The 144,179-nt window shown below is 39.2% G+C and overlaps 8 protein-coding genes, 3 long non-coding RNA genes and 2 pseudogenes across 13 annotated transcripts; 8 read left to right on the top strand and 5 right to left on the bottom strand.

Moving 5' to 3' along the window:
• Positions 1-8,299: 8,299 nt before the first annotated feature.
• LOC147494275 (uncharacterized) lies at positions 8,300-8,872 on the bottom strand. Its single transcript, XM_086568090.1, has one exon. The coding sequence runs from the start codon at positions 8,870-8,872 to the stop codon at positions 8,300-8,302; it is 573 nt and encodes a 190-aa protein (XP_086424216.1).
• A 3,827-nt stretch (positions 8,873-12,699) lies between these two features.
• On the top strand, positions 12,700-14,023 carry LOC147494274 (phenolic glucoside malonyltransferase 1-like; annotated as a pseudogene).
• Positions 14,024-39,048: 25,025 nt separating this feature from the next.
• LOC147494273 (presenilin-like protein At2g29900 pseudogene) lies at positions 39,049-48,840 on the top strand (annotated as a pseudogene).
• A 1,432-nt stretch (positions 48,841-50,272) lies between these two features.
• LOC147494272 (endoribonuclease Dicer homolog 2-like) lies at positions 50,273-53,113 on the bottom strand. Its single transcript, XM_086566184.1, has 3 exons — positions 52,438-53,113; positions 51,117-51,395; positions 50,273-50,815 (listed from the first exon to the last, which is right to left on the bottom strand). Exons 1-3 carry the CDS (start codon positions 52,582-52,584, stop codon positions 50,399-50,401), a joined length of 843 nt encoding a protein of 280 aa, XP_086422310.1. The 5' UTR covers positions 52,585-53,113; the 3' UTR covers positions 50,273-50,398.
• Positions 53,114-55,519: 2,406 nt separating this feature from the next.
• LOC147494271 (uncharacterized) lies at positions 55,520-56,327 on the top strand. The gene is made up of 2 exons (XM_086569246.1): positions 55,520-55,621; positions 55,705-56,327. The coding sequence occupies exons 1-2, from the start codon at positions 55,601-55,603 to the stop codon at positions 56,323-56,325; spliced, it is 642 nt and encodes a 213-aa protein (XP_086425372.1). The 5' UTR covers positions 55,520-55,600; the 3' UTR covers positions 56,326-56,327.
• Positions 56,328-65,877: 9,550 nt separating this feature from the next.
• On the bottom strand, positions 65,878-77,493 carry LOC147494270 (endoribonuclease Dicer homolog 2-like). Of its 2 annotated transcripts, XM_086566938.1 has the most exons (6): positions 77,358-77,493; positions 69,513-69,781; positions 68,993-69,411; positions 68,382-68,485; positions 67,414-67,960; positions 65,878-66,282 (listed from the first exon to the last, which is right to left on the bottom strand). In XM_086566938.1, the coding sequence occupies exons 2-5, from the start codon at positions 69,678-69,680 to the stop codon at positions 67,926-67,928; spliced, it is 726 nt and encodes a 241-aa protein (XP_086423064.1). In that variant the 5' UTR covers positions 69,681-69,781; positions 77,358-77,493; the 3' UTR covers positions 65,878-66,282; positions 67,414-67,925. The 2 variants fall into 2 exon arrangements, with proteins under 2 accessions (XP_086423064.1, XP_086423065.1); XM_086566939.1 differs by having other exon boundaries at positions 67,414-67,623; positions 67,764-67,960; positions 68,382-69,781.
• A 107-nt stretch (positions 77,494-77,600) lies between these two features.
• LOC147494269 (small ribosomal subunit protein mS80 (rPPR6)-like) lies at positions 77,601-79,546 on the bottom strand. Its single transcript, XM_086566937.1, has one exon. The coding sequence runs from the start codon at positions 79,402-79,404 to the stop codon at positions 77,767-77,769; it is 1,638 nt and encodes a 545-aa protein (XP_086423063.1). The 5' UTR covers positions 79,405-79,546; the 3' UTR covers positions 77,601-77,766.
• A 7,653-nt stretch (positions 79,547-87,199) lies between these two features.
• LOC147494268 (uncharacterized) lies at positions 87,200-88,753 on the top strand. The gene has a single exon (XM_086568089.1). The coding sequence runs from the start codon at positions 87,200-87,202 to the stop codon at positions 88,751-88,753; it is 1,554 nt and encodes a 517-aa protein (XP_086424215.1).
• A 353-nt stretch (positions 88,754-89,106) lies between these two features.
• LOC147494267 (uncharacterized) lies at positions 89,107-90,462 on the top strand. The gene is made up of 4 exons (XM_086568153.1): positions 89,107-89,283; positions 89,381-89,674; positions 89,767-89,869; positions 89,961-90,462. The coding sequence occupies exons 1-4, from the start codon at positions 89,141-89,143 to the stop codon at positions 90,426-90,428; spliced, it is 1,008 nt and encodes a 335-aa protein (XP_086424279.1). The 5' UTR covers positions 89,107-89,140; the 3' UTR covers positions 90,429-90,462.
• A 2,482-nt stretch (positions 90,463-92,944) lies between these two features.
• Positions 92,945-94,630, top strand: LOC147494266 (uncharacterized). The gene is made up of 4 exons (XR_015199120.1): positions 92,945-93,039; positions 93,168-93,530; positions 93,654-93,767; positions 94,405-94,630. It is a non-coding gene; the product is annotated as an uncharacterized LOC147494266 (long non-coding RNA).
• Positions 94,631-98,983: 4,353 nt separating this feature from the next.
• Positions 98,984-99,741, top strand: LOC147494265 (uncharacterized). 2 transcript variants are annotated; one of them, XR_015197377.1, is made up of 3 exons: positions 98,984-99,178; positions 99,287-99,457; positions 99,557-99,741. It is a non-coding gene; the product is annotated as an uncharacterized LOC147494265 (long non-coding RNA). The 2 variants fall into 2 exon arrangements; XR_015197378.1 differs by having other exon boundaries at positions 99,287-99,477.
• Positions 99,742-99,808: 67 nt separating this feature from the next.
• LOC147494264 (shaggy-related protein kinase epsilon-like) lies at positions 99,809-101,811 on the top strand. The gene is made up of 6 exons (XM_086568088.1): positions 99,809-99,838; positions 99,927-99,968; positions 100,594-100,668; positions 100,792-100,848; positions 100,929-101,069; positions 101,698-101,811. Exons 1-6 carry the CDS (start codon positions 99,809-99,811, stop codon positions 101,809-101,811), a joined length of 459 nt encoding a protein of 152 aa, XP_086424214.1.
• Positions 101,812-109,117: 7,306 nt separating this feature from the next.
• On the bottom strand, positions 109,118-111,661 carry LOC147494263 (uncharacterized). Its single transcript, XR_015198822.1, has 4 exons — positions 111,515-111,661; positions 111,344-111,416; positions 110,868-110,941; positions 109,118-109,499 (listed from the first exon to the last, which is right to left on the bottom strand). It is a non-coding gene; the product is annotated as an uncharacterized LOC147494263 (long non-coding RNA).
• Positions 111,662-144,179: the final 32,518 nt, after the last annotated feature.

Raw genomic sequence — 144,179 nt, 5'->3', positions numbered from 1 at the left:
AAAGTAAGTAAGAAGAAGCCATCACGAGTGACTCCACCTGTCAATCCACTATCTGTTACCAAGCCAACCGAAGCCGAACGAAGAGAAGCGATATTGAAGAATCCGCCAGCACCATTTCCTTCGAAACTAGTGAATACCAGAAAATTAAAGATGACCAGTACAACGAGATTTGCAATGTATTTCAGAATTTACAGATTAATATCCCATTTCTGACCGTCATCAAGCAAGTTCTCTTGTATGCCAAGTTCCTGAAAGATCTAGTGAAGAAGAAGATCAACATTCCGAAAGAAGTTTTTATCGCTCAAAGATGGTCATCGTACCTACAAAATCTATCGGTTGTGAAACTGAAAGATCCTAAAAGTCCAACTGTTACATACATAATCGGAGATTCTTTGGAGGAGTAAGCTTTATTAGATTTGGGTGCTAGTGTGAATCTTCTACCATATTTTGTCTACAAGAAGTTAGGCTTGAAGGATCTTAAACCGACTGATGTTACTTTACAGTTGGAAGATAGATCAGTGAAGATACCTAGAGGACTCATTGAAGACGTCATTGTCAAGATCAAAGATTTCTATTATCCGGTTGATTTCATAGTACTCGACATAGAACCTACATCTGGTAGGCAAGTACCAATCATTCTAGGTAGACCATTCTTTGGTAATATGACATTTATCCTTTGGTAATATGAGAGTTGAGACCAATATTTTCCATACGTTACAACAACCACAGGAGGTGTGTGCTGTGAACGAGGTATGCATGATTGAAGCATTAACACAAGATTATCTAACTCATTCATATCCTGCTAACGAGTTATTGAAAGCTCTGACAGACTCAAATTGTGAGGAACTTAGTGTTGAGGCAATCGATGCGATTTTGGATTCATCACCTGTCATGGATGACATCAAGTTCAAAGAAAAGTTTAAATCTCCTATGCCTGATGGACCATCTAAAGAGCTTAAGAAGGAGCCGCCTAAGCTAGAATTAAAACCTTTGTTGTTTACACTCAAGTATGTTTTCTTGGGAGATTTGGGAACCTACCCAGTAGTCATTACATCAGATTTGACTAGGGAGCAGGAATCTAGGTTAGTAACACTTTTAAAGGAATACAAGTTAGCTATAGGTTGGACAATTGATGATATCAAGGGGATCAGTCCTATGATAGTTCAACATAGGATTCATTTGGAAGAGGATTCCAAGACTTCTAAACAACCACAGAGGAGGCTTAATCCGAAGATGAAGGAAGTAGTTAGAGAAGAGGTTGTCAAACTCCTTGACGCCGACATTATCTACCCTATTTCTGATAGTCAATGGGTTAGTCCAGTTCAAGTTGTGCTAAAGAAGTCTGGAACCACAGTGATCGAGAACGAGAACAATGAGTTGATTCCAACCAAGATTCAGATTGGATGGAGAGTTTGCATTGATTACAGGAAGCTGAATAGCGCATCAAGGAAAGACCATTTTCCATTGCCATTCATCGATCAGATGTTAGAAAGATTAGCTAGACAAGCTTACTACTACTTTCTTGATGGTTACTTAGGATATTTTCAAATCCATATTCACCCTGAGGACCAAGAGAAGACCACATTCACATGTCCGTTCGGAACATTCGCCTACCGTCGTATGCCTTTTGGTTTATGCAATGCACCGGCCACTTTTCAGCGATGCATGATGAGTATTTTTGATGACATGGTGGAGAAATACATGGAAGTTTTTATGGATGATTTTTCAGTTTTTGGATCATCTTTTGAGGATTTCCTACACCATCTCTCCTTAGTCCTTAAACGTTGTTGCGATACCAACTTAGTTCTGAACTTGGAAAAGTGTCACTTCATCGTAAAGGAAGGGATAGTGTTGGGTCACCAAGTTTCAAATGAAGGAATTCTAGTAGATCGAGCAAAGATTGATATTATAAAGGATCTACCCAAACCGAGAACTGTAAAAGATATTCGTGCCTTCCTAGGTCACGTGGGATTCTACCGTCAATTTATCAAGGATTTCAGCAGAATTGCAAGACCGCTGTCACATCTGTTAGGGAAAATATTATCTTTGATTTTGATACGTCATGTGTCGAAGCTTTTATGAAATTAAAGGAAGCACTCACTTCAGCACCAATCATATGTGCACCCAATTAGAGCCAGCCATTTGAGATCATGTGTGATGCATCTGATTATGTTATAGGAGCTATTATAGGACAAAGAGACAAGAAAGTGTCGTATGCAATCTATTATGCTAGCGAGACTCTAAATGGAGCTCAAATTAATTTTTCTACCACTGAGAAGGAACTCTTAGCCGTCGTCTATACTGATAGGTTAATCTAATATCTGATAGGTTCAAAGGTGATTGTCTACACTGACCATGCTACCTTGCGTCATTTACTCGCTAAGCAGGATGCAAAGCCTAGGTTAATCCAATGGATACTACTTTTACAAGAATTTGATTTGGAGATACGTGATAAGAAAGGAACATAGAATGTCGTTGTTGATCACCTTTTTAGATTGCTAGTGGAGAATACGGTAGACAACTTACAAATCTGTGAGACTTTTCCTGATGAACAATTGTTCAGTATATCAGAAGTACCATGGTATGGCCACATCGCAAATTATCTTGTGACCGACAAGGTACCATCGCATTGGAGCAAGCAAGAAAAAGATTTATTCTACTCAAAGGCCAGATATTATTTTTAGGATGATCCATACTTATTCAAGAAGTGTTCGGATAAGATTATTCGAAGATGCATCCCAGAATCGGAACAGGAATCCATTCTATCATTCTGTCATGATCAGCCTTGCGAATGACACTTTGGCCCGCAACGTACTGCAGACAAGGTATTACAAGCTGGATTCTATTGGCCTACTCTTTTTAAAGATGCAAATGTTTATTGCAAAGCATGTCCGAGATGCCAATTTTTGGGTAAGACCTCGAAAAGGTTCGAGTGGCCTCAACAACCGATCCTTATCTCAGAAATCTTTGATGTATGGGGTATAGATTTCATGGGACCATTTCCGCCTTCTTTTGGTTACACCTACATTCTACTAGCTGTGGACTATGTTTCAAAGTGGATTGAAGCAGTTCCTACAAAGACCGCCGATCATAAAGTCGTCGTGGACTTTCTGAAGAAGAACAATCTACCAAGATTTGGAGCACCGAGAGCCATCATCCGTGATAATGGTTCTCATTTCTGTAACCGTATATTTGGGAATCTTATGGCAAAGTATGGAGTAATTCACAAGCTAGCTTTACCATATCATCCTCAGACTAATGGTCAAGCAGAAGTTTTAAATAGGGGAATCAAGAGTATTTTGGAGAAGACAGGTAATCCATCTAGGAAATACTAGTCTCTTAGACTCCAAGATACACTATGGGCATACAGAACAACATTCAAAACACCCATATGGATGTCACCCTATTGCTTGGTATATGGAAAGGCGTGTCATCTACATGTTGAGTTAGAACATAAAGCCTTCTGGGTAGTGAAAGAGATGAATTTCAGCCTAGATCAAGCAGGAGAAAGGAGGAAGCTTCAGATCAGTGAATTAGAGGAATTGAGAAGTGATGCTTATGATAAGTCAAGGATTTACAAGGATAAGACTAAAGCATTACATGACAGAAGAATTTTGAAGAGAGAATTTGAACCTGGACAGAAGGTTCTGGTCTACAACTCTCGTCTAGAAATTTTCCCTGGAAAGTTGAGATCTAGGTGGATGGGACCATTTATAGTAAGACATGTCACACCTTTTGGAGCTATTGAAGTAGAAGACATAAAGAGAATGACTCGTTTCAAAGTCAACGCTCATCGACTGAAGCCTTTTCTGGAGTTACCTACTAGAGACGTGGAAGCCTTTTTTCTCAAGGATCCAGTTTATCAGACCACTATTGAAGCAGAAAATTAGGGTAAGTTACCTACACACCTTAAATATTACATTCTATATATGTCTTGCTGAACCTGTTACTCTGTCTAGTTTAAGTTTCTTGCATGAGGAAGTCAATCGTCGTAAGCTTGACTCCTTAGGATCTCATTAGTATAAGTGCCACTGATAGCCGGGCTCTAAGATTTTCATAACTTTATCCTTTACTGAGAGGAGTTGCAAGCGCCGGAGTCAAAGTCTCATAACTCTAGTAGACCGAGTATAAAATGTCTACAGGAAGTAAGCATATTGTCAAGAGATAGGACTTAAAAGTCTTGAGAATTTGACGTAAAAAGACCTAAAAATTTGTTTCTTGAACTAATTCTATTGATATTTGGCATCAATGGTAATATCCTACCTTTTTCTCATCCATTTCATTAACTTCTTTATACATTGAGATCAATGCATGCATAAGTAGGGGAGGGTGTACTTGAGAAATGAATTTTGAAAATTAATTTTCAAAAACAAAAATATTTTTGTTTCTATATCAGTAGCATGAGAAAAATGAATTTTAATGATGAGTGTGGGATATAGATTCTATACTGCTTAGTGTTGAGCTTAATAGATAGTTGATATTATTGATTTCATTATCACTTAGACTATTTATTACACTTGGACATAGTTCTTGTTGATAGAATTCTTTATCAAGGCACCACTATAATACTTGGTCAGTTTTGTGTACTTTTGCTAGAAGAGAGATTTAAACCCCTAGTAAACTGGAAGTAGAATTTTTAGACTTATCCCGTGAGACTTAAGCTTTATACCCATTCTTTGGAGAGTTGTTACAAAAAATCCGAGTCTTAGTGACTCAACATCTTTCAGTTATTTATGTCGTTGTAATGTAGTCTCATTATTTGTTGATTTGGTTAATCACGAAGTGAGATCAACTGGGGAGATAGCCATTAGGTCTTGTAGTCTATTCGAAACATAGTATCATACTGATAAGTCAAGTAGTGAACCCATTCAGCCTTTATCCCACCTAGTAGGACCATCATGTTAAACCTTTTTGAGCTTTACAATAAGCCATTTTCTTTCATAAAAGCCTTTACCCTTTACCCAACTCCAGACAAGGAGTATAGCCAAAAACCTTTATCAGCCATACCCATATGTTTCTGAGTATACGAGGGGCACAAGGAGGAAGAAAGAGCACAAAATGAAGATTACAAGGAAATATCAGAAAGATACAATGAAAACCATCATTCTGTTCTAAGTGAAAGAAGCTAGTGGAAAACAAGCATATCCAGTACTAATCAAGGATATACCACTGAGTTAAAAAAAAAAGTTGAACAGAATGGATGGAAAAGCTAAGACAAAGGAAGAATTTTCTCTGCAATACAGAATTTGAAGAAATCTTCCAAAGAATGAAGCAAAACCCTTAGTGTTTCAGAAATAACCTTTGAATTCTTTTTACTTTTCCTTCATAAACCAATACCCAAGACAAGTTACAACCTATGACTTATCACTACAGTATGGTACGAAGTCTAGAATAGGTGAGAGGATGCTAAAGTGAAGGACCAGACACTTCATATGTGATTGACATTCTTTCCATGAGACTACTGTTATCTAGAAGTCTATTTTTCAAGGTAGTATGTGGGATGTTCGTATTCATTATTCTTTTCCCCACATACATGAGGTAAAATAGTATACTATCTTCTGAGAGATTCTTTTATGAGAGTATGACCGGTGAGGATTGAAAGTCGAGATTATCTATCTAAAGGTAAACTAGGGATTCCGTTTCTTGGATAGGAGAGTATAGGAGATTGACTAAGTACACACATAAGCCTTGATTAAGAATTTTGTCAATTTTTACTATCTCCCATCATAATCTATGAGTCTTTGCAGCAATGTAGTTAGCAATGGAGACTGTCTATTAGAGTAAGCACTAAGTGGGTAAGGAATTTCTCTCTCTGAAAAATACTATCATTCTTGAACATGTTATTGATTGATTTTATGGGTATATCACCTGAAAACCCTCACGAGACTATAACTTGTCCTTTTTGGGGAACTTAAAGGTTTAAAGCCTTGTTGCATATGGAAAATGCAATCGCGATGCCTGCGAAAGTGAGTTAGGATTTTATTTTTGTTATTAGGATGTGATTTTGATCACTTATCTATTTTTTTTATCTTATTTGCTAAGAGACTAGCAAAAGGCTAGTTGGGAGTTGTGATAAGTGCTAAAAAAGTGAAATTTAACCCTCAATTATGCCTCTTGTTTAACCACCTTAGTGGACTAATAGTGTTTGTAAGTTATGTTTTATGATTCTATAGGTGAAAAAGAGAGTTTTGTGGAATATTAGAGAAAAATGGGTAAAACGGAGCAATTCAGAGCATTAAGGATCACATGGGAAGCCCGTAGATAATCATGGAGAAGGCCAAGGAATTGAAGCTATTAAAGATGCAACTTGGACTTATTTTAAAGCCTATTTGGAGGCCCAAGGCCAAAGGATTCGTTGCTTGGACCAAAGCCCGCAAAATAGGAAAAAAGGATGGAGCAAAAGACGAAAAATAGAGTCTCACGTCTGAGACGCGACTATCGTGCGTCCAGACGTATGAAACGACACTGTAGCCAATTCCTTCTCAGTTTTGGAGACAAAGTTGGACTCTGAAAGAAGTTGATTTGTATTAGGAAACAAATGGCGGTTTGGAATGCTTCTAGAACTCATTGTAACCCTCTATAAATAGAGGACCTAAGTGCCTCATGTAATTTGCCAATTCACTTATATTCTTGTCCCCAGAACTTGAAGCAGAGAGAGATTAATAGTAAAAGATTTGGTTTTAACTAGCCGAGTCTTAATAAGTTAGTCTTTCTAGTCTTATGTTCTTCGACTCTTCTTCTTCTTCTCGTTTTTTGTGTTCTTCCTTCTATATGGAAAGCTAATCTTCTCCTTCAAGGTAGGAGATGAAGTCGGTGCTTAAGGTTTAATGATTATTCTGGTTCATGGTGTTCTTCAATCAGGTTAGTTCTTATGTTTTTAGTTACTAGTTCCATTGCCCACACCAGGGGATGGAAGTATAGAGTAGGATTTATGTTTTGCAATATTAATATCATGCTAGTGTTCTTTACTTTTCTTCTAGTAGTATAATTCTTTAGAGTTAGAGAAGTATTCTTTGTGTTGCCTTAGAAGGGGTAGCTCTGGGAGTGGCTGCCTAGAGGAAGTATTCTTTGTGTTTGCCTTAAGTGGTGATTCATTGAATGGCCGCCTTATTAGGAAGTACTCCTTGATGTTGCTTTCGGTAATACATTGAATGGCTACCAGAGTTTACATAAAAGAAAAGAAGATATTAATAGCATAAACATATAAACAACCTTAAGTAGAGTTAATTGTTAACGATGTTTCGTCCAAGAGGGCATCGGCACTCGCTCGATTGCCTAATTGTAGTCTACTTGTAAGAACAACCATGAAGCAGAAGGTTATAGATCAAAAGTATTGGTGGATTCTAATCTCTTGAATTTTCTCTCTTATAAATTCTCAATAGTTTAGTTAGTTTAGTTTAGCATTAGAATCTAAAATCTCTACAATCATAGTTTTTAATCCCTCAAACCCCCTTTCTAGTCCTGTCCTTCACATAACATACACTTAAAAGTGGAATGATACCCTACTCATCCTTTACTTATTGAGGGATAATTAGGTTTTGATACGCTTCTATTTTGTTCAACGACCATCATCCATCTACATCATCTATCTACATCATCCACATACCATCTCATCTACACACACAAAAAGAAGCAAGGTCAAGTTCCGACATTGACCATGCAAAAACATCCTAATTCTCTTTCAAGAATATCATCAACTCATTTCTTATATTTGCAGACATTTCTATACCAATGAACTTATGATGCTCACTTTCTCCTTTGCCAATATCAATTTTTTCCACCACCTTGATTGTTTTTCTTTCCCAGGGTTCTTCATTTTACTTTAGCTCTTGTGAGAACTTTACCTACTCATGTATCTATATATTGGTATCGGCAGGTAAAACTTGTTGTAATTGCTAACTAGAGCTTTCCAAGACGCCCCCAGTGTCTTGGCTTTTTCCCTTCATCATCCCTTTTACATTGACAAAATTACACTTTTATGACTCCGACTGATCCCCCCTAATTTCGTACAAGTCATACACTATGGGAAATCTGATTACCTGGTAGAATGTACTTGGGACCGCATACATATCGTGTATCCACTTTTTTTTTTTTTTGATTGGCAAGCCTATTTTAAATGAGATCAGTAACTCTTTGATGCTGGTGAGGTTCGAGCCCTAGACCTCTGGTATCATCACCCAAAGGTTTTACCAACTTTGCTAGTCAACACTTGCTGTATCCACTTTCTATCGAGTATTGCATTGTGATCGGAGTGATGTTTTACGACCACGAATTTTGTCATCACTGTCTGAGGTCCCACTCAAACTGGCAATTTTATCTCTCCAACGGGCTTGGTGGAGTTTCCATTAAACATACTGAATTGTGGTGCCTTTAGATGAGTCTCATCGAGACCGATGCCTGTGAACGCTTTCCAGAATAAAATGTTCACAGAACTACCACAATCTACCAGTATCTTTTGCACATCATACCTAGAGATACGCAAAGTGACTAATAATGCATTATCATACGGCAATATCATCTTAGATAAGTCATCTGGTACGAACATAATTGCTCCTGGAATGTTAGCCGATACCAGACTCTGATTTACTGGAATAGGCTCGACATTGACCTCGAGCATTTCTTTTACTGTTGAAATCTTTCTTATTTTATCTCTAATGATTTTCTTCTTTGGTATCTCCCCTTTGCAGATCATATTTATTACTCCCAGGGGTTTCTCGATAATGGTTGTAGTTTCTGCGGGTTTGACATCAACCCTGAACTCTCGCAACTTACCCTCTTTCATCAGCCTATCAATTTCTTTAAATAACTGCAAACATCTGTTTATCTCATGGTTCTTAACCTTGTGGAATTGACAATAAGGCATGCCCTTCATCTCCCTGAGAGTGTATTTTGGCCATATCATGAAATTTTCTTCCGCGATCCTCCTTTGTTTGTTTGTTTTTTTTTTTTTTTTTAATGAAATGGTTATGGAGTTGAGGTAGACCCTTACCTATTGATTAAACCTCAAAGAGTTACATACCTCCCCAAGAGTATGATCATTAGAGGGAGAATCCTGACTACAATAATAATAGGCTCGAAGCATTACAATCATGAGAAACTCATAAAAATAACCCACTCGGGTACATACACAAAGGCTTAACAGCATAAAAACATCTAATGTCTGCCACCAAACAAAATTTTATCCCTTAAGACCGGGTGATCATTCCTTAGGTGTTTATGTGCGTGCTCGAAGTCATAGAAAAAGGTCCCACATTCACTGCAAGCGTATGTTAGACCAAGAGTATCATCCAAAATTTCCTTCATATATCCATCAAGGTTTTTACCTTTATATCTTACCTTGGAAGCTTGCTTAATCATAGCTAAGGTAGGACTAATTTCACCAACAAAGTGCCCCCTGACCACACAAGGAAAGGGTTTCTTGCTAGTTCTCTTTGACTTTACCGTAGTCCATTTCTCATCAGCTCGAGCTTCCCTCTGTACTCTCGACCTTGTACCATGTGGAGAGATAGGTTGTGTTTTATATCTCATCTGCTGTTCTATGGGAGTACAAGACTGCTCACTAATAAAGAGGTTATGGGAATCATTTGTACCTACAACAGCATCCACCTGTACTGTACCAGAATCCACTTGAACCACAACATCCAAGTCTACACTATCAATTTTAGAATTCATGTGTACAAGAACAACTTCTTGATGAGGTGGCTCATTCTCATGTTGCTTAACTTGTACCTCCACATGTTGTTGGCTATCTACTATGACAATTGGAGTCACCTCACAATCCCCATCTCCACGATTAATTTCCTGAGTACAAATTGATGGATGATCTGTAAGAGTAGTACCAAGATTCCCTACTTGCTGATCATGTGAAGCTTCTACAGAATCTTCATGATTAATGGGAGCTGATGGATGGTCTGTAGGAGCAGTACCAATATTTTTAGCTTGTTGATCATGTGAAGCTTCTACAGAGCTAACACTGGTTTGCCCCTGTTGAGGAGTTTGCTTAAGAGCCCAATGTTGCTTTTGTTTGTTCTTATTTTGTCTCTGGGGTCTCACTGGTTGCGCTGCACGCTGAGGTTGTTGAGCATCCTTGTTCATTTAGCAACAATCATCCGAGTGCCCGAAAGTTTTGCAGATGCTACATTTTGCAGGATTCCAATCATATTCTAAGCCAATATCCGCGTTGTTCTCTTTACCCATGTCAACCGAGATGAAAGATGGGATTGATGGCAATCATATTCTAAGCCAATCATATTCTAATCGTTAATATATCTTCAGGTGTGGTATTGATGGCAATAAATTTTTTTGGATCCAGCTCTTCTTTTAGTGTATTTTCATACCTCCTCCTTTGCTGCGGCTGATTATCTTAATTTGTATAATTTTCTTTAGGCCTTTTGTAATCTGACCTCGAGGAATCTCGACTCTCATGTCGATCGCCATTATCCCCCTCTTTCTTTTCCGATACTTGCAGCACATTTTGCATCGTGGCTGCTTGTATACCCTATTCTACTCGAATATCTCTCTCAGCTTTGTCGTACAACTCTTGTAGACTTTTAACTTCCTTTTGTAAGAGATATTTGTGTATATATAATCTAGGTATCACCCCTATTTGGAAAACCATGATGGCTGTCATTTCAGACTCGTCCAACCTCTCGATTGATTGAGTTTCGGCCTTGAATTTGGTCAAGAAATCCTTCAATGACTCCTTTCCTTGTTTCAATTGGAATAGGACCAACACCTGTTTCAGCTTCACCCTCTGATGACCATAATTGGTGAGAAATCTCTCTTCGATTTCACAAAAACACGGAATGGTTCTCTCAGGTATTGTACAGAACCACTTCAGTGCTTTGCCTTTTAGGCTTGAAGAAAATGACCGACATAGCACGGAATCCCAATACTCCGTTCCGTGATATATCGAGAATTAGTGTCGATAGCTGAAGAGATGATCCATGGGTCAGTGGTCCCATCATATTGGGTGAACTTTAGATTTTTGAATTTTGGAGGTAATGGCACCCTTTCTACTTCTTTTTTCAATAGGTTTCTACTTACATCGTCTACCAATTTACGAATTGAAGCTGATACCTTTTCTAGTAGCTGGTCTCCAAATTGCCTCTGCATCATCTCCTGCACCATTTCTTTGGTGATTGGTGTTTTTACCTCTTCCTCTTGTACCACCTTTGGTGTCGATTTCGCCACTGATTCCACCTCTTCGAGATGGCTTTTTCTTACTTCCTTGTGATGGCTTTTCCTCACCACTGGAGTGCCTGAACTCAATTCATCGCCCTCTTTCTCGTACATATCTTATACTACACGCTTCTCATTCTTTTCTCTCACAGCTTTGTTTTCAACCATTAAAACTTTGTTCTGCTTCTCCAATTCTTCGAACTTTCTCAACAAAGCTTTTAAAGAAACCTTTTCTTCATGTATCTCTTCTACTTTTTCCACCAATCTACTTACCGATCGCCTTGTTCTGCGTTCCTCATTCTTGGACGCTGGTTAAGAAGTGTTTCCTTCATTAATCATCATTGTTTTACTTGCTGTAGCACGCTTTGGAGGCATCTTGACAAGAAAATGAACACTTCACTGATCTCACAGAATTTTAAAGAAACCTCTTCTTCATGTATCTCTTCTACTTCTTCCACCAACCTACTTACCGATCGCCTTGTTCTGCATTCCTCATTCTTGGACACTGGTTGAGAAGTGTTTCCTTCATTAATCATCATCGTTTTACTTGCTATAGCACGTTTTGGAGGCATCTTGACAAGAAAATGAACACTTTACTAATCTCACAGAATTTCCTTGAACACAACCAATTATTCTTTATCCTAAACGTCTACAAATGGATTCGATCTTCAAAGAAAAAGAAAAGAAACAACTTTTCTTGTCTTTGAATCACGGACAGCGCTAATGTAGTGATCAATGTATTGATCAAGTTCTTCTTCTAAAACCAGTTATGAATTGAATAGGTTTGGGTTGAATTGAGAATTAAGAAAAAGTAAAGTTTAAGCTTTTGTATTAATCGGTAATGGTGGTTACATAGTCACTCAAACTCTATCTATATTGCTCTGGTTTTACAAGTTTTTCTAGAATGAATCGAATGAAACGAATGAATCCTAATCATCACTTTATATAACCCTTCAGCTATAGTGGCGTCCAATCCTATCCTGATGCGTGTCCATTCCCATTCTTCTCCTTCCTTCTTCCCGCTTGTTCCTGTAACACATGAACTTATACGCAAGATATCGACAATCATGTCGATATTTCAAGTTATTTACAAATATTCGGGCTGGAATATCGGGTTGACGATATTTGCCCACGACAATAACAAAATTGCTGTAGAAGCAATTTCAGATGAAACAAACTCTACATACTGGAACTACCTACCAATTTTGAGAAACATTAGGAATGATTTGAACGCATTTTCGTATTTTGTGTAATTGGATAAGTGGAACATTAAATGGGGAGGCTCGTTCTATAACCCAATGGCCCATGAAGTATAGTGGTGTAGAGTTGTTGACTGTAGAGCCTCCACCAACCTTCGTGAATTACCCACTATTGAGAGTTAATATGAAATGAGATGGAATTATCAGGAACAAAAATGCAAATATTTGTACCTTTCAATTTAGAAAGTAAATCGTCAAACCTTCAACTGTGTTTATAATAGCATACACAATCACAAAGTGTCGGCTGGACACTGTCACCCAAAGGTTTTACCAAACTTTGTTATTTGGCACCTAGCAAAAACTTTGTTATAGGAACCAATTCAATCAGAGGTTTCTGGGAAGTTTCTAGCATAGTACAAGAGGTCGTACAGTGGCATCATTGGTATGTCCACAACTTCATTTTTTTTTCTAAGCCTTACATTCTCTCTATCTAATGGCTCTAGTCCACACAGTGAAGGTCCTTGAGAAGTGTAGAGTAGCACCTCCAACAGGTACAACTACTCAAACCACACTTCCTCTCACATTTTTCGATCTACTTTGGATAACTACTTCATCTGTTGAACACCTTTTGTTCTATGACTTCCCACACTCAAAAAACCATTTCACTCACAATGTACATCCCCTAATGAAACAGTCACTCTCCCTTACTCTTCAACAATTCTACCCTTTAGCTGGGAATCTCATATGGTCACAAGAACCAAACACCAAGCCCACCCTCAGGTACATGGACGACGACTCGATATCCTTAGCAGTCATAGAATGCCACAACGATTATGACCATCTAGTCTCAAATCATGCATGAGATGGACATACTTTTCATCCTCTTGTCCCTCGATTGGGAGCCTCAGATTCAATGACCCAAGTGTTGGCACTGCAAGTAACACTGTTTCCACATTATGGTCTTTGTATAAGATTTACTATACACCATGGCGCTGCCGATGGAAGCACTGCCTTGCAGTTTATGAGATCTTGGTCTTCACTATGGAAATTCACTGATGAGTTGGAGAAAATCACCGTGTTTGCGCCATTCTACGATCGATCAGTAATTAAGGACAAGGATGGCCTGGAGAGTATTTACCTAAAAGATTTGAGACGTTTCAAATGGCACCTCAAAACTTTCAAGACTAGTGAAATTACTACAAATGGAGTTGACATGGTTCGAGTCACATTCATATTGAGTTGAACGCACATCAACAGGCTCAACCAATGGCTCGTACGTCTTGTATGTGCGAAAAAAATACCACAGTTTTATTCGTCGACTTATATGTTAGTATGTGCATACGTAATGGTATATTTAGTTCAAGCGCGGCGTATTGATGAGAGAAAAAAGACCATACAAATTGCATTCCCAACAGGCTGTAGAACTCGCTTGAACTATCCAATCCCCACGGCATATTTTGGTAATTGCATTGGTATATGTTGTACACCAGCATTGAAATGTGACATGATCAAAGGGGAAGATGGATTTTTAGTTGCAGCTGAAGGGATTGGAAGAGCAATTGAGGACTTGGAAACTGGAGTCTTAAAAGGAGCTGAAAAATGGGTCAAGAATAACTTAAGGGTTAACGAATATTACCCCCACTAGATGAGCCAATTAGGATTTTCCCCCACTAGATGGGAAATTAGGGTCTCCCCCCAAATACACACAAAAAAAAACACAGTCAACCCAAGTTGACTTTTTTTTTTTGTACTTAGGGGGGAGACTCTAATTTCCCCACCTAGTAAGGGGGAAATCCTAATTGGCCATCCATTTGAGTAAGAATCTGAGTTTTCATTCTAGATCCAAGCACATACACGTGTGTTATCATTAGATTAGAGAAGTACTCGAAGACAAGCATTTGTGTATCAAGAAGATCCATACCGACAAGAACGGGTCGGATATGATGACCAAAGTCTTACCAAAAGGTAAGTTTGATGTTTGTTGTGCTATTGTCGGAATGGCAGCATACTCCTCCAATTGATTTAGAAATTGCTTGGAGAAACCCCCCCTCACTGTTCGGGAGGGGGAGATTGTTGGCTTTATCCCTCACATGAGGAGAAAAGGATTTCATTCTGCGTGGAAATGTAAGAGCGCGACCCGCACCCAGATTGGCCTTGACCAAGGCGCGACCCGCGCCCATGCCGTAGAAGACTTCGGTACTTTTTAGCGACTTCGCTCGACTTGTCTTTGCCCGTGACCAGCCAAGTCTATTTTCAGAAGAAATTTGGGACCTCGAGTTTGCAATAAGAGTTAGAGTTTTTGGCAAAACCTAACACCCAGCAAACACACGAGAGGCAGTATAAAAGTCAGAGAAACCTAATCTTGAAAGCTATCAAGATTGAGAGATAACCTTTACAGATATACAACCCTGTAAAGAGATAAGAGTGATCTAGTAAGGTGAGAGACTGAAAGGAGAGATTGTAATCTTCCTTCCCACTTTATATAAAGACGAGCTCTTATGGAAGTAGGCACCATTGGCCGAACCACGGTATATCTTTGTGTTGTGTTATGCATTTAATTCTACTTTAATTTACATTATTATCTGTTATTAATAGTTATTTAGCGAGTTGGGCATGTTAGTATAGATTGTAGTTGATATTTAGAATTTGTCTGGAGTTGAATTGTGTTCAAATACAAGTTATCTGTATAGTGGGGGAATCAATTGGTATTAGTATAAACCCCAACAAGTGGTATCGGAGCCAGGGTTAGATTAGCCTAGGGTGTTATCCAAGTCTTGGTCGGAAGGTGTTTGACAAAATTCCTGAGAGAAGATTTGAGTTTAAATAACTTGTAGAGATGGACAAATCCGTGAACACTCGCATGACGAGTCTGAATAGGAAGAACTACACCATTTGGAAAGCCAAGATGGAAGACTTGCTATACTACAAGGACTTGGCACTACCCATTGAGAATGGGGGAGTAAAACCAGAAAAGACTAATAAGGCTGAGTGGAAAAAGCTTGACAGAAAAGCAATTAGATACATTCGAGAGTGGATTGAAGATAGTGTCTTTCACCATGTGTCCCCAGAGACTATAGCCTTCAGTTTGTGGAGAAAGTCGAAGACCTCTACGAGAGGAAGTCGGGCGGAAACAAAGTGCTGGTCGTTAAGAAGTTTGCCGACATGAAGTACCAAGAAGGTTCTTCAATGTCTGAGCATCTTAACGAATTACAGAATACCATCAATTAGATGCATTTGATGAAGATTGATTTGGGAGACGAAGTTGAGGCTTTGTTTCTATTAGGCTCTCTACCCAAAGGTTGGGAAACATTAGCAGTCTCTCTACACGGAGCAGCCAAGGATGGAATTGTTACCATGAAGATGGCTACCACGTCTTTGTTGAATGAGGAGACTAGAAGGAGTTCAAAAGGCAGCTTCTCTCACTCAGAGATCCTTTTTCACAGAGAAACAGGGGAGAGGTAAAAGCAGAAAACCATCTCGTTCTAGAGGTGATGACAGAAGTAAATCTAGGGGTGAAGCTAGAACTCTTAAGGTAGAGAGGCAATGCAACTATTGTGCCACCAAGGGTCACTTCAGATATGAGTGCAGAACACTGAAGAGGGATGAGAAGAATAACTGTGTAGATGAAGACATGGTGCAGAGGAACGGAAACATAGGCAGAGATACTATCGCACTAGTCGACGACCTAGTGGGAATTGTGTCAGATTGTGGTGTGTGCTATCTCAGTACCTCATATCAGGATACAGAGTGGGTGATAGATATAGGAGCATCCTATCACGCCACACTACACATGGGATTCTTCACTACCTACAGCTGTGGTGAATATGGTGAAGTGAGGATGGGTAACAGTGGCATCTCGAAGATTATAGGCATTAGAGATATTCATGTAGAAACCAATGTCGGCTACACCTTGACACTCAAGGATGTAAGACATGTCCTTGACATACGGTTAAGCCTAATTTCGACTGGGAAATTAGATGACGATGGCTTTGTAAACTCGTTTGGTAATAGGGTATGGAAACTAAGCAGAGGTTCCATTGTAGCAGCCAAAGGGAAGAAAACTTGCTCTCTTTACAAAACACAGGCTAGTTTGTGTAAAGCAGAAGTGAATGCGGCAGAAGAAGAAGCTTCCTCCGAAATGTGGCACAAAAGACTGTGTCATATGGGCATAAAAGGGAGGGAAGTTCTTGCTAAGCAAAAGGCCTTGCCAGACATCAAAGGTACACATTTAAATACATGTACTCACTCTTTGGTAGGAAAGCAACACAGGGTGTCTTTCCAAAGATTCCCGTCTCACCAAAAGGACAATGTCCTTGAACTAGTGCACACAGACTAATGTGGTCCTATAAAAGTGAAGTCCCATGGGGGAGTTTCATACTTCGTGACCTTCATTGATGATGCATCAAGAAAGATGGGGGCCTATAGTTTGAAGACCAAGGATGAAGTACTTGGTGTGTTTGAGAAATTCCACAGCATGGTGGAAAGAGAGACTGGGAAGCTGTTGAAATGTATTCGCTTAGATAATGGGGGTAAGTACATTGGGCCGTTTGAAGAGTATTGCCAGAGTCATGGGATTCGTCATGAGCAGACCGTTCCCAAGACACCGTAACAGAATAGAATAGTAAAGAGAATAAACCGTACTATTGTAGAGAGGATGAGATGCATGCTATCTCACTCTAAGCTACCTAGAACCTATTGGGTAGAAGCAATGTGTACAGCCGTGTATGTGATCAACCTATCGCCGTCGAAGCCTCTGAATAGTGACTATCCAGAGAGAGTATGGTTAGGTAGAGATGTTGATTATGGATACTTGAGGGTATTTGGGTGCAGGGCATTTGTGTATATTCCGAAGGATGAGAGATCCAAGCTTGATGACAAAGCTAAGTAGTGCATTTTCCTGGGTTATGGAGATGAAAAGTTTGGTTACAAACTCTATGATCCAATTAACAAGAAGATAATCCGAAGTCGAGATGTTGTGTTCCTGAAAGACCAAACCATAGCAAACTTTGAGGAGGGTGAAAAGCTACAGGCGTTCACCAATGATCTTGTTGATTTAGATCCAGAAGTTCCTATTGTGGAACGTGCAGAAGGCATTGAGAATGCAGAGAACCATGAGCCTGAATCTCATGATGAGAATCTTATTGTTCATGATGGGATAAAACCTATTGGTATAGAAGATGCAGATGAGATGCATGAACCACCACCAGAGAAAGCAAAAGTGCATCTTCCTGAGGCACCAGCAGATGGGGCAAGGAGGTCAGACAAAGAGAGACTAGCTTCAACCAGGTATCCACCACACACGTACGTGCTACTATCAAATGGTGGAGAACCTATGTACTATCAAGAGGCACTTGAGGGTACAGACAAGGAGAAGTGGTTGAAGGCCATGCATGACGAGATGGATTCTTTGAATAAGAATCACACTTATGAGTTAGTTGAGAAACCGCAAGGACGGAAAATTCTCAAGAATAAGTGGATATACAAAGTTAAGCATGAGGAGAACAATCCTCGCCCAAGGCACAAAGCTCGCCTTGTTGTGAAGGGATTCGGTCAAAGGATAGGGATTGACTTTGATGAGATTTTCTCTCCTGTAGTGAAGATGACTTCTATCTGGGTGGTATTGGGTATGACCGCAAGTATGAACCTTGAGGTTGAGCAGCTAGATATTAAGACAGCTTTTCTTTATGGAGACCTTAAAGAAGATGTCTACATGGACCAACCAGAGGGGTTTGAGGTCAAAGGCAAGGAGCACCTAGTATGCAAGCTGATAATGAGCTTGTATGGGTTGAAGCAAGCACTGAGACAGTGGTACATAAAGTTTGATTCCTTTATGGCGAAGCAAGGATACAAGAAGTCTACTTCCGATCATTGTGTGTTTGTTCAAAGATTTCCAGGTGGGGATTTCATAGTGCTATTGCTATATGTGAATGATATGTTGATAGTTGGCCTAAACATCAACAAGATATCCAAGCTAAAGAAAGACTTGAGTAAGTCCTTTGAGATGAAGGATTTGGGTCAAGCAAAGCAGATACTTGGGATGCAAATCACTTGTGACAGAAAGAGTGGGAAGTTGTAGCTTTCTCAAGAAAGCTACATTGAGAAGGTGTTGAAGAGATTCAACATAGATCAAGCGAAGGCAGTCAGTTGCCCGCTTGGTGGCCAGTTCCGCATGACCAAAGAGATGTGTCCAAAGGGTGAGCATGAGTAGAGTTAGATGGAAAAGATTCCTTATGCATCCGCAGTGGGCAGCTTAATGTACATGATGGTGTGTACAAGACCGGATATAGCTTTTGTCGTGGGCGTTGTAAGTCAATTTCTGTCAAATCCGGGGAAAGAACATTGGGAAGGTGTTAAGTGGATATTGAGATATATCAAAGGCACTTCCAAATCGTGTTTGTGCTTTGGTGGAAGTAAGCCCTTACTTGAAGCCTACACTGATGTAGACATGGTAGGTGATGTTGACTCGATGAAGTCCACCTCCGGTTATCTGGTTACTTTTGCAGGGGGAGCAATTTCTTGGCAATCAAAGTTGCAAAAGTGTGTTGCCCTCTCCACTATAGAAGCCGAGTATATTGTAGCCACTGAGTGTTACAAAGAGTTGTTATGGATGAAGAGGTTCTTCGACGAACTAGGGCTAAAGCAAAAATAGTTTGTAGTTCTATTTGACAGTCAGAGCGCCATCCATTTGAGCAAGAATCTGAGTTTTCATTCTAGATCCAAGCACATACACGTGTGTTATCATTAGATTAGAGAAGTACTCGAAGACAAGCATTTGTGTATCAAGAAGATCCATACCGACAAGAACGAGTCGGATATGATGACCAAAGTCTTACCAAAAGGTAAGTTTGATGTTTGTTGTACTATTGCCGGAATGGCAGCATACTCCTCCTATTGATTTAGAAATTGCTTGGAGAACCCCCTCACTGTTCGGGAGGGGGAGATTGTTGGCTTTATCCCTCACATGAGGAGAAAAGGATTTCATTCTGCTTGGAAATGTCAGAGCGCGACCTGTACCCAGATTGGCCTTGACCAAGGCGCGACCCGCGCCCATGCCGTAGAAGACTTCCAAGATTTTGGCGGTAGCGACTACAAGGCCGACTTGCGACTTGTCGAAGCGCAAAGCGCCCAAGTCTATTTTCAGAAGAAATTTGGGACCGCGAGTTTGCAATAAGAGTTAGAATTTTTGGCAAAACCTAACACCCAGCAAACACACGAGAGGAAGCACAAAAGTCAGAGAAAACCTAATCTTGAAAGCTATCAAGATTGAGAGATAACCTTTACAGAGATACAACCCTGTAAAGAGATAAGAGTGATCTAGTAAGGTGAGAGACTGAAAGGAGAGATTGTAATCTTCCTTCCCACTTTATATAAAGACGAGCTCTTGTGGAAGTAGGCACCATTGGCCGAACCATAGTATATCTTTGTGTTGTGGTATGCGTTTAATTCTGCTTTACATTATTATCTGTTGTTAATAGTTGTTTAGCGAGTTGGGCATGTTAGTATAGGTTGTAGTTGATATTTAGAATTTTTCTGGAGTTGAATTGTGTTCAAATACAAGTTATTTATGTAGTGGGGGAATCGATTGATATTGGTATAAACCCCAACAATTACAAACATATTTCTCATCAACAGACTGTATTTTATTATTGGATGACTGTAATTTTCATTTTATTCCTAGGGACTCTAATTTTGTTGCTCGTGCACTAGTTAGCAGGGGTAGGCGAGCTCCTACTTTTTTAAGTTTGAACCCTGCTATGGCAAGGTCTCTGATTCAGTTATGTGTTGATGTAAACTTTGTAGGAATTTCTTCCTAAATTTTTGGAAGTGTTCACCTTTAAAAAAAAAAGGTCAGGAATAATGGAAATCCACTACATTGGATAACTAAAATGTGTGATGCTATAGGTGACAATGTGCTGATTTCAAATTATTTCTAGTTATGACTGAAGATCTATCAGTATTATTTTCTTTATATATTTTTCTTTCACGGCTTAGGCAATTTTAAAAGGATGTAGCCACATGACACATTGACAACATTAAATGACTAAAATGCCTCTATAATAGAGCTACAGAATAACAGAGACTGAAGTGAACTAGAATAAGGGTCTCCGACGCAGTTCTATTATCTAACAAAGTGAAATGCTTATTAGCAGTTAACAACGCAGTATGTAGCAACTAACAAGCATCCTTCGGAGTCGCACATAATTTTTTGCTAAAAGAAAATGAATGTCAATCTCATTTTTTCTAAATTGTCCAAAAAGTTCATACGACTTTCTCACATTCCCAGGTGGAGGATACCTGCAATGCAGTGTAACCCACTTGGCAACCGTACAAAGGGGGCCTAAGAAATCTAAAACTTGAGTTACAATTTCAAACCATAACAAACTAACCTGGGGGGTTTGTGGTATTATTAACTAAGAACAGAAATTCGAACAATTTACTTCAGACCGAACTTTTTTTTACTGAAATTTGATCAATACAGTTCCTATTAGCAGATCAAGCACATGAACTTCCATGCATTGACATCTTCATATATCAAATCTGGCACTCATGACATATCATAACATATGGCCAATTAACCAAAATATTCTCATATTAAAACCGACAGAAAGATCAAAACATAATGAGTAACCATTAACTAATATCGAAAGGACGACTGTTAGGAACACACAACTTAATTGTACTTACTCTTTACCAATTACCAAACTATACAAACCATTTGTCTTGTACGTGTCTTATACTTCTTAATTAAATCTAAGCCTAGTATAGATACACTATGTCCTTAAGACAGATTTTCCCCCTCACGGTGCTTGAAGGTTGATGGGAAACTGTCTCCCAAGATAGAATGAATTTCCTTCTATAGAAAGCTAGCACTTCAATTCTATAGAATCAGCGAACATAACATAGTATTTGACTAAGAACATAGGGAGAAGAGAAAGATCAGAACTCTGTGTGATCTGGTGTGTCTTTCTCTCCAAATTCATCAACTATTTATAGGTGAGTGGTGCCTCTTCTAAACAACACAGTGACTGGGGTGGGTAGAACTTGTTCATAAACTTCGTTCTCAACTTCTCCCAGTTGTGTATTGAATTGATCGGCTATGTAGTTAACCATTCAGAAGCTTTACCTTCGAGTGAGAGCGGAAAAAGAATCAACTTGATACTCTCATCTTTGATATTCTGGTTCTTGAAAGTTCTGAGTACTAATAGAAATTTATTCATGTGAACATATGGCTGAACATTGTCTGAACCATTGAACTTTAGAAGTATAGAGATTACTAATGCTCTAAGTTCAAACTGGTTAGATTATGTCTCTGAAAAAACAATACTGTTGGATGGGTCTCCAATGATTGGCGAATAGAAATCGCTCAGCTTCTTCCTATGCTATGCTTGCATGGGTGGGATAGCTTCAGGATTATTGGTGTCCATAACACATCCATCATTGCGTGCGGCCATTGTATCAATCTTGTCTAGTATTCTTGTGAGTCGGTTGTTAAACCTTGTCCAATGTTGTCTTCTTACTGGACGACGATTGGGACGACGGGGCATACACTAGAAAATGTTATGCGAAGATGATGAAAAACTATCCTACTATGCTTGAATGCAATTAAACTAATATGCAACTATTCTAAATTATACTAATATGCAAAACTACTTTTCTTCAACTGGGTTGGGCTTTGCAGCTAGTATCTCGCATGTTGTCTAAAGTTGTCTCTTCTAGGGTTATGGTGAATCACTTGGATTGCTTAATTAGTACCACGGCCCACAGACGACAGTCCGTTTGTCAAGATTCAGACAAGAAACACTAAAGTTTGATATTTCACTGTGTTGGCTTACAACTTCAATTGTTGAAAAGGTCCTAAATGCAATTATACTAGAAAGCAATAAAACTAAATGATAGGCAATTAGTCGGTCTAATTAAATAGACTAATCTAACCCTAGTTAAACCGCAAGCGCACAGCTATCGTTGAAAATAGTTGCGGCAAACGGGTCGATCCCACAGGGACTGCTACTTAGAACAACTGAGTACTAACTGATTATTTATCCTAATTCGAACAATATTCTTTTTATGGAAAGTTGAATTACTACTCACTAAACTATTTAAACTACGAAAGCTATAAACAAAATAATTGGGTTTTATCAAATGGAGGGAATTCTAGGACTGTTGAATCCACCTTAGACTTCTGTTTATATTTCTAGGAGTAATTTTAATATTCCAGATTTAATATGAGTAGCATGAGGGAAAGGTAACCCTTGCTTTCTTGAAGATATGATCGTGATAGCTCTTAACTAAACATGTATCTTCTAAAAGTTCAGCACTAATGATCAAACTCAAAAGATTACTCGTCTTTTTACGGCACGAGTAATATCTAAACTTGATACAAACAGTTAAAACGGGCTTAATCAATAACGACGAATATCGAACTATATCGCATGCGTGACATACTATATGAAAGATAAATTCTTGCTATCAAATTACAAACTTAGAAGAATATAACGATATTAAACCAACTGGAAATCATCAAAATCAATCCCAATACACAAACAGTAATCTAAAGTTTCATCAAAGTCTTAGACAGAGTTTAGTTACACATAACAATATCACTGAATGGAAAAACGAAATTAAAAGAAGAGATAATCATCGCAAAACCATAGTCCAGCAGTGGTGTCGTCTTCTCCCAATTCGGTTTGCCCAAGCTTCAATTCCGTCGGCGCTAACTCGAGTTTCTCCTCCCCCAAGATCTGATTTTCTGTGTTTTGGAGTGTTGTTGAGCGCCCCTCTCTACTGTTTCTCCCTTCTATATATAATGGATTGGTTAGGGTAGTGTTTGATTTCGAATGGAATTTGAAGTCGGTCGCAAGAGTTTCGGTTGGGCGATTTGATCGGAAAATTGCGAAGTCGGTCTCCTGTTTGTAAAGAAAGATGTATAGAAGGTGGTGATCGGGTGGTCCAGTTGTATGGTGGGTTATAGTGGTATGGGATTTAGGTTGTGTGGGCGCGTGTTCGATTTGGTCGGCCGGAATTTGAGGGGTTTTGGGTCTGTTCGCGAATTGGAAATGGAGAAGATTAATCTTTCGATCCGGTGGGTGGTCCAAGAGGGTAGGTTAATTGGGTGCACATGGGCTGGTTTTAAAACTTGCACATGGTCCGGTCTATAATTCTAAATCCACCCCCTTGCTGGTCACATGACTACTTAATCTCATGGGCCCAAATCCTTTCTCTTTTTGTGTCATATTTTACTTAGTTGGGCCCAATATTCCAAACCCAACCAAAGGCCCATCCAGCGATCCAAATGCAATGAACAGCTATCCAAATGCGATCCAAATCCAATAATAACCCATTTCACCCTCTTTCGGGACACCTCCAATGAACTGAACACCCAATGTTAGGAGCTCACGCACTGATATCTTAAATCTCGCTAGTTTCGGCACTTTTAATCAACTCAAATCCAATTCTGCAAAAATCACCAAAAATACGCTAACTAAATCAAACAAATAAATTAAACGAACTAACTAATATAAAATTGAGCGTAAATATATATAGCATTTACGTGCTTATCAAATCCCCCAAACTTACATTTTGCTAGTCCTCGAGCAAAACTAAACAAATAACAAAAACAAAAATTCTAACTCACTTTCGTAGGAATCACGATTACACTTAGCATGTGTAACAAGCCTTTTAAACCCCTAGGTTACCCCTTGTGGACAAGTTTAGTCTCGTGAGGGTTTTCAGAAACGGTACCCACAAAGATTAACATAGCATAACCAATGGTGATATAATTTTCTCAGAGATAAAATCTTTTTCGCCCACTACTACACAAGTTCAAAAATTATTAATTATCACAGTTTCCATCATTATCACCAAGACGCATTACTACGTCCAAAGATAGAAAAGATTGACTACTTTCCAAAACCAAAGCGTGTGTGTGTGTTTAGCCAAACTAATACAATCTCTTATCCAAGTAACGGAATTCCTAACTTACTATCCAAAGAATATATCAACCTCAATCCTCACCATTCATACACTCACAAGAAAGTCTCTCTCTTAGATAAGTTTTCAATTTTACCTCTCAGATGTGGGAAATGAGTAAAATAATAGAACATCCCACATACTTAGCCAGAAAGACGGACTTATAAAATTTCAAAAACAAATTAGTCTCATGGAAAGAACATCAATCACATGTGAAGTGTTGGGTCCTTCACTTTAGCATCCTCTCACCTATTCTACACTTCATATCATATTTTTGTGATAAGTCTGGGTATTAAGACGGGGCTTAGGATAGGTTAACAAGAAAATGGTAAAAAGGATTCAAAAATTTCTGAGAATAAACTAAAGACTTTTCTTGCACTTGATCTTCTTGGAAAATTTCTTCACTTTGTAGACCACATTACTTTACTTTCTCACTACTTCTTCTCAATGATTTCTCTCTCTCTTTCTTTTCTTTTTCTTTTTTATATATATATATTTTTCTTTCTTTTCTATTGAATCACTTTGAGCAAAAGGAATGATTTTCTTCATTTGATTTTGGTAAATTTTCTCTTCAGAATCTTCTTCTTCTAGCTTTCTCTTTAGTCCTTTAGAAATCCTCAGAAATATGGGTAAGGCTAATAATATGGGTTTATACTCCTTATTTGGAGTTAGGTTAAGGATAGTTGGTTTAAGAAGAAAAGGCTTAATATATAAGGCTCAAAAGGGGTTAACATGAAAATCCTACTAGGTGGTATAGATAAAGGCTAATTGGCTTACTACTTGACTTATCAGTATGATATTCTGCTTCGAATAGACTACAAGACCTAATGGCTATCTCCCCAGTTGATGTCACTTCGTGATCGACCAAAACAAGAAAAAAAATGAGACTATACAACGAATTTAAGAACAGAAGAATGAATGAGTCAACTTGGACTCTGAATTTACGTAAAGACTCTCCAAGAAATTCAAAGGCTCAAGTCTCACAGGTTAAGTCTCTATATTCCTCTTCTAGTTCACTAGGAGATTAAATTACTCTTCAATTTGACGTGTATCAGGTGGCTAATAGTGCAAATTTCACTTTGGCTTAGACTTTCATCAATAAAATCTATTTCTAGAGGCAGAAAATAGTCTAAAAGCAACAATGACTTCAAAAGTGACTCTTAATTTCATAGATTCCTTGAAAATCAGTGGCTTTAGAAATCAAATTTTTTTTTAAATTTCTCATCATAGAAAATCACCATTTAATCGTACCATGTTGGACATATTTATTTTTCGCTAAACAAACATTTTGTTCCCACCCCCAAACTTCTTATAGACATTGTCCTCAATGTTAAAACAGATGCGTAATTTAAAAGATAACAACATGGACAAGTAAAAAGTATATAAGGAAAGAGGTTACCAAGAGCTTCCAAAAACGAAAAATAATATCTTTGAGTCACCTGTAGAAATTAGTACCTCACAAAAGACATAACAATGATAATATAAAAGAGGAACCAAGTTACTACAATGACTAAAATGTGTCACGTGTCTCACCCCATGGAGTTACACGTCTCCAAAAACGCAGAGAAAATGTGCTAGAGTGGAATGCATGATACACGTGCACAAAAGACTCAACAAAAATAAAAACATGGGTTGCCTCCCATAAACGCTACAGTTAACGTCTCTAGTGCATTTAATGCTTCAAGACACCCAATTCTTAGATTAGCATTTTGTCTACTAACTAAACACAAAATGAACTCCCCAAAATTGAAAAAATTTCGACAGAGTCTCCTTTGTATTTTCGACATTTCATAAATATAAAACCTGTCATAACCTGAAAATCACAATAATATGTTTCTCATTGGTTAACCCAAATGTAGACTAGGGGCTGGAATGAAATATTTGGGAACAATAAGAAGCGACTCTTACAAAAGAAAAACAAAACCTAAAAACAACGAAAAACAAAACCTAAACTACTAAAGTACAAACATACTCATCAGATATCACTCAGATTATGACCTAATAATAATCAAATATTCCAATCTCAAGCAAAAGATCATGTGAAGTTCAATTTAACTCTGTCACCCCCAAACTTGTGCAAAACAACACTTAAACATACCATGTATCACCTAATAAGATATGCCAATGAAGTGCACTATAGGCTAACATGAGACAATGCACTTAACAAATAGTGAAAATGCCATGAGATCTTCGTAAATCTAACAACACTCTCAAGTCATCTTTTCTCACCCAAACGGTACGTACATTAGTTGGAAAGTGTCTAGGGTCTGTTTGTTTAAATCTTACTTTTCTTATCTTAATATGAGTCATAGGTAGATTATAGGCAGATTCCAAAGAAGAGTTAGGAAGCGAATTAGATGTGACAAACTTACTAGGATGGTCATGAGGTGAAATACCTGATTGTGGAACTTGGTTCACAGAGTTACCCTGGTTTACACTAGTATTAGATTTATACCAAAACTGAAATGCTCGTTTTCTAACCTGACAGTGATACTTAATATGCCCTTCACCACCACAATAATAACAAACAACAAGAGGCCTAGGACGTTCAATATGAGTAGTGGAAGGGGCAGTAGTTGAGACACGTTCTAAAGAAGATGGAGCTGACTTAGAACAAGTAATAAGACTATCGTGATCACTGGAACACTCCCCAACACTTGGGATTGTATCATTACACAGGTTTGGAATTGTCATATTCGAGTCGAAATTCTTCTTTAAAAGATCAAAATCAGTTTCAATACATTTTTGCCTTTCCTTGATCATGTCAAACTCACGTTCCAAAGATTTATTCATATCACTAAGAGTTTCATTCTCCGCTTTCAATTTATTAGCAACATGCATAAACTCATTAGCTTTGGAACTCAAAACAATGTTTTCACTCTCAAGAGATAGCATCCTGTCAGACAACTTCTTATTTTCCTCAAGTAATTGTTTATTTTTCTCTAACAACTCAAAATAATCCTTAGCAACTTTCTCATGAAAGTCATTCACTACAACAACACAGCTAGGGTCAAAACATGGAGTGGAAGTACTAGAGAGAGGGACGATGGAATTAGGACATGAAGAGTTAACTTCAAGAGTACTATCAAGAGAGAGTTCATCAAATAGAGTATGCACTACCGCTTTTAGTACATCATCATCATCACTATCAGACAACCAAAAATCATCATCCAAAATCGAACTAGCGTTATTATTAGTGCTTAATTGTTTGCTAGCAGTCTCGACCATATTAACCTCATATATATTCTCTAACTCTCCAAGTTGTTTGCTCACATCAAAAACATTAAGCTCGACTGTCATATTACCAAAAGAAACTTTCATGACACCATTCCTACAATTTATAATGGCATTAGCTGTAGCCAGAAATGGTCTACCAAGAATCACAGGAATATTTCCTTTAGAATTTTGGACAGGTTGAGTATCAAGAACCACAAAGTCCACTAGAAAATAAAATTTATCTACTTGAATCAAAACATCTTCAATAACACCACGAGGGATTTTAACAGATCTATCAGCAAGTTGTAATGCTATTGGAGTGGACTTAAGCTCTCCCAATCCTAATTGCATATACACAGAATAAGGGAGTAAATTCACACTCGCTCCCAAATCAACTAAAGCTTGCTCTATCCTATGACTTCCTATAACACATGAAATGGTGGGACAACCTGGATCTTTAAACTTAGGTGGAGTTTTGTATTGAATGATTGAGCTTACTTGCTCTGTGAGGAATGCTCTCTTCTGCACATGCATCTTACGTTTCACAGTACACAAATCTTTTAAGAACTTGGCATAGGCAGGAACTTGCTTAATAGCCTCAAGAAATGGAATATTTATATGAACCTTTTTAAAAACATCCAAAATTTCATTAGATTGTATTCCTTTCGTTACTTGAACCAATCTTTGAGGAAAATGAGCTTTTGGTATATAATGTGGCACAGGACTAGATTCTATAGGAATAGAAGGTTGCCTAGAAGCTTTACTAGCATGAGGACCACTAATATCACTCTCCTCACTCTCATGCTCTCCCAAATTAGACTTAACCTCTACCCTAGACATCTCAACCTTATTATCAACATGTTTACCACTCCTAAGTGTAGTAATCGACTTTACTTTGCTCATGGTGGTGCCCTTGGCTCAAGTTAGAGCCTACCTCATGTTGACCATTTGGATTAGCTACTGGTTGACTAGGAAACTTACCCTTGTCCCGCTCATTCAAAATATTAGCAATTTGACCCATTTGAACTTTCAACTTGGCAATGGATTGTGAGTTCGAGAACAATTGTTGTTTGACATCTTTTTGAAATTGAAAATTGGTCTATGTTAACTGATTAATGGCTTCCTCCATAGGTGAAAGTTTCGGTGGTTGCGGGACATACTGTTGTGCTGGGTTGGAGTTACTAACTGGACTTCCCTAGTGTATACCTTTAGACCAAGACAAGTTAGGGTTATTACGCCACCCTTGGTTATAACTATTATTAGAAAAGGAGTTATTGCTTAGGTTCTGGTATGTGTTAAAGGCATTGACTTGTGCAATCACGCCAGGGCAATTATCAATAACATGATCAAGACTATCGCACAAAAGACAAACAGGGGTCTCAATATTATTAACTTGAGCTAGAGATTTTGTCTCCTTTTCTAGCTCAAAAACATCAACTCTTCTAACTAAGGCAGCTATTTTAGCATTCGCGTCAAAATCCTTATCAATGTGAAACATAGCATTCTTTGTAGTACTACTAGCCACCTTCTTAGGCTCACGACTAGTTTCCCATCTTTGAACCTTTTCAAAGATCGTCTTCTAAAAACGACCATGCATCATCCACGGCCTTATCACAAAAAATCTCCGTACTCATGGTCTCAACCATGGCCTTAGAATTAAAATCAAGGCCCTCATAAAAAATTTGTACCAGTCTACCTTTCTCAAGGCCATGGTTAGGACACTGCAAGAGTATGTCTTTGAATCTCTCCATACACTTCCACAACGACTCACCCTCATTTTGGCAGAAAGATGAAATTACTTTTCTAAAAGCAGTTGCCTTATGATTAGGGAAAAAATTATTTAAGAATACAATGCATAATTTTTCCCAGGTCGCTATAGAATTAGATGGAAGAGTGTGAAACCAACTCTTCGCTTTCTCCTTCAAGGAAAATGGGAATAACTTCAATTTTATAGCATCGTCACTAAATTGTTGAAGCTTAACAGTCCCACAGATATCCTCAAATTCCCTTACGTGAAGATACGGATCTTCCTCATCCATTCCCCTAAACTTAGGAAGTAGCCCAAGTAGATTGGGCTTTAACTCGAAATGATTAGCATTGGTCGGTGGAGGAACGATGCAAGATGGTCAAGTTGTCCAAGTGGGATAGATAAACTCCTTAATGGATCTAGGTACTTGGGTAACAACTTCGTTTGTATTGCCTCCTTCCATTTTTATTTATTTTTTTATTTATTATTATTATTATTATTATTTTAAGACTCTATAGGACGACACCCTAACAAAAAGAAAACTAACTTAATACCTAAGACTCTAATAAATGATGCAGACGATGCTCACACAAACAATATCAAACAAACATTTCAACCCAGATTGAATTTTAAATATTGTTTAATATATTTGCTCCTAAACTCAAATAACACGATTCCCAGTTCTTGCCCAAGCTTCAATTCCACCGGCGCTAACTCGAGTTTCTCCTCCCCCAAGATCTGATTTTCTGTGTTCTGGAGTGTTGTTGAGCGCCCCTCTCTACTGTTTCTCCCTTCTATATATAATGGATTGGTTAGGGTAGTGTTTGATTTCGAATGGAATTTGAAGTCGGTCGCAAGAGTTTCGGTTGGGCGATTTGATCGGAAAATCGCGAAGTCGGTCTCCTGTTTGTAAAGAAAGATGGATAGAAGGTGGTGATCGGGTGGTCCAGTTGTATGGTGGGTTATAGTGGTATGGGATTTAGGTTGTGTGGGCGCGTGTTCGATTTGGTCGACCGGAATTTGAGGGGTTTTGGGTCTGTTCGCGAATTGGAAATGGAGAAGATTAATCTTTCGATCCGGTGGTCCAGTAGGTAGGTTAATTGGGTGCACATGGGCTAGTTTTAAAACTTGCACATGGTCCGGTCTATAATTCTAAATCCACCCCCTTGCTGGTCACATGACTACTTAATATCATGGGCCCAAATCCTTTTACTCTTTTTGTGTCATATTTTACTTAGTTGGGCCCAATATTCCAAACCCAACCAAAGGCCCATCCAGCGATCCAAATGCAATGAACAGCTATCCAAATCCAATAATAACCCATTTCACCCTCTTTCGGGACACCTCCAATGAACTGAACACCCAATGTTAGGAGCTCACGCACTGATATCTTAAATCTCGCTAGTTTCGGCACTTTTAATCAACTCAAATGCAATTCTGCAAAAATCATCAAAAATATGCTAACTAAATCAAACAAATAAATTAAACGAACTAACTAATATAAAATTGAGCGTAAATATATATAGCATTTACGTGCTTATCACTAAACTATGATGCAACTATACTAAGAATGAAATAAAAAGAATGAAGATTCGACTAACCTGGATGGTAGATCTTGTCTTCGAGATGTCCTTCAAGCTTCTTTCTTTCTTAAAAGGATGGATAATGCGGCTAAAATTACCTCAATATCTAAAATTCTAATCTTGAAAGAAAATGTTAAACATAAACAACTTAAAACGGCAGCAGCGCCATTTGACACTTGCCTCCTTTTGTGTGTGAGATGTGATATAGATGATGGTCATTGAACAAAATAGAAGCGTATCAAAACCTAATTATCCCTCAATGAGTAAAGGATGAGTAGGGTATCGTTCCACTTTTAAGTGTATGTTTATATGAAAGACAGGACGGGTTTGAGGGATTAAAAACTATGATTATAGATATTGTAGATTCTAATGCTAAACTAAACTAAACTAACTAAACTATTGAGAATTTATAGGAGAGGGAATTCAAGAGATTAGAATCCACCAATACTTTTGATTTAATGACCTTTTGCTTCATGGTTGTTCTCACAAGTAGACTACAATTAGGCAATCGAGCGAGTGTCAATGCCCTCTTGGGCGAAACATCGTTAACGAATAATTCTACTTAAGGTTGTTCCTATGTTCATGTTACTAGTATCTTCTTTCCTTTTATGTGAGCTTGGGCAGCTATTCAATGAATCAGCATCTAAGACAAACACAAAGAATACTTCCCTTACTCTAAAACACTACACAACTAGAAGAAAAGTAGAGAATAATAGTATAATATTCAATTACAATAAATAAAACCCTATTCTATCATTATATTTAATTGCAATAAATAAAAGCATGTCACTAGCAAATATTCAATTGCAATAAATAAAATCCTAAACTAGCATGATATTCGATTGCAATAAATAAAAACCTTAATCTATACTTCCATCCCCTGGTCTGGGCAATGAAACTAATAACTAAAAACATAAATAACTAACCTGATTGGAGAATACTATGAACCAAAAGAATCAACAAACCCTAAGCACCGGCTTCATCTCCTCCCTTAAAGGAGAAGATTAGCCTTCCTTAAAGAAGGAAAAACACGAAGAACGAGAAGAAGAAGAGTCGAAGAACATAAGACTATAAAGACTAATTTATTAAGACTCAGCTAGTTAAAACCGAATCTTTTATTATTAATCTCTCTCTGCCTCAAGTTTTGGAGACAAGAGTATAAGTGAATTCGCCAATTACATGAGGCACTTACGTCCTCTATTTATAGGGGTTATAATGAGCTCTAGAAGCATTCCAAACCGTCGTTTATTTCCTAATACAAATCAACTTCTTTTAGAGTCCAAATTTATCTCCAAAACTGAGAAGGAAATGGCTACAGTGTCGTTTCATGCGTCTGGACGCGCGATCCATGTGTCCCAGACGCGAAATTCTATTTTGTCTCTTCTGCTCTATCTTTATATCCTCTTTTGCGGGCTTTGGTCCAAGCAACGAATCATTTGGCCTTGGGCTTCCAAATAGGCTTTAAAATAGGTCCAAGTCGCATCTTTAATAGCTTCAATTCCTTGGCCTTCTCCATGATTGTCCACAGGCTTTCCATGTGATCCTTAATGCTCTGAATTGCTCCGTTTTACCCCTTTTTCTCTAATATTCTACAAAACTCTCTCTTTCACCTGTAGAATCATAAAACATAACTTACAAACACTATTAGTCCACTAAAATGGCTAAACAAGAGGCATAATCGAGGGTTAAATTGTACTTTTTGAGCACTTATCAAAGCACTATTTCGAACCAGTGCCTATTTCGAAAGGTCACACCTTTTCGGCATGATACACTGTTTCGAACTAGTGCACATTTCGAAAGGTCACACCTTTTTGGCATAATGCACTGTTTCGAACAAGTGCATCCTTTTGAAAAGGTTTTTCTCACTTTACGTACTATTTCAAGAAAAACCCATTTCATCTCAAGTGGGGTAACTTGGGAGACAAACTACTCATTCATATTTTAATGGATTTGTGCAAATTTATTTTTCTAACAATCCCTCACATGAATGAAAATTTGGCTTCTTCTATCATAAACATCGGATTTCTGTTCTTTTACAAATGAAAAGATACCGCATCAGATCAAGTAGCATGGGAGGCCTTGAATTTGCCTTAGTGAAAGACGATCGGATTTAATTGGATGATTAGTAGACTTCAATTAATGTCCTTGAACTGTCAGCCGTTTGTATAAACCTAGACAATCATCTTCACGCAGTACCTTCTCGAATACTGTTGGTTCTCACGTTTGTGTTCATTTTGGCCTTGAACACTTCTTGGTTTCAGATAGTGCTTTTGAGACATTTCCCTTTAAAATTCTCATAGAAGCGGCCCCACTTCGCACTGACATAGGTGATTTCTATAAAGAGTATCCTGCAATACTCCACTTAGATAACATAACTTTCCAAGATGTAGTAAATCATTAAAAGCTTGGCTTATCCTGGTTCTCGCGACAGATATGCACTGTCTTATATAGGAATGGGTTAGAGTATAATAGTACTCTCCAGTGCTAACTGAGTCACAAACATAATTTAGTTGGCCCATTGAACCTAGATCTTGGGATCTCCAATCAACTAGGTTGGTTTTTCCATTATGATGACTCTTGGTTGATTATCTCAAAGGCTTTAACTCCATTCCCCTTGATAATCTTTCAACTTGCTCTCTTGTTAAACCTTTTGTAAGTGGATCCGCAATGTTATCTTTTGGCCTTACATAGTCGATTGAGATAACTCCATTTGAGAGCAATTGTCTAACGGTGTTATGTCTATGACGTATGTGTCGAGACTTCCCGTTATACATGCTACTCTGTGCTCTACCAATAACAGATTGGCTGTCATAGTGTATACACACTGCTGGCATAGGTTTAGCCCAGTTTGGAATATCCTCTAAGAAATTTTGATGCCACTCTGCTCCTTCTCCAGCCTTGTCCAATGCTATGAATTCTGATTCCATAGTGGACCTTGCTATGCACGTTTGTTTTGAGGATTTCCAAGAAACAACTGCACCTCTAAGTGTAAAGACATATCCACTTGTGGACTTTAAGTCTTTAGTGTCAGATATCCAATTAGCATCGCAGTACCCCTCTGGAACAGCTGGATATCTTGTATAGTGCAGACCAAAATTCTGAGTATACTTTAAGTATCCCAAAACTCTTAGTATTGCAGTCCAATGATCTCTGCCAGGATTACTCGTATATCGACTTAGCTTGCTCACAGAGTATGCTATGTCAGGCCTTGTACAATTCATGACATACATTAAACTGCCAAGTATACGAGAGTATTCTAGTTGAGATATGCTATCTCCAGTATTTTTGGCTAAATGAAGATTTACGTCCACTGGTGACCTTTTTGGTGTGATGTTATATTTCTTAAACTTTTCAAGAATCGTCTCAATATAATGAGATTGTGATAGAACAAGCCCATCCTTCGTCCTAGAGATCTTAATTCCTAGGATAACATCAGCAACACCTAAATATTTCATGTCAAACTTACTAGGCAACATTTGTTTGGTAGATTTTATGACATCCATATTACTACCCAAAATTAGCATATCATTTACATAGAGACAAACAATGACACATCCCTTTTGAGTGCTTTTGATATAGACACACTTGTCACACTCGTTTATTTTGAAACTGTTTGACAACATTGCATTGTCAAATTTCTCATGCCATTGCCTAGGTGCTTGCTTTAATTCATATAAGGATTTAACAAGCTTGCAAACTTTCCTTTCTTGTCTAGGAGCAATAAACCCTTCGGGTTGTTCCATGTATATTTCTTAATCTAACTTACCATTCAAGAATGCCGTCTTTACATCCATTTGATGTATCTCAAATCCATGTATTGATGCTATTTCTATTAGCATCATTATGGAAGTTATTCCTGTAACTAGAGAATAAGTGTCCAAATAATCCAATCCTTCCTTTTGTCTAAAGCCTTTAACCACAAGTCTAGCTTTATACTTGTCGATTGATCCATCAGTCTTAAATTTCTTTGTGAATATCCACTTATATCCCAAAGTCTTGGAACCTGGTGGTAAATCCACCAATTCTCATATATGATTTTGTATTATGGATTCAATCTTGCTATTTATTGCTTCTTTCCAATAAGTAGCTTCTGGAGATGGCATTGCCTCCTTGAACATTGGAGGATTATTTTCCAACAAGTATGTTAGAAAATCAGGTCCAAAAGACGTTGACGTCCTTGACCTTTTGCTACGTCTAGGTTCCTCCTCAATTTCGCTTTGTGTAGGATGGTTACTAGTTGTAGCATCTAAAGTTCTCTTTGTTGAACTTGGCTTTATACACATGTTATACGAAAACATATTTTCAAAGAATGAAGTATTTCTTGACTCAATAATCGTATTAACATGTATATCTTGAATTTCTAATTTATGAACCAGAAAACGATATGCACTACTATTGTTTGCATATCCAATGAATACACAATTAATAGTCTTGGGTCCTATCTTCACCTTCTTAGGTTTAGGGACTTCCACTTTAGCAAGACACCCCCACACTTTTAAGAATTCATAGGAAGTCTGATGACCTTTCCATAATTTGTATGGTGTTTTAAGCATCTTCTTGTTAGGAATCTTGTTAAGAATGTAATTGGTAGAAAGCAAAGCTCTCCCCACAAATGCAGGGTAAACCAGAACTTAACAACATAGCATTCATCATCTCTTTTAGAGTTCGGTTTTTGCGTTCCGCAATACCATTTGATTAAGGTGAATAAGGAGTCATAGTTTGATGAATGATTCCATGTTCAGAACAACAACCTTCAAATGGTGATTCATATTCACCTCCTCTATCATTCATTATAGCCTTAATCATTTTGCTTAGTTGATTTTCAACTTCATTTTTATAGTGTTTGAACACTTCAATTGCCTAATCTTTACTTCTCTACAAGTAAACATAACTATATCTAGTGCTATCGTCAATAAAAGTAATGAAATACATTTTACCACCTCTAGTTTGTACATACTTAAGATCACATATATCTGTATGTATTAAGTCTAGAGGTTCAGTACTTCTTTCAATGGAATGAAAGGATGATCTGGTCGACTTAGATTTTACACAAGTTTCATATTTATGGTGTGGGTCTATTTTTATCTTTGGTATATAGTCCAAATTAATTAATCTACGCAAGGTATCATAATTAACATGTCTTAATCTACCATGCCATACATGTGAAGACTCAATTAAGTAAACAGAAGATTCAACTTTATTGGCGCTCTTTGGTGCAATAGTAAAACAAGATATCTTAAAGAGCCCATCCTGAAGATATCCCTTTCCCACGAATACATCATTCTTAGTTAGTACAAATTTATCAGAAACAAAGACTAACTTAAAGCCATTCTTGCTCAGCAGCGACCCAGAAACCAAGTTCTTGCGAATGTCAGGCACATAGAGCACCTCATTCAGAGTTAGTTCATTCCCAGAAGTGAACCTCATCACCACCTTTCCTTTGCCTTCAACCTTGGACGTAGAAGAGTTTCCCATAAATAGTTGTTATTCTATTTCCACAGCATGATAAGTGGTGAACATCGACTTGTTGGAGCATATGTGGTGAGTAGCACCAATATCCACCCACCATTCCCTTTCATTTCCAATCAAGAGACATTCAAAAACCACAGCAGATAGGTTCATGTCATTAACATTATCAGAAAGCGTGTACATTGTCATATTTGCTTCAGTCTTTTGCTTCTTATACTTCTTTAGCTTGCGACATTCACTTGCCTTATGTCCAACCTTCCCACAGTTGTAGCACTTGCCCTTGAACTTAGCAGGCGTACTACTCTCTTCGCCTTGAGCTTTGTCTTGGCGCTTCCTCTTTCCCTTAGCACTTGATCCTTCCACAACATTGGCCTTTGCCACCATGGGATCCTTGCCCTTCTTCTCAGATAGGCGGTTATCTTCCTCTATCCTTAGACGAACAATCAGTTCTTCAAGATTCATATCTTTGCATTTATACTTACGATAGTTCTTAAAATCCTTCCAAGATGGTGGTAATTTCTCAATCATAGCAGCCACTTGGAAAGATTCTCCTAGGGTCATTCCTTCAGCAATGACATCATGGAGGATTACTTGAAGTTCTTGGACTTGGCTTATGATGGTCTTACTATTCGTTATTTTGAAATCAAGAAATTTGCCAACTATGAATTTCTTCATGCCAGCATCTTCACTCTTGTATTTCTTGTCCAACGAATCCCAAAGTTCCTTAGCAGTCTTGAACACACTATACACATTGTATAATGAGTCAGCCAACCCACTAAGGACATAATTTCTACATAAGAAAGTAGCATGAAACCAAGCATCCTTGGCCAAAACCTTCTCCTTGTCGGTTTCATCAGGGCTTACATCAGGAACCTTATCTCATAGAAACGTTGCCAAGTTCAGGGTGGTTAGATAGAAGAGCATCTTCTGTTGCCAGCGCTTGAAATCAGTTCCATTAAACTTTTCAGTCTTCTCCCCATGAGGAACATAATGGGAAACAGCAGTAGAAACAATAACAACAGGAGTAACTGGTGGTGTTACCATATTCTGAAATACAACTACACTTTGTTATTCCCTTAAACCTAAAAAGAGAAGAAAACATAAACAAATTCTATTCGGTAAAGAAGAAGAAGAAAAAGAAATCTGTCTTAAGTTGTTAGGAATATACAACTTAATTATACTTACTCTTTACTAATTACCAAACTATACAAACCTTTTGTCTTGTACATGTCTTGTACTTCTTAATTAAATCCGAGCCTAGTGTAGATACACTATGTCCTTAAGACAGATTTTCCCCCTCACGGTGCTTGAAGGTTGATGGGAAACTGTCTCCCAAGATAGAACGAATTTCCTTCTATAGAAAGCTAGCACTTCAATTCTATAGAATCAGCGAACATAACATAGTATTTGACTAAGAACAGAGGGAGAAGAGAAAGATCAGAACTCTGTGTGATCTGGTGTGTCTTTCTCTCCAAATTCATCAACTATTTATAGGTGAGTGGTGCCTCTTCTAAACAACACAGTGACTCTTGGGAAAAAGTAAGCAACTCTTTGAAAAGTCACATGTTTTGAAAAGACACCATTTCAGCATAAAGCATTGTTTCGAACTAGTGCCTATTCCGAAAGGTCACACCTTTTCGGCATGATGCACTATTTCGAATTAGTGCATATTTCGAAAGAGATAACCTCAAACACATAAGATTTGTAGCAAAGTCCTCAGGCTCTTCATCTAAAGCATTAGGACGATAACCTTCAGAGCCAGCGCTGCCAGCATAGTCACCGCCACTTGCACCACCACTAAAAAAGTTATCATTGCCACCGCCACTTGCACCGCCAGCAGCAACACCGAACCCTCCACCACTTCCACCATAACCAGAAGCACTGCCACTAGCATAACCACCACTGGTAGCACCGCCATCAAAACTGCTTCCACTATTATATCCACCACCGCCACCACCACTTCAAAATCCTCCTGACCGATCAGCTGCAAAATTTATCCTTATCCATATAGTATTAAAAAATTTATCCACTATGAAGTTCCTATCAAGATATTAAAAAATTACAATCAGCAATAGTATTCACTGATTTAGAAAGTCATAAACATTTACAATCAGCAATGGGATTAAGTGAGGAGTTATAAAGTTGTAACATTCTTTCCCTGATGGGCTTCGAATCTGTTAAAGTTCTCATCTCAATTTTCTTACCCATCAGTATATACCACACTCATATTATATTAGATATCAGAAATTTATAAATGGTATAAAAAAGTTTATTGATATTTATGTTTATGTAATAGCCATTTTCATAGATGGAACATAACATGTATTGGGCCCAGAGAATAGGCCCAATACCATACTATGCCCCATGAAGTAAACCTAAGAGAGGGATATAAAAAGAAAGAGAGAGGAGGAGAGAAGAAGGGGGAGAGCTCATAATGGAGGCAACTCATGAGAAAAGTGAGAGTGGGAAAGGGAAAGAGAAAGAGTGGAGGTGAACTACGGCGGCTTGATCCCGAAAAAGGGTACGTAGGCAACCTAATTGGTGCAGCCGATCTAAAATGAGAGCCAGAGTACGGGTAAAGTTATATGTCGTGATAAAGGTCGCAACAAATGGCGTCGTCTGTGGGGACGATGAGTAGAGAGAGGTGGGTGAGAAAAAATGTGGCCGCCAACACTATGTGGGGTTTATGAAAATCAGAGAAAGGTGGCACCTTTCCAGAGAACAAGGAGAAAGATCCATTCTTGGGTATTTAAGTGGGGGTATTGTTTGGGTTGAGGGTGATGGGAGGAGAGTGTTTGATGAAATGAGTGTTAGAGATTTGGGTACTTGGAATGCGATGATTTCTAGGTTTTGTCAGAATGGGAAGACAGTTGAGGCGTTGGATGTTTTTAGAAAGATGTGTATGGAGGGTGTGAAGATTGATTCGATGACAATATCGAGTATACTTCCTGTTTGTGCGTCGTTGAATGATCTTGTGTCGGGGATGTGTGCACATGTTTACGTTATTAAGGATGGTTTGGAATTTGATGTGTATGTTTCTAATGCTTTGATTAATATGTATGCTAAGTTTGGTATGTTGGAGCTTGCAAAGAGTATTTTTTATCAAGTGATGGTACGTGATTTGGTTTCATGGAATTCGTTAATTGCTGCATACGAGCAGAATAGTGACCCAATTACTACTCTGGGTTATTTTGTTGAGATGAAAAGGAATGGGTTTCAGCCAGATATTTTGACTTTTGTTAGTTTGGCATCTATTGTTGCTCAATCTAGGGACGCTGAAAAAAGTAAGTTTGTTCGTTATCTTATTATCAAGCTAGATTTAATTCGTGGTGATATCTTTATTGGCAATGCTGTTGTGGATATGTGTTCAAAACTGGGCATCTGGACATGGCCTAGGACTTCATTAAAAATATACCTGTCCGTCCTGATGCTTCGGTATGGGGTGCTCTTCTCGGTGCTTGTAGGATTCATGGAAATGTGGAATGGGGGGCATTAGCTTTAGAGCATTTGTTTGACCAAAGTAGGAAAATTTATATGGGTGATTTTGCTGTTTGGAAAATTTCTTAAGTTGAGTGGTTATTTGTGGTTTAGACGTTCGAGATGGAGGTGGTGTCAATGATGCAACTTGTGATTTGGGAGTTAATAGAGATGGAGAAGGGGGGTTGAGAACCAGTCTTTGCCGGTACTTGAGGTTGGGATAGAGCCGTTTGAGATGGTGTTGATGGCTGAGAGGCCGCGCGAGCTGTCCTATTTGGTGAGGGAGTCTCAGACTAACAAGCCTAAGGTCGAGAAGGGACTTGTTTGCTGGTGATGGTATTCGAGATGCTGTACGGGTTGGAGATGGAGGCCGAGATTCGGCCCTTGTTGGGGCTGTGGTAGTGACAAATGGCAATGTGGAATGATGGAATGAAGCTCCAAAGGTGCTACTGCCAGAGAATAATATCGTAGGTGTTTGATGAAGTGTGTGAGTTGGTGGAGTAGTGTGTGGACTTATGGAGTGTGGGTTATGGCGTAGTGTGGGAACTGGGGGTATAGTGTGGGCATTAGTGGACTAGTAGGGTGTGGACGGTGGTAGCAGGATATGTGTACCATCTTGGGTTTGTGCGGGGCTGTTGAAAAGGGGTTAACAATCACGTCGAGCATTGCTAGAATGGTGACGGGTCTAACAAGGGGCAGCATAGTCCCCTCCTTTGTATTATTGGTGATTTTAGTTTTTGTAGAGTATTCAACGTAACAACATCGACAGTGAAGAATTGGGAGACAAAGGAACAATGGGATCAATAGATTGGGGCTGAGATCGACGGCTTGGAGCGTCTGAATACGGATGGTAAGATGATTACAACAAATGTAGAGAGGCATACACCGCAGCAGGTAACTCGTTTCTTTTACCGTCATGTACATAATTGATGGACGGGTAATGACTCGGCCATCAGCCATAGTTACATTGGGGGCAAGCAAGCCTTGTGTCACAGCCCGAATTTCTAAACAATAACAAAGTGAATATTTGAAATATAAATATCTCAAACATCACTAGGTTCACTTGTTTAAAAACCCAGACTATGACGGAGAATACTACACATACAAACCCTAATAGCCATGTCATAAAAGAAACAACTTAAATAACAATAATCCCAACAATTATCCGAAATCTCTTTATTAAGATAACATCCTTCCAAATAAAACATCAAACAAACTCTCCAAATAAAATTCATCACTACCATGTCCTCATGCCATGAAAAAAGTAAACTACGTTATTACATTCTTCCAACCAAGAAAATCAAACCTAAAAGAAAACTAACGGACCGCTCCAGGCACGAATCCCAATCACACGCCGCGGTTCCACTGCCTTCCACCTATGTTCCCAAGAACACACCCACGTTGCCAAAATAAAGCAAACATGGGTCAGCAAAATGGAATTTGCTGGTATGAGTAGACTAACTACATATAAACATTTCAAAACCTTACTTATCCCACTAACACTTTAAATCTATCATAACCTAATCATTCTCAGCTTGGAAGACAAGTAGTTCCGTCATCTCAAACGGCATAGTTTCTTCCCAAGCAAAACTTCCATTTTATTAACTTCCATCTTACTACTCATTCTAATAACTCCTTTTTATATCTAAATAATTGAATTACACTTACCGATATCTGCCGCTGTATAAAGGTAGGACCGCGTCCCTGCACAAAATATTATTAAGTCCTACCCTCCTGCAAAAGAAAGTTAGAACTTGTATATATAACATATGTAAATATCCTATATGCATTCAAAAGTAAGCCCAACACACTCACATAATCAAATCAATTTCTCTTGTAAAATTAATCAATTACTTTTCTTATACACCCACCCTTTAGTACCTACTCCACGATTTGCACTCCACACATTTGCCAAATCACACATTCCTGTGTGCCTCTCTCCCACCGAATACCATAATATCATAGCCATCTCTGGGCTTTCATACACATATTTCACAGCCTCTTTGGGCACAAAAACTCAGGTCATTCATGGCACATTCAATGAATACCTTAGGTCATTCCCGCCACATTCAAGGAATACCTATCATATCACTAACGGGCCATTCATGGCACATTCAATGAATGCCCTGGGTCATTCCTGCCACATTCAAGGAATACCGAATCCTACATTCCCGTACACTCAAGGAATACAACTAACCCGCAAGGCGAATACCTTAGTTCCTCTTTAGGGCAGTCCACTACAATCTGATCATTCATGGCACATTCAATGAATACCCGGGTCATTCATGGCACATTCAATGAATACCCTTATATAACGCTAACGGGCCATTTATGGCACATTCAATAAATGCCCACCTAACATATGACATCATCAGTCATAAAACTCAATTCCAAAACTTGAGGCGTGGAGAGTTCTAAAAGGGTGCGGTAAATTTTGTTTACGCATTATTGTACTTTATTGCATAGATTATTTCAGAGAACGTAGGAATACCTTGATTCAATTATTTTTGGTTTACGCGTTATTAATTTCATGGATGTATAAGTGTCATAACGTTGTGTATCTCAAAAGACTGAAAAATCACAAAGCAGTAAATACACGTACACAAGTATATTTATAAAGGTCTTAGCCAAAAATCAAACACGTTAATAGTCCTAGACTTATCCTATTAGACCGAATCATAATTTTAGGAAAAAGACTAAAATTTGGGTCAACTGGTCAAAGTCAACCCTGGTCAAAGTCAAAGTCAACTCTGGTCAACAGTCAAGGTCAACTCTGGTCAATCAGTCAAAGTCAACCATCCCCAAACTCTTCTAACCCAAAGGCCCAAAGTCTAAGGCCCATAGTCTACACTAAAGCCCAAAAATAAGATCCAAAAGTTTAAAACATATGAGCCCACACGATTTGGCCCAAGCCCAAATCGTGTTGCACTGTTCATCTCCTTCCTCAAACATAACTTCCACCACCACCGACCACCACAACAGCCACCACCGGCCATCCATGGCAAAAAGAAACCCCGCGGTTTGGTTCAGGGAGAAAAACCCCAGGTGCCTATACCAAAAATACTTGATTCTGTTATACTGCAAAAAATTCGACCGACGCCATTAAAGGTTGATTCAAGCTTCAATCACCCCCTCTGCGCACCCAAATCAACCCCCAACCATCAACATAAACCCAACAACAACAGAAACAAAAGTCATACACAACAAACATTCCAAACAACACCAAAAATTAGGACGGTTTGGGTTCTTGTTTGAACAGCCATTAATGGCTGTTCAAAGCTTCTCACCGTTCATAACATACCTCCACCACGGCCCGTCATTGCCCGGCAACCCACACAACCTATCTAGTTCATCCCCTTACCACAAAACACTTCCAATCAACCACCCAATTCCTACAGACCAACAATAGCAGTAAAACAAACCCTAGTAATAGAATTCTATTCAAATCAAGTTAAACAATGAAATTGGTATTTACTAAAACATATTCTCATCCTCATCACAGCATAAAAATCATGAAATTTAGATTTTGTTAGAATTTTTATAAAACTGTAGTACTTCCAAAATTTGATCTAACAAGGCACATTTGGGATATTATTAGCGAGTTAACGAGGTATCAACTAATGAAAACACTAATTCAGATATGATCGGCGGTTAATGAAAAAGTAAAATAATTTCTTCTACTCACCGTTATAAACCGAATGCCGAGCGGCTCGAAATCGAAATCCCGAAAGCCCGACGTCTACTGTCACGCGAAAAGATTATCTTCCTTGATCCAAACTTTTTCAGTAAAACTCTCCCCTTTTTGTTTTTCCCTAAAAACTCTACGTGAGAAACCCTTATTTTCTAGTTTCTTAAAACCTCCCCGTAAAACAAGGGTTTTAAACCTATCTACTTGCTTACGGGCTTTTTTTTTTCCGAACTACTGGATATCCTATTTTTGTTTTAACTGTTTACCTTATTATTATTATTATTACTATTAATATTATTATAGGAAAAGCAAATAAAAGACGGGGTGTTATACCTTGTCCCCAGCCTTGGCAAAGATGTATGTGGGGACAGATTGGGATTGTTTCCAGGCCTCGTGGTATTCCGCAAAGCTATTCGCTCTGGGAGGTCGCGGCCCATGAATGAGAAACATAGTTGTACACCTCAGGGTAAGACAGATTATACATTGTCTAGAGTATATGACCGCCGTTATATTTGTATACAAATACTCCTGTTGAATAATGTTCTGCATTATAACTCACGTGTTATTTGTGCAACACTCAAGCATGATAGTTTCAGGTTACAGAGAAAGAGAAAGACATGAGGTACCACAACAAAACTACAACAAATGCGATTGGATATGTTGTTACATTATCCGAAGGAGAGCGGAGGGGTTCGAGAAGACCCTTCACGGATATGTCGTGGGGCCATCCGAATGTGTGCGGGGGGGATAAGACCTCTGCGGACCCTCGTGTCATAATCAAACATGGGGGAAAACTGAGTTGCCCCTCATCAGACTTTACTCCAAAGCACAAAGAACGGAGGGGATGAGCCCTTCGTGGACCGCTGTGTCCAAATCAAGCTTAGGGCAAAATGAGCTGCCTCTAAGACAGAGAACGGGGGGGATGAGCCCTTCGTGGACCGCTGTGTCCAAATCAAGCTGGGGGCAAAATAAGTTGCCTCTAAGCCAGAGAACGGGGGGATGAGCCCTTTGAGGACCGCTGTGTCCGAATCAAGCTTGGGGCAAAATGAGCGACCTCTAAGCTAGAGAGCGGGGGAGATGAAACCCTTCGCGAACATGATGTAGAGTTTTACAGAGTGTGGAGGAGAATGGGATGAGACTCTTGCAGAGATGTTGAGTGTTACTAATAAGAGTGAAGCGAAGGGGTTAAGACTCTTCGCGGATATATTGTTGAGTTCTACAAATAAGAACAAAGGGGATGAGACCCTTCGCGGATATATTAATGAGTTTTGTGAACGAGAACCGATGGGTTGAGACATTTTGCTAGCATGGTGCGGAGTAAAAAGAGTAAGAATGAAGGAGATGAAATCCTTTGTGGAGATGGTAGTGAGTTCTATGAAAGAGAGATGGTGGCTGAGGTTAGACACTCCGCGGACATGGGGGCAAGCTGAGCTGTCCTTGGATATGTTTTACGATTTTCGAATGAAAGTGGAGGGGATGAGTACCCCATAGCAGAGACAGCGGGGGGGATGAGCCCTCCGCGGACATGAGATCCGAATCAAACATGGGGGCAAGTTGAGTTGCCCCTCATCAGACTCCACTCCTGAGCAGAGACATCGGGGGGGATGAGCCATCCGCGGACATGAGATCCGAATCAAACATGGGGGCAAGCTGTGTTGCCCCTCATCAGACTCCACTCATGAGCAGAGACAGCGGGGGGGATGAGCCCTTCGCAGACATGAGATCCGAATCAAACATGGGGGCAAGCTGAGGTTCCCCTCATCAGACTCCATTCCAGAGTAGAGACTACAGGGGGGATGAGCCCTCCGCGAGCCGGAATTCCAAATTGCAATTGGGAGCAAGCAACATATCCAGAAGGAACAATACTATTGAGTTCGAAAAAAGAGAAGTAGAGGGGATGAGGCCCTTTGCGGACGGGATATCGAGTTCCATGAGTAAGTGCAAAGGGGATGAGACCCTTGGTGGATACAACGTTGAGTTCTACGAAAGGGAAATGAAACGGTGAGACACTCTGTGGACATAGTAGTGAGTTATGTGAAGGAGAGCTTATGACGGGGTTGAAACACTCCGCGGACATAGTAATGAGTTTTGTGAAGGAGAGTATATGGCTAGGCTGAGACACTCCACGGACATAGTGGTGAGTTCTCTGAAGGAGAGCTAGTGGCTGGGCTGAGACACTCCGCGGATATAGTGGTGAGTTTTCTAAAAGAGAGATGGTGACTGAGGTGAGACAATCTGCTGACATGGTAGTGAGTTATGTGTGAGAGGTGCTGGCTGGGTTGAGACACATCAGGGGCATTGTATTGAGTTGAAGAGTGAGAGCGAAGGGGAATAGACCCTCCACGGACATGATAGAGAGTTTTATGAAGGAGTGTTGGTGTCTAGATGGAGACACGTCGCAGACATGGTAGTGAATTTTGCAGAGGAGAGTGGATAGCTGGGTTGAGACACTTCGTTGGCATGAAGATTAAGTTTAAAGTGTGAGAGTAAAGGGGATGAGACCCTTCGTGGATACGTCAATGAGTTATATGAACAAAAACCGATGGATTGAGACACTTTACGGACATGATGATTGATGTGGAAGAGCGAGTGCTAAGGGAAAGAAACCCTTCGAGGAAGGGTAGTGAATTTTATAAAGAGAGCTAATGGCAGAAAGAGAATGAGGATTTCGGGTCACGCGACCAAGGACGCTTAGCAAAGAAAACACCACAAAAGTAAGACTTCTTCAGTCCCAGACTATCGAAAGAGGGATCGCGGAGTAGCGTTATTTATGGCTGACGCTCGCGGAACCATTGGAGGTTTACAGACATAACCATAGCAGAGGCTAGAAAGATAGGAAAGCGTAATCAAGAAAAGAAGTTAGAAAAGATGTAATGCACCTACATATAACAGAAGTCTACGGAGATCTGAGATACACATAGTTTATCGGCTGAGGTTGGAGAACTCGGGTAAGTAGTGGGGAAGGAAAAGCAAGATGAGGGGAGGACTATAATACAATACGCGGCCAACAAAGTCACAGAGTAAAAAAAGATGAGAGTGCAAGGTGCAAGAGTATGCGGACAAAGAGAATAGGGACTGAGTACTTTACAGACATATGATCCAGTAGCAGAGTATGCGGGTATGAAATGCCCCGAGGAGAAGAAGACTGCATACAGTCTCAGGATACTACGGATATCTAGAGTTCATAGAGAGAGACAAGGAAGATCAGAGACTTCTCGGCCCCACCGTCGTCATCGCCGCCGAACCCGAGAGGGGCAAATGTAGTAGCCATTTTCATAGATGGAACATAACATGTATTGGGCCCAGAGAATGGGCCCAATACCATACTATGCCCCATGAAGTGAACCTAAGAGAGGGATATAAAAAGAAAGATAGGGGAGGAGAGAAGAAGGGGGAGAGCTCATAATGGAGGCAACTCATGAGAAAAGTGAGAGTGGGACAGAGAAAGAGTGGAGGTAAACTACGGCGACTTGATCCCGAAACGGGTACGTAGGCAACCTAATTGGTGAAGCCGATCTAAAATGAGAGCCGGAGTACGGGTAAAGTTATATGTCGCGATAAGGGTCGCAACAGTTTAGATGTGTTGAAATTCAGTTGGAGAGGCACCAAGAGAAGAAGAAAGGCACGTACAGTGAAGACACTAGAAGGAGAATGTAAATAAAGAGGGAGATTGTAGTGACAAAATACCAGCCAAATCAATTCTATTACCTACTGCAAAAGAACATAGTTACTACAAGATTGCTACTAAAAGAAATATGTTTTCATTCAAACAGCATAGGCATATATAAGCTTGCACAAGCTAACACATATACATCTCCCGTATTCAAAAACTGACATCTGCATTTCTTAGGGAAATCTTTCTCGCAAAGGAAGTTTGGTACGGAAAGTATAAAAATGTGCGTTCCATGCAGCATACATTGTCCTTTTTAAAAATGTTTTCAGACCAAAACTGCTTTGCCATACTCTAATCTAGGTTAGGCTTGGTATTTTATGGGAAACAAAATAGCATCAAGAAAGCAATCATTGAGATCAGTAGAGAATTTTGTTTGTCCAAGATTTCTTAAGACACGATCTCTAATACAAGCTTTATACAGTATACCGAGCAAGCAAGAGGTGTAAAGAGCTCACTTTCTACATTCTAGGGTTCAAATTCCTCCACCCAATTTATGCTCATAAATCAAAGTTTTTACAAATAAATACTCCTACACTTCAGATACATTTTGGGATAAATTAACAGGTGCCCTTTTTAAATTCACTAGTGTTTGTGGCTGTTATTACAGTTATAACATTTATACTAGTCTTTTTATTCTATATACAGGTGTACTAAGTTTCTTAAATATTACATGGGCTTTTCTTCTTTTGTTGTATTGGGTTTTATGGGCAGTGAGATTGCTGTTATTTTGGTTCAAAAGTTTAGTGTACCTATTGATTGTGTTACAATTTGGTTTTGTTGTTTAACTTTGCTGTTGTTGGGGTGATGTCCATATTTATGTCGAAAATGGCTATATTGATTACTCAAAGTTATTTGGTGGTTATTGGGATGTTGGTTGCTTATTGGTTTACGCTTTTACCTGAATGGACTACTTGGGCACTTTTGGATGCTATGGCATTGTATGATCTTGCTGCTGTTTTGTTACCTGGTGGACCTTTGAGGTTATTGGTTGAACTCGTGATATCGAGGGATGAAGAGATACCGGCTTTGGTTTATGAGGCTCGGCCTATAACAAATAACGATGCAGGTCCAATGCAGCGTGTAGTTGAGAGGAGATCGTGGAAGGGTAGGCGGAGTGCTGATTCTGATACTGCTGAGAGTTCAAATGCAAGTTCGAGTCTAGGAGTGTTGTTATCTTCTGAGGATCGGCAAAATGAGACAAGGGTTGTTATTGCTCAAGAGAGTCAAGTTTCTGGAGATTCTGAGTTGTCTGCACCTTTGATTCTTCAAGAAATGGTTCAGAGTGAAAGTTGGCCAACGGACGGTTTTGGATTAGGTTCGTTGGGTGCAATCAAGCTTGGTTAGGGTGATTTTATCTTCTATAGCGTGTTGGTTGGTAGAGCAGCGATGTACTACTTTATGACTGTTTATGCGAGTTATCTAGCTATTATAGCTGGTCTTGGTATCACTCTGATGCTTCTTGCATTCTATCAGAAGGCTTATCACTCTGATGCTTCTTGCATTCTATCAGAAGGCTTTGCCAGCTCTTCCTGTATCTATATTATTAGGGGTGTTCTATTTCTTGACTCGAATTTTGTTAGAAACTTTTGTTGTACAATGTTCACTCAATCTGTTTATGTTCTAATAATACTTGCAGATTGGTGGTTTGACATGGAGCAATTTTCTTTTTGTTTACTTTGAAGGGCAAGAAATGAGGCTCAGCTCATTGGTTCTGACTCGGTTGAGTATAAACTGTTGGAATCTCCAAGAGTATTTCAAAATACTTGTGTGTGTGTGTGTGCAAAGTGGAGGAGATGAACTATGTGTGTTCTCTCCACTTTAATGCATTGTGTTTAGTCCCACATTGGTGAATCACCACTAGTAAGTGAGGTATATGAGGAATTCCTATGCCCTTAGGGTACAAATGCTTTTGTGTTAGGAGGGAAGACTCACCCAAAGCCACACACGCCCCATTCTTCTTGTCAAACGCGGGGGGTGAAATCTTTCCGCATACAACATAAACTCCCTCCCATCCACCCATATCACATAACCTCCATATTATTTAGGTCTTGTTAAATAACCTCTATAGATAAAAATCTAGTCTGTTTTTATTTCCCATTTTATCTTATTTCCTTTTTTACCTTTTGGGATTGAAAATTTCTCGACTATATGTAAATATATTTTTATATAGTCATATATATATGTAAAACTATATTTGCATAATCATTGGATCTATAAAAACTTAAATTTACATAGTAATTTTTGGGATTTAAAATTTTCTGACACCTGACAGAATATATGTAAATGTATTTTTACATAGTCATATATATGTAAAACTATATTTATATAGTCATTAGAGCTATGAAAACTTAAATTTACATAGTAACTTTTGGGATTGAAAATTTTCCGACTACACCAAACAAAATATAAATTTAAATTTTCCTATGAAAAAAAATTTTATATGAAAATTTAAATTTAAATAGGTTACTGTGTAATTTTATATTGTCATATGTAAATACAAATAGGATGACGTCAGCCCGGTTTTCACAGGGATATTTTTGTCTGTTTTGGCTTTGATGTTATGTTTTAAATAATAGGGAGGTTTTATGCATTTGTTTGCTAATAGGGGGTTTTTATGCAACCATTTAAGTACCAGGGAGATTAAACCCATTGTCTGAACTAGTATTATCCCCCACTACATGAGCCAATTAGGATTCCCCCCCCCCCCCCCCTAGATGGGAAATTAGGGTCTCTCCTAAACACACGGTCAACTTGGTTTGACCGTTAACTTTCAAGTCAAACAACTGAAAATGACATAAATGCCCTCATTATTTTCAAAAAGAAAATGTTCAATTTTAATTAGATGGGGACATTTGTGTCATTTTTAGTTGTTTGACTTGAAAATTAACGGTCAAACCAAATTGACTTAAACAGGATCTTGATCTTGACTTTGCCTGCATATAATCTCAAAGCAATAGATTGCAAGTGGTTTCTCCTGTTCTCCTCTGTTTACATATGGATAGATATGTGACCAATTGTGTGCTTTCTTCTTTGCATTAACACAACATAAGCATATACTTGTAAAGGCATGGATCATTGAAATGGAATACATTAGATTGGAAAGCATGTGTTTTGACAACACGGTAAGACACATAACTATACTTGGCCAGACGAAAAGTTGCAAATTAATGTAAATCTAACAACAGCAAACTAGCTCTGCTACTTGGGGGTGTTGCTCGATTGAATAGCAAGTCCAAACTGCAGAGATAGTAGTTTGCTACTTGCTACAATTATTTTGTCGTGCTTGCTTTCAACTTCTCCAACACAGTTTTGGCAGCTAATTTCTTTGCAGTCTTTTTTATTCATTCCAGTGTGTGTGGCAGTGTATGAAACACCATTTGCTTCGACTGTTATTGTAATGGAAGCTTTCCCATCCACATAAGATACACTGGTTTTATTCTCGTATGAATCCCGCTGGCATAATTCACCAAGCTCCTTTACTGGATGGAGCTTCATAGTATCTAGGGTAGCCAATGGTTCTAAAATAGGTCTTATGCAGTTCCAAACAGTCTCAATACTATATCCAGAATCAACCAAAATTGCCCCAGCCAAAGATTCAATGAACTCTCCAAGCACCTGTTGAGCCATGAAAAAACTCCAAGTTAATAAAACTCAGAGTTTGCATGTTATATACATCAGATAAAAATTTGAAAAAGCATCCGCACATCTGACAATTTTTTTGCAGAATAGAATAACATGCAAGATAGAGCATGTAATATACCAATAGCAGCACTTTACATGGTCAGACGCCCGTTCCATTTTAGTCAAGTAGATAGATAGCATGTCTTGAATAATATATTAGAAAGTTCCTAATATATTATCAGGTTCAATGGCGAGTTATTATTAAGAAAAATAACCGTGAGTACAGATGGCATACCTTTGGTACAGTAGTCTCAGATCCCCAGCCACTGGTAGACTGCAATGATAATTTTCCAAAACTCTCAGCGAAATTTTTGATCTGCTCGTGAAGTAAAGGGGATGCATGGAGAATATGTTTGTGCAGCTCTGCCTTGACAGCAGCAAATGCGTAGCAATCATTGTTTACAGCAGAAGACCTAAGGTCAGTTAATTGTCCAGGCGACATTCCAGGATATAAATTGTACATATAGGAGGTTATAAGAAAATCCAAAACCGAGTCCCCGAGAAATTCCAAGCGCTGAGCAAAGGAAGAGAACCTTTTCAGATACAAATAAACCTTCAAGCAACCATTGCTATAATTCTATGCATATCCGCAGATATAAAATCTCTCAATTATTTATAAGATACAATTGTAAAGTTAAAAAAACATTTAAAGACACATGGGCTTTGGAAGAAGTAGATTTTACATTTTTAGAACTTTCATCCCAAAAGAATGTAAAGAACGGGAATAGTAATGGCCGATTACAATAATAAAAATAAATTCATCTTACTGTATTTTATTTATCGTCTCTGCCAAGATCAAACAGGTACATAACACACTATCTGCAGTTTTACCCAATAGTTCTCACTTCTCAGAGAGTAATCCATATAATTTAGCCATTACATCCCAATCTGTTTTGTTCAGTCTCACAAACGTCCAAACCCTCGACTCGAACAAGAAAAAGAAATATAAAAGTTCCTCAACTCTGTTACAATGATCATCAGAACCAATCATTTCCAAGAATTATCCATTAGGAAGGCCTGTCCTGTAGTAGAGATTTAAAGGTTTACCTGCTTCTTTAATAAAATTCTATTCCCAAACTCATGTAACAGCGATTCTTCTCACACTATTTGCATATTTCTAAGATAGTAACGTAGACATGAAAAATACAGACAACATAATCGATCTTAAGCTGGTAAGTGGTAACATACTAAGTGAAGTTGATAAGTTTAGCTGTGACAGACAATTGGGTTCTAACTTGAGTGTATTTTAAAATGGACAAAATAAGAACCTGTTGCAAATAGATTTGACTTGGCTTGGTTTTCTAAAACTAGTGATAATTCACACTCTTTGAATGTGACCAACTATTTTAATTTTTTGTCCAGGCTATAACTTTGGAAACCAAAGGTTTCACAATAATCAAAGAGATTTAAGTTTCATGAGGTAACTCATGCCTCATGCATTGTCTAATGGCGTGAATCAAATAAAATTGAGCAGTACATTTTTCTTAAGAAATAGGTGATAGCAACCAATGTAATATGTTCAAACAAAAACAAAACAAAACAAAACAAACAAAAACCTGATAGCATCTTGAGATCCCTGGGAGTTGGTAGGAACCATGAGTCAAAGCTTCAAGCAATAGAGAATGGTCACGAAATCCGTAATCCAGCAAGGATTCAAGTTCTACGACATTAATGTGCCTCTCTGGTTGCATTGCGAACTGCATTCCATTGGAAATCTCTTCGGAAAAATCAACTTTCAAACCAAGCCAGACTTGAAAATGTTACGCTGCCGGTTCACCTCCTGCGGTGAGATAGGCACCTATCAGTCCTTCAACAACATCAGCAATTACTTTAGTCTTCATGCGCCTTGATCCCATGACATAGAGCTGTCCTGAAGTGCTGAATGAAGCTTCAACCAACCCAGAAAGTCCAAGGTTACCAGGAACAACCCAACACTTCGGATCAAAACACTCATAACGAACAAAACCCTGACATTGACAAATGAGTCACTACGCAGGCAGTGTAAAGGCGTGTTTTGGGTTTCTTGTTGGGACCGAGTTCGCTTCTGCCTACGTATCCTCTTGTTGGTTTTTCTTTTTTCTTTTCCTTTTTGGGGAGAGAGGAATCAGGCCCGACGTAGTTCAATCAAGTGGTATTTATAGGTTTAGGGAAATGTCAATCTAGAAGGCACGTGTGTCTATGGTACACGTGTAAGGTGGAGATCGCGAATGAGTGTTGAGCTGGTTATATTATAAGTCGTGTGCTGATTGGGTGTTGGCGAGGTTACCCCTATTTCCGGTGATGGGAAATACAATCAAGATTTTGGTAATGATTACCCTTGGTGGTGATCATTACCCCGTATGCTCTGCCTTTAGCCATGTGCTCGCATCGAGATATCTTCGCTCGCGTACCACCTACCGTAGAAAGGAGCTATTCAGAGGTGCGTTCTTGGAGGTCGATGCATTGAAGTCGCAGATGCAATGTTTCTTAGAGAGTCGCTTCATAGATCGGTCCCCGAGGTCGTTGTATTGAGATCGCTTTACGTTTTCGTGATGCAATGTTCCTTAATGGGGATATTGCTCCCCTACACAGCCCCCTCTCAATAGATTGGTTGTGTTCGTGCAAGCGATCTGCTGAGAGAAGAATCAACACTTGTGTGAAGCATGAGCGAGCTACGGTGCTCGCTCTCGACGGAGGGAAGTGCCGAAGTTGAATCTTGTAGTATGATGGTTTTGGCGGAAAGAAAAATTAGGGCGTGGGTGACACGCGATTTAATCATAGCAGGTTGGAAAGGAGTCGCGGTCGCCGCGTTATTCGGAACCCATGAAAAGACAGGTCCTTGGACACGTGTGTGGGCTATATGATAGGCCGTAATCATAACTTCTTGGGCAATTGGAACAGGCGGTTGTGCAAAATCAAATTTGGGATAACCAAAAGGCATTTCCAGGTTTCTTCTTCCGCAAAAACGCAAGCTAGGGCTCTGCAGGTGAGTGCTTCTGTTGCTGTTTGCTTTTCATTTGCACTTTGCTTTCTTCTCGTTCTAGTAGGGTTTGTTAAGTTGGTAGGTCAGTGTTAGGTTGTAGGGTTTAAGGTTGGGTAATTTGAGAAAAAAGGAAATACTACAATGTCGGATTCTGACGACACTCGCTCGGAAGAGGTTCGGGAGATTTCACTGAGCTGCGGAGAGTATGAAGAGGAGAATGAAGACTCGTTGAGTGGTGGTGGTGGTGGTGGGACTGAAGTGGATGAAGAAGTTAGGTTAGAGGAGGTGAATAGTCGATCTGGGTCAGAAGATGACGTGGCTAGTACGTCGGGTCGAGGGGAGATGACGCCAGTAGGTGAGTTACCCCTAAGAGCGGTAGAGCATCGTGCTGCTAGTTCGTTTCCTGAGCTGCGAGCAGCTTATGGGATCAATGTGCCCGACTCGGAAAATATATGAACCCCAGCCGAGTGAAGATGTTCGTAGTGAGAGGTACAATCCTCCGAATGGTGGAATAATCATCTGTGAAGGTCAGCTGAGAGGGTACATGCAGATACCGTTCTCGAAATTGGTTTGTGACTTCTTGAGTCACTGTGGGAAGTCTCCATGCCAATTCGTTGGTAACACCTGGCGACTATTTAAGGTGTTCGACCTGTTGAATGCCAGTGGTGAATACCACATAGGGGTGTCTGACATAATAGAGCACTACGTAATGAGGCGGTCTGGTAATCTGAATTTTAGCTTGCAAACCATGACGACGCGTTCTGCTGTGCTCGATGGTGTAAGCAATAAGGCCTGGACGAAGAGGCCGTTGCTGCTAGTTGGCAACTACTGTGCTAGTGGATGTAGGTTGCGAACTAGGATGTATAGCCTAGCCGGTGGGTAGGCTTGTCTTGCTTTTGACACTTTAATGGGTGAGCGACTGTTGTTCTAACTGGTTCATCTCTTTGTTTTGTTTGCAAAATTTTCCGCGGCGGACATTTAACCGATCGCGGGGAGATAGAAAGGTTCGCGGTTGAGTCGAAGAAAAGCGTCGCGAAGCTTCGAATTTGCTCATTTCTTTGAGGAAAAAGGAGGTGCTGCGATCCGGAGAAAAGAAAGGCTCAAAAAGAGCGAAGCTCTAGGTCGAACGGGCGGGTGGGGATGGAGAAGCGCATAAGTGACGATAACACGGGAGGACCGAGATCGGGCGCGGCGCCCCGGCGCCCTCCGGTGGTGGTGGTACCGCAGGGCCGGTAGTTCGAGTTTTCGTCCCCGGCGGTTAACCATTGACGCCCCGTGGAACCGGAGACGGTAGCCTTCACCGCCGTCCTGTGGGCAGGTCGGAGAAGAAAAAAGAGCTGAAGTGGGCCGAGCCGGAGGGGCTCGAATGGCGAAGGTCAGGCGACGCATACCGGGGAGAGCTCTAGTGGGGGTGGTGCTAGCGGTGGGCCGGAGTCGGGCGAGGCCCGAAAGCAGTGTCATGGACTTGGTGACCTTCGTGTGGGATCTAGTCCGCTCGACGAGGACGGGAACCCATCCGCTTAGCTAAAAGCGAAGGCTCCCCCGTGAAGGCAAGTGGGAAGGTCTGTTGTGAGTGCCGATGACACTGGAGGCCCGGCGCGGTATTTAGATGAACACGGAGGGCGTTTAACGATAAAGCCGCATCGACCGCAGTTTTTCAGTCGAGTAAGGTAGCGGCCTGCTTGCTGGAACAGATCGCGTTAGATGGCAATCGCAAGGAACTGGATTAGAAGGGACTGGTGGATAACATACGGCGGATGGAAATCGCGCAATGTCTGGTACGTGGGTTTGTCGTCCTTTGATATAGCGTGTTTTGTTATGTTCGTTGCTTTGATTTGTTTATATACGTGGACTATGGCAGCTTGTCAGTGGTTTCCAAAAGTTGAAAGAGATTGCGCAGTTCGCTGAAACGGATAGAGAGTCTGTGTTGAAGCTGTCAGAGGAGCTAAAGAATGTGCAGGACGCTGCTAAGATGGAGCGTGAGGAGCTTGAGGACCTGCGGAAGGCTCATGAAAATCTGAATCTGGCGAAGATGCTGAAAAATACTGAAGCTGAAGATCTGAGGCAAAAGCTAGAAGGAGCTGAAGGGAACGTTCGTGCCGCAACTGTGGAAATTGGAAGGCTGAACGATTATGCCCTTCACTGCAAGAAGGTTGCTCAGGACGCTACTAAGGCCTATGATGATCTGGATGCGGACTTCGGAGATCTGGAAGTGGATTACAAGGCTTTGAAAGAGGAACACGCACGCTGCGCGACTCGTACCTCAGTGGAACAGGTACGAGGAGACGGTGGTGGGGCGATTGCCTCCTCCTTGATCATGCCAGAGGCCGTGGTGTCTGAAGCTGGAGCTGTTGCACCTGACGCGCTGATGAGTTTGGAATTGGATGGCGTATCGATCGTAGTGGACGGGAGGGAGGCTGAGGTCGATGAAGCTTTTGAGGCTGCAGAACTAACTGAGGTGCCCGGGGAGGACGAGTTGTAAATTTGTTGAATGTCTCTTATCGCCTTATATTTCGCGATACAATAGAACCGGGTTTCCCCGGGTAACCGGCGTTCGCCTTTCTTGCATTGCATTGTATTCTCGTTTTGTTGAATGAGTTGGTATCCCGTACTAGTCGGGGTAACCATATGAAGTTAACTTTTGCGTAGCCGGGTTGGATTTCCGGAGTAGTCTCAGCAGCCCGGCTAAAGAACGAACTGTATGAAAGTGCTGTTTAAAGAAGGTCGTTATTTGCTTTCTTGCGATGTTGCACACTTGTTTCTCTTTGTGCGTTTCCTGTATCGATGATCCCAGATCGCTTTGATGGGAATGCCACGTGTAAGACAGCGAGCGGCTCGAGGGGCGCAATGATGGCGGACAGCTTGCCTGACGTTTGGCGTCTCAAGGTAATTATGACGTGGTTTGGAAAAGACGTTTCCTTGACAAGTGAAACTGTTCGCAGAATACCAAAGGTGTTTGAACGTTTGTTCCAGCTTCTCTTCTTCTTCGCATTGTGCATTTCCACTACCGCTGCTTTGAAAGGTAACGTTGCTCTCTTCGTTTGAACATGTCTTGCTAAACATAATCTTGCCCCGGTCTTTAACTCCGACTGCGTCTTCTTTGTTCGTAGGTGTAATTATGGCAGAATGCAGCAAACGGAGTAAAGGAAAAGGGCGTCTGAGAGAAACTTCTCCACTGGTCATGGAGGAGATAGAGTTCTCCCCTCACGTGCATGGAGACCGTGGAAAGCGGAAGGTCTGCTTTGGTGGGGGCGGAAGCAACAAACGACCTAGGGAGGGTCGGGTCATCCGCTGGTGGCGTTAGGATTAGGTCGCCATTAACGTCTCGGGTGAGAATTCGTTCCCGCGACCTGGGGATGTGGGGAGCGAGTTCTACTATATAGGGAAAACGGGGAAGAAACGCACAGTGAAACGTTCAGATTGTAGTTTCCACTCCGCCCCCATAGCGAAGCTTCTTGGCCGGGCGGGGCCGTCTTTGGATGGTGATAAGGCGAAGGTGAAGGATGAAAGCATGGAAACGCTTCTAGGGACGATGGATATGGCGGCTTGTCTGGTAAACTCGTGATGCAGTAGGTGTTTATGTTAGTTTCGAATGTCTTTTCGGTCTGTTGACTTTGGTTGTGCAGTTTTGCGTGGTATGATAGGATCAAGAATCTTTGTTCAAGGCATTGAAGCTGATGATAACTCTCATGTGGAACCGGGTCAGATACGTATCGCGCGGTGGAGAGTCGAGAAAAGGAAGCTGGAAGTAATGACGACGAGATATCAGAACGCTGTTGCAGAGAATGCCGCTACCGGGTTACTGACCTGGACCGAAAGCAAGATAAGGAGGTGGCTGAAGTGACTGCTTATGCCAAGAAATGCCAAGGGGTCGCTCGCGAGGCAAAGAAAGCATACACCCTGGCTTGTGCCGAATATGCCGCGCTGGACGAGAAATATCATGTCCTGAAGAGAGCGGCTGATGGTGAAGCGCAGGAACAAGGTATGCGGGTGATGCTGAGGTCTGCTCGACACGGTGCTGGCAGGAGTGCGACCCCCCAAGATAAGCATGTTTTAACCGATGTTTGATGATGTACTGTATTTCCTTTTGTCGGAAGTTTTGATGATGTGTTTATTTTGCCTCTCTTATATGGGAGTAAACAATAGAGCTGTACTTTCAGGCTTGCCTGAGCAGTTCGCTACACTGATTTGAGAACTGGTTTCCACAGAAGTGGCAGTTCGTTGTTTTGTTTAATATGTACCGATCTGGATTTTCTGGGTAGCCCCAGCAGATCGGTAAAACGAGCTGTAATGGCTATGGCCAAGCACTAGTATGGATTGGATTTAGAACGCATGACTACAGTTGATTGTTTGCATCTATTCTCCTGCTTATTATGCGCGTGGTTTGTAGTTCAATGCGCAGCGCGCAGAAGTGTTTTTCATGTAACTGTTACTATACTTCGTTTGTCGCCTTGTTTGTAAGAGAGAACTGCTAGGAGCCTGCTTAGGTGATATGAATCGAGGTTGAAGAGTTCTTCGTTAGGTGTATTCTTTCCGAATTTATAAGTAATGCCGCCGGGAATGTCTTGCTTAGGCAGGGCGTGTTAGCGTATGTAAGCGTAATGCCCATTGGGGTTGTACGCATGTGGTCGACCCTAGAGCATAGGTGTTCGACGAGTGATAAGTGAAGAGACTGTGGAACCTGTAAGCTCCAGAGAGCTGTATGGGCGCAGAGAGCGTTCTCGTGTGGTCGAGTCTAGGAATATAGGTACCGACGCGTAACAAAAGAGTTTGAGAGGCTGCAGAGCCTGAAGCTCCGAGAGTTGTATGCTTTCGCGGAGAAGCGTTCTCGTGTGGTCGATCCTAGAAATATAGGTCCTCGACGTAACAAGACTTGGAAAGGTGTAGAGCCCGTGAAGCTCCAAAGAGTCAGTATGCTTTCATGAGAGCATTCTCGCGGTGGTCGATCCTAGAAATATAGGTCCTCGACGTAACAAGACTTGGAAATTTGTAGAGCCCTGTAAGCTCTAGAGAGTCGCATGCTTTCGCGGAGAGAAAGCGCTCGTGTGGTCGATCCTAGAAATATAGGTCCTCGACGTAACAAGACTTGGAAAGGCTGTAGAGCCTGTAAGCTCCAGAGAGCTGTATGCTCGCGGAGAGCGTTCTCGTGTGGTCGATCCTAGAAATATAGGTCCTCGACGTAACAAGACTTGGAAAGGCTGTAGAGCCTGTAAGCTCCAGAGAGCTGTATGCTCGCGGAGAGCGTTCTCGTGTGGTCGATCCTAGAAATATAGGTCATCGACGTAACAAGACTTGGAAAGGCTGTAGAGCCTGTAAGCTCCAGAGAGCTGCATGCTCGCGGAGAGCGTTCTCGTTCATGACAAGCGTGCTGCTGGCTGAGGATGGCGGACCCAGTAAACGTGTTGATTATCTATGCTGTGTAAACTGTTTGACTTGTCAATACCAGTAAATAGATTATATTGTATTAGTTAACACAAGAAACTTAGTTTTCATTAATGTGAACAAAAGGATATACAACATGAATGGCGCTACTGGTAAAAAAAATTTAGTAGATAGGTATTCCAAGGTCGAGGCAACATCTGCCCCTCTTGGGTTCTTAGCCAGTATGCTCCATTGCCAACGACGCGTTCCACGATGTAGGGGCCTTCCCATGTGGGTGCTAACTTGGAATAGTCTTGCGTCTTTTTCAGCACTAGGTCGCCAGGTTGAAAAGACCTAAGATGAACTCGCTTGTTGTAGGAGTTCTTCAGAGTTTGCTGATAAGATGCGACTCTGATGGCAGCTAAGTCCCGCTTTTCTTCCAACAGGTCGACTTCTCGTGCTAACACGGAGTCGTTGTGTCCTGACTCGACAAGTTACGATCGAAGTCGTAGTGGTATCATTTCGGTGGGAATTACGGCTTCTGTGCCACAACATAAGGAGAATGGTGATTCGCCGGTACTGGATCGAGCTGTGGTGCGGTGAGCCCATAGAATATTCTCCAATTGATTTGGCCATTGGCTCTTATTCTTTTCAATCTTTTTCTTCAAGTTTTCCAAGATTGCTTTGTTATCGGGCTTCCTCACGCGACCATTACTTACTCGAGCGCATCTTGTGGAGTAGAAAATGCGTGAACGATCTTCCACTTGGCTAGAAACTCTTTAACCGTTCTGCCTTTGAACTGAGGCCCATTATCCATTACTAATGTATGTGGTAAACCAAATTTGGTGATGATGTGAGTCCAGATGAAGTTTCTGACATATGACTTTTTGACGTGTGCTAAAGGAATAGCCTCGACCCACTTGGTGAAGTAGTCGGTTGCAGCTAAGACAAAGCGGAAGCCCGTACTTTTCTGTGGGATGAATGGTCCTATGATGTCCATGCCCCACATGTGGAATGGCCATGGGCTTGCTATAATCGTCGGGCCAGCGAAAGCAGGTTGATGATATTGTGGCCAAATGTTCGACACTTGACACATTTGAGGACGTATGCTTTAGCATCGACCGCATACACGGGCCAAAAATATCCTTGCGAAATGGCCTTATGGCTAAAAGAGCGACCACGGCGTGATTTCCACATTCTCCTTCGTGGATTTCTGCGAAAACTAACTGACCCTGCTCTGGAGTGAGGCACCGCAAGTGTGGGCCACCAGCGGATTTCCTGAACAATTTGTTATGGAGCAAACAATAACGTCATGCTTGATAGGGGATCTGCTTAGCCTTGGTATGCTCCTCAGGGAGCGCGCCGTGCAGGATATAGTCGATGATAGGCTGCATCCATGTTTGACTCAACTGACTGGCGGAGAGAGGGAATAGGTCGCTTATTGTCAAGGTGTGCTCGACTTGGTACGCAGGTCGATCGACTACTTCTATGAGTAGTTGTCTTGGGGTGCAGCTCGGGGTCTGGGTTGCTAGGTAAGCTAAACCGTCCGCGATGACGGTTTCGCCACGCTAAAGAAATGATGTATGTGTACCGCTTAAAAGAAGGCAATAATTGATGAACGACCGAAGATATTTTGAAAGATTAGCTTCATGGGTAGTGTACTCTTTTGCAACTGGCGCTAACAAACCGTACCGTGAGTCACTAAAGACTTGGAGCTCTTTTTGACAGCCGAAAAAGTAGCCATCTGAAGTCCCCGATCGCCTCGTGACTCGCCTCGTTATTGGAAGTTCGCGGTCGATCGCGAACCGACTTCTCCATCACCGTTCCATCGGGTGAAACTAAAACAACCCCTATGCCATGCGCCGCCGGGATAGCTAGAACCATCTACAAAGAGAGACCAGTGGACTTGATGTGCTCTTTCGAACGGGAGGTCGGTTTCTTGTTCCCAATTGGGGTCATCAACGGGAAATCCACTAGAAAATCGGACGACACCGTCCTTTTCGAGAAATCCATGGTACTTAACTCCGTGTGGTGTTCGCCGAAGTTCTTTCGCCCAAACCGCCATTCGAGTAGTCTTGTTTTCTTTGTGGAGGATTTTCTTCAATGGGAGGTCGGTAAGAACTTTGATTTGATGCGCCTGAAAGTAAGGCCTGAACTTCCGTGCCGAATACAACAAAGCAAGTACGGCTCTTTCCGGAAGGAGTAATTTTTTTCATTTGTCATGCCGCGTCTTGCTTGTGAAGTAGATCGGTTTTTCTGAATTGTTTTCCTCTTTGAAGAGAACTGAGCTGATGGCAAAATCGGATATTGCCAGATAGAGCCCAGAGGCTCTCCATCTACGGGTTTGGCTAAGACGGGGGGCGTGGTGAGGTACTCTTTGAGAGTGGCGAATGCTTGATGGCACTGATCGCTCCATGAGAACTGCTCGCCTTTTTTAAGGAGTTGCAGGAACGGTCTACACTTATCGGATGCCCTTGATATGAACCAGTTGAGTGCAGCGACCATGCCTGACAATTTCTGTATTTGTTTCTTCGTGCATGGATCGGGCATGTCTAAGAACGCTCGGATCTGGTCGGATTAAACCCGATCCCTCGCCGGAGACACTTGATACCTTTAAAACTTGCGGGGGCGCTCCAAAAGGCATTTCTCTGGATTTAGCTTCATGCCCGTGACGGGCGTAATCTAGAGAACGCTTTGTTCAAAGGTGGGCGAGGTGATCACCGTTTTTTGCTTTTGACGACCATATCGTCGATGTAGACCTCCATGGTGTCGCCTAACATGTCTTGGAACATGTCAGTGACCAGGCGTTGATACGTTGCTCCGGCGTTTTTCAGGCCGAATGGGAGAACGTTGTAGCAATAGATCCCTTGCTCTGTAATGAAAGAGGTCTTCTCTTGATCCTCCTCTGCGAGTGGGATTTGGTTGTACCCCCTGGCGTGACGCTGGCCCATGAAGGAGAGAAGCTCATGACCACAGGTCTGGTCGACAAGTCGGTCGATGCGAGGTAGGGGAAAATTGTCTTTTGGAGTGGCCTGATTTACATTCGTAAAATCAACGCATAGGCAAACTGTTCCGTTCTTTTTGGGTATTGCCACGATGTTAGCGATCTACTCCAGATAGTCTACTTTTCTGATAAAACCGACTTGCTTGAGTTTGTCGACCTCGTCGTTGATGGCTTTTTGAAAATGCAGGGATAGGCGGCGGGGTCGTTGTCGGACTGGTCTAGCATTGGGATTAACATTTAATTTATGGCATGCGACTGCGGGATCTATTCCGGGCACATCGATATACGACCAAGCAAAAATATCTTTATTCATAGATAAGAAATTTACAAGGTGGGTCCTGATTGTGGGGTCGAGGTTAGCCCCTACATATACAAACTTGGGGTCGTCTTCGGTGCCTAGGTTCACTTTTTCTCTTTGTGCCGCTGGAGGTTTTGCGACTGATGGCGAAGCGCTGCTTGGCGATTCGCTATCGGGGGAGGTCTGAACACTTTGTGGGACGACATGACTGGTCGCTGAGGGTGGAGCGACCTGTGCGGCAACGCTGACAGGGGTACCCACGACCTGGGAAGTGGGACCTGGCTGCATGCACATTGATGGTGTGGCTCCTCGGCCGCTGTCATCGTGGCGCCTAACACGAAATGAGACGACCTCGATACTTTAACCGACGGTTAATCGGCCGGTGGATCAATCTTGCCGAGATCTTTCTTGGTGGAAATGGGACTTCGGGAGCGAGTCGCGGTATCCAGATTGGAGAGAAAATCTGCTTGCTAGAGCCCCCAGCGTTCTTCTTGGCGGTTCGGGTTGGACTTCGGCAACTAAGTCATGTGCCATTATTGGTAACGGTGGGTTCATGTGTGGCGGGGTCGGTTCACGCAGGCGATCTCACTTGTTGACATGATCTGGTTACAATGGTACGCTTCAAGGTGATTGCTTCTAAGTTCCATCATTCCTCGAGGTCCTGGGAAACGGAGAACTTGATGCAAAGTTGACGATACCGCCTGCATCTGATGGATCCAACGTCGTCCGAGTATGGCATTGTATGGCGACTTGCTGTCTAGAACGCAGAACCGTGTATTGCAGGTGATCTTATCCTCTTTAGATCCCACCGACACTGGAAGTATAATATCACCAATGGGATCGGCCCTGGAACCATTGAACCCATAAAGGGGGGCGATCGGGTCTACGAGGACGGACTTGGGAAGATTCATCTCTTGCATGGTGTGGTAGAACAAGATGTCACAGGAACTGCCGGGGTCGATCAGGACGCGCTTGACTGTCCAGTCGCTAATTTTGACATGGACTACCAATGCATCATTATGAGGAAGGCAGACTTTGCTTAAGTCGGCCTCCGTGAAAGTGATATCGCCTGCGCTGCGACCTGAACCACGCGGGGAGCTGCCTGTGAAGTGAAATGATAGACTTCCTGAAGAGCGCCGACACGACGTCTTTTCTCTCTGGATGAGGTTACGGAATCGTCCGGGAAAGTAATCACGTGAATAGTTCGATCATTGTCACGATCGGATGAGTGCTGCCTTCGCTCGTGGCGCGAACGATCTCGTGGACGTCCTCTGCTGCGAGGACGAGCTTGAAACTCTTGGGAGTGACGGCGAGGTGGAGATCGACTACGCTTCGGGCGAGCCATCGGTTTGTGGATGAAGTCGCCATCAGGAATGCTAGTGTACTGTTTTATATGGCCGGCTTCCACTAGATCCTGGAGATAATGTTTAAGCCCCCAGCATGCATCAGTTTCATGGCATTTTGCATTGTGAAATGCGCAAAATGGCTTGTCGTCGATCGATCTTGGTTGCCTCACGGGTAGGAAGAATGGGGCTCGCTTAATCTTACCCAGAATGTAACTCGGGGAGCGTGTCAGATAGCGAACTCTCTGCTGTTGTCTGATCGGGTACTGGCTTTTGGTGCAAGCGACCTAGAGCACTTCTTGGCCCATGGAGTACGATCTCAAACTGCTGCCACCTCCTGGTTCTCGTCTAAGCCGTGGAGTTTCAAAGTTTTCCGCAACTTGATGTATTTTGTCCACCCGGCGTAGAGCTCGGACGATTGTCTCTGGCGTTCCTTCATCAACGACACGGAGAGGTCGGGTGTTACGCCTTTCGGCAAGCATTGGAAAAGGCCGGTGTGGCGAAAGATTCTTTCAAGCCGCTTTCCATGCAAATGATTCGGCCTTGAACCGCCCTAGGAACTCACGAATAGTTTCGATCTTCCTTGAATGATAATTGAAACAAAGAATCAAGATGCGCCTTCTTCTTCTTTGTTGTGGACGATCGGGGTTTGTAACAAATCGATGAAGTCGCTGTTGAAGGTTTTATAGAATCGATTCGATTGAAAAGAACCAATCAAGAGCGCCATCCTTGAGACCGGCCGGAAATAATCTGCAGTGGAGATGATCAACTTCGGGTGAGTGTAAAGTGCCAAACTCGAATGTAGCGAGCCACATGTCGACCGTGGCACGCGTCGCCATCGCATACATGGGAAAGCGTGGTGGATAAAGTCTTGTGGAGAGGGTTTATTGAGGACCTCTAATTTGAGCGGAGACGCGATATGTCTTAAGCATCTTGTGCACAATCGTGTCGAATCCTTCTTTACGGCGTTGACCAATCCTTTGTGATAACTCGTTAATCTGTTGATTAACGTCGTTGATGCCGTTCTCTGCTCCGTTACCGACTTGTTGCTGCTGGTAACTATCCACCTGAGCGCGTAAAGTAGCATTTTCCTCCCTGAGCAAGGAAATGCTCTCATTTGTTATTCTAATTTGGTGGGCAAGGTCTTTGGACTTGAGCTTCGAGGCTGTCCATGCTTCGTGGGCTTGAGAGTTGGGGATGGATGCACTGATTTAAGGTGGTTCTCAAGTAATCGAAAGCACAGACGGCGCCAATGTAAAGGCGTGTTTTGGGTTTCTTGTTGGGACCGAAGTTCGCTACGGTTTAACCGCCCCACGATATCCTCTTGTTGGTTTTCTTTTTCTTTTCCTTTTGGGAGAGAGGAATCAGGCCCGACGTAGTTCAATCAAGTGGTATTTATAGGTTTAGGGAAATGTCAATCTAGAAGGCACGTGTGTCTATGGTACACGTGTAAGGTGGAGATCGCGAATGAGTGTTGAGCTGGTTATATTATAAGTCGTGTGCTGATTGTATTTCCTGCTTCTTTAATAAAATTCTATTCCCAAACTCATGTAACAGCGATTCTTCTCACACTATTTGCATATTTCTAAGATAGTAACGTAGACATGAAAAATACAGACAACATAATCGATCTTAAGCTGGTAAGTGGTAACATACTAAGTGAAGTTGATAAGTTTAGCTGTGACAGACAATTGGGTTCTAACTTGAGTGTATTTTAAAATGGACAAAATAAGAACCTGTTGCAAATAGATTTGACTTGGCTTGGTTTTCTAAAACTAGTGATAATTCACACTCTTTGAATGTGACCAACTATTTTAATTTTTTGTCCAGGCTATAACTTTGGAAACCAAAGGTTTCACAATAATCAAAGAGATTTAAGTTTCATGAGGTAACTCATGCCTCATGCATTGTCTAATGGCGTGAATCAAATAAAATTGAGCAGTACATTTTTCTTAAGAAATAGGTGATAGCAACCAATGTAATATGTTCAAAAAAAACAAAACAAAACAAAACAAACAAAACCTGATAGCATCTTGAGATCCCTGGGAGTTGGTAGGAACCATGAGTCAAAGCTTCAAGCAATAGAGAATGGTCACGAAATCCGTAATCCAGCAAGGATTCAAGTTCTACGACATTAATGTGCCTCTCTGGTTGCATTGCGAACTGCATTCCATTGGAAATCTCTTCGGAAAAATCAACTTTCAAACCAAGCCAGACTTGAAAATGTTACGCTGCCGGTTCACCTCCTGCGGTGAGATAGGCACCTATCAGTCCTTCAACAACATCAGCAATTACTTTAGTCTTCATGCGCCTTGATCCCATGACATAGAGCTGTCCTGAAGTGCTGAATGAAGCTTCAACCAACCCAGAAAGTCCAAGGTTACCAGGAACAACCCAACACTTCGGATCAAAACACTCATAACGAACAAAACCCTGACATTGACAAATGAGTCACTACGCAGGCAGTGTAAAGGCGTGTTTTGGGTTTCTTGTTGGGACCGAGTTCGCTTCTGAGCGAACTGCCTACGTATCCTCTTGTTGGTTTTTCTTTTTTCTTTTCCTTTTGGGGAGAGAGGAATCAGGCCCGACGTAGTTCAATCAAGTGGTATTTATAGGTTTAGGGAAATGTCAATCTAGAAGGCACGTGTGTCTATGGTACACGTGTAAGGTGGAGATCGCGAATGAGTGTTGAGCTGGTTATATTATAAGTCGTGTGCTGATTGGGTGTTGGCGAGGTTACCCCTATTTCCCGGTGATGGGAAATACAATCAAGATTTTGGTAATGATTACCCTTGGTGGTGATCATTACCCGAGGCGTTCTGCCTTTAGCCATGTGCTCGTACCGAGATATCTTCGTTCGTACCACCTACCAGAAAGGAGCTATTCGTAGGTCGTTCTTGGAGGTCGATGCATTGAAGTCGCGTATGCAATGTTTCTTAGAGAGCTGCTTCATAGATCGGTCCTGGAGGTCGTTGTATTGAGATCGCTTACGTTTCGTATGCAATGTTCCTTAATGGGGATATTGCTCCCCTACAGGCAGTATAATAATCACTATCTCATCGACATACAAGCTACTAATAAAACAATAGACAACTCCATTGGATCTTCTATTAGGTATTATGTAACTACGTTGCACAGTACTGGTATAGTTGACGGAGTCAGATTTTAACTCCAGTACAACGTTGCATTTTTCACTAGCCCAAAAAGGACAATTATCAACTCGACATAAAGTTCAGATTAGATGATATGTAATTCAATTGGAAGCTGGAACATATTATAAGATAATAGTGAACGAACAACTGGAAACTAAGAAAATAGAAGACTAGATGTGTTGCACATGAGTCAGGGTTGGACAAGTCTGATACAAACCCTAACAATAAGTTGCATATTACACACAAAATAGATACACCCTACTTTGAAACGTACAGTTAAACATTATCTCTCACAACAGTTACCAAGTAATTTTGTCTTACACAGAACTCTGTAATGGTACAGTCATTTTATCTATCACGGAAAACAACAGGAGTAAGATAACAGTGTTGAGGAAATGGGGAAACATAGTACCTGTAATTTGTGTTTGCATCCAAGCTTGCAAAGAGCACTGTTAGAAACCATTCTTTCTCTGTGACCCCTAAGTAGACCCTCATGATGATTTTTATTCCTTTTGAATAACTGCTGACCAACAGCATACTTTAGGAAAGAGTCTTTAAGTGTCTCTAGTGATTCCAGAGAAAATTCCTCCGGACATTTCTTTGTTGTAATAGCTTCAAGAATCTATCATCACCATATGAGTGGCACGAACAAAAAGTTAAGTTTTAATTCGTTATAAGTCCAGATGCTGACACATGTTTGCCGTATTACATTCCACTAACAAGCACTACAGAATATTTCCGAGGAAGGAAAAACATGGGTACCTTCATGGTTGGAATCTGAATATTGCTAATAAGATGACCAGTTTGTAGTTTTTTCAGATGTAGAGCAAGAACTATGGACTCGATACGATGCATGATTGATGGAACCAAAGAGTAAGACTTCAGAGTACCAAGGGAAATGCAAGTCATAATTATCTTGCAGAGTTACGAGGGCAATACTACGTAAGCAGCGGTGGATTCTGCAAAATGACACTGGATTAGGCAAGGAGTACAGAGTATAATAAGTGTAAATCTGTAAGAACAGTTGTTTCATGTGTAATATATATAAGCACAGGAAACCTTAAAAAGGTAGTTGTTTCAGTCTGAATTTTCGATACATTTGTTTAAGCTTCCACAATTTGTAGTATTCCATGAGCTTGGATGGAAACTAGCCATCTAATTTCAAGGATTTAATGTAGAAAAACTTAGAACTTATGGTTAATCAAGCTTATCATTTTATTACTTGGCATTTCTTCTATCCTAATGACTTCAATTCGCAAAGTGTTGGATCACCATCCATTTTCCTACTTGAAATTACGTTTTACCAATCACAATTTAATTAAGTCAGTAATGCACAACATCAGTACGTAGTGATATAACAAACAAAATGACTAATATTACCTTTCTCTTTTGGATAACTCAGCCTCCTAAGACAATTTTGCACTGTAAAGACATGCCTCCCTCTAAGTAGAGTTTGTCCTTCATGTCGCAGCTTGATACCATGCCTGCCATTCATACTAGAAGTTGGATCTCGTTTTCCTTCTCTTTTACTTTTAAAATACACAACAAAGAGCAGATTATATATAGGATGTTTATAACACAAACAAAGTGACATTGGAAAACAAAGGATAATGATCATTACTATGCGACGGACAGATTGCTAACATGGTCTATATGACCATTCATACCCTCTACCATCTTAGTCGTCAACCCACCACGTACAAACAATCATGGCTCTGTTTTATAGTGTGTGCGTGTGTGTGTGTGTGTTCATGGAGCCAGATTAATGTGACACCTTGTAGTGACAACCTTCTTGAGATAAAAGCTTACTGTGTAAGAAGATGACCCACTACCATAACGATCATCTCTATGTGGATTGCCTGAAGGCATGTGCTAAAGGGGGCACACATGCATAAGTTTTCCAAACATCAGTATCACACAGGTACATATCAAATAAGTGCAGTAGGCATAGAGTAATTACAAACGATTTCCATACACTATTGAGTACTCACTTAGATTTATAATATTCCTTATATCTATGAGCTTCTCCCTTCGACTTCATAACAGAATTTCCATCAAGCCCATCTAAGAATCCACTGATGCAGTAAACGTATCCATTATGAGGTGTGACGACTAATGAGTTCATAAGCATGCCCCTACAAATCTCCTTATCTTTGGTGTGTACATAATTCAAACAACTCTTTTCAGGGCAATGACTCCTGTGACAGTTCAATGTAAATAAAGAACTAATACAATCCCAATGTATATTTGGAGATTTCCCATCTGCATTAGTAGATGGTAGTAGTAAATAGCTGATCCTTGGAACGGTGTCATTTTGCTGGTGCTTGTCCAATGCATCAGCGGACCTATTCCATTTCTGGTTAATAAGCGACCTTAAAAGAGCAACCTGGAACTTTGTAGCAACAGAAACCTGGAAGCAAATATGATTATAATAACAAAATAATGATCTGAAGTGGTTGATATTGTGATAACCTTAAGTCACATCATGCATTGCGTCCGAGAGTAGTTTACCCGTTCAGGACTAAGAAGAATGGTACCAGCGTAAACTACATTTACCCCTACTGAACCCTTATTGGCAAATAACTTAAAATCCATATGCGTGAAATCATTTCCCAAATTACTCTTTACAGCAAGTATAATATTTTCAAAGGAAACATCATCGTCAAAATTTTGCTGCATTTCGATTGTATAGCAATGGTAGATCTCCTCAATGTGAGATGGCCAGTTCAAAACCAGTTCTCGTGGATAATAACTTTCTTGTTCCTCATAAGATATATCCTCTGTATGATAAACAAATGAAACGTAAAAGTTAAACAGTATAAAATCAGACACTTGCAACTTTGAAGTATTCTGAATGGAATGAAACCTTTTTCCCAAGATAACTTAATGAAAACTGTCGGGGCAAAACGTTAACCCGACACTCCCGATGTGATGGTGCTTCTGAAGGCTCGAAAGAGATGGGGGATTGGGATTTTTGAGGAAGAGAGACTGCACCAACGTTCTGGTTGCCTACGTACCCAGTGAGGAATCCGGGATCAAGTCTCTTCAAAATGTAGTTCTGGAGGATGCAGAAGCCTCCGTATATATAGCAATCTCCTGCCTTGGCGGCCAAGAAAGTGATTCTCGAAGATTACATTCTTTCATGAATCCTATCATGACTCTATCTAAAATAGGATCATTCTCTAAGATTCCATTCTATCCTTGTGCAAGATCTTATCGGATTGCATTAGGATCTTATCGGGTGACTAGATCAGAATGATCCGGACGAATTGGGTCCACGAACTTGGGCTACCCGGATGGGCCCTAAACCCGTTGTGAACTCTAACGGATTAGAGGACCGGATTATCCAAAGTGTTTGCCCCCAAACTGGTCTGTCGCTGGTCTTACACCCGGTTCATAGTCCGAGTATACTTTGGACCGGAAATATGACGTAGTCCCCTGCCTTGGCGGCCAAGAAAGGGATTCTCGGAGATTGCCTTCCTTCACGAATCCTAGTATGATCCTATCTAGTATGATCCTATCTAATATAGGATCATTCCACAAGATTTCATTCTATCCTTGTGCAAGATCTTATCGGATTGCCTTAGAATCTTTTGCTTCCGCGGATCGGATTATTGGATCAGAATCATCTGAATGGATTGGATCCATGGATCTGGGTCACTCGGATGGGCCCTGGACCTGTTCTGAACTTTGATGGATTAGAAGACCGAATGATCCAAAAGTGTTTATTTTGGCGACCAAATCGGGTCGGTCGTGGTGTGGGCCCATATCCGGTCCATGGTTTGAGTACACTTTGGACTGGAAATATAATGTATGGTACACACATTGCCCCTTCTTCAACAGAGGAGCAAACGAAGATGAAGGTGGTATGTTGAAGAAGAAAAATGATGGAAAAAACCAAAATGATATAATAAGGAAAGTGGAACGTGTAATTGAAAAAACAAGAAGTATGTCATAGAGATGGACGAAAAAATATGAGAGAATCGAAAGAAACAAAAGTGGGAAAAGGGAAGGGTATAAATGGAAATTATTGAAGAGCTAAGCTTTACCATGTAAGTGTGCTTTAAATTTTCACTGAATTCACTTATGTAGTTGTCACTAGATGTGAAATAGGTAAAACTGTGTATGTCTAGCTTATGAGATTCAAAGAATCATATAAAACCCATAGCTTGAACAGTTGAATGAGTAAATTGAGTGACCAAATTAGTGATATGGTTATGGGAGATGCTAACTTGGCCTAAAAATAAACCAAATGAGTGGAAAAAGAACTGACCCGGCTAGCAAACTGCTGACCCGGCAAGAAAACATATTGACCCGGCCTGAAAACTAGTGACCCGGCAAGAAAACAGTCGGACCCGGGGCGAAAAGAGATAAAATTCGCCAGATCCATATAAAAGTAGGCCTGAATCGGCCTGTATACCGTCGGAACCAGGTTGTATACTACTGAACCGGTCAGGAAAAGCCAGAATCAGCAAGAAAAACGCCTGGACAAGCGGTAAAACACGTGACCCGGCTGAAAGAACCCAAACCGGCTGAAACCGTCCTGAACCAGGTGAAAAACGCCTGGGCAAGCTGGAAAACTGCTGAAAAATGCCGGAACCGGTGGCAAAACTGCTGAACTGGTTGTAAAAATGCCAAAACTGGCTGAAAAACGCTAGAACCGGTGGTAAAAACGCTGGAACCGGTGGGAATAACGCCTGACCCGGCTGGAATATGGCTGGACCGGATGGGCAACTGCTGACCCGGTGGCGAAATGACTGAATCGCTGCGCCGGTGCCGGTCGCCGGTGGTATAGGGTAGTGGGTTGGTTGGGCTTATTTTTTTTTTTTCTTGTGGGCCATGAATAATGAGTATAAGTTGTTGGGTGAAGACCTCATAACCCACATCAGAATGATATATAAGCGTGGCAATCATCTGTAAGAAAAGTGGACGAATGTGAAGACCCATTTGGGTCATCCCGTGTGAGAAAGGCCAGCCATTCGGTCTAATAGCCTGGTAGAGACTATGCCTTCCAAACTAAAGTTAATGACTGATGAGTCAGAAGCCCCATTAGGCGTTGAATATAATGCCGACGAACCCCGCATGAATATTTCCTGTGACAGTAAGTGTAACATGTATTCCATTTCCATATTCATTATCTCCATCTCCAATTATAGTACTGAACACGCATTATACGTCCAGATGCATTATAGCTTGTGTACTGAAGTGGCCTCATGAATGCAGGACGACGCATGAGCCACCAATTCAACGATGGGTGCCAGGAGATAACTTGATAATGGATCGGACGGTGACGAAATTAACAGCTGAAGATGTCCGAACGAAATTCAACATTCCGGATTACATTGGGATTCGAAAACCGCAGATGAGGGAAACGTCGTTAACGGATGCAGTGAGACCAGGTGAAGTTATTGTGAGTTATAATCAACCTCTCTTCGGTCTCCGGTTTCCATTAAATGAGCTATTGGTCTACTTGTTATCCATGTGGGAGGCTTCACCAGGTCAAATGTACGTAACATTTTACATGATCATCTCTCGGCTGGAAGCGATTTGCCAAGCGTACAACTTGCATCTGAACTGGGAGTCTATCTACTACCTCTTAGTTCCGGAACCTATTCCCTCCAGAGGCCGTATTTGCCTTCGCATGACCTCGCAGGGTGGGGGGTTCGAGTTTACTAGATTTCTTCGTAGCCATAAAGGATGGGACACATCGTGTTACATACTCGGTAACTGGAGGCGGCCGGAATACGAAGAAGTCATCCCGTGTACATTTAAAGGTAAATTGATCCTTTAAATGATGTCGAATTAATAATTCAAGTTTGACAACTAATCGAATTTATCATTCCGGATCAGGTGTAGATGAGATTCGTGTGCCCGAAGGGGAATTGACTGAGGAAATGTGGAGTAATCTGAACGTACTATGTAGCCTACCGCCAATGGCGTATGACTTGTCATATCCAGACGAGGTGGTCTGGTGGATACGTGATGTAATGCCAATACCGGTAGGTACCGGTCATGGTGTTGGTGGGGTGCCGAGAGCACCAGGAAGCGCAACCTTTAGTAGGAACCCTCCTCGTGGCGCTCGAATACCAAATGTGGCAAGGGAGGCAACGCCAAAGATGCATGGAAGGCCTCGCCGGAGACTGGCTACCCGACACATATCATATGTGCCACCGGTTTACTCATGGGAGCACACCGAAAGTGTGAGTGCCAGGGTTGCATCTAGTGGCCATTTGAACTCGGAGAATAACGTTGGAACGCCGCGTGGAAATAACTTTGCCACAGCTAACTCATGTGTGCGCGAGCATTGCATTTTTGTGGAACAACTTACTTTGCGACACGGAAAGAAAAACTGACTATAATTCTGCTTGCTAGGAACAGTGCCGGGTCCATCGCGAAGGAGAAATCTTATTGTCAGTAGTTCAAGGGATGAGGAGGAACCAGATGCCCCCAGAAATGATCGAGGGAAGGGTGTGCAGTTGGGAGAAACACCACCCCATATTATTCCGGCTGTTGGGTCAACTGCAACTAATTCCAGTGATTCTGGGTTCCGTGTTAGGAGTGGTAGGCCTTTAAGAGTACCTTTAGATATAGTGCCTATCAGTAGTATGATACCGACCTTTGTAGCAGATAGGTCGCGTGGATCGGATGGGCGTTCGGCGTCACATAGAGAGCGAACCCCTAATGTATCTGATACAGGAATGGAAGTACTTAATTCCACGTCATCTGGATCTCGTGGCCGCCGATCTGCCAATAGGCAATGTCCAAATCCTGATCACGCTCCCCGAGAGTCGTCACCGGTGCTGCCATCGGAAGATATTATGGAAGCGATTGACACGTTACAATGGGATTTAGACAAGGTAAACAACAACACTTGAGCTTATAACTTTATTAGTAAAGAGCAAATTAACACGTTAATATTTATATGGACTGCAGATACGGGTGTTAGCCACACGACGCTATGAGAGCCATCAGGAGTAGAATGCTCGCTTAGCCAGAGAAAGTGCCGCGGCGAGACGCCGGAGAGCTTACCGAAAAGAAGTTATCGATATCGTGAATAGCGGTGCATGAACTGTTCCTATCATAGTTTAGATTAGGTGTTCATGAATGTTTGCATGAAGTAGTTTGTTTTAACTTGGCAGAAAGAAAAACTCAGGCAATAAGTTGGATATGTTGAATGTATAACCCTCCTTATAAAAGATTAAACGGTGGTCTACCGTTGTCGCGACTATATCAATGCAACTATGTCACTTGACGAACAAGCGTAGTTACATTGCAAAGATTCTCCAGTAGATGATCATTGTGGAGACCAAAGGACAACTAGAAGTGCCTTATTAGTTTGATTAATCTGAGTGTAGCTTAGATTGCGCCACCAAGGGTAGACGCTTGGTGTAACCTAAGCAATCGCACCCAGACCAAAAATGATACATTATCATTCTTGGGTTTTGCGTTGTCGAACGATGATACCAGGTGTAGGCCACCACGCAAGCCGAAACTAAAGTGCAAGATGGCCTTCGCCACCTGGGTTTAGTAAGTGTAAGAATAGAAATTGTTGCACGCTGGAGGAAATTGTCACCGGCTAGTAGAGACATCAAGGAATCTGTCAGCAAATATGAACTATATTTTATCAAAAATATGCCCCCAAGTAGGCTTTGACACGTTAGAAAACTTATGGACGAAACACTTCGAACTGTATGGTGTGGTAGGCATGAAGAAGAAAAATAAGTAAGTGGCATGAATGATCGAATAAAACTTATTATGTAATGAGTATGTGAAAGTGGTGACATAATAATATAGTCTAAGATACTGAATTTTCTTTGGTATGATTCTGAACATCCAATCGACCATACTGGAAGTTGGAACCAAATTGGCCTGGTATGATACTTTGGTATGTTCCCCACAAAGTAAAGTAACGTAAATGGAAATGAAATTTATTGATAAGAAATGGAAGCAAAGTCCAATGTATGTGAACTTTATTGGTGGAACTAATCATAACTAATGTAAGTGACATATCTATCTTGTACATGCATAAGACCCAATTGCTTGGTTTGCAATCTTGTACGCAACTTCTTGTCATAACTGTGCTCCATAGAGTCCTGGTAAGTGATGAGAGTCTACAGGGCTTATCATTGAGCTCCTCCACCATGGCTTCGTCACGAGTCAAGATGTCGACATTCATCGCTGTAAAGGTATCTGGTTATAACCAGAGGAAGCGTCCATGAACGACAGACGCTCGAATCCCGAGGTTGCCTTGACTAGATCTGATATGCGAGATAATGGGTATGGATGCACTGGGCAAGCTTTGTTTAAGTTGTGGAAGTCAATGCCACCCCTGAGTTTCTCAGTAGGACCCTCCCCGATGTGTATTCTGGTAGCTCTTGTGCTCCGCACAGTGTTGCAGCGAGGGACACGGGAATTAGATCCCCGAGTCCCTAGTGGCTCCAGAGTGTGTGGAACAGCTTCAGACCATCCGTTTCCTCCGCTTTGAGAAAAGGATCTACGACGGCTCGATTGCCCCACCTCTGCAGTGGTGCCTAAAACATTCTCCAGGTTCTGTCGAGTCGCGACATGCCGATTGGCAACTTCTACATCATTCATCGCAGTTTGTTCAACCATGGTAACAAGGACGACCGAAAAAATAAGGTCGAGGATATCACGCTCGGAAGACCACGTGTTTGTGGGTTGGTCCCCACAGACGGCGCCAAAGAATGTCGGGGCAAAACGTTAACCCGACACTCCCGATGTGATGGTGCTTCCGAAGGCTCGAAAGAGATGGGGGATTGGGATTTTTGAGGAAGAGATCGCACTAACGCTCGTTGCCCTACGTACCGGTGAGGAATCCGGGATCAAGTCTCTTCAAAACGTAGTTCTAGAGGATGCAGAAGCCTCCGTATATATAGCAATCTCCTGCCTTGGCGGCCAAGAAAGTGATTCTTGAAGATTGCATTCTTTCATGAATCCTATCATGACTCTATCTAAAATAGGATCATTCTCTAAGATTCCATTCTATCCTTGTGCAAGATCTTATCGGATTGCATTAGGATCTTATCGGGTGACTAGATCAGAATGATCCGGACAAATTGGGTCCACGAACTTGGGCCACCCGGATGGGCCCTAAACCCGTTGTGAACTCTAACGGATTAGAGGACCGGATTATCCAAAGTGTTTGCCCCCAAACTGGTCCGCCGCTGGTCTTACACCCGGTTCATAGTCCGAGTATACTTTGGACTGGAAATGTGACGTAGTCCCCTGCCTTAGCGGCCAAGAAAGGGATTCTCGGAGATTGCCTTCCTTCACGAATCCTAGTATGATCCTATCTAATATAGGATCATTCCCCAAGATTTCATTCTATCCTTGTGCAAGATCTTATCGGATTGCCCTAGGATCTTTTGCTTCCGCGGATCGGATTATTGGATCAGAATCATCCGAACGAATTGGATCCATGGATCTTGGTCACTCGGATGGGCCCTGGACCTGTTCTGAACTTTGATGGATTAGAAGACCGAATGATTTAAAGTGTTTATTTGGACAGCCACTAGACTGGTCCGCCACTGGGCCCATATCCGGTCCATAGTTTGAGTACACTTTGGACTCGAAATATAATGTATGGTACACACAAAAACATCTAAAGTAAAGAAACACAGAAAAAATCGCAAGCAAGAAAATTAGAAAAATAATATTACGTCCAAAAGGATTGGTCAAAAAGGTTCACTATTCAATCTTCTCGGTAATTTAGAAAAGTACAATCTGAGGCCACGACATTCTAAAAATTGGCAAAAATAAATATTTCAACACAGGCAATATGATAGGAGAGTCATCAAGGATTACGTTCCAACTTCTAAGAGATTCAAATTTACTCTAGGACATGTCAGCCCAACGACAATGCACTTTATTTGTCCCACACCAAATATATTCAACTAGATACCATCCCAAAGATACTAGAATTTTCTTTTGAAGTCGATGGCTCTCTATCCCTTTAAAAGTAGTGTTTAAAGTCGATAAAGTAAAGAGCTAAAGTCGATAAAGTTAAATTAAAATTTCATTTAAATTTTAGGCTAAAGTCGATAAAAAAAAATTTAAAGTCGAAATTTATGCTGACTTTAATTTTCACTTTATCGTAACTTTAGAATACTTTTAAAATTTTAGATACTTTTATCGACTTTTAACTTCTACTTTATCGACTTTTAACACTATTTTAAAAGGGATAGAGAGCCATTGAAAAATTTTACCCTCGACAATGGATAAGAACCTTTTCGAACAAAAGACATATATTCAAGAAAAAGCCTTAAACCTTGAGAGTGATAACTAAAATTATAACATGAGAGCCATTAGCAGAAAATAATGAAACAATACAGTTACCTAAATCATTTGCATTAGTATCGTCTTCCAACCTCAACAGAAGTTTTTGGGCAGCATGGTCCTGTTACAGGAATTGGGCATGAATGTTTCCAACTTTCCACCCGAAGACATTAACCAGGTAACTGTTGAACCAGCATGGACTCTGTTTTGGGCTCTATTTGTGGTGAGAGTTGAGCAGGCACCATAAGTAAAAAGTGCACTATTACATATGAGATTCTACGCTAATAACAGCGGCAAAAGATCTTGATAATAAATGAAAATTGATAATCTATCCAAAATTGACGCCACAAAGCATCTTTCATTCCTTTTAGCAAGGGAAATAAACTACAAAAACTTCAAACTCAAGTACAAATAAAAAATCAACAGCCTTGGCTCGAAACCACCTATAAACTTTAGGTGTATTAAGCATCTATGCGTCAATGCTAAGCACATCCTCTTCTTCCAATTCTTTGACTGCTCTTATTAGACTTTGAGTAATCCCATTGAGATACAACCCCTTCTCTTTCATATCTTCAAACAACTTTTCAGCTGTTCTCCAGTCTAAAGCCTTGTTACACAGAGATTGAATCATCTTATTATACTCATCAGCATTTGGATAAACACCATAGTCCTTCATCTCATTCAATAACTCGACAGCCTTATCGAATTCCTCGAGCTTGCAATACCCCCGAGTAAGTATATGGAACGTAACAGGGCAAAGCTTTTCATGCTTCTTCTTTGCTTCGGATAAAAGGCTACGCGCTTCATCCATTTGACCTCCTTTCACATAACCACTCATGAGTACACTATAAGTATACACATCTGGTCTCAGACCTCTGGTCTCCATCACCTTCAACAACCCCATCGCCTCATCCAAGTCTCCAGCCTTCGAAAGCCCATTAATGATTGAATTGAATACTGCACTGCCTGGTGGTGGGCCTTCGTCGATCATCTTAGACAACACCTTCTTTGCTTCTTCAATGTCTTTAATTCTACAAAGACCACGAATAACACAAGAGAAGGGCTTAATTGCATACTTGCGCGCATCTCCTGAGAAATCATTCAGCAATTCCAAAGCTAACTTCACAGTATCATCCTCTTTACACAGAGAAGTGATTAAAAAATTAACAACCGTTCGAGGAGGGCATTTGTTCTTCTCTTTCACCATCAAATAAACCAAATGTGCATCCTTTGCCTTGTTTCCTTTACAGAAACTACTGATAATACTGCCAATCTTCTTACTATCAGGCAAGTCTCCTGCATTAAGCATCTTCTCACAAACAGGCCACGCCCAATCATAAATGGAACGACGACACAATGCTTCAATCGTCAAATAATAAGAATCCACATTCGGTTCACAAACGAAATCCTCAAACTTGTTAAGCACTTCTAAAGCAGCCTTCCCTTTACCCAACTTCCAAAACAAAGATATCACTTCATTCAGAATCCCAGTACTCAATACACCAACATCATTCTCACCAATCTCCTTAACCAAATCCCACAATGCATAAACATCTCTCTTCCTAATTATACCAGTTCCAAAAGCTCGAACGAGGCTATCCACGACACGAGTACTTGTCTTCAACTTATATCTCTTCAAACCCCATTTATAAAATCTAATCAAACTATCACCTGGAACAAGTGGTGTCTCTATTACTCTAACCATAAAGTCTTCATTTATAGTTACATCCAATTTATTCAAACTAGACTCAAGTGAGCCATCTAAACTACTCTGAAGAACAGATAACACCCTCTCAACTTCCTCCCTATCTATTTCTTCAACTTGATCAACTACTTGTTGTTCATCTCTTTCAACACTTTCTTCTATATTAAAACCAGGGCCAGGGCTCTCATCAAAAATAGAAAAAGGGTCATTTTCATCAAAATTACCCAAAGGGTGTTCTAATTCAGGTGAAATAACATCCAAAATTTGATTTTGATCATTAGAGAAAAACCTAGGGTTTTGAGAGTGCAAAATTGATAAATGAAGTAATGATCGTTGTACCTGATTTCGAATCAAATGAGCTGCTTGTTTTGAGTATCTGATTAGGTAATTTGATCTCCACATTATTATTTTTTTCAATCTCGATCTGTATTCAGTGTGAAACTGGAAACCACCCTTTTGAGACTGTAATTCTTTTGAGCTTTTATTTGGGCTATACGTTTTTGGGTTTTTAAAAGCCCAAGAGAGCGAATAACATATCTGTTTTTCATATCTCAATAATAGCCATTAAATGGTTGGAATCAACGTTTGAAAATATGCTATGTCCATTTGAAACTAGATAATCTGACCCGGCTAGAGCCGAGTCATTTACACACCAAAATTATTACCACTATTTTCTAAACACGAGTCCCACATTTCTCTCACATTTTCCGTCAAAATACAAAACTTTTCAGAGACCAGAGTTCTCTTTTCATAGTTTGAAAACACTATTTTTTTACAAACAAGAAATCAAGAAGTTGTATCTTTAAGAAGAAGACAAAAAACCATTCTTTAACTTTTCTGTTTCCTTTCTCTATCACTTATCTCTCAATGTGAGTACTGATTTCTCTCTTTTTATTGTAAAATTATTATGTCATTGGTTGGAATTGATGGTAGCTAAAGTTGATTGAATGCACTCAATTTTAGCTAGTGTACGTACACAAGGAAAATGGAGTCAACCTGATGTGCATGTTGCGCAATACATACATGGAGGAAATGATAGGTGGATGGTAAAGATGAATCGAGAAACCCTTGAGGGAACGTGTGAATGTCACCATTTTGAGTTTGTTGGGATACCTTGTGTCCACATATTAAAAGTGTTCACAAAGTTTGATTTCATTAAAATTCCTAAATATTTTATTAACGAAAGATGGTTGAAGGGGGCTAACAAGTTCAGGAAGACTGACAAGGAAGTGTCTATTTGCACCGAACAAAGCAATGCTATGAAACTTTGTTATATGTGTCATGAAGCAACTCATTGGGCTTGTGTTGCCAACCAAACAGATGAGGGTTACAAGATATTCATGGATGGTATGAAAGAAATCGATAAAAAGATATCCCAAATTATGCCCAGTAATGTTGTTCATGATGAGGCTCCAACCCACTCTTGTCATAGTCAACCTTCTCAAGTGCATCTAGATCCAAATGTATCACAAACAAAAGGAAGAAAGAAAGATGGCGAGGCTAAAAGGAACGATGACAAAGATACAAGATATAAAGGTGGAATGGAGATAGCTCAAAACCAGAAGAAAAGAAAGTGTCATGTGTGTTTAAAGGAAGGACATGATAAGCATATACATGTCCTAGAAATCCCAACAGTAAAACTTATGGTATGTATCACTTTCCACATTTCAATGTGGGGCCCTTTTAATTTTGTTTTTACCATTAAATATATTTCATTCGTTAAGTATGGGAATTTCAACAAAATTGTTGTTTGTAATGCTCAACCATTTAATTTTTCTGACTTTGTAGATGGTACCATTTCTGGTTGAAAATGGAAACGAATCATGCATGGTGTTTAAGCTTCTCGAGATGATGTATGTTTTGCAAAGTAAAGTCTGCTGCAGTTCGCTTAATTGTTTGAAGCTTGTTGTCATGATTGGTGATTGTTATTTTGTGTAGATAAAGTTTTGTAAAAGTTATCGATACAATGTATGGTAGGAGATGTAATCAGAAAAGTCTATCATTTTGTCACAAATTGATGAGTTTTTGTATTAAACATGATCTTAATCTAAGCGCATCAATTCTCCAAATTGTTTTGTTCATTCGATAATTGTTTTCCAAATTAAATTGTTCTCATTTCACCCAGATCATTTGAAATGTGTGTTATAATAAAGTTTAATCAGGTTTTCTCTTAAACGTTTACGGACATGTTATATAGTGTCTTAAACAACAAATATAATTTCATATATAAGATGCCCACAAACAAGTTAAGAAGCCTAAATTAAAAAGTTGTTCAAGACACTATATAAGCTGTCCCACGAAACGGACATGTCCGTCTAAGAGAAAGCCTACAAGTTTAATAGCAAATGGTTTGCAAACTCACGGTGAAATAAAATATTAAACGCTGTATTTTTTTTTTCCGATGATAAGCTTAAACACTGTATTGGTTGTGTGGTTATGGCACTAGCCAAAAGGTTAATAGAAGAAAAATGGAAGTCTAGGAATTGGGAACACCAGTGACAAGTGACGTTACATGCTTTTTGAATTGAAAAGTAGTCTAGGCTCTCTCTTAAACGTATTGCCTGTTTACGGACATGTTATATAGCGTCTTGAGAAGCTTATATAGTGTCTTGTGCAACTTATATATTGTCATATATAACCTACCCACGAACAAGTTAATAAGCGTAAATTAAAAAGTTGTTCGAGATAGTATATATGCTGTTAAAGACCCTATATAAGCTGCCCCCACGAACATATCTGTTAACAGACATGTCCACTTAAGAGAAAGCCACCAAGCCTATATAATCTTGTTCTGAGACCGTCATTGACTCATGGGTGGATTTGAAGGGTAGTATATTATTGAAAAACTCTTATTGGTAAACTTTTGGCTAATTAGAAAAAAAAAAAAAAAAAAATGAAAAGGGCACCACAAATCATCTGTTAATGACAATAAGAACTTCTCAATATCCAAATTTGATATATCAAGTTTCCATCTCCACAAAAAATATATAATAATTAAAAAATAAATAAAAAATAAAGTAAGTAAAATGGAGGGGGAAAAAGATGATTTGCATGTTTTTGTTCGAAATTCATCAAACTTGATCATTGGCTTTAACTTGCACAATCGAATGATTGTGAGGCGACTTCTTGACGAAACCAAAAGTCACGATACATCTTGTCAACAAACTCGAAGGTCTTTGTTTCTCCATGTTGCAAATATATTTGTTGCGAGAGAGAGAGAGATAACACAAAATTGATCGATGGATTCGTTCATGACACTTAGTTGTTAAAAATGGTGTCTTCACTTTGAGAAAGAGAAGTCTGGTCTCTGGAAAGTTTTGTGTGTTTGACCGAAGATGTGAGAGAAACGTGGGACACGTGTTTAGAAAGTAGTGGTAATGATTTTGGTGTGTAAATGGCTCGGCTCTAGCCTGGTCAGATTATCTAGTTTCAAAGGGACACATCAGCAGATTTTCAAACGTTGATTCCAATCATCTGATGGCTATTATTGAGAGTACAAAAGTGAGTAAACATTAGAGAGTAAACCGATCCCTTTCCAATGTTATATATGTAGTCTTTTGTAATTGAATTGTGTATGAACACAGGTTCCATTGTACCAATTTTAACATAACGAAACATACCCTCATTATGACCAGTACATGTCAGTATCCATTAAAAAGAATCTACCAGGGGTGTTCTCGCTCTCACTAGTAGTAAATATAACGATGATGGGACCATTGAGCAATTGCAAGTAAATAAAGTGGGGATCTTCAATCAAGTCATACCAGCTCTTACGTACGCTCATAAATTGCACAATGTAATCGACATGAAGTATAGACAAGATTTCAGAGAAGATTTCCAAAGAAAGTTGCACAGTCACATCCTTTCCATGATGAGTTTGAACACTAGCCTTCTTTCTTTTCTTCATCTTATCGCAAGAAAGATTTAACAATCCCCAGGCAAATTGTTTTTCCCCCATACCAAATTGTTCCACTATCCTTTTTCCTTTCACCATTTTTGTTCTGCCACAAGAATAGAGTTTCTAAATAAGAACTTGAAACAAGCACAATAAACTTCCTGAACCTTCAAGAAGTAATTATGCAATGATGATGAACTACTCCTAACACTATGATCAAGTACACGATTCTGTAATGTCAAAAACCATAAGTAATAAATAGCTTTGACAAATTCATTCTATAGGCTGAAATGGATTTGTTCTTGGTAATATCGTCATTAGACAACTATTAGGTTCTTTTCTTGCAGTTTAACTTATATAATCTTCAAGTCATAAATGTACTTTCTATAGATTTAAGTGAAATGTACTTTACACCATAGTTATAAATGGAAGTAATTGATGCTTGATTAAGCTTGACCTTAGAGCCTCCCTATACACCTTCTGTCATTTTTTTTTTGTTTTCTCTTCAATACAATTTAACTTACCCAGCAAAAAACAAAGTGGGGTGGGGATCAACCACTCACACAACTCCAATGCGTGCAAACTCGATTGCCCCACCCATTAATTTAACTAAAAAGCAAATGGGGCGATCGTCCAAGACATCAGCTACAAAATCCTCGAGTTGTAACTTAAGAATCTTATCCATGACAAATTGAACTCTTTCTCTCCAATTTTTAACTCTCCATAATACTTGAAGGGTCTCATTATTTTTATCTAATAAATCATTAAGTGAACTTGGGATTGTCTCATTTTCAACACTACGGTCTTGTTCAAGGGATGGGGAAGGAGAGATAATGACTTGAGTGTTTGATGAAGTGCGATTTTCTATTAGTTTGAGGTGTGGACATCTTATGGAAGGAGAAGCTCTACTATAACCAAACTTCTTCCGTGAAATGGTTTCGATCTTGTTGTTCACTTTCACTACTTGTTGTAGAAGTAGAAGTAGAAGAGTAAGAGTGTATATGTACCTCATTGGAACGTGGAGAAGGTGTTGTTGTTTGTTTCAACCAAATATGATCAAAATACTAAGTGGTGACGAAATAGGTGAATAACGTAGAAGAGTAGTGAGAAAAGTGTTGGTGATTGAGTGAATGATGAGACTGTACCTTTTGGTTGCCTACGTATCCAAATTATCAATGGGATCAAGTCTCAAGAACGTAGTTCTTTATGAAAAATAGTTTTGTATTTATATCTGTAGAGTAGAGACTTCTTGTAGCTTAAGTAATTGTAATTGAACCTGACTCTTAATTGATGATTATCTCTTTGATATGAAACGAATTTGGACATAAATGAATGTACGTAAGTGGCAAGCCATGTGGCTAAGGTTCAGCCTTAGACACATGAGTTAATGGGCTTGTACATTGATCCATAGTATTGCAAATTGGGCTTTAGCCCTGTCGATTAAACGAATAAAGTGGAGACCCCTACTAATGGACGTTTGCCATATAGGTGGGGGTCAAAACATTGTTGTTGTTACTTGTTATTGTTAGAGTGGGGAAAGGTTAATATATAGTACCTTTCACTGTATATATGTGAAATAATTATTGATTTGGGTACTGAACTATAGTAGATTTTACAATATGAGTACTGTATTATTATTTTTGCAAAATAGGGTACCGTAGATTTAAAATATTGCTAAAATGGGTATCGTCTATATATACTGTGAAGTATGTATATGTATTTGATGATTTGGCATACATAATGCGTACACATGGCAACTCAGTCTCCACGTAAGTAGCGCATGCACAACATGTGAGACTCCATCTTGGTTTTTTTACGAGAAATGAAGGACACATGCTCTCACTCACGTGAGTTTTCAAGAATTTTGCTTTCTCAAAGTCCTGATGTTGATCTCCTTCCAAAATCCCTAACTTCACCAACCCTCGTCTGAAGAAATTCAGGTGTTCCTGTGGAAATTCTTGTTGAAAGAAAACCTAGTTTAACTATCTAAACAAGTATGTTATATTATTATTCACTACACCAAAACAGGATATTAGTAACGCTCCAGTTTTTTGCTTAGTAACGTTTTTAAAGTGTAACTAGGTTCCTAACGTTTTATAAGCGTTACAATTATATATAAAGTGTTACGTTAATTTTGCCAAATATGAGAATTAATTTGTTACGTTTTTAAATTGTTTGTTTGGACAAAAAGCGTAAATAAATCGTGAATATTAAATATAATATTAAAATAATAACTAAATTAGAATTTAAGATTTCTAAATAAAAAATTTCGTGAGAGGAAAGAATTTTCGTGATTGAGAGGGAAAGACCAAAATTATCAGCTCTTTTCTCTCCTATTTAAGATTACTATGAACAAGCTTTATATTGTTCATCGCCTCTCTCGTTCAACAAGTTTATCGTTCAACAAGTTTCGCTCTTTTCATCGCCTCTCTCGTTCAAGTTCATCGTTCAACAAGTTTTTGGAGTCGACACCCGATCCGCCATCGCCGCTATTAGGTAACGACTTCCTTAGCCTTCTTCTTCTATGATTTTCTATGTTTCATCATCTCATATCTCTTTTTCAATTTTTCACACTACTACTAGGTGATATCACAACTGAAATTAACTTGGGTGTTGGTTGGCTACAGTTATAACCAAAGGTGCGGTTTTTATTACTTGTCTTATTCATTAAAAAATTCGATTTTTGTGGTTTGATTTTGCTCTTTTGTATGTAATTAGTAATTACTTATTTTAGTTATGTTATGATTTATATTTTTCCTGGTTTGTGGATTGTTAGATTAATATTCATGTTAGCAAACACACACACGGTCTGTATAATGAATACCACCAGTCCTGTTGATGACAAATTTCTGAATAAAAGGGAATCATCTGTTAGTGTCCTCCCCTTCACCGGTTGAATGATTCTAACACTGGGTCAATATCTTTGTTAACTAGTAACCTATATCTTGGGTAGACATGCTACCATACCTGATAGTAGTTTCCAGGCGCAAAAATAATGTCTAGGAATCACATACGATCCCCACACAAGCTTAGACCATACGACCTTGCTCTTCCCACCTTTAATGGTTTTGTAGGCTGACTTGGCTGTGAATATTTCACTGTGAGAAAGGGTCCGATCCATACAGCTTTGTCACTGTCAAGCATGTTGTGAATGTCAGTGTTATTAAGTATTCGGATTTGATATCACTCTACGGTAAGTTATGTATAAGAGGCTCCAGCTACCATTCTCTATAAGACCATCGACCATAGCTTCATCATGGCAGTTGTAGTAAGCTCAGCTCCTTGCTTCAGTGTCATAAAGTAGAGAAGTAGAGAAGGATCATGCCATATAGAAGTAGTATTGCCGTTGGCAAGCATATGTATTGTGTACTTCATGGCTGTCTCTCTTTGCTTAAGAATATCCCTCCATACCCAAGAGCAGTCCCTCGATGGTTCCATAGTCCAGAAATGCCTATTTTTGGTACTATGAGTCCACACCCATCGAGACCATAAAAAGTCTTCCTTTGATGCTATTTTGAAGACTAGCACAAAGTATCTCTTTTTGAAATTCAAACTCATATTTGAAGCAAGTTCAAAATTTTCGAACTTGTATCGAAGTGATTTGACAGTCCGCATCCTATTGGCTGAGCCTTTGGAATAAAATCTACAATGAACTACAATGAAGCAAGGTGTATATCTTGAGTAGAGTGTACGCGTGTTGGGGAGAATGAGAAGTCTTTTATTTTGTCTTGCATTTTGTGCTTATATGTTATAATTCCTTCAAAGTAAAGCGTTTGAAATCAGTCCACACTTAATCCTTCCAGTGCCAAGTAGTTCGTATCTAATTGTGTTTACCAATTGAAGTACATCTGATCATGTTTAGTAATTTAATGGTTAAAATGTAGGCACCGTTTAGCTTGTTTACCTAGATAGTTCAATATTTATAGAACGTTATGCATCAAATTTTCATAAACAGATAGTGCTAAAAGCCAGGCTAGTAGGAAATGACATTGACCCTATCACTATCACTTGTTCCTTGTGTTTACTTGATGTGCTACTTGCAGAATGTCTCAACCGATTCCAAAAGATTGGATGAATGAAAATGACAGACTTGGGAGTGTGTATAGGCAGGGGGTTTCCGATTTTATTCTATTCGCTAGTGGCAAAGACGAAACATCGACCACGTGTCCTTGCCCATGTAACAAATGTCGAAATAGGAAAAGGTTTGCATATGATATAGTTAGAAAACATTTGATTCATAACGGTATAGAATCAACATATCGTGTATGGGTTTTACATGGTGAGAACCCATATAAGGATCGAATGGTAAACCGAGTTGAAGAAGAAAATAGTGAGGAAGGACTAGGGATAGGGAATTTTGTTGATGTTGCTTATGGTATGCATGAAGAATTAGTGGGTGATTTGAGTGGAGGCGATGGAAGTCAAGCCGAAGATGTTGAACCACCTATTGTTTTAGAACCTGATTTGGGTAAGAGGTATAATGAATATAAGAAAAAAGCAGAAGAAAAATTATACCCCTCATGTGAGGCTCCTGTCACAACCCTTTCAGCAGCTGTGGACCTCCATAACTTGAAGAAGCAGTATAATTGGTCGGGAAATAGTGTGACCGCACTTTTGTCTATGTTGAAAACGTGGTTGCCAGATGGAAACACTTTGCCTTCTAAGTATCCTGCAATGAAGGGAATGTTGAAAGATCTGGGAATGAAAGCTGAGTGCATAGATGCATGTGAAAATAATTGTATGCTATATTATAAGACTGAAGCTGATTTGACAGTGTGTCCTCAATGTGAAACGCCTAGGTACAAATTAAAGGAGGGGAAATCGGGAAAGAAAGAAACAAAAGAGGCGAGAAAAGTATTGAGACATTTCCCTTTGATTCCTAGACTTAAAAGGTTGTACACTATATCATGGATAGCACGTGAAATGACATGGCACAGTAGAGCGACACCTTCTTGGAATTATATGAGGCATCCAATCGACTCGCTTCAGTGGAAGACATGTAAAGATGATTGGCCAGATTTTGCTAAGGAAGGGCGTAATGTTTGGCTTGGAATTGCAACTGATGGATTCAATCCACGTGGTGTTCAATCCACTGGTTATAGTTGTTGGCCTGTTTTCGTGGTGCCTTATAATCTGCCACCGTCTTTGTGCATGAGATCTGAGTTCCATATGATGTCGTTGTTAATACCTGGGCCGAAGGCACCGAGTCAAAACATTGATGTATTCCTTAGACCACTAGTTGATGAGTTACAACAGTTATGGAAAGAAGGGGTGGCAACTTATGACATGCACAAACAGGATCATTTTACTTTGAGAGCTATGTTGATGTGGGGTATTCATGATTTACCAGCGTATGGCAATTTATCAGGTTGTGTAACACATGGTTACAAAGCCTGTCCTATTTGTGGTGATGAAACTCCGTCTATGCATCTTCGGAATGCAAGGAAGATCGTTTATACAAATTACCGGATGTTTCTTAAATCTGATCACCCATTTAGGCAAGGCAAGTACTTAGGAGTTAAGACAAAAGAGTTAAACCCTCCTCCGCCAAGGTTAAAGGGAGAAGTAATTGAGAAAATGTTAAGTCGCGGTCCATTATGTACAGGGAAAGTATTAAAAGGTACCAAACGGAGTATAGATGATGTGGATGTGGTTGCTATTGGAGATGATGAAGATGATGAAGATTATGAAGTTACTGAAGCATGGTATAAGAGGTCTATTCTCTTTGAACTAGAATATTGGCCGAAGCATAAAATTCGACATGTTATTGACGTGATGCACGATGAGAAGAACGTGGCAGAACACATAATAAATGCGATTCTTGACAAGAAAGACAAAACAAAGGATACAGTTTAGGCACGAGAGGATTTGAAGAAAATGGGGATTCATAGTGGTCAATGGATGCAAACAGACCCAATCACAGGGAGATCTGTTAAACCAAAGGCCCCATTTGTCTTGAATAAAGATGAGAAGCTTGAGTTCTGCACAATTTTGAAGAATTTGAAGCTTCCTACAGGTTTTTCATCGAACTTAAAAAACATTGTCACTTTGAGTCCTCCTGGTTTGTTTACAATGAAATCACATGACTATCATGTGATTATGTGTTACTTGCTTCCAGTTTTGCTTCAGCACACTTTTCCAAAACACCGCGATTTGCGTAGAGCTATTCATCAGATTAGCTTATTTTTTAATCTTTTATGTTCGAAAGTCTTAATCTAAAAGGAAATCCAAGATGCCAAATACATGGTTGCAGAGGCATTGTGTGTATTGGAAAAGTATTTTCCAACCGCTTTCTTTGATATCAGCATCCACCTCTTGGTGCATTTGGCTGATGAAGGGCTGATTTGTGGACCTGTGTATCCTAGGTGGATGTATCCATTTGAACGGTATGTAAAATGCCTTTACTTTTATTTCTTATTTAGTGGCAATTATTATCTAATTTGAAACTACAAAGTACAATTTTGGTTTTGTTTATTTTAATAGGGCAATGAAGGAGTGTAAAAATATTCCGAGCAATAAACGTTATGTTGAAGGCTCCATTGCGGAGTCCTATATTGTTTCTGAGTCTGTTAGGTATGCTATGGAGTACATGCCAAATTCTCGGGATGGAAATCACAAAGCTACTCGTGAGGCATTTCTAGATGAAGATGGAGAGTATAGTGATGAGGGGCCTATACTTGAGGGTAAAACTGTGATCCTAGGCAAGGAACAATGGATACAAATCCGTAGGTGGGTTCTTTTTCGACTCGACATCGAAAAGCTTGATGAACATTACAGGTTTGATTGTTTTTGATAGATTTGACTCAAACATTTACTAGTCTAAAAAGTCGTAATAAATAGTCGTGTCAAACTGTATAAACAAATTGTAGTGAATATCGTGCCTTGCAAGCAACTGCACGTGCCAGAAGAAAAGGGGTAGCAAAGACAGAAGTGGAGATACAGACTGAGTTTATTGTGTGGTTATATGACAAGGTATTGTTTTATATATAATTTAGTTTAGTAGGATATTACAATTAGTATTTTTATTTTATCTTTCTAATTGTCATTTTTTTTTACTTCACAGTTGTTGGTTGCAAAAGACACAGATTGTGACTTATGGCGATTTGTCCAAGGACCATTGTTCAAAGCTAAAACATATAAAAAGTACCGTGTTAATGGTTTTGTGTTCTCTACTAGGTCGCATGACGAAACAGTTTCCACACAAGATAGTGGTGTTTGCATGAAAGCAATCACTACGTTTACGTCGAGTAGGAAAGACAAAAATCCCATTGATGCATCTACTAAGTGGTATGGGGTTATCGAACAGATAATAGAGTTGGACTATACGACCTTCCAGCATGTTGTCTTTTACTGCAATTGGGTGAGGGTGGAGGACAAGACCAATGGTTGTAAACTTTGTCTAGATTCTAATTTGGTGATGGTTAATCTCAATAGGCTAAAGAGTGTTGATCAATACTTTGATGAGCCGGTGATTCTTGCTTCTGAGGCTAGTCAGGTGTTTTACTCGGAGGATTTGAGAAATCCTAACTGATGGGTAGTCATAAATTCGCCTAGGTGATTGACAAGTCGAGTTGATGAACTAGATGCACCAATTGACTTCCAATCTATTCTTGAGGACCAACCTAATTTGCAGCCGTTGATGGAAAGTCTAACCTGATTGTAATAGTTGCACTATCATATTGTGAGATTTTTAGTTGCATGCGAACTTCTTATTTTCTACTTTTAGATATATAAACTCTTTCTATTTTGAAGTTTGTCTGTGTAGTTGGGTGAAAGGTGTGTTTGAGTTGTTTTTTATCTTTTTTTTTTTAAATTAAGAATAGTCTCTATAAATGTATACTTTTGAACTTTGTCATTTTTTTGTGGTATCCTAATTTTACCTATTTGTTCTAACATTTTTTTGTCATATAGTAGGCTATTTAATAATGGCACTAGGTCATTCTCAATCTATTGCTTCCCAGCCATCGAGTTCAGTCCCACTTCCATCTCATAATTCAACTTCAGACTCTCACACATCTTAGCTTTCGGGAAACTCACCAACGATTACCAAGTTACCTATAGAGTTTGATAAGGATTGCGTCGCTGTGGGTCCTAACCATGCCAAATGGAATACCCAGGTTGGTATTTATGTTCGATCTCGTATTCCAATTCATTACAAGGATTGGAGGAAAATAGATGGAAGCTTCAAGGATAATGTCTGGAATAAATTAATGGTAAGATTTACATGTACTTTAATTTCGATGATAACATCCATTATTCTTGAATATTAGTATGTTTTTCCAATCCTATATTTACATGTTGTCCAGCCCTATGTATGGAAATTTACTTAATATGAAATAAACAAAAGTCACTTTGGTCATGTAGGAAGAATTTGAGCCTAATGTTCCCCAAGCAATGCACTTGAGAAGTTAAAAGGACTTTCCCCAAAAGTTAGGATCGACAAAAGTATGCCCCGCTGGAAAGAAATTTTTGCGTAAGTCTTGGGGCGTGGAAGAAGCTATTGCAGCATGCCCAGATGGTAAGGACCCAAATCATTGGGCTGTGTTTGTTAGAAATGAGAGTACCACTGAAGTGAGAGCTAGAAACGCAAAGAATGCAGAGAATGCCAAAAAGAATATATATCGACATACTAATGGGCGGGACACATATGCCCATAAACTGGATAAAATGGTAGGTGTCTATTCTTGCACTAACAATTTCTTATCACATTATGCTAACAACTATTAAGGATTTTTTTTGTAGGATAAAGAAGATCCTAGCAGAAAACATGGACGGGTAGATAGTTGGAAAAAAGGACATGAGCGTTGTGATGGAACTATATTAGCAAGTGCTCAGACCCATTATGTAAGTTTTAATAACATTGAAGCTTGAACTTACCTGTGTGTTGGTATTGTATATAGACTATGTTGCATATTGTATTACTCATATCGGTGGTTAATATTGTAGGAACAAGTGGAGGCTTCTCATAAAAGAAGAAAAGAAGCAAGCGTGGGTGGTGAGGATAGTGTAATGGAAGTAGACTTCGATAATGATGAGTTGTCTGAAGTCTTTGGGCCCGACAAAGGGAGTAGAACTCGTGGAATCAGCTCCAACAAGTCTAAGAAGCAATTGCAATGTATAGGTATTGCAAAGGCATTATTGTAGCAAGCAAACTCTTCATCCAATTCTGAGTTGAAGGGGGAAATGAATGAGATGAAGTTTTCCTTAGTTAATGTCATGGGCGTGTTAAAGGTGAGTTTGCAGTTTGCACTTGTGCTTTATTGCATACAATATCATTATGTATAACTAATTGTTACTATAAATTGTGTCAGGATGTACTTAAGGCTGTCAAAAGCAATGGAACACCGACTGCTCAACCACTGTGCGGCCAAACAACACCAGAAACTGAAGTCGGTTCCAGTTCTATTCGTCACTCGACTCAACAAAACTTGATGAATATGTTTGCAAATTTGAATCCTCCTTCTGGGACGCTTGGTTCTTCACCAAATGTATCTTTATTAGATAGGGATGGTGTAGTGGTTGCTAAGGGGTATGTCATGACAGAGACAATTTGGAGATTGCAATGGCGAAAAGTTTCATGAGTGAAAAAAAAGGTCTGCATAGAGGAAGTCTTAGTTGGTGATGCTCTTGTTTACGATGGGCCCCAAGATGGAGTTAGATTTTTGGATGGCTTTAGTGCAGGAGGTCCTTTAATTTGGCTCGAGTGAAGGATGCAGTTTTCTTAATAAGTTGTTTGGGATATGCAAACTTTCTGAACGTGGAATTTTTCAGTATGGTTTGGTTACTTTATGTTTTGATTGTGAGTACTTACTGGGACATAGTTATTGACTGGGGCCTCCTACAACGGCATTCTAAGAATTGATGGTTAAGAGACAAGCTCCTTGTCTCCCAGAAAAATGTATACTATGGTGCCATGGTAGGTTTTACAAATATGATTGCAATGCTTGTTTCTTTGATGTGTGGACTACATTTTAATGCTTCAGAACAACATTATGAAATTGCAGGTTTTGAATGTCCTGGCCGAGGTTTGCTTGGATGCGGATCTTTTGAACTTCCAGTTATCTTCCCTTCATCCACAAGCCTTAATTACAATTGTTGCCAGCCTTGAGATCATTTCGTCGTGGCATTTGGAATTTCTTCAGGTGTGACAATTTAGAAATTTTGTCAACTCAACTTCATTTCATCACTTGCAATATATATTCTGATTTTGTATTCGAATTCTATGTCTTCATTTGTACTTTATGAGAAGCTCAAAATTTTAACTGACCAGGCTGGAGAATGAGCACTTGAACAATGTCGGGAAGTATCGCGCATTCAAGTCTGTACCACTTCCATTTAACTACGATGAGAACGAAGACAAAGATGAGTGAGCTTCTACCCAAACAACTGCTTTTATTGAACAATCTAGTGATACTACTGACATGCCACAAAAAAGCCACTGCAGACCACTAACAGCCCACACACAAGCCACATAGGCCAAGTTCTTACCCTTTTTTGCATTTAGAAATTAAAAGGATGTTTATGCATTAAGTATGAAAGCGCTTGTATCTTTCCAGCTAAGTGAATTTAATATTCTGCTGGTATTTATCAAGTATTTGTTCAATCGTATTGCAGGCTAACCCGGATGATAAAGGTATGTCATCATTGTAGGCTTGGGGAGGTGCCTCTCTCTCTCTCTCTCTCTCTCTCTCCCTCTCCCAATAGGCTTCTTTTATTTTTGTGGTTCCTTTTATGACTTTATTTAATTTGCTTGCAGGTCCTGCTTGGTATTGATTTACACACATGCAATGCTGGTGCATTTGGCTAGTTTGCCAATGGAATTGGAAACACTGATGCCGGTTTTGTTATGGTTGCTGGAAAACTCCTTAAGGTATGTTCGTGATTTCTTTGTAGCTTATTGATATTCCAATCCCATCCAGTCAAGCTATGTATGAAAGAATAAAAACCGTTTAAACCTAAGTAAGATGGACATTTCATATTCTTGAAACCCCCTAAAAAAAATCTTCCCCGCTCCGCTCATGCCCCCACTGCAATGCAGTATACTAGTGTATATAGTGTCCTTTTGATTCGAGGATTAGTTATTTGACTTAACTGGCATTGGTCGAGATGGTTAAGTAGCTGGTTCTACGAATCAATATATATTTGAGTAGTTAGGTTTACGACCGAGGTCTGAGATATGAAAGTATATTATTTGATTTTCAGGTTATGACGGGATTTATGTCTAAGAAATGTTGAAAATACAAAGGAGATTTTGCCGAAATTTTTATGTCTTTCGTCAAGGTGTCTGACAAGGTTATAGGGTTTTGGGGCGTTACATAAACTTTCAATACTATGCTTCTATTGCTACTAGTCTATTACCATACTCTTTTTTTTGAATTTTGTAGTTTGAGTATAAGGAGCTACTACTTAAGAATAAGATATAATGATATAAGTATATATCTATACATATTTGTTTTCTACTGCCTGACTCATTTTTATTTATTTCTATTGGTGTATATGATGAAAAGGACTTTTCTGATGATACCATCCCAAAGTCATCCCCTGATGCTTGCAACTATTGAAAGTGGGAGTTCTGTACAAATGACGTGAGAGCTTGAGTTTAGGGACAAGTCCCATTGATTTGGAAAACAATATATATTTCATTTGTGACAAGTCTTATTTATGAAAAGACGTTTTTGTGATATTATTTTAATAAAAGATTATGTGATTAGATGTACTTGTGAGATTTTTTGTTTATGTTATGGACGATTGTAGAATACCCAATAAGTGGGGACATCTTTATGTAGGTTAGTAGTCTCCCAAAAAGAGTGGTTTTGGGGGAAATTATTATTTTTTATATATGAAATAGTTTTGTAACGGTGGAAAACCGTAACTAAGCTTTGTAATAAGTAACACTTACAAAGCAACAAAACCGTTACCAAAATATTACAAATTCTATAAATCAATTACATAAATAAACGTTACTAACTTTCTAAAACCGTTACTGTTGTTGGAAAAGAGTAACACAAAAAAGCGTTACTAATACTATAAAACCGTTACTGTTGTTAAAAACGAGTAACGGTCAAAAAGCGTTATGAACTCTATAAAAGCGTTACTAATGTTAGAAAAGAGTAACACAATTAAGCACATAAAACCGTTAGCAAATATATTTAGTTACGGAAAAAACCGTTACAATAAATAATTATGTAACGGTTTTAAACCGTTACAAATATTAATAACGTATTAGAAACGCCCAAACTGTGAAGCAAAAAAACCATTACAAATATTTTTAGTAACGATTTCTGACCGTTAGGAATGTACTGTTTTGGTATAGTGATTACTTTTCTTTATGTTTCATTTCGATATTTGTATAGAATATGGCATATAATGGTATAATATTATTGGTGGTTCTTTATTTGTATAGGTTCGATATAATAATATTTGTTCTTTATTTTATTTGAAATCATTTTTATTTCGTTTTCAGTGGAAACTAATCATGAGAGTATAATGATATAATTCCACCATTCCAGGAGATTTAAAACCTCACCAATGCTAAATTATAGTGGTATAATAGAGCATGTCACAGAGCTGGACTTTGATAAGATTTCTTATTTTGAACTTTTGGAGATAGTGAAGGATGATTTGAATATATATAATTTATCTAACATGTATTGGGCACCTTAAGGTAGAGTTTTGTAGAATAATATCCACTAAATCCTTAGTGACAAAGAGACAATTGAGATGGTTGAGTATGCCAGGAGAATAGGTGTAGTTTAGGTGTATATTGAACATAATGAAGTTGTGTCCCACTGCCTTGTTATAGAAAAGGATTTAAGTAGTGATGAATTTGAGACTGTCTAATACTGCTAGTTTGGATCATTTAAGTGATATGGATGAAGAATTGCTTGAAGTAAGAACATAACAGTTGGTTAGTATGAAGAAGAAGAAGAAGAAGTCAAAAGTTATTGAGGATGTGAATGACAATTTGGATGGCAATGTGAATGTTGAGGATGTTCCAACTGATGAAGGTGGTCGAAATATTGAGGGATTAGCACCAATGGTGGATGGAAATGAAACTGATTATGTTAGTTGAAGCTTTAATATTGTAGTGAGTATACTTCAAAAGAGTTTAGATTAAGAGTTTAGGTTCATCCTAAATTGTTTAGATTTTGAGTGAGGGAGATATGAAGAAGAAAGGTAGACTCTTGTAGGATTATAATGGTTCTAAGCTAATGAACTTGAAATAAGCTTCGATTGTTGATTGAAATAACTTGAAAACATGAAAGGAATTGATTAAAACATTGAAATGAAAGCAACAAACAAGATTGAAGATTAAAATAAAGAACAAGTAACAAGTTTGATTCAAATAAAGAAAATGAAATAACAAGTTGAATGAAATAAAATAAAACAACAAGAAATTAAAAACATGAATTGAAAACAAGACAAGAAAAATAAATAAACCAAATGGTTTGGATCCTAAGATAATTGATTGTTTCTCTCTCCCTTGCTTTTGGGTTATATACCCCTACTTTTACCAATTACAGATTTACCCTTCTCCATTACAAACTAGACACCTCACCCTTTCACTTTTGCTTTTGCTTTTTGGTGCCTTCTTAACCAACGTAGGTTTAGGGATAAAGTCTTTATAATTTGAGATAGATAAGGGCCTCCATCTTTGGTTTTTTGATTTGAGGACTTTGACTATTGACTTTGATCGTTGACTTTGACCGGATGACTTCGACTTTTTTAGCACTTTTCTATAGCAACTATTGGTCTTCATAATAAGCGTGGTTAAGACTCCTTTTGGTGCGAAGACGCATCTTTTATGATAAGTGGTATGAAATACTATTTAACCTGAAAAATACAGTAAAAGCTATGAGTTATCTTTTCGTTAAGCGTAAGGAAGGTTGTATTGCAGCAAAATACGGGTAATAAAACGCACATTTGGGAGCTGATCACCACCCCCAAATAGGATCTTGTTTGTTCCCAAGCAAAGATGAGAGAAAAAAAAACTAAGATCACGAATGAGTGATTTATTATATGTTATACTAATCTCGTTTCGCAGAGTGCGATTACATTGACCATATGCAACAAGGCCTTAAACCACTAGGAATTCCCTTGTGGACGAGCTTTAAGTCTCATGAGAGTTTTCTAGTTAAGGTACTCACAAACTTATTCTATTTAGTACAAATGGTCTTGTTTTCTTATTTATTCTCAGAAGTTCATATATCTCATTAGCGGTTAATAAGGACAAACTCCTTTGAACTCAGACTAACATATGTTCAGTAATTTAAGCATCTAAAGATAATTGTACAAAACATGAGCAATGAAATGCAAAAGAAGAGTTGTTTCTGAGGCTTTTGGATAGCTTCCTTAAGATGGGTTCTCACAGGGGTGTGTTGCAATCACAACTCTCTGATAGATTCACTCAAGGTTCGTTCTCTCAAGTGTAGTGGGGACTTATATTTCTCACATATTCAAATGACGTCCAAAGAAACTGGGGTGGGGTCGATTGATTATGCTTGCCACTTACTGTCAAACCATCCTATTCTTAATCGAGCTAAAGGTATTTTATTAGGAGTTACAAGGCTAGAGTGATGGTTTAGAAAGAAAAAAAAAGGGAAAAACAAAATTTGATAAGTCAAGAAACTTGGTCTTCAAGATACTTGTAACCAGAGGAGAACCTCGTTTTGGTCATTTGCTTCCGAATTGTGATACATTCTTTTAGCCTTTTGGTTTTGTGACTCCATATGATTTTGAATTTTGGGAGTTCTAACTTTGCTTTTGATTCTTTTTGTTTTTGATATCGTCTCCTTTTGATTTTAAAGTTTTGGGAGATTCGATTTTTAATTTTTGGTTTTTAGAGTTTTGGTTTTTGATGGGTCTTTCTTTTATTCTCTTTCTTTTCTTTTTCTTTTGGTCGCAAATAACTGTTCTGTTTTTATACAAGGTCTTCTCTTCTCTTTTTCTGATAACCACCCAGTTCTCAACTCATCAGTTGTGTAAGCTTTTTATTGTGTGTTGTGATGGGTTAGGAATTATTGGTGAAGAATAAAAAGGCTTTTAGAAAGGGTGAAGGCTCAAGAGGGGTAACTAGAGGAAAACTATATGTTTTTGGGTTTTTAACGTTTATTTGGCTATATCGATCCAAAAAGGGCCTAAATTCCCTCATAGGATATGGTGTGGTGATCAAGCAAGGGGACGTGTGGTTTTTCTATCCAGACATCTTTTGTGTCATCACTCAATAATCATTCAGATGAGGCTTTTGGCTAGATTCTCACAGGATATGGAAATCAATTGTTCTAACCTTGACTTCAGAAACTCATTGCTATATACATACAAATGTTGATGCATGTTATTCATGAAAAGATGCAGAAACTATTGTTCGTATATTAGTCTATGTACGAAGAACAAGTCCTTACTCTATTGCTATAATGAGACTTTTAAACTTTTTATTCCTCATAGAAAAAGGAAACAAGACATTTTAATACTAAACAGAAAAATATTTTTGGTCATTTTCGATTTTTTTTTAGAAATGAAGAAATATACTATACTATATACTATATAGAAAATGCATAGTTTTTGCAAAATGTTACTATACCAACTCTATGATAGAACTATGCTTGTCCTCAAAGTATGAAGAGATAAGGAAAGAGATTATCATGGAACCATGAGCAAAAATGGCGATACACCTGTATTCTGTTATTCCTGATGAAAATATGCCACCCCCAAATAAGTTTGGGGCTTGGGTTGTTTGATATAGAACGAGAATACATGGTTTATTATACTAGGGATATTTATTCTAATATAAAATCTTTTTGGATTTTTGTATTTTTGAAAATATGTATAAAAGAAAAAATGAAATTTTTTGGCATGATGTATCTGTTTTTGTTTTACCTTTTACTTATAAACTAAATTCCCCAAGAAAATAAAACAAGCATATAATATTAAGCATAAAATTAAACTTATACTACGTCATACACGTGAAAAAGAAACAAAAAATAAATAGATTCAACTATATGGACACTAGGAATCCTAGTCAAAATCTGTGCGTGACTCGTCTTAACGTCTAGAAGATCCTTCTCCTTGCTGACATCGTATGCAAAGTTATGGAACCGATAAAGTTGGGTGGCTCTTTGCTCCAATCGCACTCCTTTGGTTTCTTATGACAGGAGGCGTCGGTGCATTCAACATTTGGAGACATGGTCACAGTTCTGAAGGCTTTCTCTCCTGTTTATGTATATCGGTTTCTTAAAAAGGGAGGTTGGAGCTGCCTTGGAGGAATAATGCTCAGTATCATAGGTCAACTTCTTATTTTGTTATTTAGTGCATCTCATCTCCAATTCATTTGCATTTACTGAGAAGGACTAGCGGTCTCTTGGGTTACTGATGTGCACATCATTACTGCAGGGACAAAAGCGCTCTTTGCTGATTTAGACCATTTTCCTGTTTTGGTAGTTCGGATTGCTTTCACATTAATCGTGTTTCCTAGCCTCCGGCCTATTGGCGTATATAGGATAGGCTGCTTACCTTATGAAGAACCTGGGCACGTTGTCCATGCTTTCTATCATTCCATACCAAGTCTGTTCTGATCTCTTGTGGTACATCGTACCTAAACTTTAATGTGGTCATCTCTCCTGAAAAAGCTTGATAACTAACTAATATATCGTATTTTTGCAGAGGGTTTATACTGGCCAATGTTTGTTCTTGGGACTGCAGCTGCTATTGTTGCGAGTCACGCTACAATATCTGCAACTTTTTCAATAATCAAGCAAGCACATGCACTTGGTTGCTTTCCTAGAGTCAAGGTTGTTCATACATTTACAAAGTTCCTTGGGCAGATATACATACCTGAAATAAATTGGATCCTTATGCTTTCCTCGCATCGCCATCCCGCTGGATTCATAAATTTTGGAGTCCGTTAGTGGGACAATGGATGCTCATCTTCGATACTTCAAACAGGTAGGTGATTTAGTGTTGTTGCATTCTACTGTAAGCAAGCTTTAACATGTTTAGGCTATTGAACCTTCGACTTTGGTTGTGTACTCAGGGTTATGAGTTATTACATCAAATGGAGCCATATATTAACCAGGTTTGTTATGCTTCCTTACTAGCTACTTGGTTCAGTTTGGTTGCAATTATAATTTGGATTCACACCATGATCACTTTTGTTCATTGTTGTTATCGTCACCATCATTGTTATTTGGTTCTATGGGGTCGATACGGTTTCTCAAGAGTCACGTTCGCTCGTTATGGTCGGTTACCTGCGGGGTTGGTGATGTTAGTCCTCGGCCAGGTTGACTATGATGTGGACGCTTATGTGGTTATGTGGAACAAAGTTTATCTTTATAGAGGTGGTAGCTCGTGTGATGTGATGGGACAACACACATGGTAATGGCATGTCATGTTTCTTGTTTAATAATGATTTCCTTGGGTTGTAACTTGTAAGCAAAGAATGTCTCTCTTGTTTTTTTCTTTTTTATTTTTATTTATTTTTTGATAAGAATTGGTTGCAAATATTGTACTTCCATTTCTCATATTTGCCTAAGAAGTTTTTGGATACACTTTTGTATGGTTCAAAGATACACCTTTATATATATGATTTATTTAATGTCTATTTGAAAGCTGAGAAACACTTGAATGCAGTGATACTAACACTTAGTTGAATTTTTTGTTTATCATATTATTTATTTGTTCAACATTTTTATGCTTTGTAGATATGTCGAGCACTTGCTTATGTACATGGTGTTATTGGAGTTTGTCATCGTGACATTAAACCACAAAATTTATTGGTGAGATTCTGCTCCTCAATGTTTACCCTTTACTTTAAAGGATGTGTATTGACTACAATTTATGTTAGTTTTAGCTGGGTATAATTGTTTCCAGTCTGACCTTTGAAGTACTGTTTGTTGTAGGTTAATCCTCACACTCGTCAGCTTAAGATATGTGATTTCGGAAGTGTAGAGAAGTTGGCAAGTTGTCAAACAATAGTTTTATAGCCCTACTGGGTTATGATATGATAACGCTTGACATTGATATTTTTGTTATATAGGTACCTGGCGAACCCAATATATCATACATATGCTCAAGATATTATAGGGCTCCAGAACTAATATTTGGAGCTATAGAATACACGACAATCATTGATATGTGGTCTGTTGGATGTGTCTTAGCTGAGCTTCTCCTTGGACAGGTTTGTGTACTTACTGACTTGATTAAAAAAAAGGGCAAAAAAGTTATTTCTTTCCTCTTATGTATTGCTTGCAATTTAGTACGCAACATCAACTTTAATGGAAATTTGATGGATTAAACATGATATTTGTCCAAATTTCAACACTAGGGTGGGCTGAAAACATTGGCATATTCCTGATTTTGGGTAAAAATATTGTGTCTACTCTTGGAGAAATGATGTTTTTGGTGGTATTTATTGGCCGAGTGTTTATTCTGAACCACATACTGTTTTATTAATTGTTTGATATATTTGGAAAGGAAACAAAACTAGAGCCTTTTCTTGTGGTATTCTTGTATGATTCGCATTTTTAGCTGTGATTAGTGTATCTGAGCCATTCTGAGGCACTTCCTTTATAAATTTTTATCCCATTCTGGATTTTGTACATATATTTGCACAGAAATCTGTATGGCCATGACAAAGCTGTAGTGGGTGCCTTTGCTCATTGACAGACTAACCATCCTATTGACTTGTTTTGTTGCTTCCGTGGATCCTTAGCGTGTATATTGACTAGTCAATAGCTTGTTTTAGTGCTTCCTTAGCTTCTATTGACTAAGGTATAGTTTAAATGAATATTTTTCTTTTTATGAAGGGAAAATGCACATCACCGGATATCTCAGAGGCTGCCCGGCTTGGTCGAGTGGTCCATGTTTTAGAGCGAGACCGCCAGGAGAATCGACAAGGACCCCATGCTCTTGCTTCTTAGGATGTGATCTTGAGTTGTTGTATAGGGATTATATTGAAATAGTATGTTGGTAGATTATGCTATATCCATACATCTATATCTTTTAAATGTTTTTCATTTAGTGATATATATACTTCGTCAAATTTTGGTGATGGTTATGGCTAAGATTTTCCTTATGTATAATTGTTTGTCAAGTCTTAATTATATTATGTGTTTGGGGTATATGTGGTTGTATTTATGCAGGCGATTTCAGGGGGAAAAAAAATATAAATATTATGATGAAAACAAAAAACAAATATTATTTTTTTAAAAATAAATAATATTTTGTGACGACTGACAGGCGTCAGTAAGCATTTCTAAAAAAAAGACAAATTTATAATTATTGACGGTATATAGGCGTCAGTAAGTATATCTAAAAAAAAGACAAATTAATAATTCCTAACGGTACAGAGGCGTTAGTTTGTTTTGGCGCCAAGTTATAACGCCAGTTTTTGGGGGGATTTGAAAGTTCAATAGTGACGACAATACACCAATTTAGTGACGGCGTGGAGGCGTTAGTAATACAATTTTAGTGACGGCGTAGAGGCGTTAGTAAATATTTCAATTGTGACGGCATATTTGCGTCACAAATATTTCTGACACCAACACAGACGCCTAAATTCCAATGCCTCCTAGGTGTCACAAAAAATAATTTTGACGCCTCCTAGCCGTCACAAAAGTGCTGTTCTGTTGTAGTGATCGAGGCTTGGCATGTCTATCACTACGCGGGAGTGCGTCTCTGATGCTCTATAGTGTTCTAGTGACACTATGTTGAAAACGTTCGCTCTTCTGGCGGAAGGTCTCTGGCCGCTTTCTTCTCTAAGGGTATCTTTATTGCGCTCGATATTCACCGTTACGCTATGATGTTACCCTAAATTTTCCTTAGCTGGTGGATATATGAGTGCAGAATCCTCTGGCCTCCATGGAGGAAGTGAATTCCATCCATGGGCTAAGTGAACTGCCGAGTGGCATCTTCAGCAAAGTAATCCACCTTCTTAGTCGGGCATGCTTGATTAGTGACTCTGGCTTCAGGTGGAAGCCATGACTTCTGGACCCAGTGGGCATATATAGGACATGTGGTAGCATCCTTGACCTCCACTAGGGTGTCTGGTGCTTGGAACCCTCAGTGTTGCATGATCTTGGTAACCAACACTGATAGAGGGGCAATTATCTTCTTCAGCTTGCAGAGTTGCTCGAAGATAAAGGAGATGATGCAGAAATTGTTCTTCTGCTCTTGAAAAACCCATAAAAGATGAAGCATCGCCTTATCTATATCTGAAGGTTTGGCCAAGCCTAGCAGGTTGTAGACTGTCCACTAAGATACTGCTAGTTGGTTCCTTCGTAGTGAACTCTGGTAAGCACAGTGAGACTTGGGGTTTTTAACCCCCTTGAGAAGTGTCTCTACCATCATCATGTCGATGGTCTTACCGTCTGGGGACTGTTCCGTCTGAACATAGGCTTTCAGAGGAATCCCTATAACACTACTCACCACCTCCTTGGTGAGCTCCAGCGAGCGACCATCCTTAACAACCGTAACGCGGTCATCCTCCCCTCTAAGCATGCAATTATAAAATGAAAGAGTAAGAGAGGGAGAATAAACCGCACCTTCCAACAAAACCTCCCATCCTCTTCTTCTGATCTCAGCCCTGAAGTGCACTTCAAATAGATCAGAATAGAAGAGGTATTGAAATTTTTGCTCCGGCATGATTTTAAGAAATTGAGCCATTTAGAGTAGGAATTTGAAAAATAGGGGCTTTGAGTTGGAATGGGGGTTTGAAAATGGGGAAGGCTATGAAAAAATTGTATGGTGGTATGTTGGGGTAAGGTCGGGACTGTGAGTGGAGTAAGAGCAGGCGCAAGCTAAGTGGGGTGGCTAGGGTTGGGAATTTTTGGGATGGAGAATAAGGGAAGGGGCGATCGCGTAGGCTAAAAGGGTTGATGGCATGTGTCTCACACGTGCCTCTTTTACGTGTTTGAAAATTTTGGCCCAAGCTCAAATGAATCAAGAAATTCCGATCTTGTCTTCAGTGCCTTACCAACTTCTAGAGCCGATCCGCACTTTGTTACTCGTTCAATATTGAACCATGAGGTACCAAAACGATCAGCATCGAAAATGCAATGTAATGGTATATGATACACTCACATCCAACGGTAGATGAGAAATAGATGATGGAAAGAACTGTACAGGAATTGAAGAAAAATATGTAAAGACAACAGAAAGAAAATTTTAATTAATTTTTTTGGTTTTTAAATAAGTTTGACAAATTTTTTAAAAAGGTGGGTCGTTTAAAGTCAGATCCACAAGACTTGGAAATTTTTGAAAACTTAAGTTAATCCCAACCAGATGGCTGAATTACTCTATTAGACCGAGCGTAATGCACTGGGGGATAACACATGCAGACTATGTAAACTGAATTATTATGAGGTTGAAGACCGGGGCAAGTTGGTGTTTGACAATTCAAGCACTAGCCTCCTCTCTTAGCTCGTCTCTTACGTGCATATGAACTCTTACCTAAACCAGGAATGATTTTCGGTATATGTGTTTATATCTTAAGCTACAATTCTCTAGGAAGTGCTTGCACATGATCATTGAAACTAATCCATCTAGTGTTGCTAGGTGGAGAGTTTTTGTTTGCTGCAGAAGACATTTTTTATTTTTTTTTCAAAAACGAGAGAGATTTAGAAGGGAAAAAGATTTAAATGAGAGGGGAAAAAAATTTTAGAAAGGAAATTTTTGAAATTTTTGGAAATTTTTGAGTCTTTTAACGTCAGATTCTCAAGACAAAATAGAGAGGCGGAGGCAAAAAGATAGAATTAAACAAAGAATAGTATCACTTTGGGTTACTATATTTGTTTAATTCTCGTTTGGAGACGCCTCGTTTTTTTTTTTTTTTTTTTTTTTTTTTTTTTTCATTCAAAATATATCTCTATCCATATAGAGGTTTTGCCAAGAAGATAAAATTATACGTTAATCCGATATCATTTTGGTTACTCCGGACGTATAACTTTCATTTTTTATATCTTCTAGTTTTGAAAACTATGGAGAGATGTTTTAAGAAACTCGTACTTAAAAGCAGTGATTCTAGATGTTACTACTTTAAAACAAATCATAACAGATATTCTTAGGCTACTTTCGTGTCAGCTCTGTGGCAAACCCAATTTAGACAAACAGAGCTTCAGCTACGCGAGTTGGGGGATTTACTGCGCAAGATATGGAATGTCCTTACCCGGGCAAATAGCTCAGTGATATAGGCGACCCTTAGTAAGCAAAGCTAATCTCAAACCGCCCCTAGATTGCATCGTTATAGGGGTTGGTCTGTGTGAAATCCATTGCCCATTTTGAAAAATCACTTCACTATTGATGTATCGAGAATCTATCATTAATAGCACAAAGAAATCAAACATTTTTGAAAAAGAAGTGTAAAATAAAGAAAATAAAAATTGAATACTCGCTCCACAGGTTCACACTTACTCTAACGACAAGTAAAAAGTGTTTTACAAAGAATATGCGAGATAAGGCTCTGGCAGTTACAACCACACCCTCCAAGTGGAGAGGTATGGTTACCTTATTGATGTATCCCTTGAAAGCGAAAGATGGAATGGAAAGGAAAGGGATACATCGGAACAAAAAGAGTCAATCATCGTAGATGGGATGATTAAGAAATAGTTTTTAGTGCTCTAGCTTCGTTCACGTCACTTGTTGTTTCAAAGACTGTGTTTGTTGGTTTAGGATTAGGAATAGCTTGACCTAGGAACACACCTTTCTGGGTTTATCTTGGGCTAACAAGTTCAGATATTGTTGCATAGATGATAGGATTTGGGTTTGCTGTTGCATGACAGATAGCATTATTTTGGTGGGCTTATCTGTTTGGACACTACTTGATGGTATGGGTGTAATACGGGGCTGGCCGGGTCAACTGTGGGCCAAATAGTGATGGGGCTAAGTGTTGAAGTGTCGCATACCACCATCACCCACCTGTTGGGTCACCTACGGGTGGGTGGGCTTCATGGTCATCCGGTCGGGTGGAAATTATCATTTTAACCCAATTTCACCCAAAAAAAACTTTCTAATTATGCAAATAATATATTTCCAATTCACAACATAGAGAAAAAAAATGGAATCAATCAATAAAAAATAAACAAAAATAAAAAAAACTTGAACTTGAACCCAAAACCATATTTGTAAATTTGAAAAAAAATTCTCGTGATTTACCATTTGTAAATTGATTATTTTTCATAGTATGATAAAATGAAGATGGGAGCGAGGATCTATGGTACTAAACAATAAAATATAAACTAAAATAAGAATTCGAAATTAATACAAGGATGAATGATTCATCTTCTCCAAAATTCTAAAGTTAAATTTGAACTTTTGATATTTGCCCAATGTTCAAACTTGAATATTTGAAATTGATGTTGAACTTATAAGTTTGTGTTCATATCTTTCAAATTCCTACAAAAGTTAAAATAAAATATAAACAAAATACAAAAATATTAGAGTTAGTCTTGAAATTGTGCGGGTTAACGGGGTCGAGTTAACGGCTTTTGACACGGTACGGGTCAAGTGGCTTGACGGGTTGGGTTTGAGCATAGAACCTACACCCATAGCCTGACCGCATAAAAACAGTGGCGGGGCAGGGCGGGTCTGTTTTTAGGTCGGTGCGGGTTTGGGTGGCGGGCGAAGACCGGGTACCCTACCAGATGATGGGTCAACGATTTTTTTTTACACTCCTAGTTGATGGTGTAACGAGAACTAGGTCTCTTTGGTTGTGGATAAGTGGGTTTTGATAGTTCTGGTTAAACTGGGATAGAACTAATGCTCTGTTCTAATTGTTATAGGTACCTTGTACCTTGTCCTTATCCTTGTCTGAAGGTATTTATTGGTTTTTTGAAACCTGGTGGTGTTTGGTTTTGTGGAATATTAGTCCATGCGAAGTTTGGATGTTATCTCTATGGTGTATTTGGTACATTGAAATCACATACTTCTTCTGGCTGAAGTGATGATAGGTTTGTGATAAAGGGATAGGTGGCATCTATATGATTTAAGCTTAAACAAAAATTGCATGATAAGGTATTTACGTTCATGACAGGATGAGAGGTTTGGTCCTTTTGTTTGGTTGTGAGGGCATCTATCTTTCTTGTGAGGGTTTCTATTAGGATTTTGATTTCTGGATCTGATTTCAACTAAAAAATACCACTAGCTTTAGATGTACTGGGTTGGGATGTTCTAGAATTGTTTATGTTGCCCCAATGGGTACTCTTTTCAGCTTGGTTTTCAAGAAAAGTTAATTCTTCGGTTGCACCTATATTCAAGAAATTACCATTACTCATGATGTCGAGGGTTACTTTGTGTTATGGTAGAAGGTTTTCGAAGAAACATTAGACAAGAGTTGATTTTTCTAGTTTATGGTGAGGACATGAATGGAGTAGGTCAGAGAATCTATCCCATGCTTCGGAAAATGTCTCACTCAGACTCTGTCTAAAGAATCGTATCTTGCTTCTTATCTCTTATGTTTTCTTTGGTAGAAAGTACTTCTTTATGAAGGAGAACACAACCTTTTTCCATGTATTGAAAGAGTCAGCCTTCTGTGAGAGAAGCCAAGCGTGACTCTTGCCAGCTAGAGTGAAAGGAAACACTCGTAGCTTAACCTGATCACCGGTGATGCCCGAATGATGAAAGGTATTACATACTTCATGTATCCAGCGTAGATGCTCATACGGTAACTCGTGTTCTAACCCATGGAAGATGGGTAGAAGATTGAACACGTTCGGTGGAATCCTAAAATTTCTTGTAAGTGGTGTGAGTCGTATACAAGATAGAGGACCATCTTGCAACGGTGTGTAGAAGTTGGAGAGAGGCTCTTCAGCTTGCACTACTTCATCAGCCATATTAACAGATGGAGGACTAAAAACATGAGATTGTATAGGTCGATGAAGTCTCCTACGTGAGTAAGTTTTATTCTTGCTAATACAAGAAGTGCCTGAATGCAGTATCATACACTTTTAGCAAGACCCCAAAACTATCCTAACATGCGCAAACGGTGCAATGTATGCTCAAGCAATCAAAATTCGTTTTTGCATGTATGGGGTTTTGAAAACTTTGCTTTTGGTCTATATTTTACTATGCCCTGTTTAGAGGAACAGTTGGGCGCGTAACTAGGATGACTCTACTACACGTATCATAAGAGTAGGCAGTCACTTCACCAAGTGGTGTACTACTAAGAATCTCACTCATGATGAATCTGGGGAAAGGGAATGAGGAAGGTAGTTGGTCTACCGGAATCTAGTAACTGATTACTCTAAATCCTCGTGGTTATATTTTTGTCCTTTTCTGGAGGAGCGTGATTACTTGGGCTATAGTTGATTGATTTTAATTATTTTTTTTTGGTTTAGGGCTTTCAAGAATCAAGCAGCATCCAATTTACCTACATTGGGTAATGACTTCCCAATGGTTGTTATGGCTCGGGTTAAGCCTTATGCACAAATGTAAATTGCAGTGTGGAAAGTAAATTTCAAACAATCACGTAAGCATGCTTGAACACATAAGTATCGTCTTACTTGGGCTTCAAGGAGGTTTAGAATTTACCTCTCAAGCCGTGCTTACACGTTACTTGAGGAGAAGATGACGTCGGTTGGCGCTTGATCTGAGAATCAGGCCCAACCTTTCGAGTTTTACCCTATTTTAAGTTACAAATAAAGGCCCACTTAAAAAGCCCACAAGTTAGGTTTTTGACAATTTATATAACTTTGCCTTCAAGGGATCAAACTTAAAACTAAACTAAGATTATACTAATCTAATTAACTAGTTTTAGATTAATCATCTATATTAACTAAAGTCAATTGGACTTAGAGTGTTGATTACTAAGTTGATTCAAAGTGTGTGAGCTATGATCCACAACTTGTCTCACACACTTGAACTTCCCAAGGCAATTAAAACTCTAATCCCTTGGTAAGTATTAAACTTAAATGATAAAAGCCCAAAACTGTAGTTTTAACCCTTTAACAATAATACTTTTAGACAAATTATGCGAGTAATAAATAAGAGTTAATGTTGATTATGTGCTTTTATGTATTTTAGGCATTGAAGTCAATTATGTGCAGAAATGTGTCACTTTGGTGAGATAAAGGAGCAAGGGTTGGTTGCTAATGTCACGCCCCGAGACCCAACACACATCCCGAGGACGTGGAATGAATCTCGAGGCAGACACCTATCCCGATTCTACCGAAATTTCGGCAGAGTTTCCTTTGTTTGATCGACGTTCGTAAACCCTAAAAACCTGTCATAACCTGTCATAAACCCTGGACATCTTATAATTCCCTTCCAACAACCATACATACATCCAACAACCATATATACTACACTTAACTCTAACTACTACAGGGATATGACGATATAAGTACAAAACAAGGAGAACTGTTGCCAAATACGATTATTACATCAAAATGACCTAGCTCTCTATATATACAACAAAAGAAACTAGTTTCTTTCTATACAACCAAAGGAAAAGAGCTAGGCTCATTATATACAGCAAAAGAATAACCTAGGTCATCTCTATACAGTCCAAACTATAAACTTGACTCTGCCTCTTGTCAAGCATGGGGAAATCCTCCCAAATCACCATACCCGTCATCACTAGGGTTAGGGAAACCCTCCTCCGCAACTGGCTCGTCTGAAATGTTAAGTAGGATGAGCAAACAACTATGCCCAGTAGAAACGCACATAGCCAATAAATAGTTTACTTATAGAAAACATTTAAAACATGCAGGGTTTCTATAATAGTATTCAAATATTGTGACTAGGTATATATACATCACTAACTAGCAGAAATCCTCTTGACATGCTTCATTGATATATAAAATAGAGTTTTCACAATCATCATACAACTATTGTGGCCGCTGCATCCTATTAGAATGGTGAGGGTACGACTGGTACTCAGCCCCAGTCACAGGCAATCTCGGTTCAGTACTTCCCAGTGTGAACCATGCACCGTTGTTTTCCTGATTTTTCGGCGAGGGAGATGAAATGCCGTTGTTGTGTTCGTACACACAAAATCCCCAAAGCTTTTAGGGCTCAGGTGGGCCTTTGTGACCACGACCCCATACGGGCTGTCACCTAACTTACGGTGGTCAACCGTTCGACGACTGCAGACTGCTCAGGATCCTGAGACACATCCAAGAGTGGACTAAACTCTCACTCCTCGCGTCTAAACCTCATCGAGGTAACATGTAACCCCACTCAAGCTAATCACCATATAGCGGTGACACTACAAGCATGGTTATCTAGAAAAGTAGAAAAGGAATTCCCGGACTACATCCAGTGATGCATCCCTTTAAAGGTGGCCCACCACCTCGAAAGGTGTACACCACAGTTGGAATCCTAGAGCGAACTGCCGTCTCCGGAAATGCGACAACAGTTCCTTCTTTATAGGAATTCACAGTTCCTTTTCTAAATCTCCTCGTGATAAACATAGTAATATCTATATATATATACTCGTATTACCGATTATTTTCAAATACTCTAGTTACATATCTAGTTTTTCTTTTAAAACTGTTGATTATATAGGTGTGAGTTCTGGATTTCCGAAATCGAAAGCGTAACAACCTATGACTCCCAAACGGGCGATCATAGTAAATAACAACCGATGATTCCCAAACGCTAATCATCATAAATAAAAATATACGACCATCCCGGGACCAATCCAGAACTTCGCACCTAGTTACAAACAACCGGGTAATCCTTACCCGCATTACAAAATCCATCTCTCTGTCTCCTTACTGAGACAAGAGACGCGAACCTTTCCCCAAAACCAGTTTTTCACTTTTAACCAGAAAACAATCCTCGCTACCCCCGATTTCTGAGAAAACCATTTCACGCGAAAGCTATCCATATACTTAATTCATATCGAGGAAAACTACAATGCAAAACATGAATATCATATATACATGCATGGTTGATAATAAACTATTTCTTAACATTTTAAACAACTCAAATCATGCATGAAAATAAGCGGACTATATATTGGTATGTAGGTTCCTACCTTAGCAAGCTCCGTTCTCCTCAAGCCCACTTAGCGAATCGAGCCCGCTTAACCGAATCCCCTCGTATTTACTCCTACACATCATATATATATACGTCGACCATTAGAAGTTATCAAACGAACGAGAATTCTTATATAACGTAAGTCGAGAAGAATCTCGACACTACGAATTTGGGTTCGGGTAAATTTTTATCTAACTACCGTTAACAGAGTTACAGGCCATTTCTGGCACTGTCACTGACGGTCTCTACGGCTATTTCGGCCATTGCAGGCCCTCATATCGACGCCAATCCTATTCCATCCTACTTTCCAGTCCCAAATTTCAACTACAACCAATCCCACGCCCTTCGATTCATATTAACTCTAACAATAATATCGGGGTGTTCTTTATCCCTCACTCATTACTCATTCAAGTCTTAAACAGTTATAAATCAACATGAATTGCTCGAAATTGGATTGAATAATCAAATTCTTACCAAGTCAGCCACAAAATCACTCCTAGCTTGCTGCTCCACCAAAATCGCAGCTCTCCTTCTCCAAACCGAGCTACTGCCGACATCAAACACCCCTATTCAATTAATTCCCTCCATACACTCCTATCAAGTCGAAATCAAGTTTACACTATCGATTGGAGAGGAACTACTCACCTGTCGCCGCGATTTTCTTCGGTATGCTCGAATGCACTAGCTACTCCAACTGCTACTGCCGAAATACCACACCCCCGTTCGATATCTCCATCAATACATCACAATCTATCACTATCGAGTTTAAACTAGTTGTTTGAAACCATTAAACCCACCGGCGGCAAGCAGACGATAAATCCAAGAATTTCGGCTACACCATCTGTTTCACTCCACTCCGGCTCGTCCATCTCTTGCCGACCTTCAACACCCTAATACACTCAATTAAAATCGAGATATCGATTCCATCAACAATTTAAATCAAATCAGCACATATATATAAATCGCGACTCACCTCTTTCTTTCGATTCGACCTAAATTCCAAGAGTTCTTGCATCTCCACACTCGAATTCACGATTTCTAAGGTTTGGATGTTTAAATTGTTGGTTTGAATCACTGAATTTGGGGAAGAATGGAGTTTCTCTCTCCTAGGGTTTTAAAAGGTGCGAATTGAGGAAGATGAAGTGCGATTTTTTTCTGTTTCGCGATTTTGGTTTCAATTTGGGCCGATATATTTGGGCCCAAGCCCAATATATCATAATTAGCCTTAACGTCCTACTTAGACTCCTAACCCCCACTAATTCGACTTAGCGTCTTGATTATTTTTCGCCCATCCCGCTAAATTTAGTCTTCTATATTCTATCTCACCGCAGGCTATACAATAACCCACTCTCACAGAATCGGTAACTTCGTGCCTTTTCAAGACGCATGACAACCGCTAACCGGCATTTTATCAAATTTTTTTGCATATGGGTCGCTTACCTAACGCGACTTATGAGTCGGAGTTAAGTTTCCTTAAGTTACGTACGTTTGAAAAATAAACCCGACAACCAATTTACATAACCGACCCTAGAGTTGATATGAAATTTACAAAATTACCCTTAATAATATTTCAGGCCTTTACAGCTAAGAAGTTCTGTGATTAAAGGCCAAGATTCAAGGAGAAAAAGCCTTTGTAAAGCCCGGTCAAAGTTGAAAAATCAAAGTCAACGCGGACAGAAACAACACACAAAAGTCAGCAGAACTTCTGGAGACCGTATCCTTGGGCTCAGACCTCAGAAATGGGCCTACCTTATGTCAAAATGACCATCTTGGAAAGAGCTTTCCAATGGTCCAAACTTTGACCCAATCAGAGGAGCAAAAGTGGACAAAAAGTTTGTTGAAACAAAATCCAGCTGAAAAGGCCTCTATGGACTGAAGAAATTGGGTTTTAGGCTCGATTTTCCGGCCCAAAATATGGCTCCTCAACCCATGCTCGAAAATGTGGATCTTGTCTCCTCCATTTCAAGACAAAAGACTTAATTCTTAAGAAATAATTAGTTTTAGGTAGGAAGTAGCCATTAGAGAATAGTTCTAGATCTAGTTTTTACATTCAATTAATTAGTTTCTATTACCTTGTTTTAATTTAGATGATTGAATTATTGTTATTCCTTCATTAGATTAATAAAAGTAGTTAGTGATTTCAGTTTTGGTTTATTAAATTACTTAGATCTAAATTCAATTTTAAGTTGTTAATCATTTCTTAGTTGTTACTTTAGATTTGAATTCTTGATTAGATCAATATAGTAAAGTTATAATCTTGATATCATGCCTTGTTTAAATTCAATTGGAAATGATAGAATAATGATTCTAGGCTAAACTTCCATTAGAGGGGGTTGAAGAAGCATTGATGAAAGCTTGATTGTTGTTAGCGTAGAATAGTTGTGATTTTCCATTCCATTCTAGAAAACGATTAGTTCACCATGAGAATGGGTTTGATTGTTTCACATGCTAGATGTTAGTTGGTAGAGATTACCATGAACAACTAGGGATTAGGAAGAACCAATTGTTATGCGAAAGCAGTTCAATTCGGATTATAACGATTCTTCGTTAGTTAATTAAGTCGAGTTAAGGCGGAATCAATCCCCCCTAATTCCTTATCATAGTATCAATTTAGCATTTTGTAGTTGAATTATCTTATCTCATTAGTATAATTTGCATCGTAGTATAATTTCGTAAAACTCTCATTAACTTTGGATAGATTGATAATCTTAGGAAACGCGAATTCTAAAGAACTAGGAGTGCAACAAATCTTTTACTCCAACTCTATTTCGATAGAATAGAGAGTAGAAAATCTTTGATAATTATAAACACTTAGTAAAGTATAGCTTTAGTTTTACTTGCGTTTGAGTTTCGTTACTTATTCGTAGGTAAAACTATTCATTTTACTTTTATCAAATGGCGTCGCTACCATCTTAGTTCCCTTTAAAATTGTTTTGTTAGTATACTTAGTCTTTCCAAAGTCCCATTAAACCCACCCACCCTTGTTTGATTCTAACTGTGGTCATCCATTTCAGAATTGAAATTTTCCTCACAGGATTACACGGAGCGCGACCGCTCCCTCGGTAGGCTAAATTGGAGCGCCACCCGCGCCCAAATCACTGGACTTCGATCTGGACTGGAGTGCGACCCGCGCCCTCTTCTGAAAATGCCCGATTTCCGCAAGTTAGTTCAAACTTCCATTTCTTCAACTTATTCAGTGTTTCTAACTTGTTATACATACTGAGCACGCGTATACAAGACGCTATTCATAAGCGAAGCAAGGAGGCATTCAGGTATTTCTTTCTTCCACACCTCGCATTTTCTGTTAGAGCATATCAGGATTGTTTGTAGTGTTGTCGTGTTTAGTTAAGATTGGTCTTAGCCTTGCATGAGATTAAGGTCAGGCCGAAGAAAAACGCCTAATGTAATTAACCAGCAACGTCAACAAACACGCCTTTCTAGTATACCACTCACTACATCTCTAGCTAATATATGACACACTCTACCTGAAATAATGGCTGAAGAAAGAGAGTCTCCTCTCTCTGACTTTTATAAAGCCTTGAACGATAGCCTAAAATCTTGCATCGTTCTATCACACCCAGTGGGGGATTTCTGAATCCCCCCAAATATATTTAATTTGTTACCCGTTTTTCATGGGTTAGACCATGAAAAACCTTATCAGCACATGCATAGGATTGACCAAGTGATAACTATAAAATGAATAGTTTTCCTACGAAATGAACTATGACTTCACAACGTAAGTAAACTAGAACTCAACTTTTACGTGTTGATTATCAAAGCTTCTACTCTCAATGCGAATTGCACTAAATGGAGTACGAAGTTCGTTCCACTCCTAGTTCCCTAGCATGGATTGTTTTCTAAGTCTAACTAGTCGCTCTTAAGTCAATGAGAGCTTTTACTTAAATATTATACTCACGATACTTAATTAAGATGATTACTAGAAATTAACTACAAATGCTATGGAAATACTATTGTTTGACTCTAGATAAAGGAATTAGAGGGGAATCGAATCCACCTCGAATCCAACTTAATGACCTAGTACAGATTGTGGTATCTCGATTCTTACGTTTTCCGCGGCAAGAATTCGAGTCTAATCCCTAGTGTTCATGACATTTCTACCAAGTACTAACTAGCATGTGAGGTCAGCCCACCCATTCTCATGGCTTAAACACCGACCTTCTAGAGTGGAATAGATGCTACAACGTTTCTATACTAAACAACTAAGTTTTCATCAAGGCTTCATCAACCCCTCTAATGGAGGTTTAGCCTTGAATCATCAATCTAACATTTCCCATGAAATCTAAACTAAACATATAATGTAAGAAATTTAGATTTACTTAATTTGAACAATAATGAATCTAACTTAATGGCTGGAATGAAATAGGAACAAGAATTGAAATTAGATCTAGAATGGAAATGACAAATTCGAAATTGACAAACTATCTATTTTATTTATCTAATCAATCAAGAACAATGATTCAGAGATTTAATCTAAAACAAGAATTTAAATGGAACTAAAACTTAATTTCATTAATAAAACTAGATCTATAATTCTATATTTTAATTTAGGTCTAACTAGCTACCATTAACAAAGAGCTAAGCTTTTGTTTTATACATTCAGATCCAAAATCGTGCATGGGCTTGGAGCCATGTTTTGGGCGAGAATCGGGCCCAAAAACCCCATTATTTCGATCCAAAAGGCCTCTTCAGCTGCAGTTGGCTTCCACAGACTTTTCGTCCACTTCTGCTCCTCTGATTGGGTCAAGGCTTGGACCATTGGAAAGCTCTTTCCGAGCCGGTCGTTTTGACATAAGGTAGGCCTCAATCCGATGTCTGAGTCCAAAGATATGGCATTCGGAAGTTCTCACGATTTGCTCCTTTATCTCGCTAAAGTGGCACGTTTCTGCACATAATGGACTTTGAAGCCTGAAATGCATAAAAACACGTAATCAGTATTAACTCTTACTTATTATTCACATAATTGGTCTAACAGTATGATTATTAAGGGGTTAAAACTACAGTTTTGGGCTCTTATCAAACCACCCCCAAACAGCATTTTGCTTGTCCTCAAGCAAAGATGAGAAATTAGAATAAGTGACCAAAAATGGAGTTCTAACTACTCTCGTTTTTTTGAGAGTGCGATTGCATTGACCATATGCAACAAGGCCTTAAACCACTAGGAATTCCCTAGTGGACGAGTTATAGCCTCGTGAGTTTTTTTCTAGTGAAGGTACTCCTCACAAACTTCATCTATACTACAAACGACTAAGAAAATAAAACTATTGTTTCCTTATTCATGCTCAACTATCTATACATCTCTCTAGCAATTACATAAGAATAACAGTCAAAAACCTAAGTTAATATATGCATAATAAACAATCATCTACAATAAACATATAACAATGAGTAATACTATGAAATGTTCAAGTGAGGTTTGTTTCGAGAACTTCGAATAAGCGTCTTTAAGTAGGTCCTCACATAAATGTCAAGACAAAAACCCTCTCGATTTTTTTCCACTCAAGTTTTGCTACTCCGGTTAATGCGGTGGGCACACTTTACCTTAATCTCAATGACATCAAGGAAGCCGGGTCGATCAAACACATCCGCCACTTACTATCACACTAACCTATTCCTAATTGAGCTAGAGGTCTTTATTAGGTGTTGGGGATTAGGAGATAGTTTAAGAAGGAAGGAAATGGATATTCAAAAGGACAAGTCTGAGATAATAGAGTCTTCATATTATGTAACTTAGAGAAAACCTTGTTAATTACTTTTGCTTCTACACTTTGTTTCCATCCGTATATATATATATATATATATATATATATATATATATATATATATATATATATATATATATATATTTTTTTTTTTTTTTTTTTTTTTTTTTTTTTTTTTTTTTTTTTTTTTTTTTTTTTTTTTTTGGAGTTTTTTTTTTTTTTTTTTTTTTTTTTTTTTTTTTTTTTTCTTTCTTTGGATGGAAACTTCTTTTCTTTATTTTCTGAAGCAACTAACTAATTTTTGTTTACACAGGTTTTTCTCTTCTTCTTTCTTCCTCATTCTATTCTCAGACTTATTCTAAATTGGGTAGGTTGATTTTTTATTTTGTTTTGTTTTTGTAACAGGGTAAAGGAATTGTGGTTTATGGAAGGCTAAAGAAAGGCTCAGAGGGGCGACTAGTGGAACATAATTCATAGGTTTGAATTTCTGGCTATATCGATCCAAAGAGCGGCCTAAATTCTCGCTTAGGATATGGTTTAGTGATCAAGCAAGTGGACGTGTGATTTCTCTATCCGGATTTTACTTCTCCCTTGTGTCATTTCTCAAATGTTACGCTCATATAAGGCTTTAGGCTATATTCTCATAGGATTTGTAGAATAAGTACTCTAGCCTAGATTTCAGAAACTTACTGCTAGCAATCATAGATACTCATGTAATAAATTTATAGATAGATGCAAAGATTATTACATACATATTAACCTAAGTTTCTAACAATTATTCTGATGCAACAGCTACGTGAGACTTCTAGATTGTTAAGAGCATGGAGGAAGAAAACAATACCAATATTCCTAAGTGTATAGCATATTTTTTTTTTTTTTTATTTATATTTTTGAATTTTCAAAATTTTAACTAGAAAACAAGTGCACATTATACATATCTTTATCCTACGGATGTCTTAATTACACGTGTTTCTATGCCCCCAAACAAAAGCATGCTTTGTCCTCAAAGCATTTAAATAAAGAGGGTAGGAAAAATACCATTGAAACGGGAAATTGAAACATCCGCAAAACAATGTTAGAAGCATACTAATATAGGAAATAAAACCGACGCCTGAACACTATAAGAGTTCCACCCATTATGGGGTTAACAGAATTAAATTGCTTGGGACATAAGCGGACACTAACTTAACTAAAACTTACCCGCACCCCAACATCTATTCGGTCATCCTCCTCTTCTATATGAGGTTCTTTCGCGATCCCTGCCATGCCATAACAACTTGCCGCCACGCCTTTGGGTGTATCATCAACTAGTGCTAACCTCTCTAGTGTTATTTGGTCCGATGGGGTGTAAGGAGCAACCAAATGTGGTTGCACCTGCCATCCCGACCAAGTCATGGCTCGGAATGATCTTACCACCACGATTGGTGGGTCTCATGATTTCTACCCTTTCCCAATCACGGTAATGCGTATGTACGAGAATCACGGGTAAGCAAGCGCCGCGTAAGGCGACAAACCAAGACGGGCATAAGAAGGTACTTATGCCTCAAGGTATGGGCTCGCCAGAGTAGCAACTAAAACTTCGGGGAATGTCATACCACGACGTCCCTCGCCTAAAGCAAGGAAAACGTCACCCGGCGGTATTATTGGCGTAAGTAAACTCCCGTTCCCTAGAATGTTCATCATGATGAACAACATGGTCATGCCTACATTCAGTGATAGGCTACTCGTTCGAGGCGATGTTATATTGGTCTTGGTCCATGATACGAAATACCCCTCCCCCATAATACTCATGGAAATAGGCATATTCATATAGGTATGAGTTATCTGTCATATATCCCCACGTGTGCATAGGGTCAGGTAATGGCAATCCCGAAACCAAAGCTATCAAGTGTTTATTGAATTCCATAGTCGTACCATCAATAGTAAGGGAAAATTTTTGTTCTCCTTCTTGGGTACAAAAAAAAGTAATATTATTATAGAAGAATTCAGTTAGCTTAGGTGAAAAAGAATCGTCATCACTCACCAGAAGATGCCGCCATCCTAATTGCACGATCATTTCGCTTGAACGATGCTCCATAGGTATAGGTTCCCATCAAGTCTTCAAAAGACTGTTCGGGAATCACTATAGGTGGTGTCATCTCAACACTACTTGTAGAAAAGCTGCGAAAACACGGAAGAACCTCGGAAAATCGAAAATTTCGTGATTTCTTGGGAGGCGCTGGCGCTGCCAGATAAGATGAGTCGCTCTTTGGTTTTGAAATTACAGATGTTTTTAGCTGGTCGCGCTCTACTTGAAGCTGGGCGCTTCGGTGATTTTTTCGATTTCCGGTGTATGAGCTGGTCATCTTCTTAGCGTGGGGCGCTCTAGGGATTTTTCGATTTCTATAATATAATAGGGCGGCTCTGGCAGATGAGTCTTAAAAGCGGCGGCCAGAGGTGCAGAAAGTGAGTTTCTAAGAAAACAAGAAAAAAGGTTGGAGTGAAAAGTGAAAGATGATTGTGGTGTGTGTAGTGTGTGTTGTGAGTGTAGTATGATGGAAGTTTAAATAGGTTCGGGTTTCCAAAGCGAATCGGCAAATTGCCAAATTGTTTTAAGGCAATTTCGAGGAAATAGAAAACCGCCAAGCCCCTAAAACCGAAACTAACCATTGTTTTGATTTCCTAACAACCCTGGTATCTTTTACTTGGTTTAGAACAGTAACTTCTAAACTCTCCTACATATCATGCTACCACTACAAAAACTCATAGGTATGCCGGTATCGGCCTAATTTTCAACTTTTACTTCCAAGACAACTATACGAAAGATGATAAAAATAATTTATATTAAAATAATATGAAATCCAAGCAATGTAAAACAAACAACTTAATACTCAAATCTAACTACTGAAATAAAATTCCACTAAGAAAACAATAAAAACAATGTAATTAAAGGACACAACTGATGGTGAACACCTAGGCGTGTGAAGAAGATGGTCCCTGAGATGGAGACTGGCTCTGTGGTGACGAATGGCTTGAGCCATCTGGCCTGCGGCGACGATGCTCATGCCTCTCAGACTCAGCTGAGACAGACTCATCCACGAGTGGCATGCGTCGTAGCATCTCTATCCTGAACAAGCGCTGTGCTTCCATCTCAGTCTTGAGTACGGCATACTGGGCTTGGTGATTATTGTGGATAACCTCCATGTTAGACAAGATATCGTCCTGACCCTTTACGAGCATTTCAACTATCGTCTGAAGGTTCGTTTGCTTATTTCGAAGTACAATTTGTCTATGTCTAATATCTTCACAGATATGATAACTGCATCGCAACCCAGTTTGCAGCATTATCAATCGTTCTAAATTAGAAGTATGACTATCAAAATTATCCTCAACCAACCATGTCATATCTTCCCCTACATTATCCGACTCAACTTCCTTCTCTGCAGACAACGGCCAAGTCTTTTGAATGCATTCCTTATAAATACTTGGATTAGAAGGCAATTTGATCTTAATAGGAGCAGATCTAGCGACGGCTCTAAATGAGAGCATAATCTTAGTGATCAATACGGGAAGAGGCGCCAGGCTCTTTCCCACTCCTCTAATCACATTCAAAATTAAATCAAGGATGCAGAAATTATACTCCTTCGTTTGCAAATTCCAGAGAACGTGCAGACACTGAAGTCCGATGTCGCTGACTTTGTCTTTCCCGAGGACGTTCTTACCAATCCACCGAAGCTGATCGGTCCGGTTGATTGGTTCTCGAGAATAAATCTGGCTTAGCGCGAATGAGATATCGTATTATATTCACCCTCTATGACCGTATCTTTCATCAAAACAGAACTGCATTAAGATTGGGATTCTGTTTGGTAAATATCTAGGTTGGTTATAGGGGTGATTCCTAATAGCTCAGTCAACAACTGTCTCGTAACTTCCCTCCGCGTTCCTGCTATCCTAATGAAAATCCTATTTCCCTCCACTTCTCGTTTCTTATAAAACTGTTCTACCAAATCATAGTGATAGAAATCCTCTGTCGAATACCACAGTCCGTTCCAATTTCTCTTAAACATCTCCGCGTCATAAAATGGTGCGAAACGAGTGCAAACGCGTTTTCCGGCAGAATTCTACGTCGTAAGCGCCATTGAAGTTTGAACGGATTTGGGGTTTGTAGATGGTGGTGGATTCGAGTTTGATGAAAACTAACCAAACCAATGTGGTGGTTATGGTAGGTTCGGCGGCAGGTTCGAAAACTCGAATTGGTGGGTGGTTTCTTGGTGGAAACGGTTGGAGATTGTGTTGGTGTTTGACAATGGGGGTTGGGTGGTCTTTCTATTTGAATGTATTCTATTTTTATTTATTTTTTATTTATTTATTTTTTATTTGGGTTGCTAGGGTTTGGATTTGTAATTTGTGTCAAGCGGCTGGAGAAGATGACGGTCGCGATTTGTTTTTGGAAAGGGAATGCTGGCTATTTTGGTGTGAGTCGCCCAAGCCCAATTCGTATTTTTCGACTTTTGTCGATTTTTAGCGCAATTTCAAACTAGATTTCCCGCTTCGTTATCCGTCCGATTCTTTCGAATGAGATATGGAAATGATCAGGAGAGAATTTCCAATCCAATGATCCATACAACACTCGATTCCGACCATGGGTGACGTATGAGAGGGTGGAAGGACGCCTCGAAGTGCGTGTGTGACGTAAGTTATCGCGACGAATGAACACTAAATTAGATGACGTCAAACCCAATGAACTATACTAATGGACCTAAGCAACAAAAAGGAAGGTTCGAGCAATCCGGATGCAAGGATCGTTGCCACCCCAAACAAATTTTTAAACACAAAATTTGTTTACAACGCTGGTCGTTTAAAGTTTAAAAGTCGATTTTAACTTGTTGGATTGCTATGTCTATGATTTTAAAAATTTTAATTTTAATTTTATTTGTTAACAAACACGAAAAACAATAAATACACAATTCACTCCATAGAGGAACATGACTCAAAGATCGAGAAAACATGCGAAAGTGGAAAACGTGAATTGTGTGAAACTGTGGACTTAGGATCCGGTACTTACTGACCACACACTCCATAGGGAGGGCCGGTTACTGAATGGTGTACTTACCAAGATATGGAAATGAAAGTAAGTACACCAATGACAAGGTCGATCCTCATAGGCAGGGTCCCGTAAAAGGACTTCCTCCACATCGGGGGACAAAAGTTCGTGAAAATGTTTTAACCGTTGACCATTAACTTGAAAGGTATTTGTTGTCCTTGGGATTTACCAAGGTAATTGCCCGTAAGGGGTGACTTGATAACGAGAAAAGGACCGCACCAACGGGTTTTAGTTTCCCGGGAAAATATGTAGCGGGGAGTTGTAAAGCAAAACCTTTTGTCCGACCACAAACTCTTTTTACTTAAGATATGCTTATCATGAACACGTTTCATGTTGGCTTTATAATCCTTGGCGAGATCGTAAGAATCGCCACGGATTTCTTCAAGCTCATTTAATTGTAACTGCGTTTGGCGCCGCCTCATCAATATTGAAGTTAAGGCTTTTATAGCCCACGAGCCGCGGTGCTCTAATTCAAAGGGCAAATGACATGGTTTCCCAAATACAAGTCTAAAGGGAGACATACCTATAGGAGTTTTGAAAGCAGTTCTATATGCCCATAAGGCATCCGATAGATGCTCGACCCGATCTTTTCCTATCAGGGTTTACTGTTGTTTCTAAAATCTTTTTGATTTCCCTATTAGAAACTTCTACTTGTCCGCTAGTTTGTGGATGATAAGGAGTTGCTATTTTGTGTGTAACTCCGTACTTTTTAACTAGGGATGCAACAACTCTGTTGCAAAAATGTGTTCCACCATCACTAATGATGGCTTTAGGAATGCCAAACCGACAGAAAATGTATTCTTTAATAAAAAATACAACGGTCTTATGGTCATTGCTACGGCAAGCTAGGGCCTCTATCCATTTAGACACATAGTCCACGGCAACTAGAATATAAATATAACCGTGGGAAACAGGGAAAGGGCCCATGAAATCAATACCCCAAACATCAAAAATTTCTACTATTAAGATTGGATTTAATGGCATCATATTACGCTTCGTGATTCGCCCAAGTTGTTGGCAACGAATACACGTCTTGCAATGCACTTGGGCATCCTTAAAAAGGGTAGGCCAATAAAATCCACATTGAAGAACCTTAGCGGCTGTTTTCATTCCACTAAAGTGGCCACCACACTCTTTGTCATGGCAGAACGATAGAACTTCATTATATTCCCACTGGGGAATGCAACGACGAATAATCTGATCCGCACAATACTTAAAAGGTAGGGCTCATCCCAATAGTATAACTTGACTCGGCAAAAACTTCTTACGTTCATTTCTTGACCAATTATAAGGCATAACATCCGCCGCTAAATAATTTACGATGTCCGTGATACCATGGTGATGAAAAAATAGCATCTGATGCTCATCGGGGAAAAGAGTCGGTATGGACTCGGAATCACTACTATCGTCATTTGTAAGTCTAGATAAGTGGTCGGCAACTACGTTTTCGACCCCTCTTTTTGTCCTTTATTTCTAATGTGAACTCTTGCAGGAGAAGAATCCATCGGATTAATCTCTGCTTAGCATCCTTCTTTGCAAGAAGGTACCTAAGGGCTGCATGGTCCGTGTAAACTAAAGTTTTAGAACCAACCAAATAAGGGCCGAAACTTATCTAAAGCATAAATAAATGACACTAAGAATTCTTTTCAGTAGTTGTGTAATTCCGTTGAGCGTCGTTTAATGTTTTACTAGCATAATAAATAACAGTGGACTTATTATCTATTTTACGTCCCCAAGACGGCACCAACCTGCATAGTCACTAGCATCACACATGAGTTGAAAGGTTTAGACCAATCGAGGGAGGTCGTATAATAGGTGCGATGGTTAGGATGCTTTAAGGTTTCAAAAGCCTGTTTACAGTTAAAATTAAAATCAAAGATTGCATCCTTCAAAAGCAAGTTAGTTAAAGGCCTAGCTATTTTGAAAAATCTTTAATGAACCGCCTATAAAAACCTCGCATGGCCTAGAAAGGCTCTAATCTCACGGACGAGTCCGTGGTTTAGGTAGAATTCGCTATCTTATCTAGTTTGGCTTTATCTACTTCGATGCCATCACTAGATACAATATGACCTAATACTATGCCCTTTTGACCATGAAATGACACTTTTCCCAATTTAAAAGCGAGGCTCTTTTCTTCACACCGTGTCAAAACCTTAGGCAGGTTAGACAAGCGATCGTGGAAGGAGTCTCCATAGATAGAAAAATCATCTATGAAAACTTCCATAAAGCGCTCTACCATGTCACTAAATATATGAAGCATACACCGTTGGAAGGTACTAGGAGCATTACAAAGGCCAAAAGGCATTCGTTTATAGGCATATGTTCCGAAGGGACATGTGAATGTTGTCTTTTCTTGGTCATCAATATCAATAATAATCTGAAAATATCCAGAGTAGCCATCCAGGAAACAATAAAAGGCATGACCAGCTAGACGTTCTAGCATCTGATCTATAAATGGTAAGGGAAAGTGGTCCCTTTCGTGTCATAGCATTTAAACGTCTGTAATCAATCTGATTCTCCATTTCATAGGACCTTGAGTGACAACATAGTCACCCTTCCCGCTACGTACCATGGTAATTCCGATTTCTTAGGAACTACATGAATGGGACTTACCCATTCGCTATCGGAGATTGGGTATATAATACCAAGATCGAGTAAACGTAAGACTTCTTCCCTAACCACCTCTTTCATGGCGGGGTTCAAGGTTGAGGTTCGAGAAGTCTTCGCGTTATCCTCCAAATGGATACGATGAGTGCAGACATTAGGGTCAATGCCCTTAATGTCAGCTAAGGACCAACCAATCGCAGACCGATGTTCCCTAATCACCCTTATTAACGATGTCTCTTCATCTTTAGTTAACAGAGAAGATATAATTATCGGGTGACTACCATCCGGATCAAGTTGAATATATTTTAACTCCGGGGGAAGAGGTTTAAGCACTGGTGTGGACAGACTGTCCGTTGATGTTTCATAAGTGTCCTTATCTTGCGTAATGAATACTTGCTTAGGTAGCAAGTCTTCATACTCGATATATGGAGCAATCGGCGGTCTACAATTGGTGTGGATTCGGGATGGTGTTGACCTCCTCTAAGTAGGAGTCATTCACAAAATCGAAGTTCCAAAAGAAAGGAATTTGTACATATTGTTTTCGGAAACGTGTTGTTAAAATAATCTTGAGCTAAACTCTCGATCATGCTAACCTCCCCATCTATGACGAATCTGGTAAGCTGTTTCATCATTTTAAAACATTTACCTCGACGTAAAGATGGCCAAAAGATAAGGACATCTTTCCATCGCGACAATTTATAAAGCGCATTGGCGGTTGCCAAGAAGGGGCGCCCTAAGATGATCGGATGCGAGTCATTAGCGAATTTCGTATCGAGGATAAAAAAAAATCAGCAGGATAGTAGAAAATCGAACCTTAACAAGCACGTTTTCCACTACACCTTTAGGATACTTAATTGACCGGGTCCGCTAATTGCAACGTTATTTTTTGTAGGTTGCATTTTTCTGTAGACCTATTTGTTTATACAAGTAATCACGGGGAGTAAGTTAACACTTTCGCCCGTGTCTAATAAAGCGGTCGCCGTGTGGGAATCTCCTAAGGTGCATTTTATGATGGGGACGACCGGGGGTCCTTGTACTTAACAATTCCATTATTTTCGGATAAAGTTGGGAACCGCTCGGGTAAAAAGGCGTCTTTGGGTATGTTCGTCTTCGCCTAGTAGTGCACAACTTTTAAGAAACTTAGCGTGGTTAGGAAGCTTTTAATAGCTTCGAGAAAAGGAAGGTTTATCGTTAGATTCTTGAACACGTTCCTAATTTCCTCAAAGTTTGTATCCCTAGTTAGCATGGCTAATTTTTGAGGGAACGGTGGTTTAAGCTCTATATTTCGCGATATGGCTCTACTTGCTGTGTAACCTTGGCTTTTCGGTTTCTTTGGTTGTGATTTAACGGTACCTCTACCGTGGTAGGCTCTTCAGGTTTCTATTGCGGTATCTAGTTCGATATCGGTGTAGGAGTATCGATGGGGTAACTACAGCGTAGTTACTTTGTTATCAACCACTCTTCCGTAAGCGGAGAGTGGTGATGGCATTTAGGTCACCTACGATTGTAGTTTCGTTACTAGAATTACCGTTTACCTCAAAGGTCGTGGTTTCTTTGTTTTAGGGTTTGGTATCGCTGACTTGGAAACACGCCTTTTGGTTGGGCTTTCTCTTGGGCTAACTTGTTGTATGCCCCGATTTATGGATTGTAAAATCTGTTGGTTTGATTGAGTCATTGTGCGGAAAAGTTGTTGGGTAACTTGTATAAAGGCGTCGACACGATCCGGTTGTGTAGGTGTAGTAGTCACGGGTGGAGTGCGACCGAACTATCTCTCGTTGATTATTTATGGGTGGGTTGTGATAGTTAGTATTATTAACCGGAACGATACCTCTATTGGTATTATAATTATTATAATTATTCTGACCTTGTGCTTGACCTTGCTTAGGTTGCGCTTGGTTGTTATAATTATTATAATTCCCTTGACTTTGTCTTTGTCCTTGCCTAAGTGGAGCTTGGTTATAATTGTTTGCTTGCCTAACATTTTGATTATTGTACCCTGGAGGTGTTACTTGTTGATTATTTCTCCAACTGAAGTTGGGATGTTGTCTCCAAGGGGCGTTAGGAATAGGATAGTTATTAATAGAGTAAACATTATCTTGCTCTGGTGGTTGTTGTTCATAAGCTAGAGGACAATAATTGTCAGGGTGATCTGGGCTCAAACAGAAATTACATGGGTTGGAGTTTACATTCATGATGGGGATAGGCTTTTGTTGAACAGAAATAGCCTCTACTTTTTTTGTTAGGGATTCGAGTAAATTTTTAAGTTCTGGATCGGTTTTATTCTCAAACATACCGGCGGCCTTGACTGTTGAAGAAGAACTAGCGGAGCGGGGGATATCATCACTCCCCCCCCAATTATTATTCCGTTTAGTTTGGTCTTCTAAAAATTTGTAAGCCTCCGAGGCTCCTTTACTTAGGAAACTACCCCCATTCATTATGTCAAGGACTTCTTTATGGTGATGTTGAAGTCCTTTGAAAAAGGCACGAACTAACGTGTCTTTTGCTAGGTTATAGTGTGGACACTCTATAAGGAGATCGGTGAACGATTCCATGCCTCGTAAAATGATTCATGAGGGTTACGCCGGAAAAATGAATCTTGGAAAGCATTTCATCCGTCTTTAGGGGTGGGTAAAATGTTCCATAAACAATTTGAACAAGTTTAGCCCACGAGTCCACGAGAATTAGGCTTTTAGGCAGGTTAACCAAGAAGACGCCTTTATCGGGCTAAGGTGAAAGGGAATACCCTTAATTTAATTTGTTCGAACCAACCGTAGGATGGTGGAATGTTGTTAGGACTTGTTCAATCCTACGTAAGCCGATAAGGTTTTTCATGGTCTAACCCATGAAAAGCGGGTAACAAATTAAATATGTTTGGGGATTCGAAAATCCTCCACCGGGTCCGCTAGAACGATGCAAGATTTAGGGCTATCGCCAAAGCTTTGTAGAAGTCGAGAGAGGTCTCTCTTTCTTCACCATTATGTCGGGTATGGGTGTGTGTGATAGTAGCTAGAGGTGTCGTGGGTGGTGTACTAGATAGACTTGTTTGTTGATGTTGTTGTGTATTTACGTTAGGTGTTTTGTTCGCCGGACCTTAATCTCATGCAAGACTAAGTCGAGCTTAACTAAACATGCAACACTCCAAACAATTACGATGTACTAGTATAAACCTCTAACAGGAGATGCGAGGTGTGGAAGAAAGGAATACCGACAAGGCCCTTGCTTCGCTTTATGAATAGCATCTTGTGTACGCGTGTTCGGTGTATATAAGAGAATAGAACACTGAAAAACTTGACAACTCGAAGTTGAATCAAACCTGTGGAAATTCGAAATTTCAGCTGCGCTGGCGGGTTCTATCTTTGTAGCGGCGCCGGTCGCAAACAAAGTCGAGATTCCAGTAACTTAGCTCGGGTCGCGCTCTTTTTTTGGCATCCGTTGTAAACGAAATTCGAAGAAGATAGCTGGTCGCTCTCTTTGAAAATTGGGCTTCGGTATATTTTTTTCGAATTTTTCCAAAACTGAAACGGCAACCACAAAGTATGAATCAAACAAGGGTGGGTTGGTGAAATGGGACTTAAAATGACTAATTCTATTATGAAAACAATGCTAAAGTGCAACTAAGATGGGTAAATGGTTTCATTTGATAACTATAAAATGAATAGTTTTCCTACTGAAATGAACTATGACTTCACAACGTAAGTAAACTAGAACTCAACTTTTACGTGTTGATTATCAAAGCTTCTACTCTCAATTAATTGCACTAAATGGAGTCACGAAGTTCGCTCCACTCCTAGTTCCCTAGCATGGATTGTTTTCTAAGTCTAACTAGTCGCTCTTAAGTCAATGAGAGCTTTACTTAAATATTATACTACGATACTTAATTAAGATGATTACTAGAAATTAACTACAAATGCTATGGAAATACTATTGTTTGACTCTAGATAAAGGAATTAGAGGGGAATCGAATCCACCTCGAATCCAACTTAATGACCTAGTACAGATTGTGGTATCTCGATTCTTACGTTTTTCACGGCAAGAATTCGAGTCTAATCCCTAGTGTTCATGGCATTTCTACCAAGTACTAACTAGCATGTGGAGTTCGCCCACCCATTCTCATGGCTAAACACGACCTTCTAGAGTGGAATAGATGCTACAACGCGTTTCTATACTAAACAACTAAGTTTTCATCAAGGCTTCATCAACCCTCTAATGGAGGTTTAGCCTTGAATCATCAATCTAACATTTCCCATGAAATCTAAACTAAACATAATGTAAGAAATTTAGATTTACTTAATTTGAACAATAATGAATCTAACTTAATGGCTGGAATGAAATAGGAACAAGAATTGAAATTAGATCTAGAATGGAAATGACAAATTCAAATTGACAAACTATCTATTTTATTTATCTAATCAATCAAGAACAATGATTCAGAGATTTAATCTAAAACAAAATTTTTAAATGGAACTAAAACTTAATTTCATTAATAAAACTAGATCTATAATTCTATATTTTAATTTAGGTCTAACTAGCTACCATTAACAAAGAGCTAAGCTTTTGTTTTATACATTCAGATCCAAAAATCGTGCATGGGCTTGGAGCCATGTTTTGGGCCGAGAATCGTGCCCAAAACCCCATTATTTCGATCAAAAGGCCTCTTCAGCTGCAGTTGGCTTCCACAGACTTTTCGTCCACTTCTGCTCCTCTGATTGGGTCAAGGCTTGGACCATTGGAAAGCTCTTTTCGAGCCGGTCGTTTTGACATAAGGTAGGCCTCAATCCGATGTCTGAGTCCAAAGATATGGCATTCGGAAGTTCTCGATCGACTGTTGCTCCTTTATCTCGCTAAAGTGGCACGTTTCTGCACATAATGGACTTTGAAGCCTGAAATGCATAAAAACACGTAATCAGTATTAACTCTTACTTATTATTCACATAATTGGTCTAACAGTATGATTATTAAGGGGTTAAAACTACAGTTTTGGGCTCTTATCACCAAGTCCTTACTACATTCCACCATCCTACGGTCGGTGCGGAACAAATTAAACTGAGGGTGTTTTCTTTCACTTTAGCCGATAAGGCGGCTTCTTGGTTAACTACCCAAGCACCTAATTCTGTGGACTTGTGGGCCAAACTTGTTCAACTATTTATGGAACATTTTTACCCACCACTGAAGACCGATGAAATGCTTTCCAAGATTCATTTCTTTTGACAGAATCCTCATGAATCATTTTCGAGGCTTGGAATCGTTTCACCGATCTTCCTTATAGAGTGTCCACACCATAACCTCGCGAAAGACACGTTAGTTCGTGCCTTTTTCAAGGGACTGTTACACCACCACAAAGAGGTGCTTGACATAATGAATGGGGGTAGTTTCCTCAGTAAGGGAGCCTCAGAGGCTTATAAATTTTTAGAAGATCAAACAAAGTGTAATAATAACTGGGGGGTAGTGACGATATCTCCCGTTCCGTTAGTTCTTCTACAACAGTTAAGGCCGCCGGTATGTTTGAGATGAAACCCGATCCTGAGCTAAAAACTTTAATCAAATCTCTAACTAAAAAGGTAGAGGCTATTTATGTTCAGCAAAAGCCTATCCCCATCATGAATGTCAACTTTAATCCATGTAATTTCTGTTTGAGTCCAGAGCATCCCGACTCCTATTGTCCACTAGCTTATGAACAACAAACATCACAACAAGATAACGTTTGCTCAATTAATAGTTATCCTATTCCTAACGCCCCTTGGAGATAACATCCTAACTTCAGTTGGAGAAATAATCAACAAGTAATACCTCCAGGGTATAATAATCAAACTGTTAGGCCAACAAACAATTACAATCTACTCATTAATTATAACAACCAAGCTCCACCACGACAAGAACAAGGTCAGGGTAATTATAATAATTATAATGCTAATAGAGGTATCGTTCCGGTTAATAATAATAACTAACATAACCCACCCATTAATAATCAACGTGACATAGTTCCTGTCACACAACCTGTAACAACTACTCCTCCATAACCAGATCGTTTCGATGCCTTTATGCAATCTCAACAACATATTTTACAAGCCATCCAACTTTCCTTACAGTAGTTAGCACAAGAGAAAGTAAACCGAAAGGTGTGTTTCCAGGTCAAGCAATACCTAATCCTAAAATAACAAACACAGCTTTTGAGTTGAACGGTAATACTAGTATAGAAAATGCAAACGTAGGTGAGCTAAATGCCATCACCACTCTCCATTCTGGGAGAGTGGTTGATAACAACGTAACTATGCCTATAGTTACCCACAAGTAGTCCCTACACTGGAGATTGAACTAGATATTGAAATAGAAACTGAAGAGCCTACCCCTGTAGAGGTACCAGTTAAACAACAACCTAAGAAACAGAAAGCCAAGGTTAGACATTCAGTTGATCCATACGCTAAATATAGAGAGAAACCACCATTTCCCTAGAGATTAGCTATGTTAAACAAGGATACAAACTATGATGAGATTAGGAAAGTTTTCAAAAATCTAACGATAAACTTACCCTTTCTCGAAGCAATTAAAAATTCACCTCACCACCCTAAGTTTCTTAAAGAGTTGTGCACGACTAGGCGTAAGACAAATATTCCTAAAGACGCCTTCCTAATTGAACAGTTTCCAACTTTATCAGAACACAATGGAATCGTTAAGTACAAGAACCCTGGTCGTCCTACTGTACAATGCACCTTAGGAGATTCCCACACGACCACTACTATACTAGATCTGGGGGTGAGTGTTAACTTACTCCCGTATTATTTATACAAACAAATAGGTCTACAAGAGATGCAACCTACTCAAATGACGTTGCAATTAGTGGATCGGTTTATTAAGTATCCTAAGGGTGTGGTTGAAAACGTGCTTGTTAAGGTTCAGGATTTCTACTATCCTGGTAATTTTGTTATCCTCGATAGGGAAGTCGTTAACAACTCTGTTCCGATCATCTTAAGGCGTCCTTTTTTGTCGACTACCAACACGCTTATAAATTGCCGCGATGGTTAGAAGTCCTTGTCTTTTGGCCATCTTTCTGTTGAGGTAAATGTTTTTAAAATGATGAAATAGTTACTAGATTCGTCTATAGATGGGGAGGTTAGCATGATCGAGAGCTTAGCTTAAGATTATTTTAACAACACATTTCCAGAAAACCATATGCATAAATTCCTTTCTTTTGGAAGTTCAGATTTCGCCTACGACTCCTACTTAGAGGAAGTCAACACCATCTTTGAGTCTACACCTATCATAGACCCTTCTGTTGCTCCATCTACTGAGTTTGAAGGCTTGTTGCCCAAGCAAGTATTCATTACTTAAGAGGAGGACCCTCCAGAAGCATTTATCGACATTCCTTCCACCACGGTGCTTAAACCTTTTCCTTCTGAGTTAAAATATATTCAACTTGATCCAGATGGTAGTCATCCGGTAATTATATCTTCTCTACTATCTAAGGAGGAAGATACACGTTTGATTAGGGTGATTAGGGAACATCATTCTGCGATTGGTTGGTCCCTAGCCGATATTAAGGGAATTGACCCTAATGTATGCACTCATCGTATCCATTTGGAGGATAAAACAAAGACTTCTCGCGAACTTTAGCGTCGCTTGAACCCTACCATGAAATAGGTGGTCAAGGAAGAAGTTTTACGGTTACTCGATGCGGGTATCATATAGCCAATCTTTGATAGCGAATGGGTAAGTCCCATTTATGTAGTTCCTAAGAAATCAGGGATTACCATGGTATGTAATGCCAAGGGTGAATATGTTGCAATGCATGGTCCTATGAAATGGAGGATCTGTATTGATTACAGACGTTTAAATGCCATGACACAAAAGGATCATTTTCCTTTACCCTTTATAGATCAGATGCTACAACATCTAGCTAGTCATACTTTTTACTATTTTTTGGATGGCTACTCTGGCTATTTCCTAATTATTATTGATATTGATGACCAAGAAAAGACTACCTTCACATGTCCTTTTGGAACATACGCCTATAAACGAATGCCTTTTGGCCTTTGTAATGCTCTTGGTACCTTCCAGCGGTGTATGCTTCATATATTTAGTGACATGGTAGAACGCTTCATGGAAGTATTCATGGATGATTTTTCTATCTATGGAGACTCTTTCACTGACTACCTGTCTAACCTGTCTAAGGTTTTGACACGGTGTGAAGAGAAGAGTCTGGTTTTAAATTGGGAAAAATGTCATTTCATGGTGAAAAAGGGCATAGTACTAGGTCACATTGTATCTAGTGATGGCATCGAAGTAGATAAGACCAAACTAGATAAGATAGCGACTCTACCTATACCACGGATTGTCCATGATATTAAAGCCTTTCTAGGCCATGCAGGTTTTTATAGGTGCTTTATCAAAGATTTTTCAAAAATATCTAGGTCTTTAACTAATCTACTTTTAAAGGATGTCATCTTTGATTTTAATTTTATCTGTAAATAGGCTTTTGAAACTTTAAAAGCCTCCTTAACCTCTGCACCCATTATACAGCCTCCCGACTGGTCTAAACTTTTCGAACTCATGTGTGATGCTAGTGATTATGCAGTTGGTGCTGTCTTAGGACAAAAATTAGATAATAAATCCACTGTTATTTATTATGCTAGTAAAACTCTAAACGATGCTTAAAGGAATTATACAACTACTGAAAAAGAATTCTTAGCTGTCGTTTATGCTTTAGATAAGTTTCATCCTTATTTGGTTGGGTCTAAGACTCTAGTTTACACGGACCATGCAGCCCTTAGGTAACTTCTCGCAAAGAAGGATGCTAAGCAGAGATTAATCCGATGGATTCTTCTCTTGCAAGAGTTCACATTAGAAATAAAAGACAAAAGAGAACGTAGTTGCCGACCACTTATCTACACTTACAAATGACGATGATAGTGACTCTGAGTCCATCCCTGACTATTTTCCTGATGAGCATTTGTATGCTATTTTTTATACACCATGGTATGCTGACATTGTGAATTATTTAGCGTCTGATACTATTCTTGCTGATTGGTCAAGAAATGAACGTACGACGTTCTTGGCCAGAGTTAAGCAATACTATTGAGATGAGCCCTACCTTTTTAAGTATTGTGCGGATCAGATTATTCGTCGTTGTATTCCCCAATGGGAATATAATGAGGTTCTCTCATTCTGCCATGACGAAGACTGTGGTGGCCATTTTAGTAGTATGAAAATAGCTGCTAAAATTCTTCAATGTGGGTTTTATTGGCCTACTCTTTTTAAAGACGCCCAAGTGCATTGCAAGACGTGTGTTCGTTGCCAACAACTTGGGCAAATCACAAAGCGTAATATGATGCCATTAAATCCAATTATGGTGGTAGAAGTTTTTGACGTATGTGGCATTGATTTCATGGGTCCTTTTCTGGTTTCCCACGGTTTTATATATATTCTAGTTGCCGTGGACTACGTGTCTAAATGGATAGAGGCCATGGCTTGCCGTAACAATAACCATAAGACAGTTGTGTTTTTTGTTAAGGAATACATTTTCTGTCGATTTGGCACTCCTAAAGCCATCATTAGTGATGGTGGAACACATTTTTGCAATAGAGTTGTTGCATCTCTAGTGAAAAAGTATGGAGTTACACATAAGGTAGCAACTCCGTATCATCCACAAACTAGCGGACAAGTAGAAGTTTCTAATAGGGAAATCAAAAAGATCCAAAAATCAGAAATCGATAGGAAAGACTGGTCGAAGCGTCTATCTGATGCCTTATGGGCATATAGGACTGCTTTCAAAACTCCTATAGGTATGTCTCCATTTTGACTTGTATTTGGAAAACCTTGTCATTTGCTCGTTGAATTGGAGCACCGTGCTATGTGGGCTATAAAAAGCCTTCACTTCAATTTTGATAAGGCAGGTGTCAAGCGCAAGTTACAATTGAATGAGCTTGAAGAAATCCGTAGCGATTCTTATGATCTCGCAAAGGATTATAAAGCTAACATGAAACGTGTTCATGATAAGCAAATCTTGCGTAAAGAGTTTGTGGTAGGCCAAAAGGTCTTGCTTTACAACTCCCGTCTACATATTTTTCCAGGGAAATTGAAAACTCGTTGGTCTAGTCCTCTGGTTACTGAAGTCACCCCTTACGGGGCAATCACCTTAGTAAATCCCAAGGACAACAATACCTTTCAAGTCAATGGCCAACGGTTAAAACATTTTCACGACCTATTGTCCCCTGATGTGGAGGAAGTCCTTTTACAGGACCCTGTCTATGAAGACTGACCTTTGTTGGGGTGTACTTCCTTTCATTTCCATATATTGGTAGTGCACCATTCAGGTAACCAGGCTCTCCCTATGGAGTGTGTGGCTGTAAGTACCGGATCCTAAGTCCATATTTAACATAATTCACGTTTTCCACTCTTACATGTTTTCTCAATTTTTGAGTCATGTTCCTCTATGGTGTGAATTATGTATTTATTGCGTTATTGTTTTTCTCTATTAAATTTTTTTCATAAAAAATATAAAATTATTCTAAAATAATAAAAATAGTCATTTAGGAAGTCTCGGGAATCTGACTTTAAAAGACCCACTTTTAAAACAAATTTTCAAAACTTCGTTGCCAAAAATTTGTTCGGGGGTGGGGTGTTCGTTTTTCTGTCCTTGATTGTTCAACTTTCCATTTGTGTTGCTTAGGCCGTTTAATTGTATTTCAATTCGGGTTGACATTATCTATGAATTTAGATTTCATTCGTTCGCATAACTTACGTCATGCACGCACTTCGAGGCGTTTTCCATTTTCTTATATGTTATCCACTGTTAGAATAGATTGTTTTATGGATTATTGGATTGGAATTCTCTCCTGATCGTTTTCCATATCTCATTTACATAAATCGGACCGGCAACGAAGCGGCAATTTTAGTTTGAAGTTGCGCAAAAAATCGACGAATTTCGAAAATCAAATTGGGCTTGGGTCCAATCTCGCACGCACGTGCATCTCCATCTTCTAAATCAAAAATAGAATCGCGATTTTCTTCACTTCTGCCATTAACAAAGCTTTAAACCCTAACTAAAAAAAAAAGAAAAGAAAACCTAAATACACCCACGCCCAAAGTTTAAAACAAATTCAAATCTTCTCTAAACCTCTCCCACCACCATCTCCAACAATTTCAACCACCGAAAACATAAAAAAAATCCAAGAATCCGAACTGCCACTGCCCCTACCACGCCACCACCATTGTTATTTTTAGTGAGTTTGTTTTTAAAATCTTTCCCCACCTGATTCAAACCCACAAATCCTTTCAAAACTTCAATGGCTCAAAGACGGAGAATTTTGCCAGAACAAGAATTTACGCCCTTCCACTTTCAGCCGTTTTACAGTGAGGAGATGATTCGTAGGGATTGGAACCATTTGTGGTATACGATGAACGATTTTTATCATGAAGATTTGGTCCAACAATTTTATAAGACGAGGGAGTTGGTTGGGAATAAAATTTTTGTGACGGTGAATAAAGTAAGGAGAGAAGTGGATAGAAATTTGTTGGCTCGCATCTTCGGCATGGAGGAAGGACACACTCTAGTAGCCACAGTGCAGGAATCCCAATTTATTGGGATCGATGCTTTGATGAACGAGACGGTTTTGGAGGGTAACTGCAATGTGAGCTCGCATTGTGTTCGCCAATCGTCTCTGTGAACCAACCAGCTGGCTGTCACTCAGTGGATTGGGAGGAATGTCATTGGAAAGGAGAAAGTCAGTGACATCAGCCTGAATTGTCTCCATGTGCTTTGGATACTCCAGACGAGAGAGTATGATTTCTGTACCCTCGAGTTTTTGATTACTATGATTAGAGGAGTCAGGAAGAGTATTGCACCTCTCCCTGTTTTGATAACGAAGATCATGATGACCTTGAGAGCGACTCCGAAGTCTGATCCAATTTACGTGAAGAGGCACCAAAATCCTACTATTTATACGGACTGTATCCAAAAGACGTGGAGGTTGTCTGAAGAGAGGGTAGTTGAAGAGGATGAGTCGGAGGATGATGAGGACACAACATGTTTTGATGCCAATACCTTGGAGAGGTGTACGTCTGATACATAACGCATGTCGGTGCTTCATCGTGGCATGCATTCTCTTAACACTATTTGTGGAGATCTCCAGACTCGGCAAGCTGCCATCCATCGTAACTATGAGACTCGCGCCCAGTGCGAGGATGAGCATTGGGAGGAAATGAAGGCCGAGATGGAAACTCATCGAAAGTTCAGAGAAGATATGGTTGAATGCTTCCCACCCCACGGGGGTTCTTCTTCTGAGGAGGCGTCTGTGAGGCACGAGCGTCGTCGCTGCAGGACGAATGGCTCTGGCCCATTGGGAGCTCAGGAGTCATCTCCTTCTCATGTGCCATCGACTACCAGCAGCGCGTTGTTTAGGGATATTATGAGTTGATGTTGTTTTGTATTTGTTTTTATTTAGTCGGATGCTAATTTTTGAATTCCGTAGTTAACTTTGAATTGGGTAGTTAAATGTTGTTTGAATTTCAATTTTAATATAATGTGGTTCATTTCAAAATGTGCATTGTTTTTATTGTTAATCCCAGCTTACCGAATTGTTTGGGGGTGGTATTATTTATTCTGGCATAATTTTTATATGAACCTCAATTTTAGAAGTTGTTTTGGATGATTGTTGAGAATATTGCCGATATTGGTATGCCTATGATTAGATATTGTGGTAGGATAAAATCTAAAAGAGTTTAGAAGTTATTATTCTAAATTCAATCTAAAAGATATTAGGTTTGTTTTAGAATCAAGAATATAGGTTGTTTCCGTTTTCGGGGTTGAAAATTTTTTGTTTCCGGCAATTGCCTTAAAACTTTTTGGCAACTTCCCGATTCGTTTTGGAAACTCAAAACCTATATAAACTTCATTTATTCTCCACACAAAACTCACATCTCTGACTTTCATCTCTCACCTTTCACTTCCAAGTTTTCCTTCTTTTTCTGCATCACTTCAACACTCAAAAGCTCGTAGCGCGCCTGTGCCTCAGTTGAGCGCAACCCGTGCCCAAAACACTATAAGTCCAGTTTTCACTTGAGCGCGACCGCGCCCTCTGATAAGAGCCCAAAACTGCAGTTTTAACCCCTTAACAATCGTACTTTTAGACCAATTATGTGAATAATAAGTAAGAGTTAATACTGATTACGTGTTTTTATGCATTTCAGGCTTCAAAATCCATTATGCGCATAAATGTGCCACTTTAGCGAGATAAAGGAGCAAAGGTCGGTTGCTAAGGAGTTCTATGATTAAAGGCCAATTTTCAAGAAGACAAAGCCTCTGTAAAGCCCGGTCAAAAGATGAAAAGTCAAAGTCCACGTGGGCAAAAACAGTGCACAAAGTCAATAGAACTTCCAAAGACCATATCTTTGGACTCAGACCTCGGAATTGGGCCTACCTTACGTCAAAACGACCGGCTCGGAAAGAACTTTCCAATGGTCCAAGACTTAGCCCAATCAGAGGAGCAGAAGTTGACGAAAAGTCTGTCGAAGTTAACAGCAGCTGAAGAGGCCTTTTTGGATTGAAAGTATTGGGTTTTGGGCCTGATTCTCTGGCCCGAAACATGGATCCAAGCCCATGCACGATTTTTGGATCTGAAAGTATAAAAACCAAAGCTTAACTCTTTGTTAATGGTAGATAGTTAGACCTAGATTAGAATTAGATTAGTTAGCCTCCATTAATGAGTTTTAGAACTTAGTTTTAGAATTTCATTTCTTGTTTTAGATTAATTTCTTGAATCATTGAATATCATTCATTAGATAAATAAAATAGTTATTATTCTTGTCATTTCGATTTTTGTTATTTCAATCTATTAGATCTAGTTTTAATTATTGTTGGTTACCATTTCTTAGTTGTTAATTAGAATTTAATTATTGTTTAATTTAGATTAGTAAATTTCAAATCTTGATATTATGTTTAGTTTAGATTCATATGAAAATGATTGCGGAATGATTCAAGGTTAAACCTCCATTAAAGGGGTTGATGAAGCTTTGATGAAAACTTAGTAGTATAGTGTAGAAGCATTGTAGAATCTATTCCACTCTAGAAGGTCGTGATTCGCCATGAGAATGGGTGGACGACCTCACATGCTAGTTAGTATTCGGTAGAAATGCCATGAACACTAGGGATTAAAACTCGAAATTCTTGCCGTAAGAACGTAAGAATCGAGATACAAGAATCTATGCTAGGTTATTAAGTTGGATTCGAGGTGGATTCAATTCCCCTCTAATCCTTTATCTAGATTAAAAAACAATCATATTTCCATAGCATTCGTAGTTTAAATTCAACATAATCAATTTCATATTGTATCGTAGAATAACACCCTTCGTAAAGCTCTCATTAGACTTAAACCCGATTAATTAGATTAGAAAACATTCCATGCTAGAGAACTAGGAGTGGAACGAATTTGTTACTCCACTCTATTTCGATAGAATTGAGAGTAGAAACTTTGATAAATATAGACACGTAAATAGTTTTAGTTTACTTACGTTTTGAGTTCATCGTTCATTTCGTAGGTAGACTATTCACAATTATCATTTATCACCCTCCCAAGACCAAAACTGAGTGCGACCCGCGCCCAAAACACTGTGAGTCCAAATTCCCCGGAGCACGACCCGCGCCCATACAAGGCTTAGTCAGAGCGCACCCCATGCCCTGACCTCCTTAGGCACGAAAAATTCCAATTTTTTGTGGGTTGTTCCAGGATCATTCCAGCTGTTCTAGATAGTAGTTTTGTGATGACATCACCTATAGTCATACCGGAGCAGTCTTTCGAAGACTTGTTGGGAAGCGAGACTTACGGACATTGGTTCCGCGACAGGATCTTATAGTTAGGATGGATGCATCTACTGGTAAGTGAAGATGACTTGTATTCACCTCAGCTTATTGAATATTTTTACAATAATGTTAGTTTCTATTGTAACCAGGATGGAGAACAAGAATTATCCGTCGTGGTTGATGACACGCCACTAGAATTCAATAAGTATTTGGTAGCGTTAGTTTTGGGAATACCAATACCTGATCCTATTCACACGTGGGGATATATGACCGATAATGCATACCTCTATGACTATACATATTTCCATGAGTATTATGGGGGAAGGGTGTTTCATATAATAGACCAAGGGCGTTATAACATAGCCCTTGGTAGCCTGTCCCTCAATGTAGGCACCACCATGTTATTCATCCTGATGAATATTTTAGGGGATTGGTAGTTTACTTCAGCAAATAGTACCGCTAGTGACGTTTTCCTTGCTTTAGCTGAGGACGTCGGCGATATGACATTCCCCGAGTATTAGTGGCTAGTCTTAAGAGAGCCCAAAGCATGAGGCATAAGTATTTTCTTATGCCTGTTTTGGTTTGCCGCATCATGCGCAGTTGTCTACCTGAATTCTGTACCCAGTTCACGGATTGGAAAAGGGTTGAAGTCATGAGACCCACCAATTGGGTGGTTCGTTCATTATGAGTTATGACTTAGCCGGGATGGCAGGTGCAGCCTCATTTGGTTGCCCCTTACACCCCATCAGATATAGTAACACTCGACAGGTTAGCACACGTTGATGACACACGACGGCAAGTTTGGCAAGTTATCATGGCATGGCAGGATGCGAAGGAACCTCATCTCTTTAGAGAGGAAGATGAGGAGGATGATGCTTAAACACGGGAGTTAAGGTAAGTTTTTAGTTTCAGTTAGTGTCTGCGTATGTCCCAAGCAAGTTTCTTTTGTTAACCCCATAACGGGTGGAACTCCTATAGAGTTGCGTCTGTTTTTCTTTTTCTATATTAGTATGTTTTAACCTTGTTTTGCAGATGTTCCAGAATTCACGTGTTTCCATGGTATTTTTCCACCCTTTTTATTTCAATACTTTGAGGACAAAGCATGTTTCTTGCTTGGGGTAGAAACACGTGTAATTAAGGCATCTGTTAGGATATAGATATGTATAATATGCACTTGTTTTCTAGTAAAAATTCAAAAATTTCAAACATATAAATAAAAAGTTATGCTATACACTTAGGAATATTAGTATTTTTTTCTTTCTCTATGCTCTGAATAATCTAGAAGTCTCACGTAGCTTTTACATTAGAATAATTTTTAGAAACTTAGGTTAATATGTAGGTAATAATCTTTGCATCTATCTATAAATATATTACATGAGTATCTATGATTGTTTGGCAGTAAGTTTATGAAATCTAGGCTAGAGTACTTATTCTACAAATCCTGTGAGAATATAGCCTAAAGCCTTATATGAGTGAAACATTTGAGAAATGACACAAGGGAGAAGTAAAATCCGGATAGAGAAATCACACGTCCATTTGCTTGATCACTATACCATATCCTAAGCGAGAATTTAGGCCCTCTTTGGATCGATATAGCCAAAAATTCAAACCTATGAATTATTTTCCGCTAGTTACGCCCCTCTGAGCCTTTCTTTAGCCTTTCATAAACCACAAATTCTTTACCCTGTTACAAAAACAAAACAAAATAAAAAAAAAAAAAAAGCCTACCCATTCTTTGAATGAGTCTGAGAATAGAGATGAAGAATAGAAAAGAGGAAGACCTTTGAAATCAAGAATTTGATAGTTGCTTCAGATAAGAAAAGAAAGTTTCCATCAAAATAAAAATAAATAAATAAAAGAAAATAAAGAGTTAGAACTACAAAAAATAGAATCAAAGGAGTCAAAAGCCAAAGAAAAAGAAAAAAATATGGCTAAGGATGGAAACAAAGTGTAGAAACAAAAGTAAAGAACAAGGTTTTCTCTAGTTACATAATATGAAGACTATATTATCTCAGACTTGTCCTTTTTGAATATCCATTTCCTTCCTTCTTAAACCATCTCATAATCCCTGCAACACCTAATAAAGACCTCTAGCTCAATTAGGAATAGGTTAGTGTGATAGTAAATGGCAGATGTGTTTGATCGACTCCAGCTTCCTTGTGTGTCATTGAGATTTTAAGATAAAGTGTGCCCACTGCACACTAGAGTAGTGAAATTTGAGCAGAAAAATAAGAGTGGTTTTTGTCTTGACATTTATGTGAGGACCTACTTAAGGACACTATTCTGAGTTTCATAAATGGACCTGCTAGTGCATTTCATAGTATTACTCACTATATATATGTTTATTCGTAGATGATTGATTATTATGCATATATTAGCTTAGGTTTCGACTTGATTATTCTGTATTTATTGATAGTGAGATGTATAGATAGTTGAGGCATAAATAAGAAAACAATAGTTTTATTTCTTAGTCGTTGTAGTATAGATGAAGTTTGTGAGTACCTTCACTGGAAAACTCTCACGAGGCTATAACTCGTCTACTAAGGAATTTCCTAATGGTTTAAGGCCTTGTTGCATATGGTCAATGCAATCGCACTCTGCAAAACGAGAGTAGTTAGAACTCCATTTTTGGTCACTTATTCTAATTTCTCATATTTGCTTGAGGACAAACAAAATGCTGTTTGGGGGTGGTTTGATAAGAGCCCAAAAGTATAGTTTTAACCCTTTAACAATAATACTTTTAGACAAATTATGCGACTAATAAATAAGAGTTAATACTGATTACGTGCTTTTATGTATTTCAGGCATTGAAGTCAATTATATGCAGAAATGTGTCATTTTGGTGAGATAAAGGATCAATGGTTGGTTGCTAAGAAGTTCTGTGGTTAAAGGCCAAGATTCAAGGAGAAAAAGCCTTTGTAAAGCCCGGTCAAGGCTGAAAAGTCAAAGTCAACGCGGGCAGAAACAACACACAAACGTCAGTCGAACTTTCGAAGACTGTATCCTTGGGCTCAGACCTCAGAATTGGGCCTACCTTTTGTTAAAATGACCGGCTTGGAAAGAGCTTTCCAATGGTCCAAACTTTGACCCATTCCGAGGAGCAGAAGTGGATAAAAAGTTTATTGAAGCAAAATCCAGCTGAAAAGGCCTCTATGGACTGAAGAAATTGGGTTTTGGGCTCGATTTTCCGGCCCAAAATATGGCTCCTCAGCCCATGCACGAAAATGTGGATCTTGTCTCCTCAATTTCAAGACATAAAACTTAACTCTTAAGCAATAATTAGTTTTAGGTAGAAAGTAGCCATTAGAGAATAGTTCTAGATCTAGTTTTTACATTCAATTAATTAGTTTCTATTATGTTGTTTTAATTTAGATTATTGAATCATTGTTATTCCTTGATTAGATTAATAAAAGTAGTTAGTTATTCATGATTTCAGTTTTGGTTTATTAAATTACTTAGATCTAAATTCAGTTTTAAGTTGTTAATCATTTCTTAGTTGTTACTTTAGATTTGAATTCTTGATTAGATCAATATAGTAAAGTTATAATCTTGATATCATGTCTTGTTTAAATTCAATTGGAAATGATAGCATAATGATTCTAGGCTAAACCTCCATTTAGGGGGTTAAAGAAGCCTTAATGAAAGGTTGATTGTTGTTAGCGTAGAATAGTTGTGATTTTTCATTCCATTCTAGAAAATAATTAGTTCACCATGAGAATGGGTTTGATTGTTTCACATGCTAGATGTTAGTTGGTAGAGATTACCATAAACAACTAGGGATTATGAAGAACCAATTGTTATGCGAAAGTAGTTCAATTCGGATTACGACGATTCTTCGTTAGTAAATTAAGTCGAGTTAAGGCGGAATCAATCCCCTCTAATTCCTTATCATAGTATCAATTTAGCATTTCGTAGTTGAATTATCGTATCTCGTTACTATAATTTGCATCGTAGTATAATTTCGTAAAACTCTCATTAACTTTGGATAGATTGATAATCTTAGGAAACGCGAATTCTAAAGAACTAGGAGTGGAACGAATCTTTTACTCCAACTCTATTTTAATAGAATCGAGAGTAGAAAATCTTTGATAATTATAAACACTTAGTAAAGTATATGTTTAGTTTTACGTGCATTTGAGTTTCGTTACTTATTCGTAGGTAAAACTATTCATTTTACTTTTATCATTAAACCAAGTTTAACTCTTGTTCATCATAAGAAATCAATCAAAAACCAAGTTTTTTATTTTTTATTTTTTTTATTTTTATAACTAACTATTACAAACAAGTTCCACTGTTTCCTCCTACTCTATTACAAAATCCGGGCTTGGAGTGCAACTGCTCTTCACAAATTAACTGGACTTCGGAAAAATTGCACATACTTCTGTTTAGGTGGCCCAGCGGTCGCCCTCGCCACGCCTGTGCAGTCGCCCGCCGGTCGCCGGTGAATGGCCGTCATTTTTTTTTCTACTTCTTCAGCTCCTCTCCAGCTTTGTTGTCCCGCAACTTGGTTTGTAAAAAAAGGTGACAGTACTAAGAAACAATAATAATAAAATGACAAATTAAAAAAAAAAAAAAAATAGAAATGGATAGGTGAGAATGATGCTCCCTTCTTAGATTCTCAACCAATCACTCTCACTTCTTCAATTCATGACGGCAGCACCATTTGAAGGTTTAATATTGTAGTAAGTATACTTCAAAAGAGTTTAGATTAAGAGTTGAGGTTCATCCTGAATTGTTTAGAGTTTGAGTGAGGGAGATATGAAAAAGAAAGGTAGACTTTTGAATATTAGAATGGTTCTAAGCTAATGAACTTGAAAGCTTTGATTGTTTGATTAAAATGATTTGAAAATATGAAAGGAAGATTGATTAAAACATTGAAATGAAAGTAACAAACAAGATTGAAGATTAAAACAAAGAACAAATAACAAGTTTGATTGAAATAAAAAAAAAGGAAATAACAAGTTGATTGAAATAAAATAAAACAACAAGAAATTAAAAACATGAATTGAAAAACAATACAAGAAAAATAAACAAACCAAATGGTTTGGATCCTAAGACAATGGATGGTTTCTCTCTCCTTTGCTTTTAGGTTATATACCCCTACTTTTG

The sequence above is a fragment of the Coptis chinensis genome, chromosome 6 (genome assembly GCF_015680905.1).
Source record: "Coptis chinensis isolate HL-2020 chromosome 6, ASM1568090v1, whole genome shotgun sequence".
Classification (NCBI taxonomy): Eukaryota; Viridiplantae; Streptophyta; class Magnoliopsida; order Ranunculales; family Ranunculaceae; genus Coptis; species Coptis chinensis.
Note: the sequence above shows the minus strand (reverse complement) of the source record. Positions and strands in the feature narration are given on the sequence as shown.

Bases quoted from the DNA above. Each gene is read 5' to 3' on its own strand.
- LOC147494271 (XM_086569246.1), top strand. From the start codon at position 55,601: ATGGAAATCGCGCAATGTCTG. The intron at 55,622-55,704 runs GTACGTGGGTTT...GGACTATGGCAG, and splicing joins TGGAAATCGCGCAATGTCTG to CTTGTCAGTGGTTTCCAAAA.
- LOC147494272 (XM_086566184.1), bottom strand. From the start codon at position 52,584: ATGCAGTTCGCAATGCAACCAGAGAGGCACATTAATGTCGTAGAACTT. The intron at 51,396-52,437 runs GTTTTTGTTTGT...TCCTTTGCTCAG, and splicing joins GGATCTCAAGATGCTATCAG to CGCTTGGAATTTCTCGGGGA. The intron at 50,816-51,116 runs GTATGCCATCTG...ATGGCTCAACAG, and splicing joins CTGAGACTACTGTACCAAAG to GTGCTTGGAGAGTTCATTGA.
- LOC147494269 (XM_086566937.1), bottom strand. From the start codon at position 79,404: ATGTGGAGATCAAATTACCTAATCAGATACTCAAAACAAGCAGCTCAT.
- LOC147494275 (XM_086568090.1), bottom strand. From the start codon at position 8,872: ATGAAGGGCATGCCTTATTGTCAATTCCACAAGGTTAAGAACCATGAG.
- LOC147494268 (XM_086568089.1), top strand. From the start codon at position 87,200: ATGGTAAACCGAGTTGAAGAAGAAAATAGTGAGGAAGGACTAGGGATA.
- LOC147494270 (XM_086566938.1), bottom strand. From the start codon at position 69,680: ATGCAGCAAAATTTTGACGATGATGTTTCCTTTGAAAATATTATACTT. The intron at 68,486-68,992 runs GTGAGTACTCAA...TATGAATGGCAG, and splicing joins AAGGAATATTATAAATCTAA to GCATGGTATCAAGCTGCGAC. The intron at 67,961-68,381 runs GTAATATTAGTC...GTCATTTTGCAG, and splicing joins GAGTTATCCAAAAGAGAAAG to AATCCACCGCTGCTTACGTA.
- LOC147494264 (XM_086568088.1), top strand. From the start codon at position 99,809: ATGGATGCTCATCTTCGATACTTCAAACAG. The intron at 100,669-100,791 runs GTGAGATTCTGC...TGTTTGTTGTAG, and splicing joins TTAAACCACAAAATTTATTG to GTTAATCCTCACACTCGTCA. The intron at 100,849-100,928 runs GCAAGTTGTCAA...TTTGTTATATAG, and splicing joins TCGGAAGTGTAGAGAAGTTG to GTACCTGGCGAACCCAATAT.
- LOC147494267 (XM_086568153.1), top strand. From the start codon at position 89,141: ATGGTTGCAGAGGCATTGTGTGTATTGGAAAAGTATTTTCCAACCGCT. The intron at 89,284-89,380 runs GTATGTAAAATG...TTATTTTAATAG, and splicing joins TGGATGTATCCATTTGAACG to GGCAATGAAGGAGTGTAAAA. The intron at 89,870-89,960 runs GTATTGTTTTAT...TTTACTTCACAG, and splicing joins TTGTGTGGTTATATGACAAG to TTGTTGGTTGCAAAAGACAC.